Genomic DNA, 144,179 nt, shown 5'->3' with positions numbered 1-144,179 from the left:
TTATGTATTATTTTCACAAAACTATTACTGCAAATTATTTATAAATTGATTTTTCTCATTAAAAATATTGTTGTGGCTCCTGGGGAGAGCACTTGCCTAGCACATGCAAGGCACTGGGTTCAATCCTCAGCAATATATAAAAATAAATAAATAAAATAAATGTACTGTGTCCATCTACAATTAAAAAATTTTAAAAAATATTGTGTACATTTCTTTTTAAATTTATTTTTAGTTGTAGATGGGCACAATTTATTTATTTATTTCTATGTGGTGCTGAGGATCAAACCCAGTGCCTCACATGTGTGAGGCAGGCTCTGTACCACTGAGCTACAGCCCCTGCCCTTGTGTACATTTCTTTATGCATGCTGTTCTTCAATGATAGTTATTCTTCAAGCACAGTATTTTAAAACTCTACCATTTTCCCCCATAATGATATATGTAATAATGGATTTATTCTTTTCTTATTGTGGATTTATTTTCAGTTTGAACACAATATTTAGATATGTAATGAACTTTCTTTTGGCTATGTTTGCACACATGTGTGCTTATGTCTTTGAAATATGTTAGTTGTGGAGCAAAGACAATGTTTTCTCCTTCATTGATAATTTTTTCAATTTCCATTAAGTTGTGCTTTCTTTATGAATATAATTCAGATATTTTTTTTCAAAAATCAGTTTTAATGTTCTAAGCCTTTTCTTTAAAATCATTCATTAGCTTTGTTTAATTTTATTTCTCAATCAATTGGATGTATCTCTTCAGGTTATTGAGGAATGGCAAATAAATGGGTGATAAAATTCATGTTCTTATAAATGTAATTTTTATTGCCTTTATACATGGGACAATGGTTATGTTTTCCTTGCAGAACTATGTAAAGATTGCCTCATATTTCTTTAACTATTTCTGCAGAAGCCCTGACCCAACCTGAATTTTGATTACTTATAGGTTATAGACATAAATACATAGACCTAGTGTATCCTTGGTGTTCATCTTAAAGAATTAAAGTCAGCATACTATAGTGATGCATGCATACCTGTGTTTATAGCAGCACAATCACAACAGCCAAATTATAGAACCAGCTTAGGTGTCTGTCAACAGATGAATGGATAAATAAAATAATAAATGCATTATATATACCATATATATGAATGTATATATACACACACACACACAATGGAGTTTTATTCAGCCATAAAGAAGAATAAAATCATGCCATTTGCAGGAAAATTGATGGAACTTGACAGCATTATTTTAAACAATATGAGCCAAACTCAGAAAGTCAAGGATCAAATGTTTTCTTTCATAAGTAGAAAGGAGAGAGGGAAAAGAGTTGGAGAAAAGTCATGAAAATAGAAGGGAGGCCAACATATTAGAGAGAAAGGGAATCAGGAGTTGGAGGGAGGAAAGGGAATAGGAAGTACTAGGGAATGAAATCGATCCAATTTGCATGTACAAATTTATAACAATCAATTTTATTATTATATATAATTTTAATACACAAATAAAATATATATAGACATACAGACATAGATGTAGATGAGATATATGCAGATATTTATATGCACATGGATATAAATGTATGGTTTTGTCTAGAGGCTTTGAATAGTTTTTAAAAATTCTGAAAAATATATTATCAGATACTTTTAAGTGTAGATTTATTTTCATTAACTTCGCCTACAGGATAGTTAACTCTTAAAACTACAGAAATCTTTTTTTAATTTTTGGGAAAATTCTTATCATTGCTTCTTATTTTGGTCCTTTCCATGAAAAATAATTTTTTGTTGTATTTTTTTTCCTTTGTCCACATCTTTCATCTCCGCTCCCTTTGTGTTTTATGACATATGTCAAATTAGATCCCAACATTCTATTTCAGTTTTTTCAAGACATCATTTTTTAATCTTTATTCCCTGCAATGTAGTTTTTTTTGGTGGGGAGAGCGGGGTACCAGGGATTGCACTCAACCACTGAACAACATCCCCAGCCCAATTTTTGTGATTTATTTAGAGGTAGGGTCTTGTGCCTCACTGTTGTTGAGGCTGGCTTTGAACTCACGATCCTCCTGTCTCAGCTTCCTGGAAGCTGGGATTATAGGTGTGGGGCACTGCACCTGGTGCAATGTGGATTTTAATTTTCATAAACTTTTAGTTTCTCTATAATTTGTCATTATCTTATTCTCTTTTTTCATCTTGAACTATTCCTTTTTTATTTTAGTATGGTTTCTTCTTATACCTTTCTATTTCTGTTTCAGAGAAGCCTTGTCAAATTTAATTTGATGAAAATACCAAAATCTTAAAATTTTCTTCTTGGCTTAGTACCTTATGATTTTCCACCAAAGTGCTTTTCCTCTGAATCTTCAGGGTACTCTTCCTTTATTTATTCTCCATCGGAACAAGGATATGAATTTTTGTCTTTTTGCTTTTTTTGACTTGTGTACTAGTCCATTTCACTACATTTAATCAGAGGCCAAAATGTAGACAAGTCCAAGTCCAATCAACAATTTTGGGTAAAATTCTATTTTTCCAGTTTTATCCTGTTTCTTTTCTGTGCAAAGATGATTCTTGGATAGTCTGAACCACTGGAATAGATGAAACACTGTGTAACATTACCGAGACTCTTCCTGTATTTACCCTAATGTTTGACATTTTACACTTGGCGTCCATGATGATTTTGGACTTGCTGCACTTAAATGGACCTGATAAAGATCACTAGAGGCAAGAGCATTTCTCTCTCTGCTCATACAAAGCAAAGCTTATGTGGAAGAGGAAGCAACCCTGTTCCAGTCACCAAATGGCACACAGTGGGAGAGGTTAAGAAATGCTCACCTGTTTTGTCCCAGGTCACCTATATTTCAGGAGGAAAAACTGGACATGGTATGAAGTAAAGTCTGCATTTATTTTTATCCACCAGAATCTATCTGCCTTATCATTACAAGTGATTTCTGACAATTTCTGTTTTTAGGGTGTACATTCAGCAACACTATACAAATGTTTTACCATGTCTCTGCAATATGCCGGTGTTGCAATTTACAACGATGATTAAAAGAGAAATGGTTCTTTCCTTCATGCAGCTTAAAGCGTCCTCCATTCCTCAATCTTAATTTTATGAGGGTTTTCCCCTTCTTTTTTCTGTTCTTTGGGTCTTTAAATAGGAGACTGACCTCAGTGAATTCCATTCCTGTGTGGCTAGTGATGGAAGGGCATGAAGAACACTGTTACGTAAATACTAGTTTGAACAGGAAATCACTTTTCACACAATCTGCATTGTTTTAAATCCTTGGTTTTGCCATTACAAATGTGGATTCTAGTGTAACAATGTACAGAAATAATGATGTGCAATTAAGTATGATGGGTGTTTAATAAAGACCCTGTGTTGATTTCCTATTGTCTCTGTAATACATTACCAAAAACTAAGTGGCTTATATTAGCATGAATATACTACATTGCATTTCTGGAAGTCAGAAGTTCATAATCAGTTTCACTGGGGTAAAATCAAAGTGTTGACACAGCTACATTTTTTTTTTTCTGGAGACTCTAAAAGTGAATTCAGTTCCTCTCCTATTCCATCCTTTAGAAGTTGCCTGCATCCCTTCACTCCTGACTCTTTCCTTCCTCTCATATAACTCCTTCTCTTGTCACATCACCTTTTTCTGACTCCAAGCCTCTTGTTCTCACTTGGTAATGACCCTGGAGATTATATTGAACTCACTGGATAATGCAGGATAATCTTCTTGTGTTGAGATCCTTAACTTAATTATACCAGCGAAATCCCTTTTGACATATAAAGTAACACATTTGTATGTTCCATGGATCTGGATATGCATCTCTGAAGGAGGCCATTTTTCTGCCCCTCAGCCTCTTTGCCTTACTTTTCTAGGTAAAATCATGAATGGAACACCATCTACTGTAGTTTTTACCAACATATCAATGTTGCTGGTATGCATGTATTGGTTACCTACTGCTACATAACAAATTAACCCAAACTTAGCTGCTTACAACATTTATCATCTTGTGATTTCTATAGATCAGAAATCTGGGCACAGGTTAGCATTTTTCCTTGGGCTCACAGTCTTTCATAAAGTTGTGGTCAAGTTTTCATCTAAGGCAGCACTCTCAGTTGAAGCCTAAACCTCAGAGGGGATCCACTTTCAAGCTCAGTTATTAGGTTGTTGATGAACTTCAGTCCTTGACTTAGTGGTCTTTTCCACAGGGATACCTCAAAGCATGGCAACACAATTCTCCCAGATGTGCAAGCCAAGAGATTAAGGAGAAAATGCTCAGGATAAAAGTCAAAGTGCTTTTCCAACCTAACCTTCAAAATTATAACACATCATCTTGCAAGTTTTGCTCTTAGAAGTCAATCAATATGTGCACTCCACATTCAAAGAGAATGGATAATGCATGTAGATCAGGAAGTAGGGATCACTGGGGGCCATGGTAGTGGCTAGCATCTTGAACTGCATGGATTAACGATGTTAAAATTACACAAATCTTTTTATTCCTCTATTCATACCCTAACATTTTACAGTTTGAGATGTTAAATAACATAGAATATTTTAAAATATGTTTTAATGGAAGAATTTTGAATGTCTATGAAATTGTGTCATTCATTTGTGAAGAACAGGAACAGTGCAATCATTATGGATTTTCCAGCTATTTTAACAGTGATATAAAATTGTTGTTATTTGATAACAAAGACGGGATATAAAAATACTAAAATTAAAATTATTACCCTAAATTATAACACTCTGGTTGATATGTTTAGGTAATGGGTAAGTAAAAGTAAAACAGTAAGAAGGAATATGTCTTGCACCTTAAACAGCAATTATGAAAAATGTCCTGTCTAAATGAATACACTTGCAATTTCATCTCACAGTTGAGGGAACTTTTTGATTACTTTAATGCATGACACCTAATCCTCCCATCTCTTAATATTTCTCTCTTTTTTTCAAAAACCTTAGGAATTATTTTTCATCATTACAGTCATGCGAAGGAAGTAAGGAGGGAAGAAGGAAAGGGAGAATTGATCCCTACTTCCTGATCTACATACATTATCCATTCTCTTTGAATGTGGAGTGCACATATTGACTGACTTCTAAGAGCAAAACTTGCAAGATGATGTGTTATAATTTTGAAGGTTAGGTTGGAAAAGCACTTTGACTTTTTTCCTTTTTTCCAGCACATAGGTCTCAGAATCCAGAAAAAAGAATATGAAGTAAACAACAACAACAACAATCTCCATGATAGCATCATAATCCTTTAGCTATCTGAAGTTTTCTCTCTTTTACACACATTGAGATTATTTTTTTGACATCTTCACACTAATTTTTATCTCTTACTTTTATAACCTTTCAAAAGTTGTGGCTATGAGATTATATAATATACAGTATAATTCATAAGAAAAATGCATAATTATAAACACCTAAACACTACCCAAGACAAGAAGTAAACTTTTGCTCATACTCCCAAAACCTCATAATATCCATGTCTTACTAAAACAATGCTATTCTAAATTTCAAGGTAATTAATTTTTTTCTTCTATTTTCATTTGTCACTTTATTCAAGATATATCCCAAAAATAGTTTAGTTTTGCCTATTGTTTTTTTTAACCTTCATATAATGGACATATATAGTGTTTAAGTCAACTTTTGCATCTCTATGCCCAGAATACCCTACCAGAACAATTTAGAGAAAGTTAAGTTTATTTGGGTCTGTTTCAGAGATTTTAGGCCATAAATTGTGGACTTCATTGCTCCAGGTCCAAGGTGAGGCAGCACATCAAGGGGAAACCTCAGTGGAGTAAATCTGCTCATCTCATGACTGGGTCAGGAAGGAGAGATGGAGGGATAAAGACAGAAAGAGAGAGGAGAGGGACATTCTTAGTGACCACTTTCTTCAGTCCCACCTTACCTGCCTACAGGTACCACCCAGTCAGTGCATTCAACCTAGAATGGACTGATTAGGTCTCAGCTCTCACAGTCCAATCATTTTTCTTCAGAACATTCTTGCATTGATACAGAAGCTTTGGGTGGAATACCTCATATCCAAACCACTCTATATAGTATGTAGATTCATTGTGGTCATGATTCCTTTGCTCAACATGCCATTTATAAACTCATGCATATTCTTGTGTGTAGTTATATAGTATTTTGTCTTTATCCATGGGGTTTACTTCCATAATCCCCCTCAGATACCAAAAGCCATGGATGCTCAAGTCTCTCATACAAAATGGCATAGTATTTACATATAACCTATGTAATCCTCTCCTTTACTTTAAAATCATCTCTAGATTATGTATGATACTTAATATGATGTAAATACAGTATGAATAGCTGTCATAATGCATTGCTTAGGGACAAATGATAAGGGGGAAAATTATGTGCATGTTTAATACAGATGCAACTTTTTTCTCAAACATTTTCCAACCAGGTTTGATTGCATCCATAGATGCAGAATTTATAGATGTAGAGGGCTGGCTGTATTTTGTTTCTATTTTTTTCTGTTTAAGAATAAGACACATTTCTTAAGTTTCTTCTACACTGAGACATTTAGGAACTTTTCAGATATTGTGCAAAATGCTGCTAAGAACTAAGTGTTTCTCTAGGACAAAGACCTCGATGCAGAAGTGCTGTATCATAGGGTCTGCATTTCTTAACTTCACTGGATAGAATCAAACTGTTTCTCAAGTGTTTGTCCCAGTATAAGCCCTTCAAGACTCAGATCATCTGAGATTTGATCATCCCAGTCCTATTCTGTACCACTGTAGTATTGCCCAACATTTCTCTTTGGTAATATGCCTTGTTTTAATCTTGCACAAGAGTCCTTTAAAATTCAGACTCATCTCAGAGTAGAAACAGATTTTTTTTAAAAAAATATATATATAAATCCCTTCTATTTTTTTCACTTGTAATTATGAAACCAGGATGTTTCTATTCTGAAATTTTCTTTCCATGCTTCCATAGATTAATCTAAGGCATACTGTTCATTGGCTGTCATGAACTTTGAAATAAATGAAGAATACCTCTTGCGCCCCACTGTTTCTCCTTTATTGACACATTCTTCCATGTTGGCAGGTTCAAGTTCATAGACATAAGACTGAGCAGTTACTCAGAGGGCCTGCCCACTTACTTTAAGACTATCCAGTTAAATCCATCCTCTATGGATGCAATCAAACCTGCTATTATTATTTTGGAGTTCCTAGTTTTGAACAAGAATTCACATATTTTCATTTGTATTAGACTCTGAAATTATGTAACTAGTCCTGATACTGATCTGCATTCAACGAAGGAGGTCACTTATCTGCTGTCTTTATTTCCTAAGACATCCGTTTGAATCAAGGCAGTTTAGGACATTTTGAGAATTTTTTTCAATGAACAATGCTTCCTCTGATGTTAACTCTGTTTAACAAGTTACTCCACCTCAAATATTTTGATCAAATTTCATTTTCTAAGTGAATTTCCTTTACAGAAATTAAAACTTCTTCCCTCATAACATATCTATTACAAAAATACTGAAAAATATAAAATAATTCTGTCATTCATGATAAATAGCTTTAATATTTTAATAGATTTTATAATGATCAAGCTTTTATCCTAATTATGATTATGCAGCATCTACCAAATTATATACAGTGATATTTTAAATAGTATTATATTATAAATATACATATATTCATTTTTAAAAGGGAATACAGCAAAACATAAAGAAAATATTTTAAAACTTGAAAAAAAAATCCCTAGGAATATTTGACTCAGTAATAATGGCTAATAACTTGGAATCTTTCCTAGAGTCTATATCTTTGCAGTTTCTTAGTCTATAGAATTATACCACATAACTGGTTTATATGTAAGTAAGTACTCACATATAATAATTCAAAAAGAGTATGAAAGTGGCTTCACAATGGGTTACACTCCTCCAAAGAAATCTTGCCCTTAAATAACCATGTTCTACTCCTGTCATCGTTGTTCCCTTTCTTAAGCCAACTCACATTTTGAGCGCATCTTGCTCATACTGGCATCTAGTGGGTAGAGGCCAGGGATGCTGCTCAATGTACTACATTGCATAGGACAATCCTCTCCTCCACCCACAACAAAAACTACCCAATTGAAATGTTAATAGTGCTAAAGCAGAACGACTCTGAGTTAATATTTTTTCTGGAATCACAACCACATATAATCAGAAGGGAGAGAGAAATGGCAAATATAATTATTGAGAACAAGGAATAGCCTGTTATTTACAGGTGATGTGATTGTATACTAGTCAACCCAAGGAACTCATGTAAAATGCTCTTGATTGATGGCAGCATAGAATAAGAACTCTTATTGAAAATAGCCAGAAAAGTAATGTGCATTACAACTTGTAATATTTTGAGGTGTCAGCTGCAAGCCAGATATGTTCAAATAATGAAAAATATTCATTTTTATAAAATTATATTTTGCAATAATTTAATTTTTTTAATTTTTTTTTTAGAGAGAGAGAGGGAGAGAGAGAATTTTTTAATGTTTATTTTTTTTCTTTAGTTTTCTTTTTTTTTTTAAAGAGAGAGTGAGAGAGGAGAGAGAGAGAGAGAATTTTTAATATTTATTTTTTAGTTCTCGGCGGACACAACATCTTTGTTGGTATGTGGTGCTGAGGATCGAACCCGGGCAGCACGCATGCCAGGCGAGCATGCTACCGCTTGAACCACATCCCCAGCCCCTGCAATAATTTTATTTTTTAATCAAATATATTTTTAGTCAACAAATGTGGTTTGAAATTTAAGTTTTGTGCAGGAGTATGATCTGGTGATGCAACTGAAATGACAGGAAAATATCCTAAAGTAATTACCGAGATTAAGGAGCTAGCTGGCATAGAAATCAGCCTAGTATTGTCTTCATTAAGGAAGTCCTGGTTTAAAAAATGTCACCTCATCCTATCAGTTCCTTTAAACATACAGTAAAATTTTTTAAATTCCGTAAAGGCCAGTGTATGTGCTGTGATAATGTTGTCTTTATTCAGTTAACCATGAAGTTGATCATCGACACTGGGTATTGCACACTATCGTTATCAAGGGGGGTTATCAAAAGGGAAATTTCTCTTGAGAGTGTTTGAGCTATGGAAAATTCTCTGTATTTTGGGTCCAATATTTTAAAGATACAAAGTTGATAGTCTGGCCACCTTTTCCATCATATCTTCTATATTGTTAATCATTTTAATACAACCATGCAAACAAATAATGCAATATGTTTTTTTTTCAGTGACAGAAAACTACCAAAAAAAAGGGGGGGGTCAGAGAGAGAGAGAGAGAGAGTTTCTGGATAGAGTGCCTGCCTAGTATGATCCCTGGGTTCCATCCCTGATATAAAAAAAAAAAAAAGATGAAAGCTAAAAGCTTGAAAAAAATAATTTCGCAGATCATTGTGGCATGGTCCATAATGATATAATAACTAACCACAAAGGAGGTTATGATCTAAATATTGCATAGATGCAGAATGTTATTACTGAAAACCTTGTCAATTTGACAGGTTGTTTTGAACTTTATTTTCTATCAAAGAAGACTCATTCTGAAAAACCTATTGGTTTGAATCCATTTTTTAAATCAAAGGATAATATAAATTTAATCTTACAACAAGTTGTTGGAATTTGCTACTGTTGAAACATTGAGAATGATCTTTGAATATACATTCTTGATAGAACTTATTTTATAGTCTCATTTCCATCTCCATAAATACATTTAGGAGAGAGATTTTTCCCTATCAATGACTTTAGTAAGATATGAGTAACAATAATAAATAATTCAATTATTTCAAGAGAAGATAGCAGGCAAGAAGCAAGTCCATTGGTCACATGAAAACCTTTAGATATGATATATATAGCATTAATTCAAAGCATGTGTATAAATGTTTAATATAAGAAATAGGCTAGATTTTTAAAATTTTTTCAAATAGAGACCTAAAAAGAAATATGAATGTACAACAAATATATGAAAAATGTTCAACATCTCTAAAAATTAAGAGAAAATTAAATTAAAACTACACTGAGATTTCATCTTACTCCAGTCAGAATGGTACCTATCAAGAATACAAGTAACAATAAATGTTGGTAAGGATATCCAAAAAAGGTTATACTTACATATTGTTGGTGGGATTGCAAATTGGTGCAGCCACTCTGGAAAGCAGTATAGGGATTCCTCAAAAAGTTGGAATGGAACTACCATTTGACCCAGTTATCCCATTCCTCAGTACGTATCCAAAAGATTTAAAATCAACATATTACAGTGATACAACCACATCAATGTTTATAGCAGCACAATTCACAATAGCTAAGTTATGGAGCCAAGCTAGGTGCCCTTCAACAGATGAATGGGTAAAGAAATTGTGGTATATATACACAATGGGGTATTATTCTGCCACAAAGAATAATGACTCTATGACATTTGCTGGTAAGTGGATGGATGTGGATACTATTTTGCTAAGTGAAATAGGTGAATCCAAAAAAAAAAAAAACCCAAAGTCAAATGTTGCCTCTGATATGTGGAAGTTATCCCACAATAAGGGGCAGGGGCAGAATACAAGTTCAATGGAGTAAGTAGACAAAGGAGAATGAAGAGAAGTGAGGGGGGATGGGAAAAGGAAGACAGTGGAATTAATCTGACATAACTTTTCTATATACATATATGAATATACTACAGTGAATCTCATCAGAGGGTATATCCACAAGAAATTATTTTTTAAAAAATTATGGATAATAAATAAATAAAAGAAATAAAATAATCAGAAAAGAAAATGTTAATAAAATGTTGTAGTAGTGTTCCTTCAAAATGAGGCAAACCCTGGGCTGGGGCTGCGGCTTAGCTGTAGAGCGCTTCTCTAGCATACGTGAGGCACTGGGCTTGATCCTCAGCACCACATAAAAATAAACAAATAAAATAAAGGCATGCTGTCCATCTACAACTACAAAAAAAAAAAAAAGACAAACCCTAATGGTTTTTCATAAGAGTTCTTTTAATGAACAGATAACTTCTATAATATTTAAACAATTTTAGAGAACACGGAGAAAGGAATTATCTCAAATCTTATAAGAGCAGGAGAATACTTAATGAACAAGACAGAATAGAAAGTTATGTAAAATAGCTTACACAGTTCCACTTACATGATTTTGACACATGTTATGACTCAATAATATAAGGATAATTGCATAATAAGAAAAGGATTAATATAAATAACACGATAAATGTGCCACATTAATAGATCAAAGCTGTAAAGAATCAAGCACTATAGTACACTCCAAAAAGGCACTGGACGATGTTGAGTATCCATTATTGACTTTTAAAAATTAGAAAATAAGAATAAATGAATACATTTTCATAAATATGTATTAACAAAGAAATCAGACGCAGGCACATAAGCTTGTGTAAGTCTCTTGAGTCAAGAGGCAGCATCATGCTGAGTGATGGAAGTGCTGAAGCTATTCTCATAAGCCAGGAAGAAATCAAGATAGTCTATAGCCATTACTGTTTAATGTTGTTTCCAGAAATCCCTCTTGCAGATATTTAAAGCCCTAATATAGATGCTGTCATGGTAATAAACCCCCAAGATGTTCATGGTTTTAAGCTATTTGCATTTAAGCTGATGTACAAATGTACTTAAAGGTACAGACCTTAAATAGGGAGATTATCCTGGTTTACACCGTGGGCTCAATCTAACTGTGCGATCTTTTAAAAACACAACAATCAATCCCGAAGATTCCAGTTGTGAAATACACTATCGTAGGCTCCAAGATGCAGAGTTGCACGTACAAGATCAGATAGGGGTCCCTGGAAGCTAAGAGTAGCCCCCACTTGAATGCCACCAAGAAAACTGAACTATGACCTTGGAGAACTAGATTCTCCTAACAACCTGAGTGAACCAGGAAGTCGACGATCCCGGAGCCTCTTGTCAGGAGCCCAGTCACATATTATCATGGCTTTGCCTTTGTGAAGTGCTGAGCAGAGAAACAGACCTGGACCAGCCCATCCAGACTTCTGACTCCCACAACTGTGAGGGTATAAATTTGTTATTTTAAACCAACCGCTAAGAAATCAACTTTGCTGGCACTTTAATCTTGGAGTTCCAGCCTCCAGAACTGAGAGAAAATAAACTCCTGATGTGTGAGCCACCCTGCCTGTGGCCTGTGGTGTTTCGTTGTGGCAGTCTGGCAAGTGAATACAAGCTCTGGTAGACCACCAACAGGTAGCAGAGCTATCAGCGGCCAAATGGCCCTTGTGTTGTTTATATCTGCGCTGGTTGGTTTATACTTAGTATATTTTTGCAATTTAGAAAACTTTCTATGCAATCAAATTTATCAGTCTTTTTATCTTATGGCTTCTGAACTTTATGTCTGGCTTAGAAAGACCTCCAGCTCTCTCCCCACACCATCACGTGCTCCTTCACTTACTCTAGCATAATTTGTAAGAGTTAAGATGCTAAGTATCCTGCCCCTACCTAACCTTGCTTGACTAAAAAAAAAAAAAAAAAAAAAAAAAAAAGAAAAAAAAATCTTTTCAACAAACTTTCTCTTATTCACCAGTTTTCTTGAATACCAATAATGGCCATTAGTACATGGTATGCAGGAAATAAATGTGTCTTTACTAAACACAGTTTGCTCTAAGAGATGTTCCATCTAATTGCCCATCTTGACTTCTGTTATTTCGTGGGTGGAGTGGGGGAAACATTTCTCCTCTCCACTGTCTGTTACAGGGAAGAAGAAAAACCTCACCATATACATACTTCCACTATAATTTATTATATTAATAAAATGTTTAAAATTTCCTGTTGAGTGGACCGCTCTACCATTCGCAGTCCATGTGTCATGCGGCTGATTAAAGCAGAATGGCAGTCTTCGAAGCTCTGTCCTGTTTAAAGCACTACCCAGGACATTTCTTCCTTATTCCTTATCAATGGCAATTATTTCAGATCTCCACTCTACTTTTCTGATCACCAGCATTTTATTTTTTTATTTTAAGGTAGCTCTCATCCATGGTTCCTTTGGTTCCTTTCCCTGTGGATTTGTGATACTCTCTTTCCTCAGGCAATGGTGTGTCTGGCAGCAGCTAAGAACCAACAGTTCACATCTGTCCCAACTCTGTCCAGTGACATCAAGTGGGCCACTTGAAATCCCCACAGTGGAAGTTTTCATACCATAGAAATTGGCAAAATGCTACAAATAAGAATCTTTTTTTTTTTCCCCAAAGAGTTACACTAGCTCAAGGATTCAAACTGCAACACTAATCAGCTTTGTCCTTGCTGTGGCCTAACCCTGACTGTCACACCGTCCTCCTAAGAGAGGGAAGGACAAGGAGTCCTGTCATTAAACAATATTTACAAAATCACTCAGAGAAACATGTGGATGACTCCTGGAAGACTTCTTTTGAACTGTAGATTATTTCAATCTGATATTCATTTGTTAACATTTTTTGATAAAACAGCTTAAAAAGAATGGATTTTATTTTAGTAAAATGTAAATTTGAAAATTTTGAACTTAAAATTTTGCACAAGATCATTTTAACAAACTATTAGAAGGATAATATTAAAAATCTTAATGCATCAAGTTCATGCTACTGAAAATTATAGAGATTTAAAAGTGTATACAATTAAGAGGCACATAGTTAAGTGGCATACAATATAGCGAAAAAAGTTACACAGAAAAATATGTATCTTATGATTGCATTTATGCACAAAATCTACATACAGATTGAAAAGAAACACTGAGGACCTGATGTAATGATAACGTGCCATTCCTCTATTGGGCGATGGTTATATTGACATGTTCACTCTGTAATAATTATTTGAGCTTTCAAATTATGATATGCATGCTTTTGCATATGCATGTTATATTTGAATGAAAAAGTTTACTTAAGCTTGGGCTTGTTGGTACACACCATCCCAGCAGTTCGGGAGGCTGAGGCAGGAGGATCACAAGTTCAAAGCTAGCTTTAGCAACTTAGGGAGGCCCTGAGCAATTTAGTGAGACCCTGCCTCAAGATAAAAAATTAAAAAGGACTGGGATGTGACTCAATTGTTAAGCACTCTTGGGTTCCATCCTCAGTACCTAAAAAAAGTATTTAATATCTAAAGTAGGTGTGTATAGATACATGTGTATTTATAATTTCTCAGAAAAAAACTGTAGAAGAATACATTTATTCATTAATAATGGTTTCCTCTGTGGAGTAGAGTAGTAATTTACATGAGAATAGAGTGTATTTTGACATGTTGCACCTACATGGAGTATAACTTACTCTAATTAGAATCCCATTCTTGTGATAGTACATGATGTGGAGTTACACTGATCGTGTATTCATATATAAACATAGGAAAGTTATATTCGATTCATTATACTGTCTTTCCTATTTCTATCCCCCCTCCCTTCCCTTTATTTCCCTTTGTCTAATCCACTGAACTTTCATTCTTCCCTCCCCATCTCTTGTTGTGTGTTAGCATGTGCATATCAGAGAGAACATTCATTCTTTGGTTTTAGGGCAACTGGCTTATTTCACTTAAGATTAGTATGAGAAAATATTTGAGGATCATAGACAAAAAATAATTGTGTGATACATCCAAGGCTGCTGGGAATTCTTTCTCACTTCCATCCAAGGCTAGTTTTAATGAGGCCTTCAACAGGTTTAAGCCTTCTTCTAGGTTCTTCATAAGCCAAACTGTACAGTTTCTTCAGATACCCATCTAAGTTTCAGCCAATCAGGAATATATTCTCAACCGACTTTAATTTCACCAGAGCTGTTGCATATGGCTATGAAACCACACACAGGTTCTGAAATCAAGCTTTTGCTTCCCACCATCAGCTGAGTGCTGCAGCCATCTCCAACCAGAAGGGGTGCCATTTTCTAGTTCTCACAAAGCCATTATGTGGATTAGTGATGGCCTTGATTGAATCATTCTTTTGGAAAGTAAGACAATTTCTTTTCCATTGGCCATGAGAATACCCTATGAAATAAAAGTCATTTGAGGCTATTACTTATTGCAATGCTGATTATGTTCATCTATAATTTTGACACTTTTAAAAGTCCTCATAAGACTTTTACTTACTTAAATCAGCAGATAGCAAAAGCACAAAAAGATTCAGAAACATTCTTCCTTACTTCAGCACTGTTACTTTATAAAACTTTCCCCAAAATCACCTTTTCATCTTTGATGTCTGGATTGGCAATAAGAGACTTAATGTATATCATAATTTTCCCTCTTAAAGTAAATCAATAATGAATGCACTTTTATTAAACTAGGGCTGGGAGCCTGAAATTTGCATTTTCATTCTACCTGTGAGTCCTGACTTGAAGCCAGAAGAAATTTTTACTCTCCAAATCCTAGACAATATAGCACTACCCTCTGGCTATTGGGAGCCTTTTGCAAATGACCCTTTGGATCAAATGCTAACATGTGAAGAGAATATCACAGGATTTATATCCACTCCAAACTCAAATTCTTAGGTTCATGAATGTGGCTGGAGGATGCAGGTAGAAGCAGAGAAGCCCTGTGATGTTCTTTACAGGAGTAGCAGATGAAGCTGGAATTACTAAAAATGTGGGGGTGGGATATTGACAATTAAATTGTTCTATTTTCCAGGATCCCTCAGACAAGAAAAGGAATGGCCAAAGTAATTCTCCCTTCTGGCAAGAAGGATGCAAAGCCCTGGTGTTTCCTTCAGATTCAGGAGGCAAACAATATTTCTGGAGGCATGAAGGCAATATAGATCAAGGTAAAGAAGAGCCTTCCATATGTCAGTCCTGCCATCATCCTCCTGTCTGAAAACACATTTTTGTTTTGTTTTGGGATGTCTCACAATTCTCATCTCCCTGCTTTGCATGTGTGACAGCAGAAAATCTGCTCTGGGTGACTGTCAAGGACCAGAAGTATATGTTCTTGTCAGAGGAGGCATGGGCTGCTGTTCTGACATTGGTCCTACTGCCTACTGTGTGGGCCTCCCCACCTTCCTCCATCAGGGGCAGGGCACTGGGCATTGGCAAGAGCTATGGTCAGATGGTCCACAGCATCATACTTTAGGTGGGAAGTTGGGAATGTGTGCTGCTGGGAATTCTTTCTCACTTCCATTTCCACTGAAGGCTGACATTGATCCAGTTGCTGGGCCGGGTGAGGCCTTAAACTCTGCGTGTTCCTTTTGAACTCTGTCCATTCACCTCAGGCTTTGCTTTGCTTCTTACCTCACCTCAGCAGACTCCTTTCACTCTGTGAACTCAGGCAGGATCAGCTTTGAGTTCATCCCATCTCTCCTGAAATTCAGCCTACCCACCTCAAAACTTCACTTAAGTTTTGAATATTGGTTTGAAACTTTCACTGCAGTATTAAAAGTTCAAAAGTTGAGAGAATGAAAGTGAAGATTTCATAGTCAAGAATGCTAGTTTATTAGAAACAAAAAAACTCGATAGAGGACTCATTGTAAGTGTTTGCATATAGTGTTCATAGAAACTTTTGCTTCCATATATTCTCTAATGTTGTGAGGTAGCATTCCAAAAAGATTAAAAAACGAACTCTACAATAATATATTGGATTTGAAACCTTGCTTCTCCCTTTACTGAATTCTGCTCTGTTGAGACTGCCAGTCACTGATCTTAAGAGTTTATTTATAAGTAAAATGAAGTTGTAATACTTACCTTGGAGACTTGTTCTGAGAGCCAAATGAAAGCATGTATAAAATACCTGGACACAGCTTATCCTCAATAAATGTTAGTTCTTCTACTTTGCTTTCATCTCCAGACAAAATTTTCGCATAAATACCTTTCTGAATGGAATAAATACGTAATGATCATGAGTGATTATGCATATTTCTGGGTACCTCATCAATCTTTGAAATTGTCATTTCCCTTTTATCAGCAAGGTGATCCACCAAAGTTAGGTTTCAAACATGATTTAAGTTTGTGAGAATCAATTATTTTATCTTTGTTCCTTGATCTAAGTTCAAAAACTTTACTTTGGCATCTGTCCACTGACATGTCTTCAAATGGCTTACTTTAAAACAATCCATGTTTCAGAGACTACTCTTTAACAAGAAAAAACTAAATACTGTATTTAGGAGAAGTTTTATTTTAAAAATTGAGTGAAAAGTGTATGGTAGAATAGGTAAAGTAGGGATAAATGTTATATTTATTTGAAACACAAATGAAAAATATTAGAATTGTCAGTATGAAATGTAAGCATAGTAAAACCCAACATTCTTATTTTGTTAATAAAATTGACTCTAAATTTTCATTTCTAGATCAGCTTTTTAGTTCAAAGTTGATGAAGAAAATAAAATAAAAGCCTAGGAGATCCCTGTATCAAGCATTGTTATAAGTAGAGTCAACATTTAAATATATTGAAACACTACCACTTTATTTTTAAAAACAGTGAGGCACGGTGGATAAAGCCAAATGCTTTGAGTTTGTTCTTATCATTTGTCTGTTCCATGACATCCAAATTTATTGAGTGAATTTATTTCTCCTTACTTAAGACTTCACAATTCATTTCCATTTCCTTTACAGGCTATTATTTTTGGTAGGTCTAATAGCCTTCCATTTTTATATGTCTTTGAAGACAGAAATTCTATTAAAGAAAGAAATTTTCTGAAAAATAAATGAATGGAAGTGAATTAGGACAGATAGTTCTCAAAAGTGCACAGGTCATCTATCCCTGAGACTTGGGGCCTTTGATCAGCCTGGAGAGGCTGGTGAAGGTCAAGGTTTCCATATTGAAAGTCAAATTTCCTTCCAGATGCCACTGGGAGAGGTCTTCAGCAACCTTTTTTATTTTCTCTATCTGAATGTCTCCCTCACCACCAACAAATCTAAAAACTAAGTAGAAGCCAGCTAGAGGGAGGCCTAACTCACGCTGAAACAACACCTCTAGATGATAGCTGCTCCCTAGTGCTTGGATCAATCAATGATGAATTAGTGAATGAATGAATGAATACATTTTAAAGGGATTTTATGATCTTACTAAGATTAGAGAGACAAAGTTCTCATTTTTAAGGAGAATTGGGTTTTCTTTCTGTCTGCTTTTAAGCTCTCTGCTCTTTGATAACATATATTAATTGTGCTGAGACTCATGAAGAATGTTTGTGAGCTCTGTGTTATGCAAAGGCAGTCAGGAGAGTGGATCCGGGTTTTGTAAGGTTAAATTTTACACAGTTTTGGAGGCCTTTTCTGAGAAAAAAAAAGAATGTGCATAATACACAAGGGTTTTGTGGAAGACATTTTTACCCCAATTGTGTTAAAATATTTTACTTTTGCAAATGTTGTAAAAACATAACTATATGCCCATTAGAGCACACTGCTATGAGTGTTGGCTGCTAACTGCCACAATTGACCCCTTATCCATGAACAAAGCTAAAATGGATAAAAGCTACAATGACTTAGAGGATGGGTGTCAGTGACACTCACTCCTCCATGCATTGGAAGCTTCCCTACTGCACGTGGCCTCAAGGAGACCAACTTCTCCCAGGAAGAGTAAGCATTTCTTGAACAAGGTAGAAAATGCGGGTCTCAGAAGTCCTCTAGTGTCCCTTCATCATACTTTGTTGGTCAAGGCAGACATGTCCCCACCCAGATTCAAGAGAATGAAACACAGACCCCACCTTTATGGTCTTTTGTGCAAAAGACGACAAGGGCCCCGTTAGGAACAAATCATACTGAAGAACAGGCAGGCTGTAGAAAAGCTGTTTACTGTTTTAGTAGGACCTGGTCTAAATGCTTATCATGTTGCCCTTTGCAAATTTCAGGTCTCTGTGAAATAATACCAGATTTACTGATTAAGCCCTCAAGATGCTGAAGTTATTTTTCATGGTCATGGAACTGCACTGGGGATGCTGTAAATGAGAATCATTGAGAGATCTGACTCAGCAGCCCATGGACAAAGGTCAAGTCGATTTTCCTGCAAGCAATGTTGAAAGCATAAATTGCTTAATTATTGATGCCTAAGTGCTTCACTCTAGCTAACAATAATATTAGTCTGTTAACAGATTCCTGTAACACAAATATCTACTTCCCTAGAGAATCAGAAATGGTTGCTGCACTCAAATGTTCATTATTTTCATAGCTTGTGATTTTTACTTCATTTAGACTTTCAAGATATATATACACACAAAATATGTATATATGGGGAGAGGAAGGGAAGGCAAAAAGAGAAAGAGAAAGAAGTATACACACATGCATATGTATATCAAAAGCATTAAATTATTCCAGGTAACATAGAAAATAGAAAATAGTTTTTGTGCATAATATAACCATGTCTAATTTTGCTTTTTCTTCTGTAGTAGAAAACATAAGGTAAAATTTGCCATTGTTGACTATATGCATGTTGTACAACTGTTCTATGAAAGTGTTGATCTTGCATAACTGAAACTATGTGCATTAAATGACTGTCCTTTTCCCATCCTGGTCAGCTCCTCCTGGTAACCACTACTCTATTTTCTGCTTCTAAGAGTTTGACTACTTTAGAGACCTCACATAAGTGGAATTATGCAATACACAATTTGTATTTTTAACTGGCTTATTCATTTATAATGTCTTCAAGATTTATTTGTGTTACACATAAATATTCCTTCTATTTTAAGATTGAATAATATACAATTTTATGTATATACCACATTTTCTTCCCCATTTCTATGAGGGACATATGTTTTTCCTAATTTTGATGTAATCACAACACTGTAATTTATGTAGTGAAGATGATCCTATTTTATTGTTTTGTTTCTATTTCTTATTGTATATGTTTAAGGTATCCAGTGAGATGTTTTCATGTACTCATGCATAGTGAAATGATTACTATAGTCAAGCAAATTAACATGTTCATCACCTTCCACAGTTATCTCTTGTAGGTGTGGTAAGAGCACTTACTGTCCCCTCTCAGCAAGTCATCGGCACACAATGTAATTGTATTAAATACAGTCTCATGCTCTACACTACAACTCTAGACTCATTTATCTTACCTAACTACAAATTTGTACTCTTTCACCAACTTCTATTATTTCCTCCCACTCCCTGTACCTGATAACTATCATTCTACTGTCTTTGGCTTTTATTTCTTTTTTATATTTTTTATATGAATGAAAGCACACAGTACTTTTCTTTCCATATCTGGCTTATTTCACTTTTTGTAAAGACTTCCTCATTCATCCATGTTGTTAGCAATGGAAGTATCTCCCTTTTTAAAAGTTTGAAAACTCTTCAAGTACCATATATTTTATATATACATACATATATGTATATTCATATATCTTCATAATTCATTCATTTATCCATCCATTGTGGGGTCTTAGGTTGTTTCCATATCATGGCCACCACACGAACATTGAGAATTATTCATGGTATTGATACTGACATGACTTATTGATTGAATTTTCTTTGTGTACATACTCATAAGAGGGATTACTGGGTTATATGGTAATTCTATTTTTAATTTTTTGAGGAAACTAAATAGTGTTTTCTGTAATGGCCGTGCCAAAATATGTTCCTACCAACAGTGTTTCAGAGTTCTTTTCTCTCCAAACACTTTCCAAAACTTGTCTTCTTGATAATTGTCATCTTAATAGCTTTGAGATGATATCTCACTGTGGTTTTGATTCATATTTCCTTGATGATTAGTGCTACTGAGCTCCTTTCATATACCTGTTGTCCATTTGTATGTCTTCTTTTGAGAAATGTCTGTTTAGATCCCTTGAGTTTGCTGATTCTTTCTTCTGCTTGATCATGTCTACATTGAACACCACTGGTATATTTTTCAATTCAGGTATTATATTACTCCATTTCAGAATCTCTAGTTGGCTCTTTTGTGGAATTTCTGTCTCTTTGTTGATGTTCTCCTTTTGTTCATGTATAGTTTTCTTGATTCATTGCATGTCTGTGTTCTCTTCTTTTAAATATTTTGTTTTTTCTAATCATACATGACTATTAAATGTATTTTGACATATTATACATACATGGATTATAACTTCCCATTCTTGTAACTGGTGTGGAGTTACATTGTTCGTGTATTCAGTTATGAACGTAGGAAAGTTATGTCTGATTCATTCTACTATTTTCCCATCCTCCCTCCCTTCCCGTCACTCGCCTTTGTCTAATCCAATGAACTTATTCTTCTCCACCACCCCTTACTGTGTATTAGCATCCACATATCAGAGAGAACATTTGGCCTTTGGTTTGGGGGAATCACTTATTTTATTTAGCATGACAGTCTCTACCAGCAAATGCCATGATTTCATTCTTCTTTAAAGCCAAGTAGTATTCCATTATGTATATAAACCACAGTTTCTTTATTCATTCATCTACTGAAGGGCATCTAGGCTATTTCCACAGTTTAGCTCTTGTGAATTGAGTTGCTATAAACACTGAGGTGGCTGCATCACTATATTGTGCTGATTTTAGTCCTTTGTATATAGACCAAGGAGTGGGATAACTGGGTCAAATAGTGGTTCCATTTCAAGTTTTTCTAAGGAGTCTCCATACTGCTTTCCAAAGTGGTTTCACCATTTTGCAATCCACCAGCAATGACTCAGTGTACCTTTTCTTCCAAATTCTCATCAGCACTTATCGTTGATTTTTTGATAATTGCCATTCTGACTGGAGTGAGATGAAATCTTAGAGTAGTTTTGATTTGCATTTCTCTAATTGCTAGAGATAATAGCTAAAAAAATAAAATAAAAGAATCTAACAAGAAAGGTGAAAAACCTCTACAAGGAAAACTAGAACACTAAAGAAAAAAAATGAAGAGGACCTTAGAAGATGGAAAGATCTCCCTCGATATTGGATAGGCAGAATTAATATTGTCAAAAGCATTATACAGATTTAATGCAATTCTAATCAAAATCCCAATAACATTCTTCATGGAAAAAATAATCATGAAATTTATTTGGAAAAATAAGAAACACAGAATAACCAAAGCAATCCTTATCAAGGAGAGTGAAGCATGTGGCATCACTATACCAGAACTTAATCTATACTACAGAGCAATAGTAACGAGAACAGCATGGTATTAGAACCAAAATAGACTTATAGATCAATGGTAAAGAATAGAGGACACAGAGACAAATCCACATTAATACAGTTATCTCATTTTAGACAAAAGCACCAGAAAACATATATTGGAGAAAAGATAGCCTCTTCAACAAATTATGCTAGAAAAAGTGTAAATCCATATGCAGCAAAATGAAATAAAGCCTCTATCTCTCACCATGCACAAAACTCAACTCAAAGTACATCAAGGACCTAAAAATTAAACCAGAGACCCTGCACCTAATAGGAGAAAAAGTAGGCCTAAATCTTCATCATGTTGGATTAGGCCCTGACTTCCTTAAAGATACTCCTATAGTGCAAGAAATAAAACCAAGAATCAATAAATGGGATGGATTCAAACTGAAAAGCTTCTTCTCAGGAAAAGAAACAATTAGTGAGGTAAAGAAAGAACCTATAGAATGGGAGCAAATTTTTACTACATGCACATCCGATAAAGCACTAATCTCCAGGACATAAAAAGAACACAAAAAACTTAACACCAAAAAAAAAAAAAATCAATAAATGGGCTAAGGAACTGAACAGACACTTCTCAAAAGATGATATACAATTGATCAACATCTCTAGCAATTAGAGAAATGCAAATCAAAACTACTCTAAGATTTCATCATGTGCCAGTCAGAATGGCAGCTATTAAGTATACAAACAACTATAAGTATTGGAGAAGATGTGGGGAAAAGGGCACACTCATACATTGCTGGTCGAACGGCAAATTGGCACAACCAATCTGGAAAGCATTATGGAGATTCCTTGGAAAAGTTGGAATGGTGAACCACCATTTGACCCAGGTATCCCACTCTTTGGTTAATACCAGAAGGACTTAAAAACAGCATACTACAATGATGCAGCCCACCACATTAATGTTTATAGCAGCACAATTCACAATAGCTAAATTGTGGAACCAATCTAGATATCCTTCAATATATAAATGGATAAAAAAAAACTGGTATACATACACAATGGAATATTACTTGGCATTAAAAGAGAATTAAATCATGGCATTTGCAGGTAAGTGGATGGAGTTCCAGAATATCATTCTAAGCTAACTAAGCCAATCCCCAAAAAACAAAGGTCAAACGTTTTCTCTGATAAGTGGATGCCATAATGGGGGTAGGCGTAGGTGGGAGCATGGGAGGAATGGAGGAACTTTAGGTATGGCAAAAGGGAGGAAGGGAAAGGAGGGGGCATAGAGGTAGGAAAGTTTGTGGAATGAGATGGAAATCATTACCCCAAGAACTTGTATGAAGACACAAATGGTGTGACTGTACTTTGTGTACAACCAGAGAAATGGAAAATTGTGCTCTATATGTTTACTGTGAATTGAAATGCATTTTGTTGTCATGTATAACAAATTAGAATAAGTAAATAAATTTAAAAAGTGCAAGAAGTAAAATCAAGAATCACTAAATGGGATGGATTCAAACTAAAAAGCTTCTTCTCAGCAAAAGAAACAATTAATGAAGTAAAGAGAGAGCCTTCAGAATGGGAGCAAATTTTTACCCCATGCACATCAAATATAGCACTTCTCTCCAGGGCATATAAAAAACTCAAAAAACTTAAGACACACACACAACAAAATCAATCAATAAATGGGCTAAGGAAGTGAACAGACACTTCACAGAAAAAGATATAGGATTGATCAACAAATTTATGAAAAAATGTTACTTGTATTATTGATAATTGCCATTCTGACTGGAGTGAGATAAAATCTCAGTGTAGTTTTTTTTATTAGTTGTTCAAAACATTACAAAGTTCTTGACATATCATATTTCATACATTTGATTCAAGCGGATTATGAACTCCCATTTTTACCCTATATACATGATGCAGATTCACATTGGTTACACATCCAATTTTACCTACTGCCATGCTAGTGTATGTTGTATTCTGCTGCTTTTCTTAGCCTCTACTATCCCCCCTTCTCTCCCCTTTCCTCACCTTCCCGTCTTCTCTCCCTACCCCATCTACTGTAATTCATTTCTCTCTCTTGTTTTTTTCCCCTTTCCCCTCACTTCCTCTTATATGTAATTTTGTATAACAATGAAGGTCTCCTTCCTTTACCATGCAATTCCCTTCTCTCTTTCCATCCCCCCTCTCATACCTGTTTAGTGGTGATCTTCTCATGCTCTTCCTCTCTCTTCTGTTCTTAGTTGTAGTTTTAATTTGCATTTCTCTAATCACTAAAGATGTTGAACATTTTTCATATATTTGTTGACCAACTGTATTTCTTCTTCTGTGAAGTGTCAGTTCTCTTCCTTAGCCCATTTATTGATTGGGTTGTTTGGCTTTGGGTGTTTTGAGTTCTTTATATATCCTGGAGTTTAATACTGTGAGGTGCAGGTAGTCAAGAATTTCTGCCATTCTGTAGGCTCTCTCTTCGTGTTCTTGATTGTGCAGCCCATTAAGCTTATTTAAGATGGTTATTTTGAATTTCTTGTCAGGTAATTAATTCATGGGTCTCCATTTCTTTAGAGTTCATTTCTGGAAGTTTGTTTTCTTCTTTGATTGGGCCATATTTCCCCATTTTGTGTTTGTGTGTGTGCATATATGCTTCAACCATTTTTTAATTGTGATTTGTGGAGTTGAAAAATTACTTCCTCTCCCAGTTTTGTGAGCTGGCTTTATACAGGATCGGTACTGACATAACATCCTAGGGACCCCTCAATCCTTTTATGGGGATGTGTGTTTTCTAGGCTTCTGCATGCAATTTCTTATTTAAGGAACTTGTAACATCTTGCTTCTCCTGGTGTCTGTCTGGAGTACTGACACTTCTCTGCCAGTCCTCAACAGCTGATATAAAATCTAGGTCCTCAAGGAATCCCCAGAAAAGTCACATTGAAAGTTTAGCTCGTTCCATCTCTTTCCCTCAGAAGTGGAAGTTATGTTTTTCCTCCTAATTGTGCTGAGTCATGCTGGCTTGGAGGAAGGGCTAATGCAGTTGAGGTAAAATAGCTTCCCTTATCTATTTCAAGGGAACTAACTGTTCCTGGCTTTGAGCTTGCCTGGAAGTACGGTGCCTTCTTACTTAGTGTCTAGAGCCTTCATAAAGGCTTTTTAGACTATATATTGTTATTAAGTTGTCTGTTTGAGGAAATGGGGTCTGGTAACTCATCTGTCATTCATCTTAATTTTATTTTTACTATATATACTAACTAATCTACCTTTTTTCCCTCTAACTTTCAATACTACTCTTATAAGTTATTATAAAGCATAGACCTTTTTCATGGCACATAAGCTATTTTTTTTCCATCTGTTTGTCTACCCCTCAACAACGTGAAGCTGTTTGAATTAGTGAGCCAGCATACTGAGTGAAACATGGTCTCTATTGCAGTACATCCTCACAGTTTATTATCTTCATATTGTCTTTTCTATCTGATATCAATTTAAATTCACAAGAAAAAAGTCCCTCCAAAAATTCTTGAAATTTTGATTGAAATTGGACAGGATTAATTTTGCAAAGTATTGTCCTTTTAATAATTTTTCTCATATGATTTATCCATTTAATCACATATTTTTCTTTTTGCTCTTTGAGTTATTTGCCATTTTCTCTATAGAGATTTTATACATGTTTTATTCAGTTTATTTCTGAGTAATGTGTGATTCTTTTTGTTATCTGCAAATGATATCTTGATTTTGCTATTACAGATATTAAGTGGCTTTTACCAATGTATATGAATGCTAGTGATTTGTTAATTGATTTTTACTGAAACCACCACAGTATTGCTCACTTTTTGTAACTCTGGTTTGATATTCTATCACTTTTAATAAATTGAAATATCAAAATCTGGAAGGAGTTGGAACCCTTTGAGACACGTTGGAAAAATTTATCACATTAAAAAAAGTGCCATAGCAAAGAAAGTAAAAAGGAGTAAGAAGCAAGTATTCCTGTAGAAATAACTACCAGGTCTATGATACATATTAACAGTAGAAGTTCTCAAACACCCATAAAGATGTTGATGCAGTCTAGAGTTAGGTCCTAGAATCTGCATTTTTAAGTCAACCAATTGATTGTATTTAAGATGATCTTTGGGCCACATTTAAATAAACTGTGGCCCATGAAATCTTCTGGCCAGGGGAGTCAGCAGCAAGGTGACTAGTAGCTTCTTGGTTTGGGCTTTTGCAAAATATTGGTTCCTGGTGTGCTGCTCCAAAGTTTGTCTTTTGAGATTGAAAACATTCCCCAAATCGGGGTCAGTTTTACTCTTGTGTCTTCTGGCCAGCTGAGTCTTCCTTATCTTCAGTGCCAGCAGCTACATCTAGTGCATTCAGAAGTTCTCCAATCTCCAAAAGTGTCTATCCATGAGCTGACTGATTGGCTTGCAGGACCAGGAGCTACAGTATATAATCACATCCTTAGCAAGAAAATTAGGCCTGGCTTATTTATAATATCAACTTTGGTCTGGATGGTGTGATAGAATTTCCTGTATAGTATATAGATACGCCAAGATGGACAGAAAAGAAGCCAACTGGTAAAATACATTTATGTTTTTAATATGTATATGTATCTATATAAATAGTATGTTTTCAATATATTTATAATATGTTTTATGTACTTTAAAAAATATTTTAATACATTTAATATATTTTAATAACATATTAATACCACACAATATATAATACTATATATAATATTAGATAATATTATATATAGTATTATATATACTCTGTTATATTTAGTATATGTGTATATAATGTATAGTATACACACATATATAATATATACACATATACTATGTAAGTAATATATACATTTTATATACTATACATTTGAAATTTATGGAGATATATATGTATTTAAAATTATATATAGCATGTTTAATATACTCAATAGCCATAGAAATATATATACACACATGTATAATACTGATACCTTTCCATGTCTTTTGAGAGTTAAAATGCTTTAGTTTTTGGACCTTCCCTTCACAAAATGGCCTCAGGGAAATAGGCAGTGAATTGTCCCTGAAAGCTCCGGCCCAAATCACCCCTGATTGTTGAAAAGGAAAGAATGGTATCAATCTCAGTTGGCACTGAACAAAAGAAGAACATAAATTGGGTATTCACAAATCTTTGCTCCATAAATCGAATTCTGAACCTTTCTTCTAAAAATGGTTCATTTGGGCAGTTTTACTTCTTGGCACCTATTAGAAAGCAGAGTCATCTGTTCTTTTATGATGTTCTTACTCTTGGTTTCTAAAGTTCTGAGAAAAACGGTGAGAGGAAAAACATAATATTTGTCAGGTTTCTGAAATACTCCAGACTTTATATTAGGCACACTATATTACCCACTATTCAATCCTCATCAGAACCCAGTGGCGGGCTGTAGATGTAGCTCAGTGGTGGTACAGTGGCCTCTGCCACACAAGGCCCTGACTTAATCCTCAGCACCACTAAGAAATTAAAGTAAAATTTAAAAAGGAATAAAATACTGTAATCCTATGAAGAGACTAAAACACAGAGATTCACTCTGCCTGTCCAAGGCCACACAGGAAACAAATTATTGAGCCACAAATTCAGTGATTCAATAAGGCCATCTAACATAAGGCCCAGATTCTTCATGCATTGCATCTTGTTATCCTTTTATATTAGGGGACAAGCTATCTTAGAGAACATTTATGGAGAGACTTGATCCAAAAATATAGTAAGAACTCTTTGAATTGGAGAATGAGTATACGTCCCATATTCCTTTACATTGGAGCAGAGGATTTCTTTGGCCTATTTGTATAGACTTACCAAGTATTAGTTAATTTTCCTCTTATTTTTAAAGAGTGAAACTCTGTGAAAAGCACTGCCTTAAACTTTTCCCTGTGTTGTTGATTAAAACTCAGACACACCAAGAGCCAAGATGAGACCACTGAAATAGCTTTCGCCCCTTCTGGAAGGCCTCTGAAATGCGAGTACCAGGGTTAAATTATTGCATGTGAATTGCTATACACAAGCTCTTGTCTGCTTAGATGTATACTTCCATTTAATGGGAGTCAGAAGGAAAGATTAATATTTGTGAGATCTCCCCTCAGGAATCAAAACATGCTGCAGAAGTAAAAGGGCAGCTTCTAGCCACAAATGTTCATGAGTTAAAAATAAACTACAGCTATAAAAATTTTGTAAATGGATGAAGTTTTGTAATTTAAGATTGTCCTTTCTTCAGCCAGTTTTCTGTGATTTTTAGTACGAAAACTTGTAAAAGACAAAGTACCAGTATACTTATATAGACTACATTAAAATACGTTAAAAAAAAATTCTGACCAGTATAGCCCTGAACTTATGCTCCAAGAGAATGAATACTGAATGACTATCTGTTGGAAGTAGCTCAGCTTCAGTTTCTGCCCAGAGGGCTCTGGATGGAGACTACTTCTGGGAGAACCAGCAACTCTCAGAGACTGTTTTTTTTTTTAATTGGGTGTTTTATCCAGTTTCTTATTTGAGAAGGAATTAGAAACTACCATTAAATGACCACTGGATTTACCTTTGCCAAATATATTATTCAGCATAAGTTAATCATAAAGATAGAAAATAGAGTTCTTTGTTGTCTTCAAATTATTTCAAGTTGAGCAACCCTTCCAGTGTCATCATAGATTATTTGACCTCTTTCTGATGCTCATATAAAGAACCAAACATAAGAATCCGTGATCCTTCAAAATGTTTCTGGGTTAGCCTTATTGCTGTCTGGTTATGTTTTTTTCTTCGCAGTAAAAAGAAGAGGAGGAGCTCTAGTAGGTGTGACTGTACCTAGATTCTTGAGCAGAGATGGGGTCAGACACCTGGGAAAGGAACGGCTCAGGCCAACATTAGGGAAAGACAAAGCCCATGTGTCTGAGGCAAGATTTTGGAAGAGAAAAATAAATCTGAGGGAATCTTTCTGAATCTAAAAAGTGTCCTCAAGTGTCCAACAATGGCATGACCGTCCACTGTTCCAGGCACATTAAAGACAACTGAATAAATATTGAGTAATATTGACAGATATTTTTACATAAGTCAAATATTTTGATACTCCTTACAATGCTGAAACACATGAAATATTTCTTGAACATAGAGGTCGTCTTATATAGATTCTTACCAATGAGCTCAGATTTGATTTTTTTTTTCTTCTTCATCCATGAAATTTAGGGTTAGGTCAAAACTTTATTCATGTGGTACATATTGAGTAAGGAACACATTACCAATTAGTCTCTCTTAGGTCAAGTGTCCACCCTGGAACCAGTCAATTGTAATGAGGAAAACAAGGGTCATAATGTATAGACTCAGCTTTGGTCATGCCAATGAAGGTGATGTGAGGGGAGGAGGCATTTCCTTGATGCTGCAAAGAAGTCTCTTCTATGGGTGTCCAATGTCCAATGTAAACCATATGAGGATCTTTGATATCCAAATGATAGAATTTTCTATTATTGCACTATCATCTTTGTAAACCTAGCTCCTAAGACCATGCAAATAACTTATTAAATGCTCAGAAAAGAAGTTTTCATTTAATGAACCAATGAAATAGCCCTTCATCCTTTTTGTGCTAATTGCATAATCTGCATTTCAGTGTCTGTGTAATCTCGAATTTATAGTGGAGTCTCAAAAACAATAGCATCCGATCTCTCTATTCTTCCTTCCCTCAATGATCTCATTCACTGTACTGTGAAGGTTTTCAACTCGGATTACTTTAAGGAGAGAATCCAATCACCTATGCCACATGTTGGAACCACTAAATTGTCATCTTCAAAGAGAAAGTTGTATAGAGGGAAAGAAATTGCAGAGAAGATTGAAATAGAATCGTTAGGTAGGAGGAGACCTTGAACTGTCAAGTCTTGGGAAAACACACAAAGAAAGAAGGCTAATAATGTAATATGTATATATATGATCAGACAATATAAGGACACAAAGAAGAGATTTTGTGTTGGCAAATCAGCCATAGCTTTTAGTGGAGAGTCAGCTGTGCTAACTTAATATGTGGATTGAAAAATGAATGAAAAGATAAGAGAAAGTGGTGGCTAGATTGGGCTATGAAGTTCAGAGAAAGTTCTATTTTTTTTAATAAGACATAGGTATATATGTGTGAATATACGTGAATATATGTGCCAGATGAAACCTTCAAGTGGAATATTATTGAAAAAATTAGTTTGGTGTCTTTTAAAAAGAATTTCTCTTCTGGATTAGGAGAGAGATACTACAGATTTCCTGAATGCATTACTCCTTTTGCAAACTCTGATGCCCTAAGCATCTTCAAAGGATAAGACAGATTTAGAGAAACAACGCTCAAATGTTGGCCCTACATTTAAGGAAATGGAATGAGCCAGATTGGTAGTTGTGAGTTACTAAGGAAATCAGCCTAGTTTGGAAAGGCTCAAGGAAAAAGTAAGTGCAATTTTACTAGTAAAGAGAGTTGGCTAATATGGGCATAAAAAAATAGAAGCAAAAAAATGCATAAAATTATGATCAGCCTGTTATGAGTTAGGAATGAATGTTCAGGATTCGTGTGTGAAAAGGCTGGAAATAATGAGTGAATCTGAGTCAGTGCAGGCTTGTGGGCTTTGAGGAGTTCACATGGTGTTCTATTTTGGAATGTGCCCAAATATCTGTGCTCAGGATCAGTGACTCCAGAAGTTTCATGTGCCAATATTAGTTACCAATGTAGAGAGATCATGAGAAGTAAAAAACCTAAGTCAATTTTCCATTTTGTATAAAACTAATTTTATGTAACAGTGTGATCAGAGAGTTCTGGTTGAGATGGTCATAGAGTGGGTTACCAGGAAGTGATCAGATATGCAAAGGCTGCTCAAGATACACTAAGTAGCAAAAGTGGATTGCAGAATATGTATTGTATGAGCACATCTTTGTAAACGTTCATAAAAATAAAATGTATGTTCATATATGTTTGTATAGATGATTTGTATAAGGTTGTCTTATAGATGGCAAAGATGAAATATATATGGAAAGATGGTTATATTATTGCCAAATATGCTTCGTAAATGTTGTTTGTCTCCTCCTACTTAATGAGAACTGGACTTGTCTGTTGTGTTTGTAAATTTCTGCTACAGAATAGTGTGGCAAACATTATAGATTAATATGGTACAATACAGAGGGTGGATTACTCTGAAAGTTTCCTTTGTTGATATAAATTGAAAGTATATATTGCTTGTTCAGCTTGGATAGCTGAAGAAGAAGGCATGGATGCTTCTGGAAACTTCACATCACAAAAGAAGTCAACATTTTATGTGGAGGCCATGACCTCACCTCTGTCAAGAAGTTAAAGTGAAGAGAATCCATATCCCAAAGTGCTTATGTTATGCCCTCAGCTATGACATGACCCAGCAGGAAAACCCTCAGCAGATGCCAAGCAGATGTCAGCACCATGCTCTTGGACTTCTAGAACTATGAGCTAAACAGACCTCTTTTTGTTATAAATTACTCAGTCTGTGGGATTCAGTTATAGCAATAGAAAATGAATTAAGATGGGCTTCGTTAGGGGAAAAGACAGGGATTCTCTGCAGTACATGTTTTTAAAAGCTGGTATTTAAATCTTCTCCTTTTTTATCCCCTGATGAGACTCTTTGTCTCTTCCTGATTCTTCACACGCTTTGGCTGATATTGTCACAGTCAAGACATTTTCATTATTTACGGAAGGATATGATCTGGGGAACTGGTGAGGCTGCTCATGACTTTTTCATTACCATGTTAGTTTTATGTGTTTGTGTATTTCCTCTGGGAGTTCTCAGCATATTTTGCTAGTTTATTAGTCATTCATTATTCATTGTCAGGATTTGATGCAGATGTATTCTTTTGTTTAATCTTGTTTATTTCCCCCTCTTCTTTCTCTGTGCTTAATTCTGAAAAGTAAATGCATCATAGAGCTTTATTCTTTTGGCTCTAATTAATTGTCAACATGAGGATAAATATCTGTTAAATCCTTATTCATGCTTCTTTGGGTAGTGGTCAATATTCTGTTATTTCATTATATACCACAATATGTTGTGAGAAAGTCAGGGGGGTTCAAAGCCTTATTATGTTTTTAACCAAGAGTTTACAATTCCCCATTTCCATGATTTAATGGTTAATCACTCAAATATTTTGGGTCTTTGTTTTATTATCTATCCATCCAATGAACAAAATGCTGTTTTTATAGGGTTATTGTCAAATCAACTGAGATAAAAGACTGGTCATGTCTTCTTAGACTGCATAAAGCACTTTATCAATCTTAAACACTATTGCCAGATGTGTCTCTCCAACAGGTGACCCCGGTCACTTGTTTAGAAGTACCAGTCCAGTCATCTTTCAGTGCTGCCACAAGAATCAATTGTTAAGGACAAGAAGAAATACTGGCAGCCCCCTGCCCCCCGGGTAGACCCAATCATTCATTTACTCTAAAAAACATCATTGAGCATTTATGTGCCCAGCTATTTTCAAGGAGTCAGAAATATAATAATCTACACAAATGGGGTTTTGATCTTCATGTTCTCTCATTTGTTCAGTCAGTAAAAGATTTAGGGATGGGGGTATATGTATGTAGTCCTTGCTCTTTGGGAAGCTGAGGTGGAAGAATCACTTGAGCCCAAGAGTTGAGACCAGCCTGGAAAACGTAATGAGGTCCTATTTTGGGAAAAAAGAAAAGGATTATAAGAAAAAGATAATTTAAACAGAATGGAAAACACATATATAGATGTATACTTATACTTACATTGATTCAATAGAAATGACAGTATATTATGAGCATTGCAAATTATACACATATATATGTTTTCAAAAAAAGATGGGAGATTGTTATTGTGTGTATATATACAACTGGTAAAACTCAGGGACATTAAAAAGTAACTAATGGGATGTTTTAGAATAGAAATAGGGGGGAATGTTTGTTCCCTGAGCTAGATTCCAGCCTCAGTAGTTGCCTTCATTAATGAGACAACATGTTGCTTCTTAAATTAATTCTTTTTTCTCCAAAGTCTCCATCAAGATAAATACCCATTACATGCTACAAATACTCATTCCTACCTCATCTCATACTAGAGATAGTATATATGCACCCAAACGACCCATTTTAGGTTTATTTAATCCCAACCTGGCACATGCTTTCTCCTTAACCATGTGGCATATTGATGGATACACTTGGGTGAAGGGCTCAGATCTCAGATATACCTTTTAGCTGCATGAAGTTGGGCAAGAATCTATTCTTCTTTGCCTCAGTTTCCTCATCTTACAAGGCTATGCATCTCACAATGTTTTTGTAAGAATTAAGTTAGATGATGCATGCAATGTACTAACTGGTACCAATGATTATTCAATCGCTGTCAGATAGTAGTATTACTTTTCAATAAAGTACTTGATATTAGTTTTATCATAATCTTGTAATGGAGAGAATGAATGTTGTGGCTTGGATCTTAAATGTCTCCCACAGACTCATACATTGAAGACCTGGTCCACAGTCTTGGGAGGTGGTGGAAACTCTAGGAGATGGGGCCTTCTTGGAGGAAGTAGGACATTGGGAACATGTCTCTGAGGGAGAAATTATGATTCCAGCCTTTTCTTTCTCTCTGCCTTGTGGCTGCCATGAGATGATCAGCTTTCCTCTGCCACACCCTTCCACTATTATGCACCTTTCCCCCACAGGCCTAAAAAACAACTAAGCCAAACAACCAAAGATTGAAAACTTTAAAACTATAATCCTAAATCACCTTTATTTCTTTAACTTGATTTCTCTCAGGTACTTTCTTACAGTGATGGAAAGCTGACTAACACAATGAATAAAGGTTTGTTGGGTAAATATAAACTCAGACTAGATCATTATTTTATCAATAAAAAACCACATAATAGAAGTAATATTTTGGACCCTGGTATCTGTGACCCCAGAAAATTTAATTTTAATTTTTTTGCAGGACCTTTTCTTTGCTTATCAATAACAAAAAGCATCAACCTCCAATCATTTAAAGTTCCAGATGATCTGAGAAAGAAAGGAAAAATTACTATCACGAGGATATAAAATTTCTTGAGGGAAATCATGAGGAAGAATCAAATGGAAAAGTTTTAAAGTTCATGTGCATAGGAAGAATAGAGGAGAGCAGTTCTTGAGTCATATAAATTGATGAGGCCAATGACCTGTACCAAAGGGAAAAAAAAAGGTAGTTGGAAAGTCTTCTGGGTCATAGGAACCATAAAAGATAGAACAATTAGCTCTAAGTGTCAATTTCCTGGATTGCAGGGTAGATAAGATGAAAATTAATTTTATAGCTCTTTGAAAAAGATAAAAATGCTTTGAAAATGTGAGACCATTTTTATGGTGAATAGATATTCTTCTGCAATAATAAACCCTTAGGATTGAAAAACAGAGTTTTCTGTTAATTCCATCAGTGTTTGTTGGTTTTGATTGATTCAAGATAAGGGGTGTATGGCTAGTCATTCTTTGTTTACTATATAAATTAAGTATGGGAAGTAATTTGTTTTGTTTAAATAAGTATCCTTCTCCCACTTCTTTTAAGCAGAACTTTTGGTCTCTTGGTTGTTACAGGATTAAAACGAAGTATTTTTCAACACAACTTATAGTATAACTACTCCTTCGTCTCTCTCATACCATTCCAGAGGTTCAGGAAAATCAGGACTTTTATTTGAAATAATTCCCCATAATGTATAAGAATGGAGTTGGAAAGGGTAATATAGCCAAGTGCCACAGGACAGTGAAAATCTGACATTTCACTAGTTGAAAATAATTTCATCAATATTTTGACAGTTGTACCCTTGTATATTATTCTATGTCAAATTCACTTTTATGTCTTTTAAAGTAGTTTTGATCATTGCCTTAATGTTATTCAGTAAGGTTTTGTTATAACCAAAATATATCTTATCACATTGTTCTGACAAGAGAGAGTTTTCAGTTTCTAGGATACCATTCTCCCCAGAAACTCTGTGCATGAATCTTTAGCAGACAATAATAATTTTCAAAGATGTCTAAAGCTGGCTCTGAAACATAATGCACATACAGCAGACCATGAAGGGAGACTTTCTTGAGATATAAGAACCGACATCTTCAAAAAATATTTTGTCCAACTGTCCATTACAGTATTCCTTGCAACAATTTTTAAAAATTGATTGTCCTTTTGATTACCGTTTCACGACCCAGAGTTTTGTCTTCAGTCTAATACACGTGGGAGCAGAGACTTTGCTTTTCTCTCTTGTGAAAATAGAGGAAAATTGTTGATAAAAGCTACATTGAAAGATCCTTCAAAATGGAGCTGGAGGCCATCAGGAAACACGGCTTGTGCGTGCTTCCAGAGCTGCCTGGAATGTGAACTCTGCTCGCCTCCACACGTTGACAACAGCAGCTGGACCTGGACTGACCTAAACTAGACAACTACGTCATGCCCAAGGCTCAAGATGCACATGGAGAGGTTATCTAATTCTTGTTCTCCGGACATTTTCATTGTGTTTATGCATTTTTTATTTCCTCCTGGTCACGTAGCTTCTGTTCCTTTTGAACACATAAGCTCCCAGTTTTCCTGCCTTCCTTGGAATACTGATTCAGTATCTGGACACCAGCCTTCTAAACTGCAGTTCCTAAGAACTCCCCAAGTGTTTTTTTTTTGTCTTAGTTTTTGTTTTTAAATATCTGAGTTTGCATTCATTGACACCCTAAATAAAAGTTATATAGATAGATGTGAAGAAACTGAGAGATTTCCAGAAGTTCTGTGTACTTGGGATGAAAAAGAAAAGGATCAAAACAACACAGAAAATCCCACCATCATGAACATCCATAAGAATGGGGTCCTAACTGGGATAAAATATGTTCCATGCCTGTGTAATTATATCAGAATGGACTCTGCTGTCATATCACTAAAAAGAACCAATAAATTTAAAATAAATAAAGAAAGGAAGGAAGGAAGGAAGGAAGGAAGGAGAAAGAAAGAAAGAAAGAAAGAAAGGAAGGAAGGAAGGAAGGAAGGAAGGAAGGAAGGAAGGAAGGAAGGAAGGAAGGAAGGAAGGAAGAAAGGATCATATGACTTAGCTCTTGCTCTCAAAGGAACTAACAATCCAACTGGGACAAAGGTGTGGAAAGATCACTTAATTTCAAATGATGTTCATGGAAGTCACCTTCCAGAGTGTCCCCCCAGTAACTCTACCTCCTGGTATTCACACATTGTCACCAGGTTGGCCTGTGTAAATGAACAGGTGAGTACGACGGGGGTGATTGTACATCATTTCTGAAATCAGGTTAGAAAAGAAAATGTGGCCTCCACCTGGGTCCACCCTCTTTCTTTCTTTTAGAAAATTCCCTTTGAAAAGTAGTCAGATATTAGTGTGTAAGCCAGCCTATAAAGAAGGCTACAGGTGAAAGACTGACGTGTTAGGGCAATGGCTGGCCAAGAATGGAGACCTACAGCTAGTAGCCATGTGAATGAACCTGGGAAAGATCCTGCACACCGGTCAAGCCTTCAGGAGCCTTCAGCCCAAGCCAACATCTTGACAGCAAGCCCCGGTTACACTCTGATCCAGAAACATCAGCCTTGTGAAAATGTGTGAGATAATGCTTTTTGTTTTATATGCTAGGTTTGGTGATAATATGTCATGCAGCAATACGCAATGAATGCAGTCTTCTTCAAACTAAACTTGCTGTCTAAAAGTGTAGACATCATTAAGGCCTCCCCTCAGGGGGATAGGAGGTCTAAAGAAAGGCTTGCTCCAGGGAAGCATTTCAAACAGAGAGAAAAAGCCTTCCTCCTGCCACTCACCCCCAGCCATGTATTCCTTTCTCCAGGGAATTCTCTGGCACTAATCTCTTGTTATCATTCTGATGTATTCTGAGCATCTCTGTTTTTTTTTTTTTTAATTATTTGTTTTTCTGCACTGTTAGGGATCAACCCTAGACTGGCCTCATACTTTAGGCAACTGTTCTGAGTTCCATAAGTATCACCAAGTTCCATCCCTAGTTCCTGATAATGATTTTGAACACTTCCTATGTACACAAATATTGCAGAGTGGGGGACGGAAATATGCAAACTTGTGAAGACTTTGTTCCATGTTTTAAACTTATTTTCAGAGTTTATTTATTTTCAGTATTGGAGTTGTGTTCTCAATTTTTAACATCTATTGTTTGAACTTGCTTGCCTTTCATTCAGCTTTTATATTCTGCACAGATCCATAGAGCACAAAAAGTTGCATTTGGACTATTTCAAATCACTTTAAAGCATCAACTTTTCTAAATGATCACTTCCATTCGTGCTGCCAACCAGTTCCCCTCAGTTAGTCTTTATTCCCATTCTGAAAGATGTTTGTCTTTCATTGGTAAGTCATTGTGTCTTTTTAACAAACATTCAGTTAGCTTTCATTAATAATTCATTATTTATTTAACAGTTGTGCTCAGCTGAGGATTCCTGAACAATGAACTGTTCTTTTAGAATGAGAATATCTTTCATTTTTTTTTAGAGTTGAGATTTCTTGTCCTGCACAAAATTCATATATTAATTATTGGAGTCTTGCCTACAAGACTCAAAAGCTTCTGATTCCTACTAAGCAGAGGGTATTAACTTGTTATGCTTTTCTTAAGGAATTTCTGCCTCACATGTTGTTAGCATTCTGCTGCTTTTCAAAAAAGATTAAAAAATGTAAAAGGCCATCTGAATTAACATTTCAAGATTCAATAAAAGTACATATCAGGGATCTGGGGGTACAGCTCAGTGTTAGAGCATTTGCCAAGCATATGCAAAGCCCTGGGTTCATCCCAAGCACTGAAACAATTTTGTGTATCTGTCTGCACATAGGGACCTATCTGTCCACCTACCTACCCAATTACCTGTAGATTTCAGACTCAGGTACACAAAGGAAAAGTTCTTTATTTTCACTTGTTAACAAATTTGCCTTTAAAGTACAGTTACCTCAACATTTCTTTATTATAGTGTCCATGGTTATGCTTTATGTCTTCTCTGTTTATCATGTGCTTTACTTAATTTTAAAGTTGGATACAAATTTTATATATTTTTAACCACAGACCACAAAGCATGTTCCCACGATTTAGAAAACATCCACAAATAATTAAAATATTCTAAAAGTTGTAAGTCATGCTGTTTTATTTCACCAGAAGAGTTGTGTCTATTTTTATCTCTTAGATGGTCTATTTTTTGCCTTTAGCTATGAATTTCTGGATTGTTTTTTTTAACTGTTTTTATTGGTTTGATTCATTTTGAACATGGCTTTACAGACTTTGCAATAAGTTATATAATTCACAGATATTTTTTTTCCAGCTTGCCCTCATTTCATTTGCTACAATATAATATTAACATTTTTCTCTAGGACTTTGCTAGTTTCCTCTACCCAAACTTAACTTGTCTAATTTTTGTTTGTTTGTTTGTTTGTTTATGATTCTTGATCTATAAGATGGACCCTAACAGTTTACTATCTATAATTTTCTAGGTTTTTCAGTTTTGCTTTTTCTCTGTTAACATTTATCCCTGTTCAAATCTATCTGTCTACTAACATACACAAAATGACCTTTTTGTGTGAACACTTCATGTTCTGGACACATTTCAGGGCTTGTGTCACTCAGGGTTCTCCTGAGAAGCAGAACTAGTAGAAGATAAACTTGTGTCTCTCTGCACAGATGCCCACATATTCACTTGTACATATGTACATACATACAATGAGGCGAGGGGGAGGAGGGGAGATAATAGCTCATTGCCTCAAGCCATTCTGAAGGCTGAGAAGTCCCACAACCTGCCATCTGGAACATGCAAAAGCAGGAAAGCTTGCAATAATTCACACAGAATGAAGGTGTGAGAAAAGGAGAGTCAGTGATGCCAATTCCAGTCTGAATGTTGAAACTATGAGAGTTGGTATCCAAGCTCAAGTGGTGAGGTAGGAGAAAAGTAGGAGAGGACAATTCCCCCAACTTTTTTTTTTTTAATTCATGCCCCAAGAGAAAGGGTCCCACCACATTGAGGAGGGCTGTTACTTTTCCAAGGCCACCAATTCCAATACTAATTTTATGAAGAAACACGTTCATGGACATGTCCATAAAAATATTTAATTTGGGCACCTTTGCACAATAAAGTTTAGGTTTAAAATGATCCATCTGCTGGGCTCAATAAGTTAATATCCAATAACTAGACAGAAAGAAGAGGCTGATATTTTAATAAGAAATACAACAACAGTATAAACCCATGGAAATAGACTCTTCTTCTATATTCTTGGGGTTTATATCAAGGATGACAGCTCATGGAGAGAAAGCTTATGTTTAGGTTTAGTTGTTCTCCAAGTGGGATGTGGCTAAGAAAACATCACCTAGGATGCTTTCTGATTTCTAGGCCTCTGCCCTAAAGATAGGACAGATTGGGTAAATTTGTGGGATCCAAGAAGATTCGTAGAAATCAGGTTTAGACTCACTGGAAAAAAAAATAAAGTTCTTACAAAATCAATATATCTGTGCTCATCGTGCTGAAATAAGGAGAAAAATGAATTTGCTGTCTGTTATGAATGGCAAAATAACCACCTCTCTTTCAGGTTTTCTAGAAAATTCTTTAGAGAAAATGGAATTAAAGGAAGCACTAAAGTAATTAAAAAGAAAAGTGTACTTATAAGAAATTCCTTACTGATGAATGTAAGGAAACTGAACTTATTTGTATATAGAAAGGAAAAATAGCAATAATAATGATAATAGAAGAAAATGACATTGTGGACAAAATGGAAGAATTTGAGATGGCAAAGATTGCAGCTACTTTAATTCTAATGATTCTGTCTTCTTTATTAGAAGTTTATGAACATATGGCCAATTCTCACTTAATCTAGAAACATTTGAATTAGGTCTTTTCCTACAGAGTAGTTATTCTCATCTCCATTAAAAAGATCTGGGAGTATAATGAAACACTAATTCCGGGTCCAAACAACTAGATATTGGTTTAATTTGTCAGAGTATTGTTTGAGCATCAGAATTGCTGAAAGCTTTTTAGGTAATTTTAATGTTCAGACAAGGTTAATAACTACTGTTCTAGTTAAGTTAGGAAGTACTGCAATAGTACAAAATAAAACTGTCTATGATAGACTGATAGTAGAGTAATTCACACACAATGCATAATATTCTGGAGTTCATCATTAGCTAAAAAACTCTAAACTCTGTACTCTCTTTCAATGTTAAATGCTCTTAGAGAAGGTAGTTACAATGTAAATTGTATTTCATTAATAGAATACAAAGATTAGTTTCCTGATTTTTATGAGGGTATCATTAGGTTGGTTAGACATTGCCTGGGAATGAGATAAGCCTAAAACCAAATATACAAATATCCTGATTGTCACATTGACTTAGAATCATGTGGTGGGTAGAATAATGGTTCCTAGGATATTAACATCCTAATATCCAGAACTGTAGTAGTTGCAGGAGAATTAAGGTGGCTGATGGAATGGAGGTTGCTAATGCACTGGTGTTAAGATAGGAAAATTATCTTGGATCATCCATTTGAGTCCAATGTGATTACAGAGTTCTTACAATTGGAAGATGGAGGCAAAAGAGAGGCTAAGAATATGTATGACAATGAGGAATGGTCACTATGTCACTGTGATGTGTGAAAAACTTGAACTGCTGGTATTATCTTTGAAGATGGAGGAAGGGTCCATGATCCAAGGAATGAGGGCAGCCTTCAGAAGTTGGAAAAGTAAGGAAACAGATTATAACCTCGAACTTTCAGAAAGGTAGAGAGTTATGCCATCATATTGATATCAGTCCATTTGTGCAGAGCCAATGCTGTGCTTACTGGTGAAGAATGCCACTGAAATGAGTCCATTTTGAACTTCTGACTGTAAGATCATGTCTTTATATTAATTTGAGGTATTGGGTTTGTGGATCAGTTGTTACAGCAGCTATAGAAAACTAATACAACTTGCCAATTAAATAACAGAAGAAATCCATGAACACATGAACACGCTTTCTTAAGGTCAGCATTTAGGTGACACCAGGAGTATACACCACCTTTCCTATATACTCTATCTAGGAAGCTTATAACCCCTATAGCTTGGTATTGAATGATGTTTACTATGCTTAGTGAAAACACACCCTCTCAATCTGCACCATTATGTAATAAGGCACAAGGAGGAGATGCCCAGTAGAGATGGCACTGAGAGCAGGAACGCATTCTTGCATTTTTTGTCATGCTCAACATTTCCAGTTTTTCCTGGACCCCTCAATAAACAAGCTATCATTTTGAACATTTGTTACCACCTAGATAAAAGAGCCTTTTTGCTTGCCTCAGGTATCACTTTTGCAATCTGTCTTGTGTACTTTCACTGATCAGGGACTTCTCTAGAGAGCTTTCAATTGTGTTTTCTCAGATGATTCTTCCCCAAAGTCCCTGTTCTGTCCATGAGCTTCTTTTTCTGCTCCAGCTGTGACAATATACAAAGTTAGAGCACCACAAACAAGAGGCCATCCTGCTTCTTGACAAGAGGACATAATGTGAGAAGAGAACAAAAGGAAACAGAATGTACCTTAGAACTTTCAGAAAGGTATATAGTTCTGCCATCATATTGATTTGTGCCCATTTGTGCAGAGCAAAGGCTGAACTTGCTTGAGCAGATTTTCATTTTCCCAATTGCATGGTATCTGTGTACTCTCCTTCTTATTTTTCCTTTTCACCTATTCATTCGACAAATATTCAAATAACCACTGTATGCTAGTCCCTTGGTTGAGCTTGAGCTTGAGGGATACAATGATGAATAAGACAGACACAATCCCATCTCTCTTAAAATGTAAGATCTGTTGGGGAATATAGTAATGAAAGCAGAAAAATCCCAAGACTGTGGAATTCATTGGTTTATTCACCCATCATCTGTCTAAGGAATACTTCTATCAAGCTGGTGCCAAGAGAAGCAGATTGAGACTCGCACCTGCATTTTACATACTTACAGGAGGGTGCTGGGGAGACTCTACCCTCAAATTTAATAGAATGGACTTGAACACTAGATTTCACAGAGCCGACTGCCTTTGTCACAGAGGATAGCTGTGCAGTGATTTGCACCTCTATATATCTGGCTCTTCTTTTTAAAACCTCCACAGGGCCCACAAAGCACTTTGGTGTTGTATTCTCAGGTACCTTTGTGAACTATGAACTTAAGTCTCCACTAGGAGGTTTTCATCTGAGAAACTGGAATTTTTCCCCAAAGATATGAATCAAAATTCAAGTTCACTTTGCAGCTAAGAGACCTTAAAAGAAAGAGTTTCCATTGGCCACTCTCATTAAAATTATCTGGGAACACGTGAAATTCTCACTGAATTTGTACCTCAGTGCCTGACACTCTGGAACCTGCACTTGCAGCACAGATCCGTGGACTAAAACCTGAAGACACCTGCTTCACAGTGACATTTCTCTTTAATCAACCCCAAACAATGAGGACTTACAGATGTTTTCTAATGTGATGGTAAAGTTTATGTTTCCCCCAATGATTTTGAATAAAACTATCTTCTTAAACTGATAAATCCCATAGACCATGCATGAGATGTCAGCAGAAGTAACCAACTAGCTTGTCCGTTTATACCTTGTCTGAGGAATAGAGAACACTCAAGTTCAAACTGAGTCGGGTACACACAGAGTTGCTTTTGAATTTTTTTTTTAATATTTTTAGTTGTCAATGGCTACAGTCCCTTTATTTTATTTATTGTCATGTGGTGCTGAGGATTGAACCCAGTGCTTCAAATGTGCTAAGTGCTCTACCATGGAGTTACAACCCCAGCCCGCTTTGAATCTTATAGCCACATAAAATTCATTTTGTCTGTTTTGCCTCAAGTTTATTATGCCTGTGTTTGTCCAGCGCTTACAGAGTTAGAGAAAAACAGAAACAAGACCAGAAATCAGTCCATTTTCTCTGGGCACTAAATGTTGTGCGTCAGAACAGCCCCTGGACTCCCACCAGTCAGTTGATTGGATTCAGATCATGACCTCCATTTAAATTACCCTGAAGGTATGAGCTCAATGGGGCTCTGAGACACCACTGGCACATGCTGCATAAACAGTCATGCTAGGAAGTCAGGAATGGCTTAGCAACAGAGTAAAAAAAAATCTCAATTACAAAATAACTTTTTCAGTTTGATATAAAACATGTTTTCAGTCACTTTGGGAGCAGCATTTGCATGATATCTTGTGGTTTGTTTGAACTGAAAAGACAATGAGTATTCTAAACGATTATCTTAAACAGTTTTATACCAAAGGTGTCTCTGAAACAGTAAGTTGATATAAATAACTGTTAGGGACTTTAAAATGTAAACTGTCCCTATTTCTTCCTTTTATTTCTGAATTCTGCAAAGATCTCAAACTAACATCTTTCTTTGCATGGTTGATACTAGAATGTGTATTTGTATACCTGGTTTATGCATTTGCAGTAAAATTAATTGCTAGGGTCAGCACCAAAGGAAAGAAAAGACTAATAAAAAAAATTAGTCCTTCAGAAGACAGAGCATTGGATCCTTTAAATATATATCCTTCATATTGTAAGATGGTAAATTCCTTTTAAAAGAGCCAAAAAGAAGACAGAAAAGTGAATAATAGTTTTCCTTACACTATCTAAAATTTTCATGTTAGAAAATACATTTGTGTTATACTTGAGGTCTCTGAATTGCATGCTAATTAAAAATAAATGTGTCCAGAATTCTGCTGTCCAAGTGGGTCTACCAGCCTTCTGAGTGGAAGTCCAACCCTGAAACATAAAAATTGCATTTTAAAATTGAGGACAAGATAGTCTGAAGAGACATACTGGTGTTTTAATTATTAAAAATGAGGACTAAAACTAATCTCCACATGTTGATTTCTAATATCATTAAGAGAAAAAAGAAAAAAAAAGCGAACCAGGGCTTCTTGCAGAAGTGATTGACTCCAGGACTGGGCAGAGAAAATACAAAATGAACCTGGAACAGCTCTTGGTGCCAGAGAGTAAGGACGTGCTCCACTAAAATCAAAACATATTGATATTTGCATGACAAAACCATGTTCCCAAGTCATAAGAGCAAAGTGTTAAAGAATGGCCAGAATAATAAATGCTTGGGGAATGACCTAAGGAGTCGAACCATTTCTAGAACTTCATAATCAGCCTCCCACACTCTCTCACATCCCGTTGTCAGGTCTCCATTGGTGCTTTCTAACAATTTGTCAAATAGTCCTACGAGACAATAGGAGAGAGGAGCTGAAGGTCGACTAATGCAATGTGATAGGGCATAGAATAAAATGTCACTGTCATTTTTATTACATTATCTATCTCAATTTTATATCAGAAAGAATATATTTTAAAGGAAATAAACGTTCAAATGATGACTATGCAATATTTCTGCTTCAGGAAGATGGTAAAAAAAAAAATGTATGTTGAGGAGGGATTCCTAACTGGCAAATTATGACATAGAACAATTTTAGAAACACCTACACAAAACCTTTAACATTTGGGGGATGAAGCTCTAACTGTTCACATACCATAGGTTTGTTTTTTCTCGTAGATTGTACATGTTCTTTGAAAACAACAACAACAAAACCCTGTACTTTAATTCCAGCATCCCTTAGCAAGAATGAAAATATAAAAATTGGGAATGTTCTGCTTGGAGAAGGTGAAGGGGCAAGTTTTGAAGAAGGGCTTGTTACCTGGTGCTGTTATTAGTTGGCCAGGAACATATGAGGCTCCTAAGAGTTGAGCAGAAGCCTTGCAAGTCAAGTGCTTTGGTGGTGCCTAGCACAGGCCTGGCAAAAGGAGTTGCTCTGAGAGACGGATGGCTGGAGGATGGAGAGATGGAGTGGTAGAAAATGGGACAGGTGGAAGGACTGGGAAGTGATGCTACCCACTAGACAATGCTGGCTCTCTTAGGAGAAGTTTGTCAAGTCTACTGTTCAAGGTCTAAATGGCAACATGGTATAGCACAGATCTGAGGGTGTAGGCTGTGAAAGAAGTGGTTTCCTGTCTCTGTCATTTTCTAGCATGATATGCACAAAAATCTTCACCTTCCTAACCTAGGTTTCTTCATTAGTAGATGAGGGATGTTAAGAAATATTAAAATAATATTGTTATGTAACAACTATGTTACATAGTTGTTCTGAGGAAAGTGATATATATTAATATATCATATATCACATGTAACATTTAATATATAATTATATATATATATACATATATATATGTATGTATATATATATATATATATATATATTCAGCCTTTAATAATTCCAATAGTATCAGACACACAGGAATCATTAAAATTACATTCATCTATTCATTTTAGGATGACTGTCTTTGGCATGTAAACTCTTGAACAGTATTAACAAGAAGAAAGGTGAGACAAGATATGGAAGCATAATTTTCTATCTTTTTTCAATCTCTATTATTCTGAATAAAGAGAATTTGGGAATCATGGAAAATGATTACTGTTACAGGAATAAAATAAGAACCAAACATCAAAATGAGTCTCTAAAAATTTGAAAATAATGACACAATACACACTATCAACCATGTGAGATTGTTAGTCTGGCTGGATAGGCTGTTCCAAAGTTGAATTCACATGGACAGAAAATGGAAGGGAGAGAAGAGGAAGCTGCACACAGCAGGTGAGAGAAAAATTTTCTCACCTAAAAATGAATCTTGCCCTGCTTTCATCCTTAGAGAGAAAGGGGAGGAGAAATGTACAGGACAGAAAATCCTGTGCAAGGGCTGGCCCAGGCTTTCCTCTCATGGCTGAATTCCTGATGGGCTTACTCATTTGTCTGTGGGTTTTGTCCTTGCTGCACACCAATTCCAGGAACTTCTCATGGTCACTAAAAAGGGAGCAAATTATCTGCAGCAGGTGGTGATTGACTCCACAATGACACTTGGGTCCACTATTAAGGAGAACTATTTCCTCCTTATCATCACACTCTGCTCGGCAGCCCACGCCGGTTCTCATCACACCCAGCTAACTGCCTGTGCTGAGAGGCATCCTCTCGAGGCCAGAAGCAAGAATACTCTGATTCGGGCTTGCTGACAGAGCTCTGATTCTTGGAATTGTTTGGCAGGTGGATTTGCCGAACTACTAATTTACCATGACTTGAAAACAAGATGAGTAAAGAGGTAAGATGCGTGATGTCTGAGGCTTTCTCTCTCCCTCTGTTCCCACTCATAGTGGCCGAACAGTGCCTCTTGGAGTAGTTGCTGCCATGATCAGTGCTATAAACTTCCAAAACACAGTAGGCCTGATTAGGCATGGAAAGTGCACCTTGAGCTTGTCCCCAAATATCTAAACCTTCCTCTCCAGTGAAAATAAAAATGCATCTGGGAGACTTGGGCAACTAGACTTGGATTAAGAGAGGGCCTATTCAGTTATAAGGGTTTCTCATCTCGTTTAACAGTCAGGAGCATTGGAATAAGCACATTATCTCAATCTGGCCCAAGAAACATTTGTTGGAGGCTGTGGCTTCTTGGGACATGAGAAAGTCAGCCCTACACCAGAGGAATCAACTGATGAATGACCAAGAACTTCAACCTTGAGGACACTGGGGAACTGTTGAGATGAACCCAAATAGGTCTTACCTTAGGATTTTGTCTTATGTTTGAAGCCTAATATATGTTTTTATTTCTGACCATTTGAGCAGCTTTTTTACTCATTGCTAAAGCATCCTAAATATACTAAAATCTAGTTAAAATATTTTTGCCGAAGGTTTATAAGTTGCTGCATCTTTGTGTGAACGTATGGAATCAGATTTCTAAGCAACATAGAATTTTAAATGCATGAATAAATAAATGAACAAATAGAAGATGGCTAGATCATTGAATTTTATTTGTTGATTCTATGCAGCTTAGTTGAATGTTCTCTTGGGCCTAACTTATGCTTGACACTGAGAGTAAGTGGATAATTAAGATTCTTTTCTCAAAGTGTCCCTATCTGCTAGAAGATATGGATGCATAAAAAGAACATGGAAATTGAATGCTATACATGTATGGGAGAGGTATGCACAACTATCCCTGGATCCCATAACATAGTTTATGCCAGAGCTGTGTCTTACAAATCAGATAGAGTGTAGGCATAGGAGCCTTGTAGGTACTGGAAGCATTGTGAAGGAAGGTGGGATTTCCATCACACTGCTTATGAATGGCAGTGCTTAGAGTTCTCCAGGGCAAAACCTGTCTAGAGTATGCAGCAGCTCCCAAGAAAGACAAAGGAAGTTGGAAAGTAATGGAAACTACAAACTGTCATTCTTGCTGCAAAGGAGGACAGATGCTTCCAGAAGATGGGGTTGAAGAGGCATTCAGTTATCAAGTTACCTTCCAGAACATGTTAAGGAAGTTGAACTTTGCTCCATACATAGTATTTATCCTAAAGTATGAGCATTTTAATCACCTGGGGAACATTTTTAAAACGTAGACTTGCAGATCCAACCCTCTGACACTGATTTCATAAATCTGAGGTGGGACCAGGGACCTGGATCTCTAACCAGGTCTCCAACTGATTCTTCTCCTTCTTAAAATTGAAAGAATCATGATGAAGGTGACGCCAAACCACCTAAAGGGGAACATTCAACGGACTCACACAGTCAAATTTGTTTCAGAAAAGATTATTCTCACTACTATTTGAGGAGTAGGTTAGAACTGGCAGATGGTGGGCAGCAAGAAAGATGTACGGTGTTTCAGGCCAGGAGAGCAGGGATGGAGAGGAGCAAGGGTTTATGCAGCTTCTTAGCCAGCCCAGGGGGGCCTCAGGCTCGCAGAGCAGTGTACCCCGTGCTTGGTCTCTTAGCTTTACTTAGGAAACTGCTCTGGGTGGGTAGAGAATGCCAGAAGCCTCCGTGGCATCAGAAATTTTTGCAGTAATTGACTTCATGGTGCCTGCGGCAGAGGAGATGCCCATTTGGAGATTCCAGGCTGAGATGCAATAGGGCATATGGTCCCCAGCACAGTAAGCCACCCAGAGAGACCCAGAACAAACAAACCCTTGTCCTCGTAGACTCTTTGTTCACAAGAGGATAGAAGATGTATGATCCAAATTATTTGCAAAATCACCCTTCTATAATAGGGTGATTACATAAGGACAGTAAAAAGTGAGTTGCTAAGTATGAAAACTAGAAGCACCAAGAAAAGAAAAAGAGGGAGATGAGGAACCCACAGTTCTCATCAGACTTTATTTCTCCCAGGTGTGTGGACAACTGTATGGAGAGGGGGTTAAACCCGTTCAGTGCCTCCAAACCAGGTGTTCAAATACAACTCCAAACATCCTTCAGACACACGCTGACCATGTGATCTCAGGTGAGTTATTTAATCTTTCTTCTCCTTGGTTTCCTCATCCATAAAATGGGGATAACAATTGTACCTATCTCAGAGGGTATGATTGAGTAATATGAGTTCACATTTGTAAAGCATTTAGACAAGCACATGGTATAATTAGCAAACCCTTGGGAGTGTTTATTAAACTTTATTTAAATAACATACACTCAATAAATTATAATGTAAGATAAATGAAATTCAAATTTGAATAAAATGTACCTGTTCCCTCTGCAATGCTTGTCTGGCTAGGTCTTGTGTTGAGGCTGGAGATCTATGTCTCAGCTTTCACATCCATGCTAAGGCCAATGCAGTAGCTCATAGGTTCCAGTACCACACAGACAACACCGACTATATCTTTGGAAAAATATATGTACACATTCAGGATGCCTCTTTGCAGCCTCTTATTGATCCTTGCCTCTCTATCACCAGTGTCATTGTTGACTTAGTATTATTGAAAGCATTTGACACTTTCATTTCTCCATGAGTTTCTATCCTTTTGTATTTTAACCTAAGGACTATAGTCTTTTCTTCACTGATCTAATTTCCATACAAACAAGAAAAAAATGTTAGTTCATGCACTTGTTAGTCTCCAAAGTGAGTTTCTCCATTCTCCTTTTCACAATGATATTTCAATAAGAAAACCTTTAACATCATTCCTGTTTGTGGTTTTATCCAAAGGGTAATAGAGCCTGGCTTCAGCCTGCAACACTCCTAGAAGGATAAGTTCCTGGGTAAGACAAAAGGAGAATTGTAATTCAAAAGTTTAACACTTAATTTCACTTCAAAGGACGGAAGAGACAGCATCGGAGTTCATTGTCAATTTTCTAAAGAAGAGTAAGATTTTAAAATTCTGTTCAGTCAAGCTGCACACCATTAGATGAAAGCATTTTATTGCAATAAGGAAAAACCAACGAGAGCTGTCTCATCTAGCCCCTCAATGACATATGTCACACTGGGAGGGAGAATTTCAGACATCAAGGTTTTCTAAAATATAGTCTTTGGAATACACATATCAGAAGCTCCTAAGGTATTTATTAAAATTTCTGACACTCTACCATGAGCCTAAGGAAGTAGTTTTCTAAAGGTAGATGGAATAGCCAGGCTCCTGTGCTGATTTCATGCTTACTGAAGTTCGTGACATGCTAATGAAGGCCCCAATAGAGGCTTGGTTTCTCTCATATCTAAATTACAGGAAGTCATTAGGAAGGGGCAGAGTTTCAGAAATGAGGGTAATCTTAGGACAAGGAACCACACTATCTAAGCAGAGTGTACGATATTAAATTTAAGTAAATTATAACTCAAGGAAAAGGACACAGAACCTGATTTGGCTATTAGAAGATGGGTCCAGCTCAGTTGATAGATAATTGATGTCTGAACCATGAAATCTTTGAGGACCACATTACCTTCAAAATATCCCTTGGAGATTGTAACAAATAGACACCAGGTCTACTCATATTTTGAGGATATTTGACATTCTGGTATACTTGGTATTTTTGAGGATATATCAAACTTGATACTGTACTGTATATTTCCTCATGAGAATAGAACCCAAACGGTGCTTTTTGCATTCTTTAGGTCTCTGGGGACTAACACAATGTTTGTTTAAAACAGAAAATACTAGACACCAGCAAACATTGAATACGTATCTGCATATCAGTAAATATTTGCTGAAATAAACTAGAGGAAAAAAAATCACTGTAAAAGAGAAAATCCCACATAGTTGCATGAGCTATGAGAGTGAATTTACCAAAGTGCACGCATTGTTGTTGCTCAACATATCCTTGACATTTCAACAAAAAATGCCCACTGATGTCACATTTTTCCATTCTATCCCAACAGTATTGCATCCAATTTTGTTTACAAAAGTTTGTCAATGACTCAGCCTGTGGTGTCCTTGGCCATGTCCCTTTGGACCACCCAACTAAATTATTAATTTAGTAATACTCATATTAAATTTTCATAATCCTGAACTCTGTTTTATGAAGTAAACTTTATATAAACCACTCCCTATTGATTTATTTGGATCTGTACAGTTGTTTTTTTTTTTTTAGTGTAGTTCAAAATGACTATGCCTTAAAATATATGTGTGTATAAATACATGCAAATATTTACATATTTATAGATATGAATACATTTATACAAATATATTTTAAGACAAGTTTTTTTTTTAATTTTTCTTTTAATGTGTCCCATTATTGTAGTAGGATACAAAAGGAGGCCTCCCATCAATTATAAGAAAGCCTCTGGGATCTGGCATGGAAATGGTATGTGCGACCTCTAAAAATTGAATGATTGGATGTGTTAAGAAAAAGAGAAAAGTGATTTTGGCAAGTATTATCTCCCATAATATTTAAACCCATTGGGGGCCTGTGTAAAAGTTGGAATAAATTAAGTTAAATCATTAATTATTCTTGCAAAATCTTTACTTCTTTTTCTAAAATAAATTTGTAAAGCAGCTTTTGCACATTGAAAGAGCTATTTACCTTGAAAGGGATTATATAATAAAATGTGTTAAAAACAAATAAATGAAAACCACATGGATTAATAATCCTGCTAATGGTATATGTGCTTAAAAATTAATAGGAAAATATATGTTGTGATACAACACATGAAGAGCTTTGACTGAACCCAAACTCTCTTTGAAGTATTCAAGAAACCCTTGGGATAAAGGTTTTGAGTATTTTTTCTGTGGTTATTGTTTTTAGGCAAACACATAGGGACTTTCCATATGGAATGCAAAACTTGATTGTTTTGGCAGAGGAAAAAAAATCTAAAAATAAGTCACACTTGCTTAGAGTTAGTTATTGAGTAGGCCTACCAAAGTGAAATAAATGATAGATTATGAAATGCCAGGGTCAGGAGTCAGAAAAGACTCTATAAATTATTAGCAGCCCTTTCATATTGACTTGGGGCAGCTGATAACAAGGATGAAATGATGATCTTGCCTGAGACTGAGCTTTAGGTAAAAGTTACAATTAGAGCAGATTAAAAGCTCCTGATCTGAGGTTGGGATGTAGCTTAGTGTTAGAGCACTTGTCTAACATGCAGGAGCCTGAGTCCTTCACAGCAAACATTCAAACACACACATGAAGAAGAATAAAAAAAGAAAATTTAAAATCTCCTATTTTAGTTTCAGATGGAAAAGAGTTATTAAGCAATAAAAATGTGAAAATGTTTCCTATTAGTCAAGGTTATGTCTCCACAACTAGAGATTTATCTACCATATCTCATAAACTCTGAAGCAGGCATTTAACTTAATTAAAACTTCAATTTGTGCAAAGCGGCTGTATGATTCAAACAAAATATTAAGATTTTACTATGCTATAAAAACAAATCTGAATGTTTGGTATTTCAGAATTTGATACTGGGTCAAGGGCAAATGAAAACACTTGAATTAAGTACACAAGAATTTTAATCAAGAAATAGGAATGCAGAGCATGAAGGCTGGAACAAGAGGAGGCCAGGCTGCCACTTACTATCAGTGCGACCTTGGGCAATGTACTGCTTTGACCCTCAAGGTTCTCTAGCCACCTCTGACAATCCAAGTGAAACATTGCATCTGGACACCACCCTGAAAACATTGGTGTATCTCAAGTGTAATGTTAGGGCCACTATTGTACAAATGAGATATACGTATGTATTATAGTAATTAATTTCATGTAGTATTAGTTTAATATTACGTAATAAATTAATATAATTAATATAATACAACATACTATTTTACATATATATTGCACTATTACTGTTTTAAATGATTTTCAATTAACATTTTTTTGTTATAAAGTCAATAGTAGCAGTAATTTCAAACAAAAATCATGGCAGTCTGAGATGCCACTTTTGAAGCATCTTAGAGGATCAATGAGGTAATCCAAGGGTAAAAATGGGTTCTATCTCCTCCTGGTTGTAATTTCTGCTCTAATATGCAACTCATCTGCATTCACTATTCTAAATACCTTCAGCCTCTTTCCATTTAAATGTACTTTGCAACAATTTCAACTTGTACCAGATTGCATTTTCCTCTTGGTCACTGAGTTTGTATCTGCTGACACCCACACACTCTCCTGGACACCTTCCTTAGTTTCACCTTTCACTTCACCCTGTCTTTAGTATTCTATTTCTAATTGATTACCAAATCCTACTGCATTTTTAAATGTTGAGCTAAAATCCATATAAAATAAAGTTAATCATTTTATTTATTTTTGTAATTGCTTTTATTTTTAAATTCATGACAGTGGAATGCATCACAGTTCTTATTACACATATAGAACACAATTTTTCATATCTCTGTATATAAAGTATGTTTACACCAATTCATGTCTTCATACATGTAATTTGGATAATGGTGTCCATTACATTCCACCATCATTGCTAACCCCCTGCCCCCTCCCTTCCCCTCCCACCCCTCTGCCCTATCTAGAGTTCATCTATTCCTCCAATACTCCCTCTGCCTACCCCACTATGAGTCAGTCACCTTATATCAGAGAAAACATTTGTCACTTATTTTTTAGGAATTGGCTCACTTCACTTAGCATTATATTTTCCAACTGCATCCATTTACCTGCAAATGTCATGATTTTATTCTCTTTTATTGCTGAGTAATATTCCATTGTGTATTTATGCCACATTTTTTTAATCCATTCATCTACTGAAGGGTATCTAAGTTGGTTCCACTGTTTAGCTATTATGAATTGTGTTGCTATAAACATTGATGTGGCTGTGTCCCTGTAGTATGTTGTTTTTAAGTCCTTTGAGTATAGACCAAGGAGAAGGATAGCTGGGTTGGATGGGCAGAATTAATATTATTAAAATGACCATACTTCCAAAAGCACTATACAGATTTAATGCAATTCCAATCAAAATCCCAAAGGCATTCCTCATAGAAATAGAAAAAGCAATCATGAAATTCATCTGGAAAAATAAGAGACCCAGAATATTTAAAGCAATCTTTAGCAGGAAGAGTGAAGCAGGTGGCATCACTATACCAGATCTTAAACTAAACCATAGAGCAATAGTACCAAAACCAGCATCATATTGGCACCAAAACAGACTGGTAGACCAATGATACAGAATAGAGGACACAGAGACTAGCCCACAAAATTACAATTATCTTATATTAGACAAAGTTGCCAAAAACCTACATTGGAGAAAAGATAGCCTCTTCAACAAATGGAGCTGGGAAAACTGGAAATTTATATGCAACAAAATGATATTAAACCCTTATCTCTCACCATGCACAAAAGTCAACTCAAAGTGGATCAAGGACCTACGAATAAAACCAGAGACCCTGCATCTAATAGAAGTAAAAGTAGGCCTTAATCTCCATCATGTGGGATTAGGCCACAACTTCCTTAATAAGAGTCCTGTGGCACAAGAATTAAAACCAAGAATCAATAAATGGGATGGACTCAAACTAAAAAGTTTCTTCTCAGCAAAAGAAACAATCTGTGAGGTAAATAGAGAGCCTACATCTTGGGAGTAAGTTTTTACTCCTCACATATCAGACAGAGCACTAATCTTTAGGGTATATAAAGAACTCCAAAAGCTAAGCACCAACCCCCCCCCAAAAAAAAAACCAAAAAAAACCCCAAATAACCTCATCAATAAATGGGCCAAGGACCTGAGCAGATACTTCTCAGAAGAGAATATTCAACCAATCAATAAACATATGAAAAAATACTCATCATCTCTAGCAATTAGAGAAATACAAATCAAAACTACTCTAAGATACCATCTCACTGCAGTAAGAATAACAGCTATTATGAAGACAAACAACAATAAGAGTTGGTGAGGATGTGGGGGAAAAGGCACACTCATACACTGCTAGTGGGACTGCAAATTGGTGTAGCCAATATGGAAAGCAATATGGAGATTTGTTGGAAAAGTTAATCATTTTACAATATGCAAATTGGTGACATTTATTACATTCACAATGTTGTGCAACCACCATTTATCAAGTTCCAAAATATTTTCATCACCCAAGAGGTACTTATCAAGTAGTCACTTTCCATTTCTACCATCCATAACCCTTAGGAAACAGCAATCTACTTTCTAAATCTATGAATTTACCTATTTTTCACATTTCATATAAATGAAATATATACATTCTATGCCTGGCTTCTTTCATTTCACTGAGAATTCTTCTTCAGTCTTTGGGAATTTTCCATCTTTGATCTTAAGGTCTTTTATTGATTGGATGGGGTTTGACCATCAACAGTGAGGAAGATCATCTGCATTCCCCATAGTGTACTGATTTAAATGTTAATGACATCTAAAACATACTTTGACAGTACCACCTTCACTGGTGTTTGACCAAATTACTGCATACTTTTATAGATAAGTTGACACACAGAATTAACCATCACGTCTAACTAGGAACAGAATTACCAACCATCATATGGTAATTCTGTTTGACTTTTTGAGTATTTGCCAAAGTTTTCCACAGTGGCTGCTCCATTGCCTTCCCCCCAATGCACATGGGTCCAATTTCTCCACATCGTCTCCAACATTTCTTATTTTCTGTAAGTTTGCTACTAAAGCCATCCTTATGGATATGAGGTGGTCTGATGTTTTTATTATTATTACACCTTCAGAATCACGAAATATTTGTTCTTGGAGTTCTGCTAAGACGACCATTTTTTGGATGGCATAGAAAGTGGGAAATTGGAAGAGACGAACTCTTTGAGTTGATGCAAGCCTCCCTGGTGGTGTGACATTTTAAAAAAAATATGTAGTGGGTATTGTGAGCAAGAAAAGGCTCCTTTCGAACTTCTGGTGCTTCTTTTTATGAGGAGGAACATCATGTAGCTTACTGTTCCTAGACAGTCTGTGTCTTTCAGACATAATTGATGATAGAACTTGAAGGAAACTGAAGGAATGGGTCACTGAGTCCCTTCCTTTGCTTTCGTCTTAAGTGCTCTCTGCCTGCAAAGAGTCAGTCTCTGCTCTGCTTCTCCAGAGATCTGTCCATCTTTGTAGGTAGGGAAGTCTTTCCAGTTCCACGCTGACCAATAAGTACGCCAAATCTTGAGATTCAGCATGGGGAATGCCACATGCCGGCAGATGTATTATAGATTTTCCAAAAAATTCTCTTTTTACCAAAGAAGAGTTATTTGGGTCTCTGTGCGCTGATTCTCAACTATTTTAGAACTAAGATTGGGTAAAAAGATGTTCTTTATTGTATCTATTACAGGACTACACTCTACAAACATAGTAAATATTATTGCATTAATATTTTATTCTATGATTAACCAGATCTTGTTACAATATAAGAACACATGCATTTATTGAATCAATGTTACGGATATGAAAAATCCACATATACATTGATCTATTGAATGAAAAATTGACTCCTAGGTACTGCAGCTGTTTGATTAATGCATATAGTACCACACTGTGAAAAGATGGATCAGATTCAAACTTTATACAAGTATTAACTCTTACCCTTTCCTTAAAAACAATAGAAATACTTTTCACAGGATTGATGGCCTAATAAGAGATTATATTCTTTCAAAATCTAAATGACTCCTTTTCTGAAACAAAGAATTTTGATGATAAAAGAGAAGTGGAGATTTTAAGATATAGAAAATTTTAAATGATTAAATAATGCACAAGATTTATGGGAAAGTAAAAAATCTTCAAGGGAGAAATACATTTTATTAAATAAATCTTTGATTTATTCAGTTTGAAAGGATTCCTCATAATGTTAGTTTTCAAAGCTATTGTAGGGGCTGGGGATGTGGCTCAAGCGGTAGCGCGCTCGCCTGGCATGCGTGCGACCTGGGTTCGATCCTCAGCACCACATACCAACAAAGATGTTGTGTCTGCTGAGAACTGAAAAATAAATGTTAAAAACTCTCTCTCTCTCTCTCTCTCCTCTCTCAAAAGAAAAAGCTATTGTAATTTCATAAGAATAGTTCTTTTACTCATTCTCTCATTATTTTTTCAATTACCACTAATTATACTTTTCTAGCCCCTTTATGCTCCTTCCAAGTTGATGAATAAGTATGTATATTCTCCCCTAGCAATTTTCCACTGTGACAAGATCTTGACTTAACTAAGATAATTTGTTCTCCAGATAGATCGTTAATGATGTATGATGGAACTATGTGTTCAGAATACCCAGTAAGGGTCTCATGATGTATTGTTTTGCAAAACTTCAAGCTTAGAGCCAGGCACAGTAGTACATACCGGTAGTACCCAGCAGCTTCAGAGGCGGAGGCAGAAGGATCACAAATTCAAAGCCAGCCTCAGCAACTTAGCAAGGCCCTAAGCAACTACTTGAGACTCTATCTGTAAATAAAATGTTAAAAAAATAAAAGGCTGGGGATATGGCTCAGTGGTAAAGTTTCTGGGTTCAATCCCTGGTACAATTAAAAAAAAAATCAGCGACTTGGGAGGCTGAGGCAGGAGAATTGAAAATTCAAAGTCAGCCTCAGCAAAAGTGAGACACTAAGCAATTCAGTGAGACCCTGTCTCTAAATAAAATACGAAATAGGGCTGGGAATCTGGTTCACTGGTCGAGTGCCCCTGAGTTCAATTCCTGGTACCAAACAAAATGAAACAAAATAAAACTAAGCAGAAATCACTTTGAGTTTAGGTTTCCAAAAAGACAAACCTTTCTTAGAGCCAGTCAGTCTGTGTATGTGCCCCGTGTGTATATGCCTACCATGCATTATTCAAGTTCTTCTATCTCAAGGCCATGATAATTTTTCACCATGAGAATCAGGAGCTCAAGATTACAATTTTGTTCAGGGCCATTTTCAGCTTAAGAATTAACCATGAGCAAAACAAAACAAGTTAAAACAACAACAACAAAAAATTCACTTAGAGTTGTGTATAAGGCTACATATGTGGAACCAAGCTGTCATTGCTTAAAGAGTATCTCAACTTGACTGTTAATCATTCCTTATGCTTTATTTTGAGGTTATTGTTATATGTTTATAATATATGTTTAAATTAGTGTGCTAAGGAATAAAGAATCAATTTTGTAACTTTAAAATAGTATAATCATACTATTCTATAGGAAAGATTAAATGAGTTAATATATTTAGAACAGTTTTTAAGCTGCTATTCTTATTATTTACCTTAACTTTGGGGAGTAGATCATGTTATTTATATTTAATCTCTTGGGTAAAAGTGTAAGCCTGAGTTTTCACTCAAACTTACTAGCTGCTTGGATGTATTGGTCAATTTAAACCCCTAAATACTCTCATTTTCTCATTGTTCAGGAGACTGGAAATCAGCGTGATCAAATCTAGTGAAGTCTCTCTTTCTGTTTTGTAGTTAGCTTCCTTCTTGCTTTGTGCTTACATGACATCTTCTTTGTATGAGAACTTAAACCCAAAGAGACAGAGACAGAGACAGAGAGAACACGTGCACTCTGATATTTCTTATTAGGGCCATCATTAATCCCATCATAAGGAGTCCATCCTCATGACCTCATATAAACTTAATTACCTCCACAAAGTCCCATCTCCAAACACATATGCATTCGTAGGGGGTACATAATCCAATCCAGTGACGAGTATTTACCCTTTCAATACTGAATTTTTCACATATTTGTTGATCTATAAAGTATGAACTGGAACACAACACAGTTATAGTAAGATTTAAATGAATTATTTCTCCTAATTATTTGTGGTTTTTTTTTGTTACTCCTATTTCATACAGAATATCACTGCTTTTGTTATAAGAAAAAATACAAAGAAATCAATTCATAAGAGGAAAGAAAACATCCGTCTTCTGTTCTTACTGGCTTTTTGTTCTACCTGTCTTTTGATTTCCAAATTCTTCCTGATCTAGTGTATTTCCCCTCAGCTACTCCCATGCAGTGAAGATCCAACCATGATCTCACCTGATCATACCAGTCATACTCTCTTCCTACAGATTTAGGGCAACATATTAGCCACTCACTTCATAAATGAATTGGAACAACTTCAGAGGTAGGTAGTATATTTACATTTTCCTTTGCAATTTTGCAAAGAGAGATTGTCATATCCATGAGTAGTGAAGAAAAGACCATAAAGGTAGTGGGACTTGAGAGAAACAAACTTCAGAACATTCAAGAAGCAGTAATTATATACACATAGTTGATTGTTAGTTTAAATCACAGTCAAGTATTCATTAAAGTAAATTCCCTGAAGATCAGTACTAGGCCACTTTTTATTAGCTTAGATTGCTATTGTGTATACTTGAATATAGTAATAATATGCTACATTTGTCAGGCATTTAAGGGTTTACATAATACTTCCATGTAATTATGTCATTTGAACATCTCATCATCCCGATGAAATGAACCAAAGAGCTATTTTTGTATTACAACAAAAATTTGTCTGAAAAGATGTGACTTGACCAAGGTCACAAGCTCATGCACACTGAAACCAGCACAAAATTGTATATCTTGTGACTCCTGGTCTACTGTGTATAACACAAGTTATCTCCTACCACACAGCATATCTTAAAACCTATTCCATCATCTCTACATTTTAATTAATCAGTCTGGTGTCTTCTACCACCATCGTCCTCTTACTTATGTTAGTTTTTGCTATACTCTTGAGATTACATGTAATTAAGCCTTCAGAGGAACAGATTTTATTTGATTGCAAAACACTTAGGAAAAAGCCCTGATAGGAATAGGCTAATCCTTTTATTCCTATGTGGTTTTGTATTACTTTACTAAATTGTAGTACTACATTTGCCCAGTGTTTTCAATTACAAAAGCACATCATTTCCTATTAATTCTGTATTTTAAAAAATGAAATCTAGCTAAGTAGATTTAATTTTACAAAAAAAAAATCTAACTTGCCTCCCTGCAGGACTTAAATCAGGATGAACATGAAATATGATGTATCATGTACTGTTTTTCTTATTATAATTTAACAAATTTTGATCAAAGCCTCTAGATTTCCTAGACTTTAAGCATTTTTCAGGGTATTTTTGCTAGTGATTGGCTTGCTTACTCTTGTTTACTCTCTCCCTCTATTTTTCTTTATTAAATGTTCAAATTTTCTAACCAAAAATATTATTTGTTTAGGAATAGTAATTATAATCTTACTGAGTTGTAACTTTTAATATTTTTTTTCTCCAAGAAAAACTGTCCAGTGTTTGGGCTTTCATGAAAATCTTTAAGCTACTGCAATTAAATACATGCATATAAATTCATTAGGTATTTTCCTTATGCTATAGTTTGAATGTGTCTTCCAAATTCATATGTTGGAAACTAGGTCCCCAACGCAGCAGTATTGAGAGATGGGAACTTTGTAAGGGTGACTGGCTCTGTTCGTGGATTAAGGGGTTATTACAGCAGGAGCAGCTTTGTTATAAAAGGGAACTCTCTAGCAAGCTTGCTGTGTCTCTCTATGTGATGCCCTCATGAGTTATGATGCAGCAAGAAAGCCCTCATTAGATTTGGGCAGATGCCAGCACCATGCTCAGAGATATGAGAACCATTATTCTTTATAAATTATCCAGACTGTGGTATTCAGTAATAGCAGCATAAAATGAACTTGGGAAAACAAACTTTGCTTCGTTTATATTGTGTCCTAGTGAATGGACACAATGATTTCACTTCACATGCCTCTAAGTTTTTATAAGTTATGATACATTTTGCTGGAAGGCCTGCACTAAGCTTTTAGATTTGCACCAAGATCAACAACCTCTTCCTGGTGATTGTCAAAGGCCTTGCTTCATACTTACAAGCTTTGACTTGGCTTCTCACCATAATGTCAACTAAGGGTTGCTTCTTCAGTGCTGGTGTTATGTCAGGGTGCCAGTTTATGACAGAGAAAGGAAGCCCTTCAGATGGCAAGTACTGCTTCATTGGAATTTGAAAATTAGAGCTATCCATTCTGTTTCCTATGACCTTGTACCTTCTATGCTGTACAGCCAAAGCTCTTAAGAGACAGAGATCAAAAAGTTGCTTTGCAAAAATAAGGTAATAATCTTTTAGGTGATAGCTGAAAATAGTTTTGACCCCCCCACCTAAGGGCATCTGATTGTTCTATTGTGGATGGATTCCTTCAAAGATACCAAATAAATACCTTGCAAAAGCAGTGCATGGAAACAGAGGAAGCTTAGGTTCTAAAGACATCAAGTCATCAAGGATATCTGGGAAACCAAGGAGTCGACCTGCCAACCTGGCAACAAAATGTCAGGATGACACTGAATTAAAGAGGTTGAATCTCAACTAGCATCTGGCTCTGCAACTAGAAGGTACAGGACTATCTTTCCCCACTTAGTTCATTCCTCCCAAAAGCTGCACCTGAACCACATATGCTGAAAGCCTGTTGTGCTTAGTGTGTGATTCTACTGGCAAATGGAAAAGGCCCTTTGCAAACCAATTATGCCTGAAACATTAAGGCCATTAAAATCCCATATTCAACTAGAACACCATTCTAAGAAGAAAACGAATGCAAGGTTTGGGTAAAATATAACCTCCACGTAATTGCTAGAAGTACTGCACACTGCATAGACTGAAATTTGATGACACGTACACAGATCTGTGATTGGAAATGCACGTTGCTCAGTGTGTTGTGTCATGTGAACAAACTAATTTCAGCAAATTAAAAAAGAAATATTGACAGAATCACAGCTGCCGTTTAAGTTGCTTCTTAGCATAGCAATCTATATTGATTTTAAAATGCTTTCTGAAAGAGGAAAATGGATGTTAAAGACATAAAGTCAAGACTAAATAACAAGCACATGCTAGAATTTCAAGGTTATATAACTGAAGCATGAGTATTTAGACATTCATTTATCATCATGTGTGCACAAGGAAATTACAAAAACCGATGAAATTTAATTAAACTTTGGTTGGTTCTTACAAATCCTTGGAAGGTTGTGATAAAAATTCAAATTTTTAAAAGTCTACTTAGATACATCTGCATGATTTTTCACTACAAAGATGTTTATTATTGATTTTTTTATGTATTCTACTTAAAATACTGAATTATATTGCACATGACGCATGTCTAATGAGGTTACAGGATTCCCTCCAAGATGGCCCCATGATGGACTCCAGCGAACTCCCCCCACAACCTAGTGCTCACGGATATGAACTGTGAGGCTTCCTTGTGAGGCCAGAGCACTATGGGTATTGTAGTACTTTCTTTGCCAGGGCATCACTGTTGGGGGAGCAGGCTGCCATGTTATGATGATGGACAAGCAACTCTCTGTAAAGTTTCACTTGGTGAGGAACAAGGGCCCCCTGCCAACAAACAGCATCAGCTGGTCAGCCATGAGGTTGAGCCCCTCACCCCAGCCCCAGACATGCAGTTGACTGCAGTCCTGACTGACATCCTGACCACAATCTAAAGAGAGACCCCTTGCCAGATCCGTTTTCCAAAACTAATCTCTAATTCCCAACTCACAGAAGCTATGTGAGACAGTAAAGGTTTATTGTTTATGACACTAAGTTTTGGGGTCATTTTTTTAAAGGCAACAATGGATAACTAATATAAATGAATAACTTATTGTTCTTTATAAATCCTGTTTATTAAAACTTTGCTTCTGACCAAGACTTTCTGAGATCTTCTGCATAGTGCTCATGTGTTGGTAATTGAGGAGAACTACTCGAAAAAATGAGGCGAATGAGATATCATTCCAATTTCTCTTTAGAAGCTGGGTCCTAGCAACCAGAGGAATGGAAACATCCTGCTGATTATTTTGTTTTTCTCACACTCTACAGTTATGAACAGAACTCTTACAAGCACCTTGAGAGTGGCAAGGAGACTAGAAATTTTTGTTCTGCAATTTAACAAGCATAAAGTGTGCCAAACATTTTTTTTTCCCTGAGTGCTCTAAATTTCTTGCTACATCCCTGGGTAATTCAGAGATGAAAGGACCAGTGAGGTGGTGGATATTTAACAACATTGCACAGAAAATGACTGAGGAGAACAACCTAGGAAAGCTTGTCTAAGATTCAAGAAGGCTGGCCCGTTTGGAGCCCATTTCATAGCTTGTGTCCCTTACTTCTGATCAGGCAGCTCACTTGGAGAAGTACCTGAAGTTTGCAGAGGCTAGGCCAGGGCAGTACTGCAGGCGTGAGAGCTTGTAAAGATCACATGAGATTTGCAGTTAAAAAAAGAAAAAAATCAAAGAGAGGATACCACAACAGAAAACCCGGAAGCTGAGAAACACTTCATTTTGTAGTTTAATAGCCCTCTACTGAAAGAGGCATGAGTTTGCGGAAGATTTTTAAGAAATTACAAAAGAGCATACACATAACCTAGAAGATGAGAAGATTATATAAAATACAGGGAGTTGCCAGGTTAAAGAACTCAAGAGTATAAGAGAGAAGGGAAGTGCAGTCAGGATCCTCTACAGAGAGGCTGGAGTGACACAAGATGGGTTCTACTCACACATGGAGAACTTTGAAAGTATCTTCTGAGGAAATGTAGTGTGGAGGTAGCCTAGAGGAGACACAGAGAACATCTGAACACCCTGACAATTTAGAACCTTGCGGCCCCACGCTCATAATCCCAAGGGGAAAATAAGCCTCCGACATAACTAATTTTGAGGGAATCTGGGCATATTATCATTGGATGGCAGCTTTTCAATAGTAAAGCCTGTAAAATTGATTAAGCACATAAAAAAAACCCATAAATATCCTTGATTGCATATAGAAATACAACAAAGACTCCTTTCACCTGGCTGGGAAAGTCCTCAAGAAAAATTATTCCTCTATTATATTTTTGGGTGCTGAACTCCTTGGCAGAATCCCTGGCATGTAGTTAGCATTTAACAAATATTTATCCGAATGGAAAAATGAAGTCTTGGTAATTTGGCTGATCACATTGTAAAATTCATCATTTTGTCCCTCTGGGAATCTGAACAGCTAGCAAGCCTTTTGCTTTGGTCTGATTGGCTCTTCCATTGTTGCTAGGAAAGCCCCAGCAGAAGCAACAATGATTTCTCTGCATCCTTCTGGGCCCAGGGTTGTTCACATGGAATAGGAGGATCTCTCCAGTGTAATTCAGCTCTGCTTTTAGTTCTCTCCAGGTGTTTCATTTTGGAAATGGAAAACCTGTGGATTCCCCAGGGCCTTTGGTTCATTGAGAATGGAACTGGGTTTCATCACAGACTTCTTGGCTACAACCCAGATCTCTTCCCATGCTACACACTTATGGATAGACCCATATTCACCACATTCTTGATTCTTACCAGTGTTGGAGAATTAAACTGCCCATAAACAAGAGTTCTTTGTGAAATATAGGACTTGAACCATTGTTTGGATTCTGTTTAGAATCAATAAGAACCTGGAAGATTCTTAGTAATTAATCATGGGGATGGTATTTTACTCCTCACTCAAATGTTGGTGCTATAGATTCTTGTTTCTTTTGCTGTACATTATTATTATTAGTAGTAATAGTATTAATAATTGAATTATTGAATTCAAGAGGACTCAACCACTGAGCCACATCCCCAGCCCTACTTTGTATTTTATTTAGAGACAGGGGCTCACTGAGTTGCTTAGCTCCTCGCTTTTGCTAAGGCTGGCTTTGAACTCTCAATCCTCCTTTCTCAGCCTCCCAAGCCAGTGGGATTACAGGTGTGTGCCACCGTGTCCAGCTCTTTAGGAGCAAGCTAAAGAGAAAAATAATAAAGGCCACACGGTGTGTTATTCTTTTTGCTGTTCCTTCTCCAAACCTCCATTCCTGCACATTCACTGCAGATAGTCTCAGCACATCTATATCCTTCTCTGAGTTATATGAGACATAACCTCTGTGCATCTTGCTCTCTGGCTTCCCATTGAGCTCATTGAGCGATATAAGGCTAGAGGACAGAATTTGGGTATTTCTTCTCCTGCTCCTTTGCTGACTCAGCACACAGTTATATCTGTGACCAAATTCCTGTCCAATAGTGCTCCTTTTCCTAGTTCCAGCTATTACTAGACCTTGGAAATGTGGCTTCTACCCCCTTGATTCTTCATGCTGTGGGAAAGAATAGCTGTCTGCTAATGGAAGGTTCAGGTGCCTCGATGTACTTGCTGGTCTCCATCAGTTGTTTATAAATCTAAAAAAAAAAAAATCTTCATTAGTTCTAAGTTTGAAGCTAAATGAGTCTTTTGTTTCTTGCCAAGACCTTGCCTGATATGGTCACTTTAAGAAAAATGCTCTTCCCAATGTCTTAAAAAGGCATTGCTTTAGATTAGTTTTTGACCTCAGCAGTATGGACATTTGGGGCTGGATAATTCTATGTTGTGGGTGGCTGTCCACTGAAGGATATTTAGCAGCATCCCATCCCCTATCCACTAGAGGACATAGTACCTCCTCCCCAATTGTGACAACTAAAAGTGTCTTGGAACATTGCCAAATGACTAGGAGCCCAATTACCCCCAGTTATAAACTGTACTACATTTTATTTATCTTCTTTCTTAGGAAACCCTCTCTTTCTATATCAAAATTACAATCCCTATTTTATTTTCATGTCATTCACTAATAATAATAATAATACCACATATAATTCATTTTTATATACCAACTCATTTTAATTTTATAGAAATCCTATAGTGTCTGCTTATTTTACTGTCATGTGAGATGAACAGTCAGAGAGGTACTCAGATAGTAATTGGTAAAGTTAGAATGGACCTTAACCTTCAACTTACAAATTCCTTGCTGTAACCCAGTGATTTTCAATCTGGGATGATTTTTGTCCACAGAGGGAACATTTGGTGTTATATGAAGATTTTTTTTTCAGCTGTCACAAGTGTGGATGGAATGCTATTAGCACTTACTGGATAGAGGCCAGTGATCCTGCTCAACACCCTGCAGTGCACAGAGCAGCAACCTCTACCTCCCCCACCCGCAACCAAGGAATTATCCAGTCTCAAATGTCAAATGCTGAGGAATTTATCCACTCTGCTATGTGTTCCTGTACACAGCAACTTCATTTCACTCACTTTTTTCTACCTTTTGGCTAACGTATTCTTCTATATTTATTAAGATATATTGAAGTCATAAATTATAGTGCTCATACTTCAAGGAACATATACAATTTAATTTTTAAAAATGTAATACCTCTGTCTCTCTCTTCTATTGCTTTTGATGTATTTTCTTCCCTATACTCTGTGTTAGTGAAAAAGTTAGAATAGAAACTTGTTTTCTTGTTATGTTTGGAAAGCAATATTGAAACATGAAGAGGGCAAAAATTGGAAGAGGAAAATTGGTAACTACTCTGAATCCTAATTAGAATTTTTAGAACTAGATTATTCATTAAATATTCATTAAATAATTTAGAGCAGGTATAAAATCTCTAATTTTGTTTTGTTCCTGATCAATAAATACTTTAAACATACATAATTAGGGGAAGACCTTTTTAATAAAGTTCGAGAGACAAAAAGGTGTTAGAGATGGGGCATGTAAACCTGTTTTGGTGGTAGTTTTTTTAGCAGACCTGGATCTGGATTTATTCTAATACTTATTTTATTTTTGAAAATAAAACAACAGATCTCTGACTTTTTGGATCAGTTTTACACCTTTTCATGAAAGCATAGATTTGTGAAAACACTGCCAGCATCAAAACATAGAAGAGTTGCATCACCCTAAAAATACCCAGATGCTACCCCACTATGCTTGGCTTCTTTCAACCCTTGGGTCCGTGGTAGCCACAAGTCTGTTCTTCATCAGTGTAGTTTTGTCTTTCCAGTAATGTCATAAAAAAAACCTAAACCATAAAAGTATGAAAACTTTGGAGACTGACTTCTTTTAGTATCCTAATGTCTTTAAGATTTATCCTAGTTGTTTCATGGACAGATAGTTTATTAATTTTTATTGCTGAAGAACATTTGATTTATGTGTCTACTATATTTGTTTTGCAAATTTATCTGTTGAAGGATATTGGGTCTTTTTGTTGATTGTAAATATTGCTGCTATAAAATTTAGTACACAAGTTTTTTGTATGGACATATGTTTTAATCTCTCTGAAGTAAGCACACAGGCATGAGATTGCTAGGTCACTTGGGTAAATATATGGTTCACTTTAAGAAACTGTCAAACTGGGTTCTAGGGTGGCCGTATATTTTACATCTCCTTCAACAGTGTGAATGTTCCTATAGGTCCATCTCCTCATTTGACTTGGTATAATTATAATTTTTATTTTAGATATTTTAGTAGGGATGTTGTGTATGACATTAAAAGATTTATAAAATATTGCTTTTTAAAATGCTTCACTTTAGGATAGTTTTAAATTTACAGAAAAATTACAAAGGTAGTCTGGAGAGCTTCCATCTACCCTGCACTCAGTTTCCTTATTAATAACATCTTATACTAGTATGGAATGTTTGTCACAATTAATGAACAAATAATTAATTAATTATTGCTAGCTAAGGTCTATACTTTTATTCATATTCCATTAATTTTTAACCGTTGTCCACGTATACTGCAGAATCTCACAAAAAAATACTATGTTGCATTTAGTTATCCTTCATCCTTAGGTTTCTTTTGATTGGAATTTGTATGACCTTAAAAGTTTTAAGAAATACTGATCAGGTATTTTGTAGACTGCCCCTCTATTGGGATTTGTCTGGTTTTTACAAAATAATTAGATTTGAGTTATGAGTCTGGAGAGGAAGGCTACAATACCATTCTCATCATATGACATCAAGAGCACATGCTATCAACCTAATCTATTGTTGGTGTTGACCTTGAACAGCGCCTCACATAGGTTTCTCTACTGTAAAATTACTATTCCCCCACCCATTTCTGTACTGTGCTCTTTTGAAAGAAGTCACTATGTATAGAACAAACACAGGAATGTGGATTTATGTTCCCTTGCTTCACCTCCTTCAGGGCCTAAAAAGTACATAAATAATTTAGAGCTTTTCTACATGGGACATTTTTCTATGCTTCCCTATTTATTTATTTATTCACTCAATCATTTATTCATATAAATATGGACTCTAGTATTTTATACTTTGGGTTATAGCTCATTATACTTTATTTTTTCTATTGTTCCAGCTTTGACCAGTGAGAGCTCTTTCTGTTGGCTCCTGTGTCATTTTTGTTTTTGTTTTGGTTTGTTTTATGTTTTTAGCACTTCTTTACTTCATGTCACAGAAAGACGTTCAAGATTCGCCTTTTATATTTCCTGCCCCAGTTCTAGAACCAGTCATTTCTCCAAGGCGGTCTAGTTTCCTTTAATGGAGAATGACATTGGAAACCAAGACTGGGGTGGTAGATGTGCTTGTTGCTACCAGAGAACCATTGTTTTCAGCCCCTCTTTACTGACAGATGGAGAGAAAATATGTACAGATCATAACCCATGTATATATACATATCTATAAATATTTCTGCATATAACAGTCTGTATCTAGATTAAGCTAAGAATAAGTTTATATGGATAAATCCAACTGTGATCCATTGCTGCAAAGAGGATCATTCCTCCTAGTATCCTTTCCTCCATGCTTATCCATAACTCTCACTCCAATTGTGAGAAACCTGCCTGCAAACATCTGTGATTCATTTACTTTCTTGTTCACTTCCAGTATATACACATAGTGGTATACCCTGTGAGAAGGGACTCTTTCAACTGGATGCAGTGCTTATGTAGTTTCTTTTGCCTTTTGTCTTACAGACACTACTCATTTCCAAGTCACATAGATCAACACCTTTTCTCCCCGCCAGCTTTAGTGAGGGTTATTTTATACATCTGTAATAATAGATTACAATTTCATCACATTCTGCAATTGGTCCCAACATCGTAAACATTTTTTTTCTTTGCATTCTTTTAGTTCACTCCTCATGCTGTCAAATTTTTGATAAACACATATCCATCATTATGATAAAATACAGAATTGTTTCACTGTCTTATTAATCCCCTTATTAACCTCCTCACCCACCAAACCCTAGTAGCCGCTGATATGCTTAATATTTTCAGGGTCTTATACAAAGTGAATTCTAGAATAGGCAGCCTTTTCCAGCTGCCTTCCTTCATTTAACAATGTGCATTTAAGATTCATCTAGATTTCTATGTCTTGACACCTCATTTTCCTCTCCAAATAGCATTTCACTATTATGTTCAAACTACAGATGCCTTACCTATTCACCACTGAAAGACATCTAGGTTACTTCTAGTGTTTGATGATTATGAACAAAGCTACTATAAATATCCACATAAAGGTCTCTGTGTGTACATTAGTGTTCAAATCAGTTGAGTAAATTCTGAAGAGACGAATTATGGATATAGTAAGACCGTGTTTTGCTTTAAAAAAAAAACTGCCATACTGTCTTCCAAAATGGTTTACCATTTTACATTCCCACCACAATGAATGAAGTTTCCCGTGGCTCCACCTTTTCACCTGCAATTGGTAATGTCCATATTTGAATTTTAGCCATCCTAACAGTCATAGGGTATTGCCAATTTCTTATTTCTGTCCATGGTTTTTAATTTACTACTTCATATGCTTAATTCACTTGATATATTGTTGATATTATCTCTTCAAACATAGATCTTTTAGATTCATTAAGAATAATTGAATTGAAGATTTTATTTTACCTTCATTTATTCTTTCTCAATTGCTCTTTCTTTGCTTGTGTAGATCCAAGTTTCTGACCTATCCCACTTTCCTTCTACCTGAATAACTTCATTTAATATGTTTTGCAAGGCAGATCTGCAGCTAATGAACTCCCTGCTTTTGATTATGTAAGTAAATCTTCATTTCTTTTTCACTTTTGAAGGATAAATTTGCTTGAGATAGAATTCTAAGTTGATGGGTTTTTTTCAACACCATATTTATGACTTATTTTCTTCTTGCTTGTGGTTTTATGTCTGGTTTCTGATGAGAAAGAATGTATTTCCTTGTTCTTCTATGTCTAATGTGTTCAATCTCTCTTCCCAGCCTTTTTCTAGATTTCCCTTTGACTTTCTAAAACTGGAATACAATATGCCTAGGGCATGTGTGTGTGCTGGAGGTATTCACCCTGTTTCATATTCTCTGAGCTTTCTGGATATGTGGCTTGGGATCTATTGTTAATTCGGAATGTCTTTCAAATCTATCTTCTCCTCCAGTCTCTTTTCTGCTCCTTCTTGCATTATGATTGTATGTATGTCCTATCTTTAGAAACTGTCCCACAGTTCCTGAATGTTCTGTCCTGGTTTGCTTGGTACATTTTCTCCTTGTGTACAAGTTTGGCAAACGTCTATTGATAACTCAGTGATGTTTTTCCCTGGCTATATCAGTTATGATAAGGTCATTCTTCATTCTGCTGCTGTCTTTCTTTTCTAGATTCCCTTTTGATTCCTGTTTACAGTATTTATTGCTTTGTTTTTATTACTCATCTGTTTTTTTTTCCACTAGAGTCCTTAGTCATATTAACTGTGTTAACCTAATTTTTAATACGAAATTCCGTTCCTCTGTCTTTCAGAGAAAGAAAGCTATGGCACTGAGGGTTTGAAGAAGAAAGTCAACAGAAATTATAGGTGATGTGCTATTAGACACCACAGTGCACATTCCTTCTACTTTCCCTGGTGGAGAAAATAGCACCAACTCTAAGCAGAATAACAGATTCCTTAAGACGTCTGTGATTTAGTCCTAAGAATATATTACCTTATATGGCAAAAAGGACTTTAGAGACGAGGTTCAGTTAAGGAACTTGAGATGGGAAATTATCCAGCATTCCTGGTGGGTCACATGTAATCACATGAGTTCTTAAAAGCAGAGCACATTTCCTAGTCCTAAGGAGACGTGGTCAGAGGGAGATGTAACTTTTGTACGATGGCTAGAGAGATCTGATATTGCTGGCTGTTAAGAGGTGGAAAGAAATTCTCAGTCAAGAAAGGTATACTTTAAAAATCTGAGAAAGGAAAGGAAATGTGTTCTCCCTTGAGCCTCTAGGAAGTATTATAGCCACTGACTGACTTTAACCCAGAGAAACTGCTGTCAGATGTCTAACCCACAAAACCGTAAGAATAAATCTGCATTATCTTAATTAAATCACTAAGTTTGTGGCAATTTGTTTCAGCAACAATAGAAAATTAATGCAACACCCAGTTTAGAAAATAATTTCATTATTTATAATTGTTCTATTACTATTCAAAAGAGAAACAAGCTGGGTCCAGTGGCATGTACTTGAAGTCCAAGTTACTCAGGAGACTGAGCTGGGAGAATTCCTTGAGCCCCGGAATTCAAGGGCACCCTGGAAAATAAAGAAAAACTCCCTCCCCCGAATTTTTAAAAACTCCTGTTTGAGTGGAGGAGTATGGGAAGGGTTTTGCAAACTTCTGAACCTTAGTACCATATCAGACAGACTATAAGCATGGCATTATGTCTTAGAAGTAATTAATTACTTAGAAGTAACAAATAAAAAATTAAAAAGAAGTAACACTTGTCTTGATTCCAATTTAAAATGCTAAATTTTTTTTTTTAAAAAGTACTAATCTTGATTTTATTTCTTGCACTTTCGGAGTCTTGTTGAGGAAGTCGGTGCCTAATCTGATGTGATGAAGATTTGGCCCTACTTTTTTCTCTATTAGGCACAGCATCTCTGGTCTAATTTGTAGGACCTTGATCCACTCTGAATTGACTTTTGTGCATGGTCAGAGATAGGTGATTAGTTTTATTTTCCTGCATATGGATTTCCAGTTCTCCCAGAACCATTTGTTGAAAAGGCTATCTTTTCTCCAATATATGTTTTTGGCACATTTGTCTAGTACAAGATAACTGTAATTATGTGGGTTTTTATCTGTGTCTTCTATTCTGTATCATTGATCTACATGTCTATTTTGGTGCCAATACCATGCCATTGTTTTTACTATAGCTTTGTAGTATAGTTTAAGATCTGGTGTTGTGTGATGAGATGGACTCAGACTAAAAACGTTTCTTCTCAGCAAAAGAAATAATCAATGAGGTTGTTCTCTTCAGAGAGCCTACATTTTTTTGTTGCCACATGCACATTAGATAGAGAACTAATCTCTAGGATATATAAAGAACTCAAAAAACTTAACACCAAAAAAAATCAATAAATGGGCTAAGAAGCTGAACAGACACTACTCAGAAGAGGATATACACTTGATCAATAAATATATAAAAAAGTTCAACATCTCTAGTAATTAGAGAAATGCAAATCAAAACCACTCTAAGATTTCATCTTACACAAGTCAAAATAACAGTTATCAAGAATACAAACAACAACAAATAATTCACAATGATGTGGGGGGAAAAGGCACAGTCATACATTTCTGGTGGGACTGCAAATCAGTGTAACCAATCTGGAAAGCAGTAGGAGATTTCTTAGAAAACTGGGAATGGAACCACCATTTGACCCAGCTATCCCACTCCTCAGTCTACACCCAAAGAACTTAAAATTAGTATACTATAGTAACCTTAGCCACTTCAATGTTTATAGCAGCTCAATTCACAATAGCTAAACTGTGGAATCAACTTAGATGTCCTTGAATAGATGAATGGATAAAGAAATGGTGGTATATATACACAATGCAATATTACTCAGCATTAAAAGAGAATAAAATTATGGTATTTGCAGGTAAATGGATGGAGTTGGATATATAATGCTAAGTAAAGTAAGCCAATCCCCAAAAAACCAAAGGCCAAATATACAATCTGGTAAGTGGATGTTGATCCATAATGGGGAGGGGGAGACATGGGAAACATGGAGGAACTTTGGGCAAAGGGAAGCAAGAGATGGGGAAGGGACATGGGGGCAGAAAAGATGGTGGATGAGATGGACATCATTATCCTGGGTACATGTATGACTGCACATATGGTGCAATACTACATTGTGAGCAAACAGAAATAAAGTGTTGTGCTGTAATTGTGTAAATGAATCAAAATGCATTTTGCTGTCATATATACCTAATTAAAATTAATTAATTAAATTTTAAAAGGTACTAAGCTTAAACCTCATAAAAACCTCCAAATTCACAAGTTTAGCAGATACTATGGCAGTTAAAATTATTTCAAATTATTGGAGACAAGACATAGAAGATCTCTGGTTTACAGAAATGTAGGTGCTCTGCTCTAGTTGGAAATCTTTTATACACTCCTACTGACTTGCTGTATAAGTTACTACATTTCTTCTTCAGTAACTCCAATGGTCCATTGAAAAAATCACAAAAAGAAATTGGGAGCAGCAGCACTGTGTTTTCTAAAGCTAAAAACAAAAAGCTAATGAATGGTCTCTGGATCCTATTAATATTATTAGAGATCGAAGCAGGATAGTATTTCAACATAATTGAAAAAAATCACCACAAATACTTTAATAAAATATAAAATTCTAGTCCTTTTTAATCAATTAAAAGGAGGAAGCTGTCCAGTATCTACCAATCCAAAAATCTGAATGTTAGATGGGAAGAGCCAACTCCAAACTCCCTGAGTAGCTCTTGGATGGGGCTGCTTCAGTAAACTCTTCTTTTGGGTAAGATCTCCAATATCATAAGAAATAAACATATATAACTATATATTAAATGAGTAATAGCTTTATTTGTTGTGAATCCTCAAGAAGTTGATTTTTTAAAAATGCATTTTTTCTTCACAAAGATTTCCTCTGGAAGAAAATTGCTAATGGGAGGAAGAATATTAGGAGAAGCAACAGAATTATGGTAATTGAAATCTTCTGCTATGAAAGATATTCCTTATGATGATTTTTCATTGTGGGATCCTTAATGCTGCTGTCCAAATTATGGTAATTTATTGATTTTGTTTAAAAAATCAGATGAAAGTACATTTGAGCTGAGAGAAATGTGACAATAATTTACAATTATATACACATCATGTGGTAACTGCAGGGAGGAAGGCTGAACATTCCTTCTTTGTTGAGGACATACAAGTTGTTCATTCTCAGGTTTGTATTGTATACTTTAGCAAATGTAAATTTCCCTCGACAGATTTTAGCCTGTTTTTGAGCATAGATGTCTGCAACATTTCCCAGTGCTATCAGATAATTGTAAACTGAATGGAATGGATTCAGAGAATTCAGGGACGTCTCCATCTTTTCCTGGGTAATAAACACTGAAGTAATCTAGAGAAATCATCCTAAGGATAAATAGAATCCAGTATGTCATATTCGCCTTATTTAGTTCTTGCTGTACTGCTTGGCTTAATCCAGAGTGAATTGCATTGAAACACCTTGAAAAAAGAGAAGGGATGTATATCAGAGAATGATGCCTCTCAAAAATTAGTTTATCTGGCTTAAAGGCAGCAGAAGGTGCTTGCTTGTCAGGGGCAATGGCAACTAGGAAGCTTCAGACCCCCTCTATTCTCTATGAATATTGTTCCAGAGTCAAAGGTGATTGCCACATATTGACTGAACTTTCTAAAATCCTTAAGGAGAAAAATTCACCCATTCCTTTATGGAGATAAGCAGCAGAGAGAATTTAATGTTATAGTTCAAGAATTGATAAGAGCTACAGGGATTTGCATATGTAGATGAAGAACAAATTCTAGAAAAAAATGTTCCCTTTGATATTAGTAATTAAAAAATGAACACTTTTTCAGAAAAACATAAACACTTTTAAAAAACCTTCTTTCATAATGACGAACATTAATCAATCACTTACTATGTTCAAGACTCTGATATAAGCATTTTATAAATACTCTTCACTAGTATTAATAAAAAGTAACTGAGACACTATTAGGCTGAGATGGCTTCAAAAATTTGCACTAACAAACATAAATCCCAGGCCTAGCCTAGGAAAGTGAAACATAATCTATACCAAACAGAAATCTTTTTTATAATATTTTTATTCTGACTTGTTATATATGACAGCAGAATGAATTACAATTCATGTTACACATATAGAGCACAATTTTGCTTATCTCTGGTTGTACACAAAGTGAGTCACACCATTCATGTCTTCATACATGTACTTAGGGTAATGATGTCCCTTTCATTCCACCGTCTTTCCTACCCCTATCCCCCCTCCCCTCCCTTTCCTCCCCTTTGCTCTATTTAGAGTTCATCTAATCCTCCCATACGCCACCACAACTCCATTATGAATCAGCATCCACATATCAGAGAAAACATTCCGGCATTTGGTTTTTTGGGATGGGCTAAATTCATTTAGCATTATATCCTCTAACTCCATCCATTTACCTGAAAAATGTCATGACTTTATTCTTTTTTAATGCTAAATAGTATTCCATTGTGTATATATACCACATTTTCTTTATCCATTCATCTACTGAAGGGCATCTAGGTTGGTTCCACAGTTTAGTTACTGTGAATTGTGCTGCTATAAACATTGATGTGGCTGTGTCCCTATAGTATGCTGTTTTTAAGTTCTTGGGGTACAGATGGTGGGATAGCTGGATCAAATGATGGTTCTGTTCTCAGTTTTCCAAAGAATCTCCATACTGCTTTTCAAATTGGCTGTACCAACTTGTAGTCCCACCAGCAAGGTATGAGTGTGCCTTTGCCCCCACATCCTTTCCAACACTATTGTTGTTTGTGTTCTTAATACCTGCCATTGTGACTGGAGTGAGATGAAATCTTAAAGTGGTTTTGAATTGCATTTCTTTAGTTGCTAGAGATGTTGAACATTTTTCCTTATATTTGTTGATTGATTGTATATCACCTTCTGAGAAATGTCTGTGCAGTTCCTTGGCCCATTTATTGATTGGGTTATTTGCTAAACAGAAATCTTTAAGCTGTCTGGGGACTTTCCACTTTAATCAATCAAATACAGTAGTTTTCCTTTATCCCCAGTCTTGTTCTCTATATTTTCTGCTCTCTATATTTTCTATATTTTCTGTTCTCTATATTTTCTATATTTTCTTGTTCATGGTCAACCATGATCTGAAAATATTAAATGGAAAATGTTAGAAATAAATACTTTGTGTTTGAAGTTGCACATCATTCTGAGTAGCATGTTGAAATCTTGTTTCATCCAGCTCCATGTTGCCTGGAAAGTACATCATCTCTTTTTCCAGTGTATCTGTGTTGGATGCACTACCTGCCCGTTAGTTACTTAGTAGCCATCACAGTTATCAAAAAACTGTTCTGGTTTCATAGTTCTTGTGTACAAGCCCAAAACACAGATAATGGCAATTCATATATACCAGAGAGGGCCAGAAAGTGCCTCTTTTGAGAGAAAACAAATAAAAGCTGGGATTTAATAAGGAAAAAAAAGCAATTTTACACTGAGGTCATGATGCCTATATCATTTACTTCACTGCATCTCATAATGCCAACATTTTATCTTCTCACAACTGCACAAGGAAAGGAACATAAATATTTTGGGAAAGAGATGGAGAGATAACCTTCACATAACTTTTATTACAATGCATTGTCAATAATCATTCTACTTTATTTCTAGTTATTGTTGTTAATCTTTTACTATGACTGATGTGTAAATTAAGCTTTGCCAGAGGTATGTATTAGAGGGAAAAAAAAACAGTTTTTATAGGATTCAGTACTATCTGTGCTTTCAAGCACCTGCCGATGGTCTTAGAACGTATACTACACAAACATGTGGGAAACAACTATATTCTCCGTCTGGTTTCTGAGAATACCTTGTAAAATTTTTCACATTAGGTCTCCTCAGTGGAGTCCCGTACTACTTGTGGTCTGGTGATACAGATTCATGAATTACTCCTTTGTCAAATAAACTCTTTTTAAATGTAAATGTTTATTTTCTAATACTACTCAAATAGTTCTATGAGAAAAGTATTTCTATCTCATTTTGCCGATAGATACTGTGAATCAAAATGACTTTCATTTTCCCAGGCCGACATACATAGAGCTAGAGGGTGGGGCCCCACATACTCAGGGTCTCAATTGAAAAGGAAACTGTCTCAGTGGGGTGGAGTGGGAATGGAAGGCTAACTGGCCTTATATAAATACTGTATCCATGTTGTCTCAGCCACAGGCTGTTATCCTATACTCAAGGCCAAGAACCCCATAGTAAAGGTGAGATGCTAGTCTCAAAATCTCTCATTTCTCACATTAATAAATCAGTATGAAACTTCTGGGAATTGGGGGACTGCGTAGAGAGATAAACTTCATAAATATTCTGTTTTTCAATGGCAGCTTAACCATGATCAATTTAAAAGAAAAGTAAGCAGAGCTTTTCGTTTCTTTTCTTTGTTCATCCAACAATTCAATAAACAATTATAGGTCCTACATCGTAACAGAAAATGTTCTGGGTTTTGAAAACCCAACGATTACTGAGACATCCTGTCTTCAGAAAGCTCTATCCCACTAAAGAAGCTAAAGAGATAAATGATTAATGAGCACAAGTGCTGTGTTTTATTAGAACAGAGTACTGTGAGGGCCCAACCTGTCTAGTAGGACACAAGAAACGAGTTTAAGATTAGATTCCATGATTTGAACTTCTTCTGGCCTTTTAAAGTCCCTAGTAAAAACAGACAAAAATAGCAAGTAAAATTTTGGGGTGTTTTGCAGACATGGATAAGAACTTGAATTGCTATAATCAACAAGCAGATGGAGCTCTGTGAGATTCTAGAAGGAGGAGCCTTTACATTAGATTAAGTTGTATTTTCAATGCCTATCACAGCATCAAGTGCCCAGTGGATGGCCACGGAACAGACCCTTCAGTCTGAGGGAGGTATACAGGGTTTTAATTTGAAGAGCCATGTTTAGAGAGTCGTGGATAGCTTGGGATGATGATAAGAGTAGTAAAAGAACAACTGAAATCTATATACCAAGTCTTGACCCATATTTAAAATTTCCGAGTTTTTTTTTTTTTTTCCTAGACCTGATGAACTTCAAGAATGAAAATCCCGGGGAGGTGGGCTTTTTCTTGAACCTGATCTACTTCTCAGGGGTTCTCTGGAATAGTATCAAAAAGCACAAGTCACAAGGAAAAGACCCAATTTATGTTTCTGAGTTAAGGTAAAGAAGTCTAAGGAAGGATAAAATCATCTCAACTCTGAAAAGTTTATAGAAAAGTGAAGAATAAGCTACTCCACATCCACTTTAAGGATGGAACCCCAAGCTACATGTTGAAACTGAATTTGAAGCAAATTTAGAGTGAGAGAGGAACCTAACAACTAAAATGTGTAGAGGCTCTTGTTAATTTTAATTGAACCAGATCTCTCTTCTTTCCTCCAACTCTTCTACTACTGGATTTGGGAGTAGAAATGGAAGGATAAGAGAGAGGTCAAGTTAAAAGTCAAGATAGTATCCCAGGAAAAGTCTCTATAAACTCACTGCTCAATTAACACCAGTTAACACCCCAAAGTCTTAGTCCTCTATCCAACACCTCCCACCTCACTGTCCACACAAACAGATGTAAACACTTACACAGAAGAACAAAGCTCTCCAAGGTCCCTTAAATGCCAAAACCCTCAAGACTGAGGACTTTTTTTTCTAAGTTTTTACAAATCATTTATTTATGAGGGAGAGACTGCACACTAGAAGTAGTCATGGTGGTTTACTGTCTGTTTTTCATACTCTGTGGTAACTTTCAGAATTATTTTTGAAAAATAAACTAAACTTAAAAAAATAAAAAATTAAAAAAAAACAATTTCACAAAAACAAATCCAGCTATTCTTAAGTTTCACAAAGTCCTTGCCTCAGGGGCTAGAAAAATTAAACCCAGTGTGCTCTGAGAAAATTAAAAAAAAAAAAGTTGTCATTAAGAAGTGAGATGATGTCCTCCAGCGTATTTCAAAGGGCTGTTGCACACATCACTGTGACACCCCTGTGCTAGGAGTTGGAGCAAACTCAGACAAGACTTTGCAGGCTGAAAAGATGCTTCACAAAGGAATTTCCTTTAAAATGGACTTGCATGCTCCTCACACCTACTGTGGCACCGTTCACACATCAAACCCGCAGTGATAAGATTTTGCAGGAGAATGTTACCTTTTTAAGACCTGGGTATAAACTTCAAAAACATCTGGACCCATGAACTGTCCATTAACTCATGTGCATCAAGATAGGTAGAAAAATAAAAAGCACACATCTAGATATGTATATAGCAATTGTGTACGGTCATATTATCTATTGCATGTCATTTGAAAATAAGCTCAGGAGATCGAGTTTGTATCTTTGCTCTTGATTTTATTTTCTGGTAATTCATTTGTATTTTATAATATTATTTGTCCTTGAGAAATTGGAAAAGTTTTTAAAAATAATCCTTCTGCGTATAGTTTTAAGATTGGTGATTTTGTCATGTTGATCAGGACAGCATGGAGCACGTGGAGTTAGCCTGAGATGGGCAGTATGTGGGGTTTCAGAATCTCCATCCTTTTCTTCAGAAAGTTATCACACTGTTCATCTGTTTTAAATACTGCAATAGGTGAAAAGTATAATAATAAATGTTCATACTGGGAAGGAGAAAAGAAATGCATATGACAGAGTAGCTCCCACTAAGCAAGGTGAGAATTTATACCATCTGTATAATTTTGTATTTCTTCTTTCCTAAACTGTCTTCACGGATGAGAACTCGGCCTGAAAATGTGACCATGTTGAAGGAGGAGTGATCATTTAAAAGTTTCTCCCTGTGTTTTGCATTAGATAGATGGCACAGTACCAGAACTCAATTTGGATAGTGGGTAGAAAATGAAATTCATATTCATAAGAAATGTTTGGAGTTGGGATGGGGGGCATTGAAAGCCAGGGAAGTGAGGGAGAAAGTCCTAAGAAGATAACACCAGGAGGAATCAGAAATTAAGAGACATTCATAGAGGCAGAGAAAGACTGTGGATTTTAGACTCATTTTGTTTAATATTCCATTTTAAATTATTGCCGTGCTGTGCTATTATGTGCAGTAATTTCCCTCCATTTCCATCCATTAGCCCAAACCTTCAGTGAGAACCAGCTCCATTGTTATGCATTGATGGAACTCAGGGAAGGAAAGGAATGGAGTGAGGGCATGGGGTGCAGTACCCATCTTGAGGCAAATTCACAAGCTCACACAGAAGCAGTGGCAGAGACAGATGTGCAGAGCAGATATTGAGAATCCAGTGGAATCTGAAACTTAATGAGAAATGATCAGGGGCTTCTGCCACTCCCCTGGCCAACAGCCCCCAAATATGTTTTGTGGTAGGTATTGGATTTCTTATTAAACTTGGATTAAAGCTTAAAGCATTAAGAATGTGAGTGGAAACATGGAATAATGCTACAGATGTTGGGGGAGAAGCAAACAGATCTAGTGGTCTTCATGTGTCCAGAAATTCCTATATGCCAAGGGTAGCTTTCCATGTGTCATCTAATTTATACTTCAAAGCAACCCCAACAATGAAATTCTATTAGTATACTATCTTACAATTATCATTAAAAAAAAAACTAAAAATGCAATTGCATCAGATTAAAAATCTTAGATGTAGTCCAACCTTCATCTTTAGATGACCCAACGGAGGTCCAAAGATAGTAAATGATCAACCTACATGAAAGTAGGTGTTAGAGTCAAATCTAAAAGAAGCCCAGACACATTACAAGAGTATTTCTCCCAACAGGAGAGCAGAGAAGACACAAGTACACATCCTTAAAAATTTTAAATACACACCTAGAATATTGATCCCAAAAATTTTTCATTCATCAGAATCTCCAGATTGGTTTCTCTTCCTCCTCCTCTTTCTCTTCCTACCCCTTTTATCTTTTTGATATGGCAGCCACAGGTGGGCTCATCTAGTTGATTATTCCCATAAACCATTCTATAATGGCAACACATTAGCTAGAGGTTGCATTGGGCACCTACAAAGCCTCACATGATTATTGAATACTGCAATATATACATCTAGTTGACTGTCCGGTTCTGTGACACATACTGGGTCTGCATTCTTCTAGTCAGGGAGTTTTATATCTAGGTTGAGACCTGAGTTAAATTTGGGCCTCAAAGTGAAGAGAACATAATAACACCCTATGTGAATTCAGTTGGTTAGGCAATCTGTCGCAAGATGTTCCCTCTATTAGAGGGGTTGAGCTTTCCTATTTATTAAGTCCAGCACCCTGTGCCACATCCTGGCTGTCATTAAGGGGTGAAATATTGTTTTGTTGTCAGGTTATTATTGCTCCTACCCAGAGAAAAACTATTTCCTGGTATTTCTTGAACCATAATTTATTGACACATATCCTCATGTCTTGAATAGCTCCCTAGACAAAGAAATGCTAAGTTTGAGCCTTTATTTCTTCAAGTTTATATTTTACTTTTTAGTAGACTTCTAACATAATTGAGACAATAAAAACGATCCTAGAAAATCCTGGTAATTACCCAGATGAAAAAACTGAGGTTCAGCACCTAATGCACAATAGGTGTTCAAGGAATGTTTATGAAACCATTGAATATATCCAAACTGATGGTGTTAAGTCACATGACAGAGTTGTGATGAGAAACCCAAGTCTTAAAACTTCCTGCTCAATTCTGTTTCTACTATATCACCACCTGCCGCCCACATCTGATAGCTCACAACTGCTCACAATGGAGGACGTGCAGGTAGAGAGATGTCAGTCAAAGGAACAGCTTTCATTCCTAAACAATTTGCACTCATCTAAAAGGAATAGATGGGAACTATGTTTAAAAGAAGCCTGTAGTAAACAGAAGAAGGGGAAGTGAGAGTTCCTTCTCTTTAACACTCACAATGCGCCCCACCCGACCCCCACACATTTCTGTTTCCTGTTCTGAGCAGGAATCAAAGGGTCCCAGTAGAATGAGGTAAGGGACCAAGAACAGCAGGGGCACCTGGATGCAGTGACTGACATTTAGTTTAACCAGCCTTGATGCTGGTTTCAAAGGACTTGCAGAGCTTAAATAGCAGAGACTAAAACCAGGTTAGTGTGGTCTGATGTCTTTATGAAGATCGGAAAGCATTAAAGAAATAGTTTATTCTCTCAGGAATGGAGACACTAAGAGAAAAAATTTTCCCTTTTAACCCCAACCTAGAACACCATGCCCAGCTCTTGTCTCTCTTCCACCACTGTCCAAAAGGCTCCTTTTTGTTCAAGTAAAACACCACACAACTTTTAAGAAATATCATCACAATCATCTGTGTCCTTCTCTCTCCAGGGGATCTTCGGGATGCAGCTGGCTTCCTACACTTTTTTGTCACTACGTTCACATTCTATGCATTAAATCTACCACCCTAGACCACATGAGCTTGCTCTTCTTCCAATGGGATTTCTAAAGTGAGAAATGACACTTGATGTCAACCACTATGCCTTAAGACAAAGGATATTTATCATTATCCTTTCATTAACTAATTTTTTAAAAATTTTGACTGAGAGCTAAGATTATATATAATATGTAATATTATTCATAATATCTATAAATTTATAAATAATTATATATAAGATATAATACATTAATAATGATTATATTACTTATGTATACTGGAAATGCTACACCTGCCAGCAGAGATGGCCTCACATTTCTGGTGGCTTTATGTATCAGCATCCTGGTTATGTGTCACTTCTCTCTTTGCTGTATGACTCCGGATGAGCACATTGCCTACAGACAGAAAGTCATGCAGGGAAAGTGAATTTGGGGAATAGTGGGACTGGGACATTAGAAAGTGTGGACTTTGATACTGATTCTGTAGTTCCCTTGTTTGAATTGTAGGTGTTATTTCCATTGACCAGTAATGCTGTCCCTCAAAGTGGCCTGAACATATGAAGGTATTAGTGACTCTAAGTATGTGAAATATGTGTTCTTCTAATTGCTAGCAAACAGGGAAGATGTGGTGAAATAAGACTGTCTAATGACCTAACTTTAAGGTTATTTCCTGAGAACCAGAGACATTGTCCTGCATAAAGGTCAGGTGTTCAGGCTTTTGTGTCTATTCAGGCCCTTCTACAGACTTCCTCTATATCATTATCTCTGAGCATGAGGATCATGCAGATCTTGTTTATGGATGTATTCCATTCCACCTAGAGTGGTGTCTGCTATTCAGTGGTCTTGATAGACACTTATGTCACAGATAAATTAATGAGAAGATTCATGAATGGAGTGGCCTTTGGAGTATTTGCTAGTTTCCTGCATGGAATTCCTTTCCAGGGATTCCTGAAGTTGACTACTCTCTGTCATTCTGGACTTCCCAGTAATACCTCTTTAGAGCAGCTTTTCCTGGATGCTGAATGCTTATTTAGCAGTCCATAAACTCACCCTGGTCAATCTCCATTTTCATCCCATTTATTCTATTCACAGTTCTTCTTATTACTTCTTGATGTGTTGATTGACAAAGTCTTCTAAAATATAAGCTCCGTGAGGCTAAGAACTTTGTCTTGATCTTTATGGGAACTGCAGTGTGGTACCTGGTACATACTGGGTACTCAATGAATGTGCTAAATAAATGAATTTATTAAAGTGAAAGGATATACTTTTCTAAGTGCATCAAAAGTGGGAGAAGTTCATAATAAAATTATGTCTTTCTTCTCATTTATTTGGAGCTGAGAATTCTCCATTCCTTCCAACACTTCTGAGGGTTAATATCATATTTTTCAAAACATTTCTGTGGTTCCTGAGATCTAATTGTCCTTTTCCCTATCCTTTCCTCTGATACCACAGCTTGATTTCTCCTTTGATATGAGTCTCACTTGTTCTACTCCATTCTTATTCAACTCCAAAAGAAAGACCACCTTGATGGGCAGGAGGCATCACTATATTTTGAGTCATTTTATCAAAGGATTTCTGTGGTCTGCATTAGTTCTTTGTAGAACCTCTACACAATTATACATACCCTACCTCTCTTGCTCTCCAGTTCACCACATGACTTTCATGAAAATTTCCATCTTTGAACCCTGGCCTTTTTCATCAGCCCAGAGATCAAAGTGTTCTTTCCTTTGTCTTTTAGGTTTTTGTTTCAATTTAGGCTCGTCTAGTGGTTTTTCAAAGTTGGAAATCTATCTTTTGTTTCCTTGATTAAAGTCAGGTAGTGATCAATAATTGAAGCATGTTGGAGGTTCAATAACTGAAGTTCTTACAGAAACACCTAATATATTATTTTCATATTTAAAGTAACCAGGAGGATCCTCTTTAACTATGAGTAATAGGATGGTCTACATGAATCTTCATTGTCTTTGGTCTGCTGCAGACACTGGGAAGAGAAAGAACTTACCCACTCTGATGTCATTATTTTAAAATTTTATTAATTTTTATTAGTATATTAGAATTATACATAATAGTGGGATTAATTGTGATGTATTCATACATGCGCATAGCATGGTTTGGTCTGTTTCCCTCCCCCACCCTTTCTCTTCCCTGGATCACCTCCGACTACTCTACGGGTGTACTGCTCTCTCTTCTATTTTCATGAGGTCCCTTTTTTTCTTTTGTTCTCTCTTGCCTCCACATATGAGAGAAAACAAAAGATTAGCTCCAACTCTACCCCTGGGAATATAGTGGACAAAAATCCAACTGACGTCTCTTCACCCCATGTCTTGAACATCTCAAGGTTGTCTCTCTGAATGGGTTGTGCTCTGTTTGGCTTTGTCTTTTCTTCACAAAGACTGTATGTTTGAGGACATGATGTTTTTGTTCTCTTAATGAACACATCTCAAAAGTCAGATCACTGTTATATGATGCACTAATGAGATAAACTAATTTTTCTATAACAATAGAGGAGCTTTCAGCTTTTTGTTCACCCCAGCACACCTGAAAGGTAACAATACACTCTTGCAGTTGGCAGCAGTGACCTAAATAACAGTGCTTCCTGTGTGAGGGAGAGTTTATTCATGTAATCCATTCAGTTAATTCTGACTCTACCTTTCCCAGAGAACTGTTATATACAAATTAAAATATGAATGGATCTTCATTTCTATAATTGTGTTTGATACAGCTGCTGGCACGCATAAAGCAAATTAAATATGTGAACTTTGTTGTTCACTTAAGTATGTGAACTTTGTTGTTGTTGTTGTTTAGTACCAGGGATTTAACCCAGGATGTGTAACCACTTAGCCTCAGTCCCAGACTCCCATCCCTTTTTTATGTTTTATTTAGAGACAGGGCATTGATGAGTTGCTTAGGGCCTCACTAAGTTGCTAAGGCTGGCTTTGAACTTGCAATCCTTCTGCCTCAGCCTCCCTAGCCGCTGGGATTACAGGCATGTGACTCTGTGCCTGGCTATTTGAACATTTTTGTGGGCAAAAGCCACATGCCATGCAGTATCTCTGAGGCTTTTAGCAGACTATCTTAACACTGTATAATTTTAAGAAATTGCTTTTTAAGGGGCAAGAAAGGTCAATGCTTTTTTGAGACCAGAAGCTTAAATAACGCATAAAAAATAAGACAGAGTAGCAAGATAATGGCAAATTTTTCACAGTAAGAAAAATTCACTATTTTAAAAACAAAATAAAAGCAACCATTGCTTGAAATGCATCATGAAATTGTGAGAATGATTCAGTTCATTTCTTGTCAATGTTGTAAGGCATAGTCACATATCAAAATCATAACCATTCAACAATTTTTCCATCAAATGTGTACTTCCTCCCTCCAAACTAGTATATATGCCCATTTCCTCACCTCTCTGCATATAATGAAAAACTTCTCAAGTTTTCCATGGCTCCCCCACCTCCCCTGCTTACCTTGGGAGTGAAATTAAGAATTTATTTATCATCAAGGTATTAGGGGATGAAATAGAAAGTTTCAGTGCTTTCTTTGAGGCTACATAGCATGTAAAAGAAAAGGATAACCCAGATTTACCAAATTTGGAAATATACCAAAGCAGAGAAAATTTATTGAAGTTTGTTACATGCCATGTAGCACATGATGGGGACCATTCATGCAACGCCTCAGTCATTATTCTCTATTCACTTAATAATTATTAAGTATTTAAAATACTTGCATATACAGAGATATCCCAAAGAGGTTTCTGCTATGCTGCCTCCCATCGATTCCTAGCAGGCGTCTGCGTCTGCTGTCCACAGCACTGACCTGCTGGCTGGAAGCCCTTATTGGCAATGTGTTTTTTTCCTTGATTCGGCCTCCTCTTCTCTTCCTGTGTTTCTGAGGACAACCTCCCACGTGAACAACTTGAACTCAGTACTTACCTCAGGGTTTGCTTCCAGAAGGGTATGAACTAAGGCAGCAGGTAAAGTAACACCCCAGGAAGAAGGAAAGGGAGGTGAGGAGGCTCTACAGCTGGCCAAGAGCTCAGCATTGAGGGCCCAAAAGAAGGTCAGGGTGGCCAGAGCACAATAGGCAGGAGAACTACCCAGGAAGAACTGAAGAGGGAAGCACTGGCCAAGTCCTGCGGATGCCTGTGAGTCCTCCTATAGTTTCTTATTTTTGTCGTAAATTATCATAAACTTATAGCTTAAAATAGCATAAATCCTACAGCTCTGCAGGTCAAAGTCCAAAGTGGGTCTCAGTGGGCTACATGTAGTTGGAGGACCTTCAGGACCGTGTTCTATTCCAGCTTTAAGGAATAAAGAGAACGATTCTTCTGCCTGCATTCTGGGCTCATAATACCTTACCATCCTCAAAGCCAACAATGGTGCAAGGTTGGGTCTTTCTCCACCATAGTGCTCTGAGTCACTCTCTCCTGCCTTTCTCTCCGACTTAGAAGGATCCTTGTGATTGCTTTGGATCCACCTGGCTCACCCAGGCTACTTCACACGTTAAGGTCAACTGGTTAGCAATTTAGCATTGGCAATTGTAACTCCTCCTCATTGAATAAAACAAGATATTCCTGGGTTCTGGAAATTAGCATTTGGACATCTTTCAAAAGGGGGACATTGCTGTTTACAAAATCCTTGCAAAGAATTTAGGATTTTTCAAAGAGAGAGAAAGCAATGGAGAATTTTAAGCTTGAGAGGGGCACGATCTAATTTGTGGTTTTTTAGATCCTGATTTGCTAGTGTTTAGTGAATCAATTGAAAGGGGACAAAAGTGACAATGAAGAGATTAATCAGGAAACTATTGCAAAAATCCAGATGAAGAGAGGTGGGAAGTGATGTGATGGTATCAGAGCTTTTTAGAGGTTCAACCCAAAGGCTTTGATGAGGATTCCATCTGGGGAAAAGGAGAGAAGGGGTTTCAAAACGGAATACCAGAAATCTCCAGCATTGGGATGAATGGAGATGGTGTTTTGCTGATCTGGAAAACATTGGTTTAGAGAGAATATAACATTCAGCTTTCCACATGGGTTGACTTTTGGATGTCTGTAAAAGACATAAATGGATTTAACCAGATGGATGGTGAACTCTGGAATTCAAAATGAAGTCTGGGTCAAGGATATAACGTTTTGGAGGCACCATCCTACAGACAGTGTTTATAGCCATGGTAGGTAATGCTGTTGCCATAGGAGACAAAGAGGTGAAAAATGAAGACAGGATGCAAGTTTGGGGTGTCAATCCTACCTACCTCTGGAGTGTTTGCCCTCTGCTATTCATCGCATGCTCTGTCCTCCTCCTGATTTTGTCCTGTGGGACTTCTGTGTGCTGTTTCTTGGATCTTCTCATTCCATACTACATGTCCCTGTACCTTTCATTTGTTGTTGTTTGATTATTTTTCATGTCATTTTCTGGATAATTTCCCCAATATCTTTCTTGCAATTGCACAATCTTCTATGTCTAATCTAGTCACGTGATCATTAAGTCTTGATTTTTTTTAAGTGCAGTGGCTATAATATCATTGCAAATTCTTCATTTTTTTTTTTTTATAAAATCTGAATTTTCTGTTTGCATGTGTTTCTCTTCTGGTCTATTTGTCTCACTCTTTATCTTATCAAACATTTACATTTTTCATATTGAAGTCTCTTTTAGGATGTTTCTATTTGTATTTTTTTTTTCTAGTTTTGGGGTGGTTCCATTTTTCCACTGCTGCTGTTAAACCTTCAGAGTGATTCATTTCTGTGGGTGTTTTGTGATGTCTTTGGTCTCATCGCCAAGGGGGCTTGTGTTGAGAGGGAAGCTCATGTGCTCTGAACGGTGCTCCTTTCTCTCCAGATCCTTTCGCTTGGGCTTGCCATCATTCCAGGTGTACCTGTTGCTTGTTAGTTTTTATGTGAAGAGTCTAATCTTAGAAATGGCTTTTTCTTTTTCTTCTGAAGATCCCAAACCGAAGGAATTTTTCTTTGCTTCTTTCCCCAAAGAAGGCAGGGGAGGCTCTTTTATTACCTTTTTCTAGTGGTAAACCAGCCTTTTACAGAGCCATGACGTGCTGGTTTTAGACTTGCCATTCTCCGCAGGCAAGGGGTTTATGGGTGCAGTCGCACACCAAGGCCGCAGAGGAGGAGGAACCCAGCAGCAGCCTAGAAGGCTGTATTTCAGCCACTAGTCAATAAAAAGCATCTGTACTGTGGCAGAATGGCTGTGTAAAAGCGGAACCTGTTTAATTTATACAACTTGCAGAGTCTGGATACAAGCATAAACCCATGAAGCCATCAACACAATCAAGGTAATAAACATCACTTCAAAAAAAGGTCCTTGTGCCCTTGATTTTTGTTTTCTTTTGTTCCATTTTCTGTTCTTGTAAGAACACTTAACATACAATATAACCTGTTAAAAATTTCCCCCACTTCTTTATCAAGTATAATCAACAAATAAAATTTCTATGCCTCATGCTGTAAAATGTGACATTTTGAAATGATTGATTCAATGATACTTTGTTCATTTTGTGGTAAGAATATTTAAGTCCTATTCTCTTCGCAATTTCAAGTATACAACATATTATTATTCATTAGAGTCAGTCTGCTGTACAATAATTCTTCAGAACTTATTCAGACTAACTGAAATTTTGTGCCTTCTGACTAACGTCTCTCGATTTTCTCTCCCCTCTTCCAACCCCTAGCAACCACCATTTCACCTTCTGCTTCTCATCAGCTCATTGTAAATTTCAATTGCAAGGGAGATCATGCAATATTTGTGTTTCTGTGCCTGGCATATTTCACTTGGCATAATGTCCTTCTCATTTATCTATGTTGTCATAAGTTAAGCCTGAATTATCTTCTATAGTGTGTGTTTTGGGTATGCCATACTTTTTAAAACTTTTTAAATTCCTTCATCCACCATTGGACACTTAAGTGGACTCAGTATCTTTGCAACTGTGAATAATACAACAGTGAACATGAGAGTGCAGATATCCCTTCAACATATTGTTTTTAATCCTTTTGGATAAATACCCAGAAATGATACTGCTGAATCATTTGGGAGTTACTTTTATTTTAATGTTTTGAAGACTCTTCACACTGAATTCCATAATGGATGTACTAATTTACATTACACCAATCATCTACAAGGGATTCCTTTTCTCCACATCCTCTCCAACACTGTTTATCTTTGTCTTTTTTATAACAATCTTTCTGACAGAGGCATTATCTCATGATAGTTTTAATTTGCATATACCTGATGATTACCAACGTTGAGTACGTTTTTATAAAACCATTGGCCACTTGTGTGCCTTCTTTTGAAAATATCTGTTCAGGTTCTTTGCCCAACCTTAATAGGGTTGTTTTCTCACAACTGGGCTGTTGAATTCCTTATACATTTTATATATTAACCACTTCTCAAACACTTGGTTTTCTTATTTCTCTTCACTTTGTTGATTGTTTTCTTCACTGTGCAGAAGATTTCTAATTTGACAAAACCCATTTTGTCTATTTTAGTCTTTTTGCCTGTGCTTTTGGAGTCATATTCAAAAAAATGTTTCCTGGACCCCATACTGAAAATTTTCTTGCATGTTTTCTTGTAGCTTTTTGTAGTGTCTTACATACATTTAAGTCTATAATCCACTTTGAAATAATTTTTTTAAGTTTTTTTTTAAGGAGAGAGAGAGAGAGAGAGAGAGAGAGAGAGAGAGAGAGAGAGAGAGAGAGAGAATCTTTTTTTTTTTTTTTTGTAGATGATACAACATACCTGGGTCCTGCCCGTGCTAAGCGAGCGCTCTACCACTGAGCCACAATCCCAGCCCTGAAATAATTTTTATATGTGGTATGAAGTAAGGGTTCAATTTCATTCTTCTGCATATGAATGTGCAGTTTTCCCAGCACTCTTTGTTGAAGAGACTGTTCTTTCCCCAATGTATGTTCTGGGCATCCATTGAGATGTGTGGGTTTATTTCTAGACTTTCTATTCTGTTCTATTTCATCCCTATTGACATGAATAGGGATGTGTATTGTTAACCACAGGCACCATGCTGCATGACTTTGTATCATGTAACAGAAAGTTTATACACACCTGGGTGGATATAAAATCAGGTGAACAACACCCGATTTTACCCTCCTACAGCTCTTGGAAAATACCCAGAAAAATACGGAAGTAAAATCATCTCTGTTTGTAGATAACATTATCTTGTAAGTAGAAAGCTCTAAGGAACACACACACACACACACACACACACACACACAGATGGAATTAAAGAAGCCAGTAAAGATACCAAATTACTATATAAAAGCCAGTCCCTTCTGTACAACAACAATGAACTACCTGAAAAGAGAATTAAGAATATGGAATATTTATAATAGCATCAAAATGAATAAAATAGGAGAAATAAACTAAACCATGGAATGGAAAGCCCCCACTCTGAAAACTTGAGTTCTTAAGATTGAGGTCCATTATAATTCCTCTGAGGGCCCTTTTTGATGAATTTCCTTTCTTGGTTTGATTATGAATTCAAGATTTTTATGACCAGGTTAATTAAAAATCCCTTTCATTAAGTTATAAACATAGAATAGATTTCATTTTTTTCAATAAATGCTGCCAATTGTGCTCATTCTTACTGGGAATCTATCAGGAACCTTGACAATTGTTCCATCTGAAGCTAACACTTTTCAATGAATAAAACTATCTCATTTTTGCTAATTCTTAAGATTTTTCATTGTAGCATTATAATATCAGATGATATCCAGAACTCTCGCTTTTGCCCCTAATTTGATAAAACTGGCTTGGGCCAACTCACAAAAGTCTATTTCATACATCCTTTCCCAATCCAAATTCTATGATAACCTTTGGAAATTGACCCTGATAGAAATGCTTATACTGAGGCAATGGTCAGTCGCTGAAAGTCACGTTTCTCCCCACAGAGAGCCAGTATTTAATAAGCATTTACCCACAGATCACTGCGCATTCACTCAAGCCTGAAGGCCTGCCTCCATTGCTCTTCATTCTATGAATGGAGAATTTTGTGGCAAAGATAAAGAGGAAGGACCATGGTCTCCCATGGCTCACCTCTGCTGCTCTTCTGTAGTTGATAATCTCAGGTTGATGCTATAAGAAGGCTGTCCTTGAATGTTGACTCTTCCCTTCTGCTTTTCAATTTTCGTCTTTTATGTTAACCTTCATGTTGATGGTCCTGAATTTTCTGCTCTATTTCTATTGGCCATCGTGTCTACTCTGGGCCTTTGTCTAGATCTCAGGTAGCTAAAGCCAAACGGTCCCTAGGAACAAGGTACAATCCCCCAAAGCTTCCCAAGTTACCACTGGACCCTTTGAAACTGGGTCATGTATGCTAACTGATTCTCAGATGACTGCATCTCACTTGCACTCCTCTGCACATTCTTATGCTGGAGAAGAGCCCTGTGTGATGCACCCTTCATCTTTATGCACCTTACGCACCACAGCACTGGGCCTGCAGACTCTAGTGGGATCTATCTTCTTTCATTTTCAGAAACCAGGTACTTGAAGAAAAGCTCAGTCTCAGTCACAAGAACACAATTGCAGGAGAAATCTGGAAATCTACTCTTGTCCAGGGTGAAAATGAGAACATGAATTTGATAAGCAGCTCGTATGAATGAAGATTAAAATGGAAAGGCTCTTCATCTGAATGTGTTAGCCTGTGTGCAGGACTGCTGAAGACCTAGCATGGGTGTCACCAGTTGGCCTCTAAACAACACTTAAAGTCCTTCAATATTTATATATTTAAAAGAACACACAGAGGAGGTACAAAGATAAAGATGTCTGCTATAAATGAAGAAATTAGGAAATCATATAGAACTTTGTGTTGACACAGGATGTGGAAACAGAAAAGTAATAAGGGAAATTATAGCAAAGGAGGGAGAGGGTGGGCGGAGGGGCAGGATGTGGGAAGGATAGGGGAGAATGCTTTTATTTTTCTGTGAAATGCTTAGATAGTGCCAAAACAAGAGTTAACAGTGTTCCAAAAAGTCTCAAGAAAAAAAATCACAATCGCTTTGTGCCACTTATCTCTGATTCTTAGACTTCATGAACAAAAAGAGTTGCAAATGCAAACACTCACAAGTTCAAAATTGGGACACTTCTATCACATTGGCTTCACAGTTGCCCTTGAAGCTAGCAAGTCAAAGTTGATATGACATAATTATACTAGCAAAACATTGTAAGAATTAAGTACAATAATAAATACAAAAGTCTCTTGCAAACTATTAAAAAAATGATGTGATTTGGACCCCATATTTGCTCTTGTTCTAAAATCTCATGTTCATTGTATCTATTTGAGTCTTTATTTTATACTTCTATTTGATTTTTATTACTCCCCCCTGCCACTATCAGAATGAATAAGACACTCTATAGTTGCAATAAAAAATTATCTACTTTAAAGAATTTAATGTTTCTAGCTTTCAGGAAAAAAATCATAAATCTTGTGGTTAAGAGCAGTTTGCCTTTGGTATAATCCTCTGGACCTTCTCATACTCAGATTGTAGTGGAACATTACAATGATGATATAAAGCTACACATAAGCTAGATGAAAAGGCTGCACAAACAACTGATAACAACTTTTAACTTCTGAACCCAGGTTTTCATGTCTCTAGCTGCTCACCTTTTTTTGGAGCTATTTCGGAATGTTAGCTGTTGCTTTCCTTTTCTTAGGTTGTTATCCATATTATTACATTTCAGTGGGATCAGAAAAGGCTCATAATGGGTCATCAGTTATAAGAGTGTTCATTAGTGTTTTTTAAACTTCCTTTCAATTATAGCAGGCAGTTTAAGATGATAAAACTGTGATTATTAAGACATGACATCAACTGAATCTGAAGGACTCAGAAAGTTTATCCTGATATCTTCTCCAAGATAAAAAGCAGATATAAGATAGAAGTGTCTGAGAGTCCGTTTCATGTCCATTATCTCAAAAAACTAACCTTTGTCTTTTATATTTTGGTGAAATATTAATGAAAAGTTAATATCTGGGTACCAAAGTGTAGGTACACTTCATATGACTTTTGTTCCATTGTTTGCATAGCAATGATTCCAATTACTCTTCCCACTTAAAAGATTCTATGTATGTGTGCACTCATGCATACATGCACTTTTGGCTATTGATGATTGATGATTGGATGATGATTCTCAGGGGACACAAAAAAAATTGGAAAGCAGCAGAGGAATTTCATTCGTATATATATACAAATTTATTATTTTATTAATCACACAAGTTTATAGGTCATATAGAGACAAATGAACTCTTTACATTTATCCAGTATGCATGAATTGTTTATTTCCTATTTTGTATTTGAACCAGATTATCTTTTCAGATTATCAACAGCGATTCCCACTTCCTGGAATACAGGACCATTCACAGATCATCCTTCATCTTATCCTATTATGTCTTTGTGGCAAAAAATATAAGAAAATATAATATGTTCAAGACTATTATAAAAGACATTGTGTTTTTGATAAAACCTCAACAAGATCAAAGCTGATACCTCAGAATACTCATATATCAGGATATGCCTCATGAATGTTCTTGGTCAAACAATAGACCTAAAGAATTAGGATTTTTTTCCTGTTGTTGTCTCAGAAGATGATGAAAATTTAAAAAAAAAGACACTTTACTCAAAGACGTCTATGGTTGTTTTTGTCATTTAATGGATCCCAATGAGTTCCACAGGGGACCCACAAAATATTTGGGATAATTTTAGTCACAGAAATAGCCCAAGCTTGGACTGTAGAAACAGAGATAGTACAAAAGAATAAAGACCAAATTTTTACAAGCAGGAGATAGCCTGAAAAACAACAACAACAAACTACTCAGCTACAAAAACATGCGACCTTCATAAAAGTGAAGGTACAACCAAAGCCATGAAGAATTATTCCTAGATCTTACACCTTAAAGAATTGTGAACCTATGACCAGCTTTCTTCCTAATTGCTAAGACCTGTTGATGCTTGTTTCTGCTTTCTGCTTTTCAATATCTTTCAAAGTTTTCCTATGCCTGACCCTGTTGGGTGTTTTGGTAAGAAGACTTATTGGAGACTTTAGAATGGATTGTGTTATCCACCCTCGGATTCCTGGTTCCAAGAGTTTGTGTCCATATTTAGTTCCCTCCTACACTTTATTAGGTTGGTATGCATGGCAAATAGACCATGGCAGATATGATAATCACTTCCAAGACCAGGTCTTTACAAGTTTTTATAGATTCTGCCTCTCTGTTAAATGATCACTCGGGGAGAAGCTAGGTGAGAGAGGCTCATGTGGACAGGAACTGTATAGTGAGCTGAGAAATTTGACTTTCACCTCTAGCTGGGTCTCTAGAAATTTCAGTCACAGATGATATTTTTATTACAACCTTAAAATATCTAAACCATTCATGAACTCATGACCCTCACAACTTGTGAAATGTTTGTTAAGACATTATATTTGATACAATTTTATCCAAAATAGATCATTAAGCTGCTAGAATTAGAAAACAATATTTTATTAATTTCATTTACATTGTATCCTGATTAGCAGATGACCATATTTCCCATGGTTCATTAACAATCCCTAATATAACTTTTAAAGTAGTAAAGAGTTTATCCGAAAAGTTTTAATTATGGAAGCAGTCATGAAACACCTGATAATGAAAAGTGGTGCCCGTTCTCAAACCACAAACTTCATTTCCAAGCAGCATTTCAAATTATTTCAATGGTTCTTGTCTTCTAAAATGATAACTCACGTAGAAATAGATTTGTATTGCCAGGCACAGTGGTATATACCTGTAATCCCAGCTGCTGGGGAAGATGAGGAAGGGGGATAGCATGTTCAAAGTCAACCTCAGCAACTTAGAGAAGTCCTCAGCAACTTATCAAGACTCTGTCTCAAAATAAAAAGGGCTGGGATATAGTTCAATTATTAAGTACCCTTAGGTTCAATGCACAGTTCTAAAAAAAAAAATTAAAAAGGTATGTATCACACATGTATTACTCATATTCTGATTAATCTGATTAAGCAGGTACTTTTGGTTTTAAAACTCAACTAGACGTAACCTGCTATTGAGGGACCCTGATTTGTTTGCATAATGCCAAAGAAAATGTGAAAAAGAAAAGCAGAAATCAGGGATTAGAGACTTAGCTCAGTGGCTGCATGTTTGCTTAATATGTGAAAAGCCCTGGGTTTCATCATCAGCCTTGAAAAGAAGGAAAAAAAAACAGAAATTGGATTGACTTATTATGACATAGATATGTTATTCTCATGAGATTTCAGCAAGTGATATTTCTTTAAAATATAACAAAATAATTTATATGTAATAATTCACTTAGAAGATAGTATTATAAGCAATTGTTCTATAGAAAAGTTTGTGAGATTTCAGCAAGTGATATTTCTTTAAAATATAACAAAATAATTTATATGTAATAATTCACTTAGAAGATAGTATTATAAGCAATTGTTCTATAGAAAAGTTTGTGCTTGGGCTGAAATTTTCTCCTTATGGATTTAGAGAAAAAAATTGCTTTGGGAAATGCATAAAATTTTTAGAAGTAGGTATGATCGTGTCAGTTGTTCTTCTGGTGCAAGATCTAGGTGGATGCATAGGTACACGCATGGACCCATGTTCTCCATAGATGACTAATTTGGAAGGCATAACAAAGATCAACTGGAAAAACAAGGCATTTTTCTTTACCCTGTAGATTATATAAAGATAGGAGGCTGGACCTTCCTCCTCCTCCTTTTTCTTTTGTCTTCTTTTTAATATACTTTTCTTGATGTAAAAGTAAATTGCTATTATGGGTATGATGTGGTAGGCATAGTAATAGAATCTCAAAGATGTCCACTACCCAATCCCTGGAATTTTTGCATATGTTAGATTCCATGGAATGGGGACATTAAGATTGCAGATAAAACTGCGATTGCTAATAAACTGACTCTAAAATAAAGACAATTTCCTGGATTAGTTGAATGGTACCATAAGAAGTGAAAGAGAAAGCAAAATAAAAGTCAGTTTTGCCTCTGAAAACACAACCCACCACTACTGGCTTCAAACACACAGGAAGGGGCTCTGGCAGGGGCAGTCACTGGAGCTAGCCCCTCTAGAGCCTCTACAAGGGAATATAGTCTGCTACCACCTTCATTTTAGTCCATTGAGATGAAGGCAGAATGTCTTGCTTGAGAAATAATAAATGTGTGCTGTTTCAATTTGCTAAATTTGAAATAATTTATTATAGCAGCAAAACAAAATGAATTGCAGATATTATCAGGGTGTTAAAATATACTTGGGGTAAAAATAAGGCACTAGCCACACAGCAGACTAAGATTACACAGCTAACTTCATGCTATGCACTTTGAACTCTATATAAAATATTCCAAACCCTTAAACATATATTTAACTAAACTTTAATGAAAAAAAAACTTCGAAGTTTAGAAAAAAATTCTTAAAAATTGAAAAGCAGGGGAAAAACTTAGAACTGATGGTATTTTGAACCAAATGCAAGTATTCTCTTAGTAGTGGCAATAAAATGTTCTAGGAGGAAAAAAAATTTATTTTCTTTTGTGCATAAAAGGAAGGCTTTCACAGAGTAACTGACATGTGTATTGGAGCCTGAAAGAGCAATGAAACTTTGGCAAATTGATAAGGAATAGAAGAGAGGCATTGCAGACAGAAAGCAGAAAGATATTTGGCATGTGAATGGAAGGTGTATTCCAGAAATATCAGTGTTCTTGATACGGGCTGACCCAGAAGTTTAGAGAGAAAAGTAGATTGGTTACAGATTACGCAAAGTGTTAGATATCTTGCTAAACCATTTGACTCTGTTTTATATGCCAAAGGTCATAAGCTGGAGGCCCACAGATGTCTTATAGTTAGCTACATGGTGTTTTTTTCTGTGTTAGGGTCATCGCTATTAGCAGTATTAGTCATAATTTGAATTACAAAAACTAAAAACGTTTTGAAAATTAAGAGACAGACATAGCACAAAACTCTTAAGTTTCCAGCTTCTCCTGGGGAAAACAAAACAATGTAAAAACTAAAACAGAATATTCGGCCACACTGAGCCTCACTTGGCACAGTTGGCTAGAGCTGGGTAGTGCCTGACCCTTTAATCTGGGAGATATTCTGCTGTTCATCACAGTTTCCAAACTCACCACCCCTACCTACTCTTACATCTGTATGTCTGTTGACTACTTACATTTGTACCTGCTAGCCACCCACCGGCATTTGTGTTTGTAACCTCTGTTGTAGGCTCATCGTTATGATTAAAGTACTTTTAAAATTAAATATGCTCTCTGGGAAGAAAATCTTGACAGCAACTTTAAGATAACTACACTCCTATGGTATGCTGCATGTATTCCTATCATTGTCCTTGCAACACTGGGTTAAAATAACATTTTCATGTGTTTTTCTTCCCTGCTAAGCATCTGAGTGAGTCAGGCTTTTCATCATCATAACAAATATCTGAGCTAATTAATTTATAATGAGAAAAGTTTTATTTTGGCTCGAGTTTTAGCGGTTTTAGTCTGTGCTTGACTGGACCTATTGCTTTTGGGCCTGTGGCAGAGCAGTGCATCCTTGTGAGAGCACACATTAAAACAAAAGCATTCACCTCGTACCATGAGCAAAAGATAAAAAGGAGTAAGTGCCAGGGTTCTATAATCCCCTTTGAATGCATGTTCCTAAAGGTCTAAAGGCATCCTTCTTCTAGGGCCCACCTCTGAACGTTTCCGTCACCTTCAGTAGCACCATCCTGGGAACCAAGCCTTTACCACATGGACTTTTAAGGGATACTTGAGTTTCACACCACGTAGAGCAGTAAAATTCTTGTAAAGTTCATACAGTGCTGACTCTTCAGACAGGCTGAGTGCTCCAGCTGTGGGTCCATGTTGGCCTCCACCCAGATTTTACAGGATGACTCAGACAGCCTTTGCAGAAGGGACAAACAATTAGCAAAAGGACCATGTTGGCACAGAGAGCTCTCACTAGACCAATGCTTGGTGGAGCCAAGGGATCTAACAATGCTACCCACAAACCACTGTAAAATGCCAGGCTGGGAAAGATGCAGGCACAAGTCTCCAACTCAGGAAACTTGCTGCATGGCTGAGCTCAGCAAAGCCAGGAGGGTGGGGTTTCCTGAGGCCTTGGGGGCCAATCCCCACTTCAGTGTTCTGAGAAACATGGAGATGGAGTTAAGGAAGGTTATTCTGAAGGTTTAAGCTTTAGCATTGAACTGGGTGTGGTGGTGCATGCCTATAATTCCAGTGGCTCAGGAGGCTGAGGCAGGAGGATCAAGAGTTCAAAGCCAGCCTCAGCAAAAGCAAGGCACTAAACAACTCAGTGAGATCCTGTCTCTAAATAAAATACAAAATAGGACAGGGATGTGGCTCAGTGATGAAATGCCCCTGAGTTCAATCCCTGGATTCCATGCCCCACCACCTCCACCCCCCCCCAAAAAAAAAGAAAAAAAATTTTGGCATTTCTTGCTAGGCACAATGATCCCACTACTTGGGAGGCTGAGGCAAGAGCAACACTTAAGCTAAGGAGTACAAGACCTGCCTGGGAAACAGTGAGACCCTGCCCCAAAACACAATGATAGTGTTCACCATGTTGAATTTTGGGTTTACTTGGGACTGGTTACATTTTCTTCTTGTGTATTTCTCACTTTTGAAATGAGAATGGCTATCCTGGGCCTCTTCTACCATTGTGTTTTAGAAGTAGTAGATATACTGCTTAATTTCATAGGCTCATAGTTACAGGGAAACATGCCTCAGGTTAAATGGTGTCTTGAATCTTAGCCACATCTAATCTAGACTCTGGCCTTTTGAACTGGTGGCATAAACAAGTTAACACTTGGTGCTATTGGAATGGAATGAATGTATTTTTTAGTGAGAAGGATATGAATTTGGGGAAGCAGGGGCAGAATCTATGATTTGAAAGTGTCCGCCAAAGTTTATGTCCTGGCAACTTGATCCTGAAGGTAGTGATGTCAGAAAGCAGAGCCTAAATGGGAGGTTTCTGGGTCATGAGGCACACCCTCATGTGTGCGTTAATGCTGTCATTCCAGTTGTGCATTTGTTATCCAGGAGTGGGTTCCTTGCAAAAGGGTGAGTTCTTCCCCCTCTTTAAACATGCTCTCACTCTTGCTCTCTCTTGTTCTCTCACCAGAAGCCAGCACCTTAATCTTGGACTTGCCAGACTCTAAAACTATGAGAAATAAATTTCTATTTATTAGAAATAATCCAATCTGTGATATTCTACTATAGCAGCACAAAATGTTCTAAGAGGATGAAGAGGAAAAAAAGGAATTAAAAATGGATTAAAATGGCTCTGAGATTATGGAATGTAATCATTTGTTTTTTGTTTTGATTTGGTTTGGTGGTTTATTTGTCTTTATGACCAAACTAGCTGATAAGAACAAGTTAGAGGAGGAAAAGGTTATTTTGTGGACACAGTTTCAGAGACCTCAGTCCATGGCCGCCTCGCTCTATACCTCTGGGGCTGACATGAGGCAGAGCATCATGGTGGAAGGCCATGGGGGAGGAAAGCTGCTCATCTCATGGCAGCTGGGAAGGAGAGAGAGAGAGAGAGAGAGAGAGAGAGAGAGAGAGAGAGAGAGAGAGAGAGAGAGAGAGATGTGTGTCAGGTGTCAGAGACAAGATATATGATCCCCACAGGCACGTTCCCAGTGACCTACTTCTTCTAGCCAAGCCCCACCTGCCTATAGTTATCTTGCAGTAGTCCACTCAAATTATTAAATGGATTAATTTACCAATATGATTATAAGTGTCCTCATTGACAAAAATTCCCACATGTGAAACTTAACTCCAGCGGGATCACACTTTTGTCACATGAGCTTCTTGGGGACCTTCCATATCCAAGCCATAACATGTACACACGTGCCTTGCAGAGTGAATTCTTCTGATTCATTGCTCACCAGTCCAAAGAGAGTGAGTAATCATCCCACCCAAAGGCTTGAACCTGTCCTATTCTATGGAACATACAGTACATTTTCCCACTGAGAGGTGTATAGACATGCATGCATATCAAATCACTTACCAAGATCAGATCCTCATCTATGACAGCCTCGACGCTATGTAGCTTTCAGTTCCGTGGCACTGGAAGATTCTGATGAAGTGGAGTGAGTGTGAAATAAGCAAAACAATACTATGGTATTCAGTCAGTCAAAATAAGTGTAGGCACTCAGATCCCTTCCCTGGTCATCTCTCTGTCTTCTTCTATAGATTACAAATAAATAATAGATTAAAATCTACTCACTTTTCTGATACTAATAGGTTATATTGCTTCAGCTATTATATGAGGAGTGAGAGCTGCTTAATTTTAAACAGCTGACCATATGCAGCTACAGATAAAAATGACATCAAATAAAATTAAGTTTTTTTTTAATTTATAAAAGAAAAGTACTTTTGAAATAATTTAGCCACAGAGAAATTCACATTTTGGAGGATTAGGGTTGAAAACAAAGCTAGAAAATTTCTCCCACCAGTCTTTGAATGTACATACCCAGGTTCACAGTGGAAGAATTCACTGGCCATTTACACAATATTAATATGCAGTAATGTGAATGGAAACTAAAAAAAAAAAAAGTTGAAGGCATTATAAAAATGGAAACTTTTATCAAGGCAAAGATAAATGCTTATGGTCTGGGAGTAACAACCTTTCACCCAGTTATGTACCATGCATGTCTATCAATTCAAAGTGACAAAAATGAGTAGGAAGACATTGGCTTAATATGTTTCAAGAAAGTCCCAAGAATAGTATCATCAGAATATCATGCCTGGGCAAGAAAAGGCTTTAATAGAAATCTCAGTAAATGAAGGCATGTTTGCAAACAGAGTCCACTGGCTAGAAAGCAAATTTCCTTCCCGAGATAAATTTTGAAAGTATAATAAATAAGTGTCATTTCCACTGGAGAAAACCATCATAAACATTGAAGAACGATAAGTAACAATCCCAGTGACAAGGAGAACCATTCCTGCTTCCTTAATTTTTTTCCTTCCCCGATTCCTTAATTCATAACCTTCCTTTTTGATTCTTTCAGGAAAGAGTGCCCTTTGTGATGAACCCATGAGAGTTCAAAGAGAGCAGACAAAGATGAGAAATGCTCTATTCACACTGTCTCACTCAGGAACACAAGAAATAGGTATTGGGAAGAAGCAAACTGGTTTGGTTTGTAAGATAATGCAGCAGGACTGTACATTCAGCGTGTAGGACCTCAGGAATCTTTTCAGTAGGAATTAACTAGGTTTCACAAAATCTGATGGAACAGACGCCGTATGTGAGAGACTCACTAGGGCCCAAGGCACAATTTGCTTGCAGGACGCAGTGCAAAATGAATATGAGACCTTTCTTGTTCAAAAACTCAGGAACCCTGGGTGGTTGTTTCTTCTGTAGTCCTTGTCACTCCACCTGTCACTGTGTTCTTCCTTTGCTGTTAGTGATCTCTCAGGTGCATTCTCCTGGGTTGATGGCAGAAACTCATGTGCTGGGGACTCCCCTTTCTGAAGTGAAACAGCGCGAGCACAAAGCGCATGTGCTCAAAGCAACTCACTGGGGTGCCCATAAGCCTGCAGGGGACAGGGCAGCACCAGTGGGTGAGCAGTGGATAGGAGTGGGTGGCCCAGAGCAAATTGTGTTGGCAGCAAGAAGCTAGACAACCAGTGAGCAGAGGCTACAAGCCATTGCCACCTGCACCTGTCCCATTAGAGTTCAACTTCCAGAACACAGATTCAAGGTTAAAATGAACAATTTTTGAATGGTGACAGCAGAATCTTAAACCCGGGTATGTCAGGTACTACCGAGCACTGGCTGTGCGGATTTCTTGGTCACACACCATGAAGCCAGCTCTGAGGCAGGTCAGCCAATACTGAAAGACCTTCTCTCAAATTCTCATAAAAGGAGAAGTAAATTAACCATCTCTTCAAAAAGAACTGAAAAATCAAGAATACAGGGAGGGGAGAGAGAAATTACCGTATTTTATTTTTAAATTAAAAAAGAAAAAGGCCACACACAATTCTATAAAAATGAGTGGAACTAGAACCATGCTTAGAAGCACACTGGAAAATCTTTAAGGGCAAGGAAAAGAAAACAATGCTATATTTATCCAAGTACAAAAAAAATTAATAAGGGTTGGGGTTGTGGTTCAGGGGTAGAGCACTGGCCTAGCATGTGTGATGCACTGGGTTCAATCCTCAGCACCACATATAAATAAATAAATAAAATACATGTCTATCAACAGCTAAAAAACCATTTAAAAAATAATGACAAAACAGGTTGTTTACAAAAGAACAAAAACCATCCTGACTTTGGATGACTGTCAATACTAAAAGATTGAAGATGATGCCAGGACAAATTTATTCAAATGTTCTCAAGTGACAAAGCAAAACAAAGCAAACAGAAAGGAAAAAAAAAAAAAACTTGCCACAATATGTTCTTTCTGCAAAAAAACAAAAACTATTTGAAATAAACTCTAGCTAGCTAAGAAATTAATCCAAATCAAGAATGTGAAAATTGTTCTATCTGATGTCTATCAGTGGATATTGAGTAAAATTAAAACATAGAGTTAAGTACACATTTTTTTTTCTAAATTTGTGTTTAGATTTGAGTTCCTCCAGAAGCAGTAGACAAGGGTTTGAGAGCAAGTATTTTTATTTGGGATGTCAGAAAACAGAGGAATATTAGAGTAGAGGAAAACAATTAATAAAGGTTGAGTTGTCGAGACAGTGACTAAGAGAGTGGCTGCAGTTTAATGTCATAGGGAAATTTTGACAAACAATGCAAAATGCATTCTCCTAAGAGTTACTGCACCCAAAGGGAAAGAAACCTGGAGCACTTAGACATCAATGCCCAGCAGTTATCTGTCAAGGACTCAGGAGTGGGTTATTCACCCACATTACCAGAGAGGTTGGGCAGAGCTCCCTCCATGGTTCCTGAATTAGAGTTCAGTAGCCAAAAATATGGAAGTCAGTATGGACACACTTCAGTGATTACGTAACAAAGAATCTGAGCATCCACCAACAGGGTCTGCTGCACACTCTGGTTGTGACATGGAATAGAAGCAATTAAGGCCAATTCCTAAACAAAGGTTTTGTTGTTTAAAAAACATTTTTTTCCCCAGAGAATAATCTGGCCCATAGTTCTGGAGTAAATGAGTACATTGGAAGTAAAGAATTATTGGAAACACAAAACAAGGTAAATCTTTGCCAGATTAGTTACACTCTATTGAAGATTATGGAAATTTAGTTTTGTATATTTGGAAACATTAAGGGCGAACATAAAAGCATAAAATGTTGATCATTTACCATTGATATTACCTTGGAAAACAAAAGTTAATAAACAAAGGAAATATTTAAAAAGGAAAAGAACAACAGAAGTATCTGCAAACATTTTTGTTGTAATTATATGTAAAATATTCTTGAAATGTAAATGCTGTCATTTAAATTTTAGAAATTCATCTTTATGAAAAATATGCTCTAATCTAAATAGTATAAATTTAAAAATAAATAAGACATAATGCCTAGTATAATATCAGGTCTAATATAGAACTATTTTCCTGACAAGAATATAGTGGATAATGCAAGTACATGGTCAAAAATTCATCATTCTGTGTTTTTATTTACTTGTGAAGTTGGTTGATTTGACATGAGACTCTAGCTTGGATAAAAATAACATAAATCTCATACCACAATGAGAACACCAAGAAACTAGTTGAAGGATTCAGACTATTTAAGAGTATAGCACACATATAAAAAAAGAAATGCCCTAAAACCTTACAGCTTGTATAAGTTTTTACAAATACTCATGACTCATTACCAACAAAGTATGGTAAAGCTGAAACAGTAGTAAGGAGTGATTTCTGATCAATTGTGTCAGAAGAGATTGAATTTTAATTATCTTTCTTTTCTCTAAAAATAATTTTTATTGATTGATTTTTTTTTCAGTATTAGGGATTAAATCCAGGAGTGCTCTACTACTGAGCTAAATCCTCAGGCCTTTTGTTTTTTACTTTGAGATAGATTCTAAGTTGACCAGGCTGGAGATGAACTTGTGATCCTTCTGTCTCAGCCACACAAGATGCTGTAATTACCGGCATACACCATGCCTGACTTCTCTATAACTTATATTTTTAAAGCTGATCTTGCTGCTAAAAAAAATCACAGAGGTAAGTAATCATGGAATATACAACAAATAATATTAAAGAGAAAAGTGCAAAGGTCCTCTGGGAGTTAGTAAATAAAGTATGCTAACTTTTCTAGATTTGAAGATGCATGTGAATTTTTTGAATTCTAAATAAACATTCACTATTATACTTCTTTTGTATTTACAATTTTTTTCCTCCTAAACACAGCTCCAAAATATATAATCATCAGTCATTCAGGCTTTGGATCCAACCCAGGTGCTGGGCTTTTGTGATTTTGATAGATATTAACTGATTTCCCTCTACAGAAGATGTGCCTACTCAAATTTCCACCAGCAGTTACCAATGTACTTGTTTCGTCATAAAAATGAAAGTTTTGATAAAGGTCCTGCAGTTCCAACAGTAAAACTCCTATAACTAAAGCAGTTAAGTTCTGGTGATAGAAAAACATATCATGGAACTAACTAGAAAGCCCAGAAAAAGACCCCAGGATTCATATAAAGATTGTGGCACATAATCTTTCAAGTGGCATCTCAAATCACACTGGGAAAATGAAACAAGATTCAACAAATTGTTCAAAAAATAAACCTGCTTAGAAAACAGTAATAGCAGATGTATGATTCATTCCATAGGTCGAACTAAGTTCCCTATATGGCTTTTTAATTATAAAAATTAAAAATATAGACAAGTATTGATCTAACTTAGGATCAGAATGATTGACCAAATAAAAACAAACAAAAATTAGTAAACCACAAAGGAAATATTACTTTAGTTATATAAAATTGAGATCATAAAAATTAAATGCCAAATAAAAATTGGAAAAAATATATTTCATATATATGATAAACATCAAGTTTTATGAATAAAAAATGAATACTCTGACAAAAAATGGGCAAGTAGCCATTTTTGAAAAATTCAACCTCATTTTTAATTAAATATATACAATAACAGTGGAATAATTGTTTTTCCAGCAGACAAATGTTTTGCTGTTGTTGTTACTGCTGTTTTTAGTGGTAACAATATTGGTGAAATAGACCCTCTACTCTCCATTTCTATAAATGCAACTTAACTTCCTGGAGGGTAAGCTGACCAGATGAAAGTACCTTTAGGATGTTTATTCCATTTCACCAATAACTTTGCTTTTGGAAACTACTGCAAAGGAATTAACGTGTGTACACAGGAATTAATGATCAGGAACATTCACTGCAGTCCTATTTACTAGCACAAATTTGGAAAGGATGCAAATTTCCAGCCATTGTGAAAAGAGCAAGTAAATGATGTTACAGTTATATAATGAAACATTGTGAGGCCACAAGAAAATTGATGGGTTTGAGAGTAAGTGATAGAAGGAAATGCTCATGTTATATGTTAAGTGATAACATCCGCATTCATGTACCATCTTTTTCGAGGCGTCATATTTGCTATTTCCTGCACTTGGACATTTCTCTCCAGGATCTTTCTACAGCAACCTCTTTATCATTTAAATCTCACTGCAAATGCTGCTGGTGCAAGATGGCTTTTCATAAGCCCGTTAGTGAAGCTAAAGCTCCACCACCACCTGGAGCCAACACCTTATTGCATCTTCTTCATGCCGCTTGTTAATTACCAAGGTTTTCTTAATTTTCATTTAAGCCTTAATTGTCGATACCTCTCCCTGCCAAACTGCCCACACACGAGCATAGACAATATAATACAAGCTTAATAAGTTGCTTTTTTTTCATTGCTGAATGGAGATCTGAATACTGCTATTCAGTCAATGATTGTTGGACAAATGCACTGTAAAAACTGTAAGAAAACACACTAGTGTTTTGTTTGTTATTTTTGTTTTGTTTTTGGTCAAAGGTCCCATCTGAGTGGTGATATTTTAGGTGATTTTAATCTTCTGTGTAATGTTTGTAGGATTCTTTAGTTTCTCTATAGATACAGAGTCAGGAAAACTAATGTAAAAAGTAAAGCATTCTCCATGTTCAGAATCCAGTGAAAGACATCTTTTCCTACCTACTCAGAAATTCTTTTGTGATGAATTTACTGCAAGTAACCAGTACTCACAATATGTTCTGCACCTACATACACTCATCACATTCAACCTTGTTAAACATCAGTCTCCCCAGAGGACTGTAGAACTTTCTAGTGCGGGAACTATGCCAAAATATTCATTTATTCATGCAGATAAAAACAATGTTTGGAACATTGGTTATTTCATAAACGTTTGTGTAGGTGGTATATATCTATCTTGAAATAAAATTCACAGGCAAACATGCACGAAAAAATGATTAATGGATTATTGGACACACAGACAACCTTGGATCCATCACATTGATCAGTAAATAGAATATGACCAGCATGCCAGAAGTTCTCTGCTCATCTTCCTAATTACAACCTTCTTGCTTCTTTTAAATATAGCCAATATTCTGAATTATGTGGTAATCACCTTCTTTCTTTTACCTTTTTAGAATAATCCTAAATACAAAAGTTTAATGTTGACATCTATTGTACATATATAATTGGACAGTATTATTCTTGTGAGGTTTATTGATTTTTGTAATATGTACCTGAAGTTCAATCATTTTTAATGGCTATTCAATTATGTGACTCTGCCACAGTTTATTTCTTCATTCATTGTTGGGGACATTTTGGTTTTGTCTTACATTGGACTATAATGTGCAATTTTAATAACGTATACGAATGTTTACATACATGGTTGGTGGACATTTTACATTTCAGGTGGGCAGAACACTAGGAGCAGTTCTACTTCAGTTGATACAACAAAATTCCTTTCTGATATGTTTGCACCCGTTTATGCCTCCACCAGACCTCCAGGAAAGTACATGTGGCTTCATCACCTTGGATGCTTCTGCCATTTTAATTTTAATCATTCTTATATGGTATTGCATGATATTAATTTATAATTTCTTTATTTTTCTTTTTATATTTATATTGACCATTTGCATATACTGTTGGATGAGGGGCTTTTTTAAGCCTCTTGCAAAAATGGTCTTTGACCTGGAAATATAAAATTCTATTTCAACAATCTTAGGTCACAGAAAAACAGTAACTAAGTTCAGAATTTATAGAAAACAAACTATAAAAAAAAAACAATAAAAATAGTGCTGAGAGAAAAAAATTAGAGTCAAATGTTTAAGTTAATAAAATAAAAATGTAAATATTTAACAATTCTTTATTCACATGATTAATTAACATGTGACTAAAATGTGGAAAAACATAATTAAATAAACTGAAAAAAAGAACAAGGGAAATCTTTAAAATGTGAAAGCAGAACTTAATGTTAGAAACTAGAAAAATAGAAGAATTAGAAAACATAACCAAATGCTGTATTTTCACAAAGTTCAATAAATATATATTCATTAGTAAGTTTAAGAAAAAAAGAACAAAATTAGAAAATAACAAGAGTGAAACAGAAAATTTAAATTATTGCAAGAAAGTCTTTGCACAATTTCAGATAAATAGATTGAAAATCTACAACAAACAAATAATTTTCTAGGAACATAAAATTTAAAATTTATTCCAGATGAAATAGACAATCTTAAAAGACAAACCTACATGGAAAATAAGAAAAAATAGAAAATTTTTCCAAGAAATAATCTCAAAAAGTCAGCAGCCCTGAGGAAATTTTACCAAATCCTGAAGTAATCCAGTACTACTAAATTACTGAAAGCATTGGAAAAAAAAGGAAAATTTCCAAAATTTTCAAATTTATGTTTGCAAAGATTATTGGAAAAATGAAATTATAAAGCAAATATTCTAAATGAAGTACTAGCAAAAAAAGGTCCAGCAAAAACTGAAAGGCATAATATATCACAATAATTTTCATATTACATTAGATTTAAGATTACAAATCATGTGATTATTGGGGAATAAACTGAATAGGCATCCAACAACATTCAACAATTTTTCTTGAGTTTTTTTTAAAAAAGACAATATTTGAAATAGAAATGAATATTAATATAATAAACTATTTCTTTGTCAACCTGAGTATCATGAGAAAACAGTAAGTTTAAAAATGACAATATTTTCACTATGATTTAGCATCATGTTGAAGATGAAAATCCAGATCAATGGAAAGAAATCAAAGGTATACATTTGTAATGGGAAGATGTACCTATCCCTACTTCGGTTGGTATGATTATGTATCCAGAAAACACAAAAAAAATCAGATAAAATATATTTAATAAGAGATTTCATAAATTTTAAGGGTACTGTTTTCACAAAACTCAACAATAATTTATTTGAAATACATAGCTTTAGTGCAATATCAAAATTATAGTAAATACATACAAATATAATGACATAAGTATAGTATCGTTTCTTTTTGAGGAGAGAGTGGTAGTTTACCAGGGATTGAACTCAGAGACACCCAGCCACTAAGCCACATTCCCAGCCCTCTTTTGTATTTTTTTATTTAGAGACAAGGTTTCACTGAATTGCTGAGTGCCTAGATTTTGCTGAGTCTGGCTTCAAACTGGAGATCCTCCTGTCTCAGTCTTCTGAGCTGCTAGGATTACAGGCATGTATTATTTAAATTCTATAGTTATAATAATTACAACAGAATTATTACAATATAATATAATAATTACAATAGAATCTTAGGATTAAATTAACAACTCATATGCGAATGCCCATAATGAGAACTTAAAAGGTTAACAGAATTCACAAGAGAATGCTTAAAGATTGACAAAGATAATTCAACATCATAAAAATTTCAGTTTTCTCCATGTAAACATATAAAGACAATAGAATCCTAATAATGCAATTATAAATTTTTTAGTATTTATGTACAAAAAAAATGTTCAAAGAAGGGCCATGAAAACTCTAGAAAAGCAAACTATTAATGATGATAATAGCTTTACCAGATATTAGGACACAGGATAAAGCCTCAGTAAGCAAAACAATATGATACCAGGGCACAAATCAATAGGCAGATCAATGGAACATAGTAAACCTTCAAAAAAGAGCCCGAACATGCCCAGAACTTCACTGTATGATTAGGTATCATAGCAAATCAATGAATGACATTGAATGATTTAATAAATGGTGGTGAGGCAATTAGATTTTCATCCTGAAAAAGTCGCTCAGAACTATGCCCTACCACTCTTGAGAATATTTGTTATATGAATCCAAGATTTAATTATAGAAAAGTCAAGCTATAATATACTAAGAAAAAGAACATTCCTTATAACCTTGACGTTATCTTTCCTGTAGTTCAAAACTAATAAGCTGCAAGAGAAATCAAGGTAAAATTTTTCTTTAAAACAAACTGCACTAAAACGTTAGAAGTTAGGCATGGTAGTGCACACTTGTAATCCCAGCAGCTTGGGAAGATGAAGCAGGAGGATTGAAATTCAAAGTCAGCCTGAGCAATTAAGGAAAGCCCTCAGCAACTTAGCGAGAAATTGTCTTAAAATAAAAAATAAAAACAGGTTGGATGTTGCTCAGTAAGTAAGTACTCCTGGGGTTCAAGCCTTATTACAAAAAAAATAAATAAATAAAAAGAAGAGGAAGAAGAAAAAGGAGGAGGAGGTGAAGAAGGAGGAAAGAGAGGAGGAGGAGGAGGAGGAGGAGGAAGAGGAGAAAATAGTATAGAAAAGTCAAAACAAAATACTAAACTGAGAAAAATAGTTTAAACTCACCATACAAATAGTGAATTGTTATAATAGATGTACTATATTTCTCATAAGGAAAAAACTCAGTAGAACAAAAATAGAAAATATTACAGTTCTCTGAAAAATAAAATAATTACAAAAAAAGGTTTTCCAACAAATAAAGTTCAACCTTAACTATTAAAAAATAAAATAAAAGTTAAAACTCTAGTGGGATGTCAAACTTCTGAATTTTTGCCAATTTGATGGGGGGAAATGGTATCTCTCAGCATACCTGCAGAGAAGGTATGCTGCCTGCAGAGAAACAGAATTCCTGAGTATTTTAGGGGATGCCAGTGGGAACAATCCCTATAAATGACAATTTAACAATTTCTGTAAAGTTAAAAATGCATTTTTCCTTTTGCTCAACAATTCGAATTCTTAGAATATAACCTAAAGATTTATCTACATATTTATATAGAAACTTACTCCTTGCAGCAGTTAGTCATAGCAAAAGATTATTTTAAAAACCCTTAATTATCAAGAGAAGAATATTTAAATATATGGTAGTGCATCTACAGAATTATGCAGATATAGAAAAGAAATTAGGAAGATTGAGCTAATGATATGAAAACATCTCCAAAATATATTGGTGTTAGTGTGTAGAAGGCCTCTCTAGAGAACCATTCCGGTCTTCCCAGTCTGAAGAGGTTTCCAGGACCTGGAATGTAAAAACCAGGGAAATCCTGGGCTAATAGACACTGTTGATTCCCTTAAGCCTAGTCCATGTTTTCTTTAAAAGAGGCAGGAACTGGAAAATAAGTTCATGTTCATTTGTGTATGCATAGGGAGTCTCTGGAAGGATATAGAAGAAAGTAAGAAGGGTGCTTGCTTGTTTTATCTTTAGAGTGGGTGAAGAGTAGATGGAAGACTAAGTTTGAAAAGAGCTGTTTCGTTATGTATATATATGTCTGATGTGTGAATTTATTACCCACTCAAAACTTGAACCCTCAAACAAATAAGATAAAACAAATGAGTCATAAATGAAATGCAGTCTGTATGTGGAGAGAAAAAAAAATGTTTCTTTTTTTTTCCTAAGTAGAGAGCAAAGTATCTAGGTAATTTATCCAGTTGAATGGCTTGGAAACTCTCTTGAAAAATATATTTTTTATAACTCTGCCAGCTAGCTTTATAATAATGAGTGCAATACAGTGTGTTGTCCCTGAGAACAAAGACTCTCAGCTGTCTGCCCTGGTCAAAGAGTGTAAGTCTGAGCTGCCCTTAAATTTCTGAATTGCCCAGACAGTCTCACCATAGGCTCATAAAATACTGTCTGAAAGAAAATAGACTGTACCCAAAGCACATCATCTTGTGAGCTGCTGCATATTTACCTCATTTTGAAGACACATTCTCTATCACAGATTTTATTCCTTTGTCTCTGTATTCATTCATGCTAATTGCAGTAAGAATCTGTAAAACATTTTGAGACTTAGAAAAAAATCTTTATGAAATTTAGATTCATTTGCGAATTCATAATTTCTTTTGAAATGTTTGTTTTTCTGCTCTTTTTGGACAGAGAGAAAAAGAGAGGCAACAAAAAGAGTTAGAAGTCACCCTTAGGGCACTACTACACGCATGAATGTGTGTGCATTATTTGTACATGTTCTTGCTGTTGATTTTTGCTTTCAAACTGACAATTCAATCCAATAAATATTACTTTAGAAACTGCTAATATATTTAAGACCACACATATATGGTCTTAATATATACATATTATATAAGATTTTATATATCTAAAATCTCTTTATAGATGCAACATATGTGATGGTGGAGGCTAAGCAACCCATGATCTATTGTTTGGAAGCTGGAGACCCAAGTAAAATATTGCTGTGGTGGTGTAGTTCCAGTTCAAATCTGAAGGCTTTAAGAACCGGGAACACTGTTGGTGTAAGTCCCAGTCGAAGAGCAGGAGATAGTGTCCCAACTTGAGAAGTCAAAAAGAAAGGTTGGGGGGAAACACCAGAGAGAATACCAGTTCTCTCTTCTTTAACTTTTTGTTGCCTCCAGGCTGTCCAGGGATTGGATGATGCCCTCCTACAAGAGGAGGACTGTTTTTTTTTTTTTTTGACTCAGTCAATTTGAATGCTAATATCATCCAGAAACATCCTCTCAGACACACTCAGAAATGATGTTTAGTCAAATACCTGGGCACTCCATGATCTAGTCAAGTTGACACATAAAATTAATCAATATGGGGGCAGGCAGGGAAAAAAAAACTATCACAGGGTTGACCAAGGAATACACACACACACACACACACACACACACACACACACACATACCCCTTGCTTAAAAGGAGTAGTGATGACCAAATAATGCAAAAGGAACTATGTTACCACTGAACACAGCAAGCATGGTCTGGTGAAAATGACTGGATGGCACAGAATGGAAGATTCCAGAACTGGAATCAGGTACTAAAGCAGAGATGGCCTTGAGCAGAAAGACTGTGTGGTGGTGCATTGAAGATCTTCAGTCCTTACTAAAGAACACTAGCACAGTGCAGTCTTGCAAGCAGCAGCAGGACCTACAGAGAGACAGGCAGATAGAGTCCTGGCAGGGGAATCAGGAGATGGCACTGTCTAGAGGTGACAGTCAGTTCCAGGAGGTGTGTAAGTGGGAATAGAGCACAAGCAGGAATCTATCTTTGGAAATCTGTGTCCGGAATGAGTAGAGGATGTGGATAGACAGGAAAAGGCAAGGCAGGTTCCAGTACTAGATGGACGGAAACGTCAGAATAGAACTCAGGCACAGAGCTAGGCAGAAACCAGTTACGGAAAAATGTAATATTAGTTTCTTTGCATAATACACAAAAACAATTCAAACAGAATCATATCAACACATACCCACCAAAACACATTCCTAGGAAATAAATAGAAGAAAAACTTCAAAGATTAACATAAAATTAGCAGACAAGGTACAAAAGCATTAATCATAAAAGAAAAGTTGATAAATTACTTTTTGTTACAATTTAACAGTTCTGTTCTTCAAAAAAAGCTATCAAAAAATGAAATTGCAAAGCACAATTCACAATACATATATTTAAGAAATTACTTGCATTCTGAATATATGAAGAATATTTACAACTCAATAAGAAATAAAAGTCAATGAATTTGAAAATAAAATGTATTAATATCCAATAAGCACGTGAAAAGATCCTCAACATCATTAATCACTAAGGAGATGAAAGTTAAAACACAACACAGTATTATACCCATTAGAAATAGCCAAAATTAAGAAAGATGTCTGTGTATGTGTGTGTTTTAGAGAAATTTAATGAAAATATCATTTTAAAGTTCACACAAAAGAGTGACCAAAATAGCACCCCCCAAAATTTAAAGAATATTTGGGGAGAGCTGCTTTATTGGTACTAAACTTTTATACCATAAAATTGTATAGTCTAATACAAGAAGAGACAAATTGCAAAGTGGATAAACTAAAGTATTCCAGAAATATATTCAAGTACATGTATGAGAATTCAATATGTGAGAAGAGAATGCCAACAGGGCAGAAAATGGATAATTTTTAAAATGTTTAATTTATCAATTAATTAAGATTTAAATTATTACTTAAGGAACATTTTTGATAAGCATTTAATGAAAGTAATCTCCATTCAACTGACAAAAGAGAATTCTCTCTCATACCATATTTTTTTTTAAATTTCAAATGAACCAGATATGCGAATATCAACAATAATTATTAATATCAGGTAGAAATTACCAGTAAGATCTTTCTAACCTGGTAGGTAAGGAGGAATTTCTTAAGCAAAATGGAAAACTCAATAAATAGGGTGAAGATCAACGTATTTGACAATATAAAGTTTAATTTCTCCCTAGGAGGGAACACAGCAAAACACTTTACTACAAGTCAGAAGAAAAACAGAAAAGATGCTTGAAACACATAAATCAGCCAACTATTCAATCCCTGTGTAATAAGGGGTGTTTGAAAACTGATTAAACACACACAGTCACATCCCTACACTCTCTTTCTCTCTCTCTCCAACAGAACATTAATATATGAACCTATTGGAATAAATATTTGGAAAATGGATCAATCTCATTACATGTAAATAAAATATGAAAAAAAAGAAGGTGACATTTTTTACCTCAAAAACAAAAAGATCTAAAACATGTAGTCCTCACATATATGTAGGAAGATGTGCACTTTCAAATGGTAGTGTAAATTCTCACTAAATTTTTAAATAGATTGTGGCAATTTTTATTAAATTAAGAATAAATAATATACTATGTATTAAATAATATGTATACCCAGTTATACTACATATCCTACTAGTGCATGTTACATTTTAACACAATAATATTAGTATAATATAACCTACTTTCAGAACATAGCATATAAAAATAAAAGCAGCAGTATATGAGAATATTTGTTGCAACATTCCTTAGGTTGTAAGAAATCAGAAAAATTCTAAATGTACTTTAGTAGGTTAAAATATGATGATTCTATGACATAAAATATTGTTCAACTATTAGAAGGAATGAGGTATAGTTTCTGACTTGGAACAGCATGATTACTTGAACTTTGAGCAAAGTTCCTGAACCTCATCTGAGGATCTACCATTCCCATCTTAGTATATGTGCTTCATGTGGGTTTCCAACCCCAGGTAGAGTATATGACGCAGATGGCAACATACTGACCTTAAGAACACAAAGTCAGTACAATCCAAACCCATATAGTCCAATCAATCTTTTCCTGTGAGTGCTTGTAACTGGGGTTACAAGCCCAAACAGTCTTTTTCTTACACAACTTGGACCTATGAATTTGCAGGGCTTCCACTTCCACAGGTGGAGCCATGAGGCCACTATGATGAAGCCCATCCACAGAGTCATGCTGAGACAAGGCAAGACTGAGAACGGAACATATCATTTGAGTCACACCTGGAGCTACACAAGCTCTCATTTCCAAATATATTTGGGTGGATTTTCTGTCCCTTATGCTTATTGATATATTTACATATTTTTGTAACATATGCATGGAGAAAGGTGAGAATAAGAGAATATTAGATTATTTATTACAATTACATAAAGAGGTAGAAATGGAAGGGGATAAGAGAAGATTATTAAATTAATACTAATCATATTAGTAGTACAGTATTACTATATATAATATTACTATATTATTGCTAATATGTTTTTGGATTTTGATTATTATTAGGTTGTAGAAGTTTGAAATTTTAAAAAATCTTATGAAACTATCAGTGCTTTAACTTTTGGTATAAATAAGTCTATATTTCTGCTTGTAGAAAATGGAATATGAATTCCAGATATATCCGAAAACTAAAGAATGAATTTTCTTTCTTTTTTTGTTATGTTTTTACTTTAAATAAGAATATATATTATAGTTTAACAAATGTTTACCTTTGACAGTAGAATTGTAATCAGAATATTCTAAAACTATTTTGCTAATTATTTCCTCTGTAGTGATTATTTAAATACATATAAAATATCCAAAAGCAACCAGGCACAGTGGCTCATTCCCATAATCTTAGTGATTCAGGAAGCTGAGGCCAAAGCCAAATGATTTCATTCTTTGTGAAGACCTATGGGATTCCAAGAAAATAGAGTAAAGTGTAGGCCACAGTATGAGGTTTAAATTAAAGGGGTAGGCAGGGAGGAGATAATCCAGGACTCTAGTGTGCACTAGGGAGTTCACACTTCATTCTGAATTCAATGGGAAGTTAAAGGTTGTTAGCAGTGGAGGTCATGGTGAGATGTGAATACTGTGACTGTGTACAGGATGTACATAGGCAAGATAAGACAAAATTTTCTCTTGTGTGAATCTGAAAATCCAGTCCCCTGGTGCACTCAAACTTTGATTTATTTCCAAAATGATATAAGTGAAATTTTGAAACAGTCAATAAATAATCCATTTCTGCTGTGACTCAAATCATTCTATGCTTTTATGTAAGAAAAAGGTTGCTTCTATATTAAATTGCTGTAAATTGTTGAAAGCATTTATGTCTTACTAAATGGAATTATGTGACCAAAGACATGATTGTCAGTGCTTCCTGTTCTGCACGTTTATGTTCTGTCCTTTCTTTCCTCAATCCCTAAGTACAAATATTATTGGGAAACCAAACTACAAGAAGCCCATAACTAAGTTCCAGATCTTTTACCTATTTATTTATCAATCATATATAGGTAATGCTGCCTCTTATTTTTAAAAGCCCAGCTACCAAATGGAGGCATTCATTTTGATAAGACTACTTCATAAATATCCGGTATAACCCATATCTCTTTGGATTCATGGTAGCAATTTTTCTTGAAAAATAGCATCTGATTTTCCTCTCTTTTAAGTGTAAAATAATTAGCCTTTCCAGTCTTATTATAGTTCAGTGGGGCCATGTGCTAGTTGTTGTCAATGGACTAAACAAAGTGGAAGAATTATGTGTTTCTTCTGGGAAAAAGCACTGAAGTGCATTTTTGAGATAAAATCTCCATGCTAGCTTTTCCCTGCCACCAAGAAGGTCATGATCCCATATGGAACTGTAAGAGGGTGGCCTTGTATTAGCCTGGATGCCTGAATGACTGAAAAATAGAGCTCTGCTTCCTGATTCTCATAAGCAAGAAATAAGGCATTAGTATGCTAAATCAGTTAATATCCCATGTTGCATTTGCTACTGTAGCATCCATTGTTTGTTCTAATAAAGTTTCAAAGACTTCTCTGAGAATCCAATGACCACTATGTGCCTTGTCTCCATCTTGATACACAGTCCAAGGACATTTTATATAAATAACGTGAATGAGCCTCTTTGTGTATCTACCTCCATGGCAGATGAATATTAAAGATTGAATAAAATTTAACTCCTCCCTAATCTAAAAAAATGATTTTATCTATATGTGTATGTTTGTGTGTAAATTCTATTACTTCATTTTGCCATGATTTATATCAACTACTTTTGGAATTTAAAGTTGGTGGGTCAATATAAGAAAATCCAGTGAATAATTCCTGAATTGTTTCTCATAGACTCACACAGCTTCTCAGCACACCAGCTCTAATGAGAACTAAAGGAACATTTCATTGCCCGTGCAGAAGGAAATAAATGCACCTTTGCTAAGTGGGCTGGCTTTGCACCCTGGATGACAGTGGCAGTTCCACCCCCTGCTTTACATGGGGGTTGGAATTGTGAACTGAAAACAAGAATCCTAACATGCTGGTTTGCTTACTTCAAAGAAAGTGAGTAACTTTCTGTTTCTCAGAAAAAAAAAAAATAATAATCTCAAGAGTCACATAGAAAGACCTCCTGACATCAAAGGACTCTTCTGAGAAACTGTGTTAGTGAAGGAAATGAAAAAGCATCAAAACTCTTTAGACAATTTAAACATTGAGGTGGGGGTGAACCATTCTGTTAGAGTGTTTTCAATTTGCCAAACTGAACTCCAATATTTTAAAAATATTTTTGAGGTGTTGCCCAAATAAATAAATGAATTATGTTTATTTTTTTTTCAATTTAACTGTATTAAGACTAATTCCTGGCTGACATGGGAAGACAACATCCATCTTCGAGGCCCAGGTTCATTTGTTGCTTTATTTTGGCCCACATTTACTCTCCTCTCTAGCTCAGTAGCCCTATGTTGCTCTCCTCTGCTGTCTTCTCTTCAGAGCTTGACCTACACTGCTTCTGGGAAGGACATGGGCTTATCCATGGCTATTGAGAGCAAATCAGATCTTTCATGCCTTCTGGTATTCTTCCTGTCACCTGTTGAAATATATCTAATTTATAGAGTCCCACCCACCATGCATGCTGGAGGATGAGTTCCAGGAACCCACTAGGATACCAAATTCACATTTGTTCATGTTCCTTACATAAAATGGCATCGTATTTGCATATACCCTATGCATATCCTTCCATGTGTTTTAATATATCTAGATACCTAATGCAACATACATGTCATACTATGCAAATAGTTGTTATATTGTATTGGTTAGGAGAAATGACCAAGAAGTCTGTCTGTTTTCAGTAGAGATACAATTTTTAAAAATATTTTTTTATCTGTGGTTGGTTGAATCTGAAGATACATAACCTGCAGGTATAGAGGGTTAACTGTAGTTTAATCTTTAAACCTTCAAAGCTATGGTGCTTGTGTATGCCAGGAGTGATAACATGTTGATCTAAGAAAATTGCACTTTCTTAAATCAAAATCACAGGACCTCATCTGTCTTTTGCATTCTCCTGAAACGTACATGTATTTATGCAGTATCTATGATCCCAGTGGGCTCAGCATTACAGACATAATTCACCTTCCCTGCTGGGCAAGCAGGAGAGAGAACAGATGTAGAAATATTTCTTGAAGGAATGAAGTGATGAAGTCAACAGTTGGCAGGTGAAGCCACCCATAAGTGGTAAAAAGGCTGTTTTCCTATACTTAGAAAATGAAACTGATACAAAGAACTACAAATCTTCCAGATGATATGCTCTTCCCCTGATCGGATTCATTCTTTCCTTTTTGAGGCAAATAAAGTAGAGGTATTATCAACATAATCCATTCAGGCACTGAGCTGGCTTAGGACAGGGTTAAAATTTCAGTAAAGTTCTGTCTTCCTGGAGACTATCGTTGGAACTAGGATACAGCCCTCCAGGACTCCTGTTGCTATCTGGAGATCAATGACTTTCTTTGCCTTGAAATCATGTAGGTGAGTTAGCTCAGGTGTCTTTCCACAAAGGTCACTGCTTTGTGAAGCTACACATTTCCCTCTGCTTTCAAGAAGATTTGGTCTTAACTAGCCTACCATGTAGCTTCAAAATTAAACAAGGATCCTGCGTAGACAGTCATGTTTGAGACTCTTCGGTTCTACAGAATTGCATAATAACCCTCTGCAACTGCTAAAAGTCTTGTTTGTTTTTGTCCCAGAAATTACCTTCTGACTGAACAAAGCTCTAATATCCAGTCTCTTTTCCATGCTCAAAAACAAATATTCACAGTAACATTAAATCTGCTGGTCCTCAGATAAAAATTGAGTGGCCTATCCTCTCCGGAATTTTAGTTCTAGATTTCAGTGTATTCACAATCTCTAACAGATTTTAAAATATGACTTTTTTTTTCAATTTGTCTGGATTTTCTACTTAGTATTAACAAGGATGTGGACTTGCTATGACCTTTTATATCCTACCTGAAAATGGAAGTCTCTTTAGTTTTTTATTTAATATAAGAAAAGTTATAAAATTCTTTATTAAACACACACACACACACACACACACGAAAACAACAACCAATTATCCTCTTTTAATTTCACCTGCCCTAAAAACTACCATCTTGAATTTGCTTTTTACAGACAAATGCCCTAAAAGGCAGAAATTTACTCATTTCTTTTGTCTTTCTTTTCTTTATTCATTAATTAAATGACTCAGAGAAACCAGCTTTTAAGGCTGAATTCAATAAATACTTTTTCTTTGGACTGTTGTGGCACTTTTAAGATTACTTTTCTACCTTACACTTTGGCTCTTCTGAACCTTTCATTTGTAGTCCTCTTTCTCCCACTATTCCTCAAGTGTCTGTGTCCCTCTGCTTCCAGTTTTTATCTTTGAGACACAGCAAAGAACATTTCATCTATGGCATTTAATACAGGTTTATTTGATTGGAAAAATGACTCACACTAAGAAAAACCTGAAAGGAAAGATATAAAACAATACAACTGGGTAGTATAACCCTGTGTTGAGAAAAGACGAAGGCAGGCTGACATCAAAACATGCTAGCCTTTTTTACAGGAATAAAATGAACAAAAAGAATAGAATTGGTGCCTGGAACAGACTGTTGACATAAGAGATTCTGAATAGAGGGGAAGAAACCTCACTAATTAAGTTGTATTTATTTCTATCTTCATCAGCAATCTTCAATCAGTTAACAGAAAGACAATAATTAAGACTGGAAGCTCTAGGTAGGCATTTAAAAGGATCTATACTTTGTGCACAATAAAGGACTTTTGCATGGAGCTTAAAAATATGTGCTTGTTACAGCACTCACTCATGTTTACAACACTAGAAAAACTAGGAATTGAAGGAACTTACTCAACACCGTAAAGGCAATATATGAAAAAATCAAGGCCACCATTATTCTGAATGGAGAAAATGGTAAGCATTTCCTCTAAAAACAGGAATAAGACAAAGATGCCCTCTTTTACCACGTCTATTCAATATAGTCCTTGAAACTCTAGCCAGAACAATTAGGCAAGAGAAGGAAATTAAAGGAATACAAATAAGAAAAGAGGATCTCAAATTATCTCTTTTTGCTGATGACATAATCTATATTTAGAAAACCCAAAATCCTCCACCAGAAGACTTTTAGAACTCATAAATGAATTCATCAAGATAGCAGGATACAAAATCAATACGCATAAATCAATTGCATTCCTACACTCCAATGATTAATCTGCTGATAAAGAGATTAGGAAAACTATTGCATTTACAATGGTCTCAAAAAAATAAAATAATTAGGAATCAATCAAGCAAAAGAGATGAAAGTCCTTTACAATGAAAACTTAGAACACTAAAGAAAGAACTTTTTGAAGAAAACCTTAGAAGATGGAAAGATCTCCCATGTTCTTGGATAGGCAGGATTAATATTGCCATACTACCAAAAGTGCTATATAGATTTAATGCAATTCCCATCAAAATTCTAATTGTGCTCTTTATAGAACTAGAAAAACAGTTATGAAATTCATTTGGAAAAATAGGAGATCCAGAACAATCAAAGCAATCCTTAGTGAGAAAAGCAAAGCAGGTGACAACACAATACTGAATTCAAATTATACTACGGAGCTATAGTAACAAGCACAGCCTGGTATTGGCACCAAAACAGGCATGAAATTCAATGGATTTGAGTAAAACAACACAAAGACAAACCCTCATAAATACAGTTATCTCATACTAGACAAAAGTGGCAAAAACACACTTTTGGAGAAAAGATAAACTTTTTAACAAATGTGATGGGAAAACTGGAAATCCCTATGTAATAGAAGGACATTTGACTTCTATTTCTCACCCTGCACAAAACTCAAAGTGGATCAAAGATCTAGGAATGAGACCAGAAATCCTGCACCTGCTAACACCTGTAGGTCCAACACTCCAACATGTAAGGTCGAGAACTGACTTCCTTAACAAGACGCAAAAAGTGCAAGAAGTAAACTAAAAAAATCAATAAATGGGATGGCATCAAATTAAAATAAAAAGCTTCTTTACAGCAAAGGAAACAATTGAAAATAAAGAGAGAGCCAACACAATGGGAGAAAATTTCTGCCATCTGCTCCTCAGCTAGGGCATTAATATCCAGAATATACAAAGAACTCAAAAAACCTTTTAACACCAAAACAAAAATAACAAATAACCAAATCAATAAACCAAATCAATATATGGGCACAGGAACTAAACAGACACTTTTCAAAAGAATAAATACAAATTGTCAATAAATATAAGAAGAAATGTTCAATATCTCTAACTGTTAGAGAATTGCAAATTAAAACTACATTCTGATTTCATCTCACTCCAGTCAGAATGGCAATTATCAGAAATACAGTAACAATAAAAGTCAGTAGGGATGTGGGGGAAAAGGGTGCATTCATTAATTGTTGGTGATACTGCAAATTAATGCAACCACTTGGAAAAACAGAATGGAAATGCCTCAAAAAACTAGGAATGATGCCACCATATGATCCACCATATGATCCCATTCTTCGGTATATGTACAGAGGATTTTGAATCAGCATACTATAGTGATGCACCCACATCAATGTTTATAGCAGCACAATTCACAATAGCCAAGCTATGGAGCAAACCTAGGTGCCCTTCAACAGATGAATGATGAAAAAAAAATATATATATATATATATATATATATACAATCAAGTATTACTACTCAGCCATAAAGAAGAATGGCTTTATGGCATTTGATGATAAATGGATAGAACTGGAGACTTTCATAGTAAGTGAAATAAGTCAGTACCCAAAAGTCAAAGGTCAAATGTTTTCTCTGATATATGAAAGGTTATCCAAAGTGGCTGGGGGTGGATTAAATAAAAGAATAAAAGAAAGATCAGTGGAGCAGACAAAGGGGAATGAAGGGAAGAGAGGAGGAATGGGATATGGACAGATGGTGGAATGAATCTGACCTAAATTTCCTATGTTCATATATGAATATACCACAGTGAACTTTATCATCATGTACTTCCATAAGATGTAAAATCTTTAAAATATATATATATATATAAATATATAGAAGAAAGAACATTAGAGTAGAGGGAAGGGAATGAGGAAGGGAGAAGAGGAGAGAGAAGGGAAGTACTGGAGGCTGAATTAGAACAAATTATATTCCATTCTTTTATAATTATGTCAAAATGAATCCTATTGTCATGTACAACTAGAAAAAAACAATAAGAAATATGTACTTGTTTTTGAAAAAGCTTAAATTTATTTTACCATTCTCCAAAGAATTATATAAAAATGTCTCTCATTTTCATTGACATCTATTTCTTCATCTTTTATACTTCCTTTAAAGATTTTCAAAATATGATTAGGAGGAAAAGAAATCATCTAGGCTGAAAATATTCATTTCTATGTCTTGGTACCGTGGGTAATGTCACCCTAGAGTAATGTCAGATATTTCTTATATTTCATATATTGACCAAAGGAGGAAACAATGCCCCAGAGTTATGTTTTAGTATAACTAAAATTCTGCCAGGGATAATGCCCCCTTACAAAAGATAATATACACATATATAACTGATAATTGAGTTTGCAGTTAATATTCTTTGAGGTTTTAAGTCTCAGAGATTAGTAATTCTAATATTTAACATTTAATGAGCATACATTACATACCAAAACTGTGCTAAATTCTTTACATATGCTTTCTCACTTAAATCTCCTCCACAGTGATATGAGGTGGGATCTCTGTTTCAGAGAAGAAACTAAAGAATAGAGACTATCATATAAAAGTAAGATCTAGAAACCAGACTGATGGCGTTGGAAACTTTGCCATACTGCTTATCAGCTCTACGGCTATGGGAAAATTATTTAATTGACATCTCTGCCTCAGTTTCTCATATACAATACAGGAATAGTAATCGTGCCTACTTGTGTGTAAAATACCTGATACATTAGAAGGGCTCCTCTATGTGTATCCTTGGGCAAGTTACCCAGTAATAAATTGTCAAGGTTACACAACTAGTAGGTGGCAGGGCCAGGATGTCTGGCTAGATTTAAAGTTCATATATGAATCAAAGTGTTCCATCATTGCCTGAAATTAGTCTGCAGTCTTTCACATTTAGCCAACAAATAGTGCCCATTTTATTTGTTTCACAAAATTTCCTAAAATAGTATGGATTTTTCTCCTTACTTATTGTTTATTGAGTGCTTATGGCAAAGTGCAAGATACTTAACAATGAAGATTTGGGGAAGCTGCTTGTTGAGTGTGTGGACCATCACTGAGTCATATCTCCACAAGGGCTTAGATTTTATGAGGAAAGCTATGTTCAGAAACGAGTCACTTGCTCTTAAGCTATTAGTTTCATAGGAACACACACACACACACACACACACACACACACACACACACACCCCTACACACATGGAGCTTAAAAACACAATCTTTCTCTCTCTGCCCTCACACTTACTTACACTGTCATTTCGGATTCTGATATTCAGAGTGACGGCCATTTGTAAGATAATGATGAATTTTTCATTTTTTGTAGATAACTGGAAGAGATGCTTGTGTTGTATTTTTTGCTCTGCTTTTTTGTCCCATACAAAGTCAGAGCTGTGCCCAAGGAGGGGCAGGGGCTATACATTTTTTAGGAAATTTCCTGGGGTTAGTTTTAAATTAGTTTTTTTTTTTATTCATTCCAGACTGAATTGGCAGGAAAACCATGACAACATCAAGAAAACTGAGACTTCACAACTTCATATTGTCAGCTAACATAATCTGGATGTGTGAATCGCATTATGGAGAAGTTCTGTATCCTGAATGTTCTCATGACCAAGTCTGTGTTTCTGAGCACCAATGGTGAAGATCATGGGAAGGTGACATTGTAATGGAGACAAGACAAACAGATACAATGTGCCTGGCTGGGCAGGCCTGGGTAAGCCATGAGAATACACTCAAGGTTGACCTTGTCACTCCTTGATCAGAACCCTACACTGGCTACTTCTTGTGTGTACAAAATCATGTGTAAATGCCTGCCTCATGTGGAAGCTTCTAGACATTATTACTCCGAACTTATTTCCCAGTATTTAATCCCATGAACCTGTTCTTGAGGCAATTTAAATAGTGTCCCTTTCCAAAAGAGCTTCACACTTCTTTTTTAAGTCAGGTAGCTCATATTTATTTAGGGTTGTTATAAGCATTGTGTTGGATGATGAAGCCATCACAGATGGGCTCCTGGAGAGTCTAAAATGGAAGGGGGCACTTGTTATCAGTGTGCTGAGTTCCTTAAAGAAGGACTGAGCACTCTAAGAATATAGCATAAGGAAGATATCTGTCATAGGTGTCAGGAAAGTTTTCCATGAAGAAATAATTTTGAAGCTGAAAATTGCAAATCAGAATAGAAATGAGCTAAGCTAATGGTAACAATGAATAGAGAACATTCCATACAGAAAGAACTCCAAACGGGAAGGCCCTGAGGCACAGCATCTTTAAAGACCCAAAAAGGATTTTTATGGAAATAGTAGAAAGAGGAAAAATAATAATCCAAGGTGAGGGTGAAATGTAGGTATGGCCCTAACAGACCTGTTAACAAGACTTAGGTTTCGTGTTAAAACACAGGGACATTATAAAATGGTTTTGTTTTACAGAGAATGGAAGTCAAAAATCAGTACTTGATCAGCTCTTCATAGTTAAGACAGCATTCAGAGCCTTTTTAGTTTAATGTAATCTCTTCTAATTTTGCTTTTGTTTCCTATGCTTTGGGATCCCATCCAAAAAAAAAAAAATGCCTATTTCAGTGTCTCAAAATGTTTCCTCTAGTTTTTATTCTGGTAGTTTCATAGTTTTGGGTCCTATATGTAGGTCTTGATCCATTTGACTTGATGCTTACAGGGAAAAACAAGGATCAAGTTTCAGTCTCCTGTTTGTGAATATTCAGTTTCTTTAAAACCATTAATAGAGTCCATCCTTTCTCCAATGTATGTTTTTTGGGAATCAGTTAGCTAATCATAGATGTATGCATGATCTATTCTTGAAATCTCTGTTCTGTCATTTACAACAAAATGAATGGAATAAGAGGACATTATGTTAAGTGAAATAAGCCAGACACAGAAAAACAAGTCCTGCATATTCTTGGTTATATATAGAAGTTAAAAACAGAGATCAGAATGTACAATAGTGATTACTAGGGGAGATAAGAAAGGAGGCAGCCTTTGATCAATGCAGACTGCATGAGTATATTGAAAATTACATAGGGGATAGGAAAGGTAGCAGAATACAACAGTCACTAATATGCCATTATGTAAACATGTGAGTATGTAACAGAAGTGAGTCTGTATTATGTATTTGGGGAGTTCAAAACCCAATTGAGTCGAATGTATGAAAGATGATATGTCTTGAGCTCTGTAATGTTTTGAACAACCAATAAAAAAAAAAGAAAAGAAAATTACACTGAACCAAATAATATATATGTATATATAATTAATATATATTAATCAAAAACAAAATTAAATTACAAAGATAACCTTACAGTGGAAAAAGATGGACATAATTACCCTAAGTACATGTATAAAGACACTAATGGTGTGACTCTACTTCATGTACAACCAGAGAAATGAAAAATCCTGTTCTGTATGTATAATATGAATTGTAATGCATTCTGTTGTCATACATAACAAATTAGAATAATTTGTAGGCTTAGAGGCTACATTTAAGAGAGACACAAGGCACAATTGAGCTAGGTCATTCACCATTGCCAGCTTGGACTAGGATGCAATTTCCTCTAGGCTTCTGAAAAAAAAAAATTAGGAATGAATGTAAAGGCTTGCATCTTGATTTTTTAAAAAAAACTCTAAATACATAGATGTTATGATTTAGATATGAGATTTCCCCCAAAAGCTTGTTTGTGAGGTCATGCAAGAATGTTCAGAGGTGAAATGATCATATTATACAGATTAGAGTATAACTGGTAGATTCATCCACTGGAAAGGATGAACTAGATGATAGCTTTAGGCAGGTGGGGTAATGGAGAAATAGGTCATGGAAGCATGCCTTGGGGGGTCATATTTTGTCCCTTGTAAGCACCCTTTCTGCTTTCTGATTGCCATCTCCTTAGCTGCTTTTGACTGCTGTGCCCTTCTACCATGATGTTCTACCCCACCTCAGGCCAGCCCTATGGAGTCAGCCAACCTTAGACTGAACCTCTGAAATTGTGTGAAAAATAGAATTATCCTCCTTTATGTTGTTCTTGTGAGGCCTGTTGGTCACAGTGATGAAAAGATGACTACAGTAACAAGTAAAATTTGAGGTGATAGGATAAAACTATAGCACCTACATTAAAAAACACAAAGTTCTTACCAACAGTAACTCCATATGAGGCAGCAATAGGATGCAGCCAGCCAAAAGAAGAATTAAGAGAGATTTAAAAAGCATACATAAATCATTCTCACATTAGGAGAAGCATGTTATTTCTAGTGAAGGAGATACTTGGGGATATATTTCCTTTTGACTTTTTCTTGTTTTTGTACATCTTGCAAATAAAGAAACCAGCTGCCTTTGTCTGGACTTTCAAATATATTTGTATAACAATCAGCCTTGGATGATAGATTGATATTATTACCCTCTGGGAAAAAATATCCATGAAGCCTGTGGTTCGTTATAAAACATCAGACTCTCTTTTAAGTTTATTGTTTCTCTTCTGTGAAAGAAGCCATGGGTATGCAGATGGCACCTGACCATTTTCACATGGTGCTGTGGGTAAGGACCCCAGAGAACCACAAGGGGTTGATACCCTGGCAACTACCATTAGAGTAAGTAATAAATCAGCTCTGATCTCTGAATAAGGAGTATCATATTTTCTGTCTGCATCCATGAAACTGTGGCCAACCAACTTGTTCACTTGCAAGTAGGGTAAATTATTAGGCCCCTCATAGTTCTGGCTAGTGTTACTTCCAAGAGCCTATTTGTCCAGGTCTTGTCCAGGTCTTTGTTCCACTCATGAAATACAACCAGCTCTTTGCCAACTTCTTAGACAATCAGGATGAAACCCTATACTCTATCAGATCCCAACACCAGTGCACAGACAGGCTCAACAAAATGAATACTTCTCTAAATGAAAGTCTTCCCTAGTAAGTCCAGGTTAGCCGAGTTCTACTGGGTTGACATATAACTAGCAGCCTCAGGAGTTGTATTTGAAATCTTATAGTTCATTTCAGTGTTCCACTGTGATGCTGTCAGCCTGTCCACCACTTGTCTCTTAAGCCCTATTTGATAGAATGAAAATCCATAGTTCAGGCAACATTCTTAAAGAAGAATATCACATCAGATGAGGGAAAAAGCTTGGTATCCCACAGGCATAGATTACAATCTCAGATCAACCACTTACTATGTTATCTGATACTTAACTTCTTTAGTCCCTTATTTGTCACATGAAAATAAAACTACTTCATAGTAAGGGTATAAGTAATATATAGAAGAAATGAGTGGAAGTGCTTATCAGAGTTTCTCCCAAATATCAAAGACTCATGTAGTAGCTGTTATTCTCCCTTTCTGGCCTCATCCTAATCATTCCCCTCTACCAACAAAAGCAAAAGTTCAATTTTACTGGAAAAAGCATTACACCCAGGCATTGTGAGGGCTTGCCACATTTCTCAAGCAATGGGAGAGTTTTAAATAAAAAGGTAATTCGGTAAAACCATGCTTGCCTAAAACTTAAGATCCCAGGGGTCTCTTTCTCTCCCTCTCTCTCTCAGAAACAGCATTTATGAATATATTTAAATGAACTTACTAACCTAAAGGCTGCTTTTAGTCTTGTCATAGAACAATAATTAATCAATATTGGTTATTATAGAGGTAAAAGTGTGGAAAATTTGCCTCTTCTGGTGCATTTTGTGACTCTGTTTATCAGCATTGTTAATTCTTCCTATTCTCACCAAATAGTGAGTTGGCTGTTAATGGTTTGCCAATCCAAGTGATGTATAGATTTTTTGTGAGATTATTTAAAATTTCTCCATAAAATTTAAGTTTATGTTTAGGGAATGGAAAGAAAAACAGTGCTTTAATACTGGTTGTATACATTTTCCTCCCTTCAGCTATAATTTATTTCTTTGATGTTCTAATTGAAAGAAATGGATTTGTTTTCAATCATTTACTCCTACTTTGAAGAACAGCCTCCCATCTACATAGGAAGTATAAGAAACCTTTTTTACCTGGAATTATTTTAGCTATGTACTACTATTCAAAGACTTTTCAAAAACAACATAAAGTAATAGCTTTTGTGCTGGGCCACCCAGAAGCCTTGACATCGGATGAGCCTCTGGATGCCGTAGCAACTGCAGCTTTGTAGTCATGGTAACAGCCTTGTGCTCCATAGGCAAAACCAATGAGCTTTAAGCATCACTACATTCTAGCTAAGCTTCTCTGACCTTATCAGAGAGCAGCAAGATCTGTCTGTTCTTCTAAGTGCACGTGCCCCTCAGCAGAGAGGGGGAAATGTGCATAATGTACCTGATTTAAATGTCATGATTAGCTTATTCAAACAAATGAATCCTTATCCTAGTTTAATGGGTTAAATAGCCTGGTTTTCCTATAGTAGATTGTTGATTTTGATTACCCATGAGGATGTTCCAAAAGCAGAGCCCCTATAGCCTGTATGTGGTGAATGTGGTGATAGCTAAACATTTCAGAAGAGTAAAATACATAGACTTCCCTTCAGTGACAAAACTGGAGACCCCAGGGGACCTGGGAAATGAATTTCATACGTTTTGTTGAATGTTTTCCTCTCATGCAGGATGATAATAAAGAACGGTGTCATCTTTCAAATTAATAATGTCACTTCAAGGTTACAGGAGCAAAAACCAAATTTGTAATTCAATCTACACCTGACGTGCAATGCTTTTGAACAGGCTCATGACTTCCGTGGAATACATCCTTCCTAAAACTGGACTAGAAAACCATAGCCAGCAAAACTGCTTGTTTAACTTTCTCAAGCTTAAAAGCATGGAATGGATAGTCAAGGCTAAGCAACCCATTCATAAAAAGGACATCAGTAATTCTCTTTCAGTTAAGTTCACTAGCTGTTCACGGATACATTATGTATGATTGCTTAATCTCTTATTCAAATGTGTAACAACAAACTAGATAAGTTTCCCAACAATACATAATTTTGATCTCGTTGTATATTTGAACTATTTCACACTTCATAGCATTTCTCATATCAAAAACAATAGCTCAGGGGCTGGGGATGTGGCTCAAGCGGTAGCGCGCTCGCCTAGCATGCGTGCGGCCCGGGTTCGATCCTCAGCACCACATACCAACAAAGATGTTGTGTCCGCCGAGAACTAAAAAATAAATATTAAAAAAATTCTCTCTCTCTCTCCCCTCTCTCACTCTCTCTTTAAAAAAAAAACAATAGCTCAAATATTAATCTTTGAGTTTTTATTTCATTTATCCCTTTCTTTAGGCCAATTGTTCATTCGTTTTGTTCTACTACTGTTTCCAGTGCAAAGCCAGTTTTAATTACTAATATAAATCAACTATTTATATAAATCAGCTCTAGTTAGATTAATTTCTAATGGTTCTAACCTGCACCAATTCACAAGAGTAGTTCTTTCATCCAAGTGATCATTTAATATATACAAAGTGCCTCTTGTGTATTATGTTAAATGCCACTGAAGATACAAAGATGAATGAGAAATGGCTCTTGCTCTCAAGAAACTGGCAAATTTGGCTTGAATGAAATGGATCTGCATCTTTGGAGCAGTGGAGTCACCCTATGCGCAAGAATGTAAAGAGACAGACTAGACTATTCCATCTTCATTTCCAATAAAACCCATGGAAAACTGACTCTTTAGTTCTCATCAACTTAGTGGGGACATGGGCTTCGTGGTTCTTATGCTAGGATCTGAAGCACTTTTTTTTTTAGGAAAAAAAATTTTAAAAAAGATATATATATATATATATATATATATATATATATATATATATATATGTTGTAGTTGAACACAATATCTTTATTTTATTTATTTATTTTTATGTGGTGCTGAGAATCAAACCCAGTGCCTCGTATGAGCTAGATGAGTGTTTACTGCTGAGCTCCAACCCTAGCCCTGAAGCATATTTTTAAAGCAAGCTATCATGCTTGAGGGTTTGAGATATATTTTGTTACAGGCTTTTGCAATCATGTAGGTGGTATTGCTGAGTGTCTTCTTTAACACCCGTTTATCAAACAATACTTTTACTGGAGGGGATAGCTTTTCTCCTAACAGGAGGATCACAGTTGTTTGCCTCATGGCATTTTTGTTTCCATAGTTCATAGCAGACAGAGAAGGTGTTGTTAGTGAATATGCTGGAACTGTCATAAAATGGACAACAAAGAGAAAATTTTAAATGAAACTCAGATTTGGTGAACTCAACTTAATAGAAATCATGGTCCAAGAAATTACTTCATCCCTAAACTTTGAGCTGCTCACATGAAAAATAAAAGCCTAATAGATAATGCTGAATTTACTATTTGGAAAATTATCTGATTTACCATGGAATCCTTTTGATAATAGAACCTTTAGAATTATGAACTTTATATCATTTCATTTTATTCTCAATAGGCTATTGCGATCTTTGCCAATACCTGATAAGCAGAACAAATTAAAGAAAGTTATTGTGTTCAAAAATCACTGGGTAGAATGGACATTAGGGTCATCTGGTTCATCTCTATCATTTTGTAAATGAGGAATATGAGGTCAGTAAGTTTCCTTCCAGTTTAAAATGTCAAATTTGATAACTTCTTGACAATCCAGTTAAACCAACTGTTTTGTCATCAGTATAAATCTGCACTCAAGTGAAAGTTGTCTATCTTCAGGAGGTTTGATTCATTCTATCTGACTATTTCTGCTTCAGTTTTATCAGTTTCAACCATTTTAAGGTAAAGAATGATTAAGGTTTATAAAGAGTTATTGAAAGAAGCACAGAAAGAGAGGCAAATTATACTGATAAGAATTTGGCTTAAGCCTGGGGAAGAAATGGATAAAGATGACAGCAGGCTTTTCAAAAAATATTTTCAGTTTTCCCAAGTCCATGATTTTTCCAAGTTTAAAAGATCTCCTTTGCCTCTATACTTTCATGGGTCTCCAGATGCCTTTGTATGTCCCATCTACTTTCTTAGCCTCTTTTTTACTTCTCTTCTTAATCTTCTGTCAACTCATCCTGCTCTTCACTAATGTCTTAATGGTAGAAAGCTGTCAATTGCCCTTCTGTGTCTGAATATGAATGTAAACTCAAGGTCCTGTCTGTCTGTTCTAATCTGCAGGAGAAATTTGATGAGCAAGTATACACACACACACACACACACACACGCACACACACACACACACACACACACACATATACCATAAGTGTCTCCTAAAGAGAAGTCTCTTCTGTATTTGAGACAATTTCCCTTCAGCAGCACTTGATCTGCACCTCCATGCTACATTAGTGCCTTCCTTGTACTCTGGCCACCTGAGCAGATCTCTTTGTTACATCTTAGGCTGCTGTACAGAGAAGTTTCTTCACCCAGGGCACTCTATGTCCTAATGCTTTCTTTCTCCTTACTTGCTTTGAAAACTTACTTGCTCTTGATATTATGCTCTCAAGATCCTGATTTCTAAAACTAGCCATAATCTTCTAAATTATTTGTCTGAAGACATTAATGGAAGATAATGGCTTAATGTGCATTTTAAGAAGACCCTTTAGTGCTTTAACCCAAATGAGATGTGAATTTATCATTCTCTGATGTGCTGGCTGGGGATATTTTAAGGTTTCTTACTTTCCTATCCCCTTTAATTCAGTTGGTGGATGATTGCTCACCATCCACTATGAGCCAGACCTTCATACCCAGCTTCAACACTTGTATCTAGTTGTCCCAGTGGAAGAACTAATAATAACTCTCATTGGTCAAGGATGTGTTATGAGCCTGTATTAGTTTGTCGGGGCTGCCTTAGCAAAATACCACAAACTGAATGGCTTAAACAACAAAGATTTATTTTCTCACAGTCCTGTAGGTTAGAAGTCCTAGAATCAAAGGTTTGCCAGGACTGGGTTTTTCTAAGGCCTCTTCTTGGCTTGTGGAAAGCCTCTTTTCTGTCATGTCCTCACACGGGCTTTTATCTGTACCCAGGAACCTCTGAGTCTTAATCTCTTCTTATAAGGAAACCAGTCAGGTGGTGCACCCACATGATGTTATTTTACTTTCATTACCTATTTTAAGGCCCTATCTCAAAACAGATTCATATTATGAGTAATCAAAAATTAGAATTTTACATAATTTCAGCCCACAACATAGCTCAACATCATAGGAAACAATTTATATATGCAATCTTTAATCACTAAAAAAAAAAAATCTAAGAAGGTTCATGTTAACATTTAATTTTTTTTCTGCAGGAAAAAAAAAAGTGAGGATAAGGAAGAAACAGTAACGTAGCCAAGGTAACATAACTACAAGGTGATGAGACTAGGAATTGAATGGAGGGTAATAACCCCAGAGACCATGTTCTTCCTCTTTCCCACTCTGCCTCCAGCTGAGAGTTAGAGCCAGACAACTTTTCTCTTAGATACATTGATCCTGTTTCCTGGAATTTTTACTCCATGGGAAATTGAGAGGCTTAATTGGCATGCAAACAAAAATTCTCCTAGAGAAACTATGTTCAAGAAACAGAATAATAGATAATTTTCTAATAGCCTGTTTCTTTAACTTCACAAATATTTAAAAGGATTTTCATCGTTTTTTCAGTAACAAAGGAATCTCAAAATTTAATTTTTTAAAATGAGTAACTGTGACATATTTATAAATAGCTGTAGAAATTTTTTAAATCAAAAAGAAGATATTAATTCGCATATGTTTCTCTAGCCTCTAACCCACCAGAGAGCAAGGAGATATTCTTTACTGTTCTCCTTTTGTGTCAGTGGAAACGGAGACAAAATACCTCCTTACTCATTCAAATTATTTATTTTATCAATTTTTTTTTCTGATGCCAAGTACTGAAATAAACTATTTCATGATAAGAGATCACCTGTGACAAGTCAGTTGTTTTTATTTATTTCTGTAGCACAGAACAATTTACATGAACAAATCTCTAACTTTCATCTAATGACCAAAATAATGATGGTATTCCTTCAAGGAAGGTAGCATTAAAATGAAGTTCTTTTATATTAGTTTACAGTTAACTATTGTTGTTAAGTCATTCTTTAAAAAGGAAAAATAATTTAACAAAGAAGAGAAGAATGAAAAATTAAGGATTAAATATTAAGGGCTAATTTGGAGATGAGAGGTTGTGTCAATTGTGATTAAGGAAAAAAAAAAAAAACTCTTCTAGTCTAATCTTTTCATGGAAAGAAAAAGAAATACATTTCCAGTCCATAGGTGGTGACACTTGCAATGTCACTTTACTGTAGTTTTTATGCTTGAATCAATGCACGGCTACTGAATGATGATGGAAGTGTAATTTAGCACTAGAGAAAAGGTGGAATTATGCTACTCAGGTACATTTTTAAAGTAGTTATTTTACCAGAAGCTAAATGTAATACTCTGGTTGAAAAATCCCCCACAGAAGTCAAGCAACCCTGCAGGGTCACCAAGACCATTCAGCTAGTACATGGTGGTGATGGGATTAACCTCCAGATCCTATTACCTGTGTGCCCATGGTTCTACCTTTAAGTTTTGACCATTGAACTTCCTCCTAACCCAATTTGCTCTTTCATGCTCTTGATGCACAGGTGACTTGATGGTCAGTGATAATCTATCAAAGGAATGGCTCAACAGTTTTTCCTAGCATAAAAATGTGTGAAGGACAGCTGCAGGTAGGAAAACAATTCTGTGGTTTGGCAGTGCACTCACATCCTTAGCAGGGGAACATGCAAAACACAAGATTTCTCAAATTGAGAGGAACATTTGGGCTAAGTTACTTCTGAAAAAGAAAATAAAGTTTCTGCTGTACAGACCAGAAATTCAATTTCAGCCAACACAAAGGAGATTAAGGCCAAAGGAGATGATTTTATTGATCAAACCCCGTAACTGATGATTTGAAAATCTTGATACGTGTCATTGTGTTATGTCAGGAATGTGGAATCTATTATATATCATAGTTTCATCTAAAAAAATAATCAGCAATATTGTAATTCACTAGTTTATAATAATACCTAATCTATTTCAGATTATGAATGACTTCGGGAATCTTTTGAAGCCAAAATCTCTTTTCCTCAGAAAGCAAAATTCAAATGCATCCAACATTTTGTAAAAAACATTAAGGTGCTCACAGGATCTTTGGACAACACCCATGGGCACTAGTTTAAGACGCTCTTGCATAAAGAGGCATACATTTCCAATTATCAGTCTATCTGCATCATCAATTCAGAGGTTTTCATTTCAAAGAAAATAAACACAGAGAAATCTCTTTGATATGGCTATCGCCAAAGATACACAAGTGAAAGTTACAGTATTTTATCAAAAATAAGGCAGAGTATTTGTGCTTTGAAGAAGGTTGCATACTGAGACTAAGTAACCAAGGATGTCATTGCTAAGGCATCAGCAGCAGAGCTCAGTACAAAGCCAAATGCCCAAGACATAGAGGAATCCTGTTTTATATATTTTAAATGATTCAGCTCTAGGGCTATTTATAATTTCTTAAAAACTAAATTATATTTTTATGACATATCCCATATTCTTAAGTTTTCTAAGGTAAGTCTACTCTTATAGATGCATTTTGAGTCCAAAACTCTCATTCATTCAACAAATAATTATTGCAGTGGGCAAATAGCCTGATGAATAATCATACTCTGGGATTGCATGAATCATAAAGACTAAGATTCATCAAACATGGGAATAAACAATTTGTTATTCATTAGCTTTTCCTTAAGTTAAATAGACACAAAAATAACTCCAGCTAGGTTCCTTAAAATACATTTCAAAGTCGTTAAAGAAAATTCTCCCCAAATCTACATAAATAACTTGTTTGAACTTTTAGTAAATAAAGTGGTTTGTTCTTGAACAAGTCCTTACCCCTTCTATTGTTCAGTATCTTCGTTTTAAAACAGGGGGAAATAATAGTTATCTCATAATATTGTTATGAAATTGAATAAGATAAAGTTAAAAAGGATTTTAGCAAGTAAATGTTTGAGAACATATCTTATGGTTACTAAAACAGATACGTAGTGATTTATGTTAAGATAATGTCACGAATTGCAGAGAATGACAAAATTTCAAATGATTAGTACAGGCAGTAACAGATTTGTTCAGCAAGACTAGCATGAATTAAGATGGTCTAAAGTTTCTAGGGAAGGTGGGACCTGAACTGTACCTGAAGTCTGAATAGGATTCTTTGCAAGGATAGAAAATCCTAACAGGTGGGAAGTGGTATAAGAAGGACTAGAGATACTGAACATGCTTGTTTTGCTTGGGTGATGGTAGTACATTTTTCTGACTTGTCCGGAAGATTTGAGAGTCAGAGTTGGGAAAATCTGAGGAGCATCTTGAGGCTTAATGAAGCCTCAAGAAAATGAAAGGCATTTCATCAGAAAAATAACACGTTTTAGAAAGATCATCTTATCACCATGGTGTGGGAGAAAAAAATTATTGTGGGCTAGGAATTTAAGAGATGGAGAAGATTGTGTTGCTGATGGAAGCTATTAAGAAAAAATAGCCAACCTAGACATAAAGGACGTAACAAAAACCTACTTGGTTCATGGCACTTCAAATAGGAAGGAACAGCCACAGCTGGAAACATCCAGGAAAAAGATGAAAGGTGTTCCTTAGGAGAGATGATTTGAAGATGATGGTGTCAATAAGTAGAGAATGAAGACATAGTAATGGGCCTGGAGTGTTTAGGGAAGTGAGGACACTAGATCTAAAGGAAACTAGGAAGCATATTTCTTCCTGCAAACAGAGGTGAGGAGGAGATCATTTTAAACGATTTACTTCCTGAAGGAGCAACCATCTCTCATTCATCTTAGAATCCTTAGCACTTAGTCTAGAATCAAGAATATGAGCTTGGATAGTATAAGTGTGCAACTGGAATTTAAAACAAAAGCAAAGTTAGAAATAGAAATATATATGGCAGGTATATAAGATTTGCTCCATTCCATGGGAGAGAGGTAGACACTGGCTATGGCCCATGGTTGGAGACTGGAAGCTTCTTACAATTCACCTTAACTGTGAACTATTTCTACTACCAGCATCTGCAAATCCTTGCTTGAAGACTTCCTTTGCCCACCAGAGCCAGATGAACCTGTATATGAAGCAAACCAAAAGTGCTACAGAACACTCACCCATCAGAACAGCCCTCGACTAATGTGAGAGAGGAGCTTATAATAAATATTCCAGCTCTGTTCTCTCTCCCAGAGTTGTTCTCTAGTTAAATCCAATTGCAGTTACTCAAAGTGGTCATTTGCTGGATAGCTCACTTATTATGGATTTCTATATTACTTTCTACATGTCCCATTGTTTGTTTGTTGTTTGTTTGTTTTCTGGTAATATCTCCCAAATAAACCACTTGCACTTGAATCCTCTTTTCAAGACCTGTCTTTGGAGAACTTCTATTAAGTCAGTGGGAATGACCTAAGATCATTCCAGGAGTAAACCAGCTGAAACCCAAATTCAGCGGAAGGACATACCAGGAGGACAGAGTGAATGATGGAGAAGTACTCAGGCAACACTGCCCCTCCACACCCAGGTTCTATGGAGAAAGGAGGAGTGAGCATCATCTGGATACCAAGAGCAAACCTGAAGTTGGAATCCAGGTGTAAATTCCAAGGAAAAGTAATAGCCAGATGTGGAGTCCAAAGAGATGAGCTAAGTGTCTCCTACCAAAAAAAAAATCATAGAGAGAAAAAAGATGTATAAACTCAAACCAGGTAGTCAGCTTTTCACTACTGTGCACAAAACACCAAAAAAAAAAAAAAAAACCAGAAGAGGAAAGTATGTTGGCTCATGTTTTTAGAGTTTTATTTGATGGTTGACTAAGTCCCTTGCTCTGGGCCCAAGGTGAGGCAGAACATCAAGGTGGAGGGCATGGCAAAAGAACACTGGTGACCAGAAAGCAGAGATAGCAGGGAAGGGACCACCGGGAAGATGAGCCCTTCCTGGACTTATCCCCAGTGACTCACCTCCACCAGCCATGTCCCTCAGGCCAAGAGTTACTACCCAGCACAGTATCCCATTTAAACTAGGATGAACTAATTAGGTTACAGGTTTTGTACTTTGATCATTTCTCCTCTGTGTATTCCTGCATTAACACAGGAGTTTTGGGGGACACCTTACATCCAAACCAGAGAACCAGGAAAAGGTGGTTAAGAAGGGGAAGGGTTTATACAGAAAAATAATATTTGACCCAGTAGCTGGTGAAGGATTGAACAACTGAAGAGTCTTTGTAGTTCTCTTAGTACATATAATCTGTCACATTTTTATTTAATAGTTTTTTTTTTAATTTCCTAGCAAGTAAACAAACATCTGGTAAGGTCTGTATCCTTTTTTTATTCTTTTCATATTGGGTCTCTTCTCCTCTTTCCTTCAAGATAATGCTGTTGGAATATTCTCAGAGAGAACTCACTGTTTGCCCTGCTGGGTTCCTGTGCTCTTTTGGATAGTAATACACAGGGTGGCAAAAGGACCAAATCACAGTTGGCTGATTCAATGACTTGGCAATTACTAAGCCTGTTACCCTTCACTGTTCCTCTGTTCCATGGACTTGAGCTAATGCCAGTCTTTTGCTCACAAAACTGGCCCAGAAGTTGGCATGAATCCCTTGTCTGCTGCACAGGAATGCTCCTCTTTCCCTTGGGAACCTATTGGCCAGGGTCTTTGCCCAAAAATACACCCTGTGTAACTAAGTAATATTTTATCTTTCACCCCAGAATGCATGATGTCTTTTTTTTTTTTTTCATTTTCAGGCTTAGAGACTGCATGTCCGATAGCCCGCTTTAGAAGCTGCTCTGCCGTACTCTTCTGCTGAATAGCCTCTAACACAGACACGTGCTATTACACTTGGGAAGGCAAAAAACTGTGTCACTCCTGTTGCTGCTGCCACCGTAGCTGACATCATAGCCACTCCATCTCTTTGCAACAACTTCTTACTCACTTTGTGATCCAGATTCTTGGCACCCTCCTGACATTTCCAACATTACAGAGAAACAATGACTACAAAGTGCAATGGACAAATGTCATCTTGCCAATCGAAGCTGTTTACTTTTCAAATGTCAAGGCTTTACCTCCTCATGTTTAACTCTCTTCCCTCACAGTCTTGCACTCAAGTGCCTAGGGAAATGGCAAAGTCTCCTAATTTGTCTGGTAAGCATAAGCCTGTTGGGTAGGGAAATTCTAAAGACCTGTGAACAATTCCCTGTTGGTTATAATAATCATCAACACTATTATTATAAACCTCTTAGGAAATAATGTTGGAAGCTAGCTGAATTTGAAGATAATGCATTACTAGTTCATTTTTAGCTTATTTTTATTTGTTCTAATTAGTTATACATGACAGTAAAATGATTTTTGATACATCATACATAAATGGAGTATAACTTTGCTCATTCTTCTTGTTGTACATGATGTAGAGTTAAACCAACTGGGTAATCATATATGCACATAGAGTCCAATTCATTCTACTATAATTCCTACTCTCATGTCCTCTTCTTTCCTTTCACATCCCTCTGTGTAATCTAAAGTACCTCTGTTCTTCCCTAGCCCCTCCTCCAATTTACTGTGAATTAGCATCCATGTATCAGAGAAAACATTTGGCCTTTGGTTCTTTGGGATTGGCTTATTTCACTTAGCATAATATTCTCTAGCTCTATCCATTTACCAGCATATGTCATCATTTTACTCTTCTTTAAGGCTGAGTTATATTCTATTATGTATATATACCTCAATTTTTTATCCATTCTTCTGTTGAAGGGCACCTGAGTTGAGCTATTGTGAATTGAGTTGCTATAATCATTGATGTGGCTGTGTACCTGTCAATTTTTACAAAGCAAGACAATCACATGATATCTAGTGACAAAATTCTAATTGAGTATCAGGGTTGGGGGTTACAGTGGTCAACTGAGAGATTATATAAAAACATGTTAGCTGCTTGCCCATCCAATTTAGAATGATTCTTGAATCATATTTTTGCCAACCACACTACAGTCATATATATATATATATATTGAACTAATAACATTTGATGCAAGATTTAATTTGATTCAAAATATTTTTAGATGGGACCACTTCTGAAAAATCTAACAGAATTTAACCAAAGAACTAGCCCACACACAGTTAGTATTAGAGAAGTATGCCTGTTCATGTTAAGAGTGTACATGTTAATTATGTGTGTTATATTATTTATAGCCCACAATACAGTTATGCTTACTAGTCAAAATACCTTATGGAAAACTTGAATCAGGCCTAAAAAATTATAAAGTAACTATAGAGAAGGCTAATACAGAAAATAATTCTTGTTTTAGAAAAAAACTATGTACTGGTACCTTTGTTTCCTCCCATTTTCACTTGGACATTGATATAAAAGATACTTACAAGCCAAGCAACAAGTTCCATTAGTGAAAGAGGTTGTCCTACAAGCTTCCATGTATAGAGCCATAAGATTTATTGTCCATAAAGTAGGAAATCAACAAATGTTTATTAATTAGTCAGGAAGCCTAAATTCCCTGATTGATGTGGTGAGTGTAGTATGCATGATATACTTGATAGTATCAGCTGAGACCTATTCTAATCAGATGTGTTTAAGCTCATGGACAGTTGATTATTAGTGGAAAAATATCCTAGATGTTGTCAAGGACTTGAGTTTTGCAGAATACAAGGAAACTATATGAGTGTTGGTTTGTGGATTAGTATTTCACTGATACATGCTCATTAAAAAAAGTATCCAGGATACATTAACTCTGTAAGATACATGGTTTATATATTTAAGTATATATGTGAGTTTGTGATGTAGTCCTTATCCACAAATAATTGAAAATCCCTTTTGACAGTATATAATTGGTTCTCTACCATTGATTTCATCTCATGAGACCAGTACTAAAAGAAGTGTTAATTTTAAGAGAAGATCAACATTGGGAAAATAGTCCAAGCTTCAGCCCCTCTCAGAAATATCTTTCAAAAAAAGATATAGGGGCCAGGCATGATGGAGCACACCTGTAATTTGAGGTAGTAGGATTGAAAGTCCAAAGCCAGCCTCAGAAACTTGGCAAGGCCCCAAACAACTCTCCAAGACCCTGTCAAAGAAAATGATGATGATTTTAAAAGACTTTTTTTAATATAAAGAAACCTAACCAATAAATTAATGTGCAAAACCGTGGTTGGTATCACTGTAAATAATAGGAAGAAACAAAAATGGGAAATGTTTGTGATAACAAACAGGAGAAGGAGGAGAAGGAAATGGGAGAAAAGAAGTCTAATTAGAGTCTGTTATAAGCACGTAGGACTTAAAGATTATTTGAACACTTCAGCCAAGGAGTTTGATGACGCAACTACAGAAGAGATCATTTCTGGGTAAGCATAGACAATGTTAAATATATGTAAGAACGTTTCATTAAAACTAATGAAAAGGGAATTTGTGGTATTGCTCAGGTGTTATGACTAATACAGTTGGGCTTTGTGTTGAGTCTTTCATGAAGCTTGCCTAAAAATACTGCTGCTGATTTAATCAGCTGTTAGGCCAGTAGGACCTGTTATCCTCCTATAAGTAAAAAATGAAATGAACACAAGGAGATGGAAAAATACAAGAGGGCTGGTAAGTGACCAGGGAATCCGTGAGTATGAGGTGCAAGATAAAACGAAGCCAAAGATGACATTTCCACAATTCCCATGCGGGTCACTGAGGCTCATGAATGAGACTCTTTATTTGCAAATCTCACAATTTGACCTGGAAACAAAATGATATAATACGCAGAAGAAGGAATAAGTGTGATATGTTTGTTGAAAGAGATGGTTATAGGCTTACTAATACTCAGTTGGTCATTCTCAAGAACTGGGGCTCTCAGAATTGGTTAACTTCAGATTTATACTGTATTCCTCAAATCATTTAATGAGATGAGTTCAGATCTTGGAACCAGTACCTATGAACTGTGAGAAATTGGAATTACTGCTTCCATTTTCTCATCCCTAAAATTAGTATAATAGTACATTTTGTAAATTTGATTAAAAATAGTAATCACGGGCTGGGGATTGTGGCTCAGTGGTGGAGCACTTGCCTAGCATGCATGAGTCACTGGGTTCGATCCCCGGCACCACATAAAAATAAAAACAAATAAAATAAAACTATTGTGTCCATCTACAAATAAAAAAAAATATAAAAAGGTGCCAAGTACCTTACACAGAGTAAGGATTCATAAGTGGCTTGCATCCATCTTGTCTTGTGGTCCATTGCCCAAAATAATTCCTAACACATTGTAGGTGCTCTACATCCATTGAACTAATTAATAAATAGCTGATCCTATTTTATATCAGGCAACAAAAATAGGTTTTGTTACTAAGATTGAACATTTTTTAAAAAATATTTTTCTAGCTCTTGATAGACCTTTATTTTATTTATTTATATACGGCGCTGAGAATTGAACCCAGCTCCTCACACATGCCAGGCAAGTGTGCTACCACTGAGCCACAGGCCCAGCCCCATGAATATTTTGATAAACAAGAAAAAATGAGAAAGGGAGGTCAGCAAAAAAAGAAAATGAGGCCTGAAAATAGATAAGCAGTTCACAGATGAGCAGTTCTTAATCTTTGCAGTAGGGAGATCATTGATTGCTTTGAGAATCTAATGATATATAAATGCAAAAATGCAGTCTAAATGTAAAGTTTTAGATAGCTGTGTGCACACATATCAAGGATCTGCAAGTCTGTCTATGACTCTCTTGTTAAGAATTCCAGGAATTTATAAAGCTCAAGGACAAGGCAAGGAGAGATGGACTATTAGGATGACTTCAAAAAGCTGGATCCTCTCCTTTTCCTTCCCCTATTCATGCACAGTTCAAATCAGACAGCTCTAATGCAGGAACCCTAGAGTGAGATTCCAGAGGATTGGTTTAACAAAAACATTTTGAAAGGAATAAGACAAACTGCTTCATTCAGAGAGACACAGGAGGAAGTTCCAGAATGGGGATCTTGGCTCATCTTTTGCCCAGGATGCTTTATTAAAATAAAGGCTTGAAAGAAAACAGAACCCCAGGACTGCGGGTTACCTGAAGGATTTCAGCCATGAGCCGGGTGCTACTGCTCCTTGTATAGTATTTTGAGTGATAGGTTCTAGGCTCAGAAGGGTTCATGGCCACTTTGGAGACATGGAAATTGGATATGTTTAAAGTTCTCAAGGTAATGTTGAAAGATTGCCCTCGCTGTTCTCCTAAGACTTTGCCCAGAATGCTCTTTTCTTAATATTATAGAAAGGGGGAACTGCTACTGTCTGCTTTCACCCTTCCATGCTTGGGAAGACTCAGGCTCAACCTCAAGTGAGTCAAGGCTCCTCAGGGCTCATTTACCATTGTGGTTTGTTGATGGGATTTTTAAAATCGATATTTACAATTTCTTTCTTAAGAAATTCGCTTTCATGAAGAATAAATGCCATCATCATTAATACTTTTCTCACGTTTAAAGATAATTTATAACTTTGAAAAGACATGAACAGCTGTTTGGGGAGAAGACAAAAATTTGAAGACATAATCCTTGCTTTAAGATTCTTAAGTCAAAATGTGTTTTGCGGAACCTATTGTGTGCCAAAAACTATAGGATACAACGGTCCTTGGAACACAGTGGTGCCCAAAGTGAATGAATTAGATCTTTGTCATTAAAAAGTTTAGTCCACTAAAAAAACTAGACACTCGTACATGTGCTGAGTGCTACTATGGAGAAGCACAGGGAGTAAATAAAATTTGGGGGCCTAAACCACATTGGAGATGGAAGATGTACTTGGCAAAGTGATGCTCAGATTTAAGAAAGTTAAGTTCACTTGAAGAAACAAAATGGCCACACTTGAGGCAGTATAGAGTCCTCTAAATAGCACTGCATATAAGGCTAAATTATGTAGAAAAGAAAAGACAAAAGAAACTAGCTAAGGGTGGCACACTCCTGTCGCCCCAGTGGCTTGAGAGGCTGAGGCAGGAGGATGGCAAGCTCATGTCAGCTTCCGGATCTTAGCCAGGACTCAAGCAACTTAGAGAGAACCTGTCTCAAATTAAAAAACAAATGAACCCAGTGTGTATCTCAGTGGTAAAGCACGCCTGTGTTAAATCTGCTGTACCAAGAAGAAAAAAGGAGGTGGAGGTGGAGGAGGAGGAGGGAGAGGAAGAGGAGGAAGAGGAGGAGGAGGAGGAGGAAGCTAAGAGATATATGGATCAGGAAGTCAGGTGAGACTTGAGGTATCCTTAAATAAGTGAATGAAGATGCAGTGGGTGGAGTTTTTCTGGGAACAAATTGATCTAAGGTGCAGCCAAAGAACGAAGCATGAAATATGTCTTAAAAAGGGTAGTGACTGACCTTACTAGTATATAGGACTCCATCCTGAGAAGTAATAAATTATTCACAAATCAATACAATGGAGATTCTTGAAAGCCACACAGAAAGCTAGTAGTTAATATGCTGGGAAACAGGGACCCACTAAGGATTGTAAGCAAAATTTTAAAAAGCAGGAGTTAGATGGTACTGGCCGAAGATGAACTAGACAAAGGGAAACTGTCTGAAGCATTCAGATATTAAAATTGAGGTTCTAAATCATGGGAATGGAAATAGAGAAAACTATGGAAAAAAAGGGAATTCATGATTCATTGATTAGTGTATAAACCAAGAATCTCCTAGTGAGATTTCAAGCTCCCTGGCCAGTTAGAATGGTGGGCTTCGTGGGAGGGCCCAATTTGCAAGAGGGGTAAGGGAAAGCATGACCAGTTTAGTTTGGGGCATTTTGAGTTTGCAGCTTACTATTATTCATTATTTATTTGTTACAATCCTCTGCTGGTTATGCTTTGTTTGACTTTCTAATGACAACTTCCCCTGAGGCACATTCTAAAATGTGGGATAGGGAAGGGGTCTCTTGTATATATGTATATGAAACTGTAAATCCTAGCAAAATAGAACAAATTTTCTCAACATTCAGATAGACTCTTTCAGGGTATAATTGAGTTAATCTCATGCTACAAGCAAACGAAGGAACCCTTGGGGCTTTTCTCCCCATCAGTGTCTGGCTCACATGTGTTATCAATTTTAGCAAATTAAATTTAACCAATATTTATTGAGCACATACAGGACTGTTTTAGCATGGCTCATGGCAATTCTTCGAGTACAAAGGAGACCAGTTCTTTGTTTTCATTTGGTGATTTAATTTGCCTTCTAATTTTGTTTCTGTGATGACCACTCATTAAAATATCTTTATTCATAGTGAAAAGATAAAACCTGGGCTCAGAGTATCTGAAGATGAGGTACAATTAGAGAGGTGTGGCTGAAAAATCCATTTCTCTTCTACCATGGATTTACATTAAAACCAGATTTTTTAATACCGAGAGCAAAGGAATCTATTTGAAAGTTTCCCCTGAGCGCCTCTTCCCTTAGGGCAACTGTATAAAGAGTTTACAGATGGGTTGCTGGGACATAAAATGATATTTATGTCACATGACAACATCAGGCCTTTCTTCTGCCTTCTAGAATTTATTCCTGCCTTAGTTTCCTTTATGGACTTTATTTACTGATTTGCCTTTGGTTTCCATATTTATGCTATAGAGGTAGACACCTTTAACTATGCCAGTCTACAAGTAAATTCTTTTGTTCTGTTCACACTAAAAGGCCATGTAGGGCCACTCTAGGACCGTTGGAGGACCCAGGAACTTAGTGCTCCCTAGTTTTCCTCCAGATTTCACAACACATAAAATCTATACTTGAAAGTATAATTATTTCCTTTTGAATAATTTTCTCTTAGAAAATATTTGAGGAAAGTTTCTAATGAGTAAATTGTTATTCTTAATACCTTATTACATACTATCACATGCATGACCATTTCTATCAATTAGGTCTTTAAAGACTTCTACTAAGTGACACATTAGTGGCCTGCT

General features: G+C 36.0%; 4 long non-coding RNA genes across 8 annotated transcripts; 3 read left to right on the top strand and 1 right to left on the bottom strand.

Annotated features, from left to right (window-relative positions):
- Positions 1-12,732: 12,732 nt before the first annotated feature.
- LOC144365537 (uncharacterized) lies at positions 12,733-16,776 on the bottom strand. The gene is made up of 2 exons (XR_013424078.1): positions 16,633-16,776; positions 12,733-14,950 (listed from the first exon to the last, which is right to left on the bottom strand). It is a non-coding gene; the product is annotated as an uncharacterized LOC144365537 (long non-coding RNA).
- On the top strand, positions 15,076-20,329 carry LOC144365539 (uncharacterized). Its single transcript, XR_013424079.1, has 3 exons — positions 15,076-15,477; positions 15,587-15,719; positions 18,735-20,329. It is a non-coding gene; the product is annotated as an uncharacterized LOC144365539 (long non-coding RNA).
- A 25,375-nt stretch (positions 20,330-45,704) lies between these two features.
- On the top strand, positions 45,705-139,441 carry LOC144365532 (uncharacterized). Of its 5 annotated transcripts, none has more exons than XR_013424068.1 (5): positions 45,705-46,035; positions 48,093-48,204; positions 110,729-110,865; positions 122,831-123,063; positions 135,668-136,068. It is a non-coding gene; the product is annotated as an uncharacterized LOC144365532 (long non-coding RNA). The 5 variants fall into 5 exon arrangements; XR_013424069.1 differs by lacking the exon at positions 135,668-136,068 and adding an exon at positions 135,327-135,515 and having other exon boundaries at positions 122,831-122,939; XR_013424066.1 differs by lacking the exon at positions 135,668-136,068 and having other exon boundaries at positions 122,831-126,222.
- Positions 83,048-91,358, top strand: LOC144365536 (uncharacterized). Its single transcript, XR_013424077.1, has 2 exons — positions 83,048-87,468; positions 90,676-91,358. It is a non-coding gene; the product is annotated as an uncharacterized LOC144365536 (long non-coding RNA).
- Positions 139,442-144,179: the final 4,738 nt, after the last annotated feature.

This window comes from Ictidomys tridecemlineatus, chromosome 1 (genome assembly GCF_052094955.1).
Source record: "Ictidomys tridecemlineatus isolate mIctTri1 chromosome 1, mIctTri1.hap1, whole genome shotgun sequence".
In the NCBI taxonomy this organism is placed as follows: Eukaryota; Metazoa; Chordata; class Mammalia; order Rodentia; family Sciuridae; genus Ictidomys; species Ictidomys tridecemlineatus.
This window is presented reverse-complemented; position numbering and strand designations above follow the sequence as displayed.